This window comes from Haliotis rufescens, unplaced genomic scaffold (assembly GCF_023055435.1).
Source record: "Haliotis rufescens isolate VD_foot unplaced genomic scaffold, xgHalRufe1.0.p SCAF_10, whole genome shotgun sequence".
NCBI lineage: Eukaryota > Metazoa > Mollusca > Gastropoda > Lepetellida > Haliotidae > Haliotis > Haliotis rufescens.
Window position 1 is genome coordinate 40,564,662 of NW_025963780.1, and position 129,577 is coordinate 40,694,238.

Genomic DNA, 129,577 nt, shown 5'->3' on the forward strand with positions numbered 1-129,577 from the left:
GTCCTTTGCCTATACGATCCGGGAAGCCCTGGGTGTGGTTGGGGCTATAGGGGCGTGGAACTACCCCTTCCAGATGGCGGCCTGGAAGTCCTCACCTGCATTAGCATGCGGCAACACCATCGTTTTCAAGCCCTCACCCCTCACTCCGCAAACAGCCGTCATGTTAGGAGAGATATATGCAGAAGCTGGTCTGCCGGACGGATGTTACAATGTTATTCAGGTGAGACATAGGGGCACCTCGTGGAGGTTACAATGGTTTTCAGGTGAGACATAGGGGCACCTGATGGATGTTACAATGTTATTCAGGTGAGACATAGGGCCACCTGGTGAATGTTACAATGTTATTCAGGTGAGACATTGGGGCACCTGATGGATGTTACAATGTTATTCAGGTGAGACATAGGGGCACCTGATGGATGTTACGATGTTATTCAGGTGAGACATAGGGGCACCTGGTGGATGTTACAGTGTTATTCAGGTGAGACATAGGGGCACCTGGCAGATGTTACGATGTTATTCAGGTGAGACATAGGGGCACCTGGTGGATGTTACAATGTTATTCAGGTGAGACATAGGGGCACCTGATGGATGTTACAATGTTATTCAGGTGAGACATAGGGGCACCTGATGGATGTTACAATGTTATTCAGGTGAGACATAGGGGCACCTGGCAGATGTTACGATGTTATTCAGGTGAGACATAGGGGCACCTGGCGGATGCTACAATGTTATTCAGGTGAGACATAGGGGCACCTGCTGGATGTTACAATGTTATTCAGGTGAGACATAGGGGCACCTGGTGAATGTTACAATGTTATTCAGGTGAGACATAGGGGCACCTGCTGGATGTTACAATGTTATTCAGGTGAGACATAGGGGCACCTGGTGAATGTTACAATGTTATTCAGGTGAGACATAGGGGCACCTGCTGGATGTTACAATGTTATTCAGGTGAGACATAGGGGCACCTGATGGAGGTTACAATGTTATTCAGGTGAGACATAGGGGCACCTGCTGGATGTTACAATGTTATTCAGGTGAGACATAGGGGCACCTGGCGGATGCTACAATGTTATTCAGGTGAGACATAGGGGCACCTGCTGGATGTTACAATGTTATTCAGGTGAGACATAGGGGCACCTGGTGAATGTTACAATGTTATTCAGGTGAGACATAGGGGCACCTGCTGGATGTTACAATGTTATTCAGGTGAGACATAGGGGCACCTGGTGAATGTTACAATGTTATTCAGGTGAGACATAGGGGCACCTGCTGGATGTTACAATGTTATTCAGGTGAGACATAGGGGCACCTGATGGAGGTTACAATGTTATTCAGGTGAGACATAGGGGCACCTGCTGGATGTTACAATGTTATTCAGGTGAGACATAGGGGCACCTGCTGGATGTTACAATGTTATTCAGGTGAGACATAGGGGCACCTGCTGGATGTTACAATGTTATTCAGGTGAGACATAGGGGCACCTGATGGATGTTACAATGTTATTCAGGTGAGACATAGGGGCACCTGCTGGAGGTTACAATGTTATTCAGGTGAGACATAGGGACAACTGGTGAATGTTACAATGTTATTCAGGTGAGACATAGGGGCACCTGCTGGAGGTTACAATGTTATTCAGGTGAGACATAGGGACACCTGGTGAATGTTACAATGTTATTCAGATGAGACATAGGGACACCTGGTGAATGTTACAATGTTATTCAGGTGAGACATAGGGGCACCTGATGGAGGTTACAATGTTATTCAGGTGAGACATAGGGGCACCTGATGGATGTTACAATGTTATTCAGGTGAGACATAGGGGCACCTCGTGGAGGTTACAATGTTATTCAGGTGTGACATAGGGGCACCTGATGGATGTTACAATGTTATTCAGGTGAGACATAGGGGCACCTGGTGAATGTGACAATGTTATTCAGGTGAGACATAGGGGCACCTGATGGATGTTACAATGTTATTCAGGTGAAACATAGGGGCACCTGATGGATGTTACAATGTTATTCAGGTGAGACATAGGGGCACCTGGCAGATGTTACAATGTTATTCAGGTGAGACATAGGGGCACCTGCTGGAGGTTACAGTGTTATTCAGGTGAGACATAGGCATGATAGGGGCACCTGATGGATGTTACAGTGTTATTCAGGTGAGACATAGGGGCACCTGATGGAGGTTACAATGTTATTCAGGTGAGACATAGGGGCACCTGGTGGATGTTACAATGTTATTCAGGTGAGACATAGGGGCACCTGATGGAGGTTACAATGTTAATCAGGTGTGACATAGGGGCACCTGGTGAATGTTACAATGTTATTCAGGTGAGACACAGGGGCACCTGATGGATGTTACAATGTTATTCAGGTGAGACATAGGGGCACCTGATGGAGGTTACAGTGTTATTCAGGTGAGACATAGGGGCACCTGATGGAGGTTACAATGTTATTCAGGTGAGACATAGGGGCACCTGATGGAGGTTACAATGTTATTCAGGTGAGACATAGGGGCACCTGCTGGATGTTACATTATTCAGGTGAGACATAGGGGCACCTGGTGGATGGTACATTATTCTGGTGAGATATAGGGGCACATGGGGGATGTTATGTTATTCAGGTGAGGCACAGGGGCATATGGGGGATGTTACATTATTCAGGTGAGACATAGGGACACCTGGTGGATGGTACGTTATTCAGATGAGACATAGCCGCACATGGGGGATGTTATGTTATTCAGGTGAGACATAGGGGCACATGGCGGTTGTTACGTTATTCAGATTAGCTGTAGGACCACCTGCTGGATGCTAGGGGCAGATTTTGATTTAACTTACTATCTCTGATGCAGCAATCCTTCAGTGCCTCATCACCCTAGTTATGCTTCGTGGTTGCAGGGCGAGGGGGAGACGGGGCAGTTGTTGTCTCGACACCCTGGAGTGGCTAAGATGTCCTTTACAGGGAGCGTCCCCACGGGGGCCCGCATTATGGAAGCATGTGCCCAGGTCAGTATCCATGGTAACCAAGTGAATCCCTGATAGGGGGGCGGTGGTCAGCCTCACTGACTTTGTTTATGCATGTCATCGTATCCCAATCACTGGTTTGTTTGGCCAGATTGCATTATTTACAGACCGCTGTCATATAGTTGAAATGTTGCTGAGTACGGCATTAAACAACAAACAAACAATAAAATAACAGGGTGTTACCTTGACTTACAAAAGTAGGAGTCTAGAGGACCCCAAATAATGATTTTAAGGTTCCTTGCAGGCTATATGAGGGTTCTGTAAAGTAATAAAATTGTGTAGTGTACTGTACATTCAGATAATTACTTAAGAGCCTAGAATGAATTAAGGATCATATGGACAGATTCTTTTCTTTTTCTGCTTCCATTCTCTACATTTTGCATCGCGTAAACCCGATGACATTTGACATTTATTAGCCATAAGTATTATTCACATTCACATACACAGAAAATAGAAGTTTGTGCATGATTATTTGTTTTAAAATATTTGTTCGTTGAGAGTAGCAAGAAACCAGATTCCTTTGTTGCAATGATAATGAATGTTTTGCCAGGACATCAAGCATGTCACTCTGGAGCTGGGAGGCAAGTCACCACTCATCATATTCTCTGATGCGGACATGGACAACGCTGTGAAAGGGGCAATGTTAGCCAACTTCAGCAACCAAGGACAGGTACAGTGATGCCGGAGTTGGTCGTTATTTACAGCTTTTGGTACAAACAGGCCAGCAGACCAGAATGTAGTGATTCCTTCATTATCATCTCACTTCCTGCCTCACATACTTTATTGGGGGCGGTCGGGTAGCCTAGTGGTTAAAGCGTTCGCTCGTCACGTCGAATACCTGGGTTTGATTCCCGACATGGGTACAATGTGTGAAGCCCATTTCTGGTGTCCTCCGCCGTGATATTGCTGGAATATTGCTAAAAGCGGCGTAAATCTATAATCACTCACTCACTCACATACTTTATTGTCCCCAAAGGTACCTACAGATGTACTACAGATGTACTACAGATGTACTACACACTGCAGTTGTTGCCCTCTTTCTTTACTTGATGAAATACACCATATGCCTGGTCCTATCAAACACTAGATCTCAAAGTTTGATTTTTTTCCTAAGGAGCTATTGGCTTCTAACAATTGTTTTCAGGAAGCCCATGTGAAATTCAAGAAGCCAGGAGAAAAATTAAGGAGCCAAACTTCAAGACCATAGTCAGTAATGCATAATCTGCCTAACTGCAGCAATACCGATTCCTGCCTTTGGTGTTACAAGCTTTTGTTTTTAATTACGTTGTTGTTAATACTTGACAAGGTTATCAATTAATGTTTACCCCATAATTCACTCATTGATTTTTAGATTTTTTACAATGAAATTTTAGTTCATTCCATCAGTATTTATTAATGTGTTGTATTTCTGTCTCTAATATTATGCAGTTAGGGATATCAGGTTGCCAGCGTTTTTCCAAGAAGCCAAGTGGTGACCTCTTTAATAATATCACCAAGTGGAAATTTCAATCGTCAAGGCAACCAAATTAGTTGCAACTTGGGTTTCACACATTGTACCAGTGCAACGAATCGAACCCAACTTTTTGGCGCGACGAGCAAATGCTTGAACCACAAGGCTACCCCACCATTCCCACAATGTAAGGCTAAGGCTAAGGCTAAATAATGACATTCTCTTTCCAGGGAGACCTGTGAAGATTCCGGGGTAGAATAGGTCCTCAGTAACCCATGCTTGGCGTAAATGGTGACTATGCTTGTCGTAAGTGGGATTGGGTTTAGGGGGTCAGGCTCGCTGACTTGGTTGATGCATGTCATCGTATCCCATTTGCGTGGATCAATCAAGATGTTGGTCATGAGCATGATATCAGTCATGGGATTGTCTGGTTCAGACTCAATTATGTACATAGTGCAGCGTTCAACAAACAAATCTAACCCTGAATCCCATGGGAGTCTGTCTCTGTGTGTTAGGCAGTCTTACTATCACACACTGAGGCTTTGGCTTCTATCACCCAGGTGTGCTCGAACGGAACACGAGTGTTTGTCCAGAAGGATGTTGTGAAAGAGTTCCTGAAGAAGCTCGTAGAGCGCACGCAAAAGATGAAGATTGGGGATCCGAATGTTGAAGACACGACTGTCGGGGCTACAATCAGCAGCAGCCAGGCAGACAAGGTGCTAGCATATGTTCAAGGGGCTAAGAAAGAGGTAACTTTTTGTTGTGCTATTTCTTGGAAATATGTTCTACCTAAAATCTGGAGAGAAAAAAATTATATTACCTTTTCTTCAAATTTGAGGCTTGATGCCTGTAAATTTCATTAGAAACTGTGAGGTTTCAGAGCTGAAACATATGCAGTTGTCACATCAGAACCTCTATATTAATATTTTCTTTTGTGGTCATCAACAAAATCACGGTCCAATATAGATTTGATACTGCTTGCAAACCAACCAGATGGCAGGATTCTAAAAGGTCTTGGTAGAAATTACCACTTCTCACAATACCCCAAGATGGGGCATGTGCATTATGCTTTGGTACACGCGTAGTCCTGACTTTCAGCTATTGGAGCCACAGGGTAGAAAGTGTGAACATGTAATAATATAAAAGTGACCATCAAATTTCAAATGCTGAAAAAGTCTGAAAGATCGTCTTCAATGTGAATGTTGAGAGTTTGCCTGTTTGTGTGTTCAGGGTGCTACTGTGGTGTATGGTGGGGAGAGGGTGTCTCAAGCTGACCCCCGCCTCGCACACGGGCATTATCTCTCTCCCTGCATACTGGCGGACTGCCACGACCACATGACCGTTGTACGAGAGGAAGTCTTTGGTAGTGTCATGTCGGTGTTGACCTTTGACACAGAAGAGGAAGTGCTGAGGCGTGCCAATGAGACAGAGTTTGGCCTTGCCGGAGGCGTCTTTACCAGGTGAGGAGAGATCAGTTTCGCGATGTCTTTTTTCTAGGTGTCCTGCTGTCCTAAAGCCTCACACACTCACTCCATGATGTGACATAGAAATAATGATATGACAGGAATCTGCTTCCTATCATTATTTAGAGAGTATTGAAATTCCACTTAACTCTTGGGATGATCGGGGCGGTCGGGTAGCCTCGTGGTTAAAGCGTTCGCTCGTCACGCCAAAGACCCGGGTTCGATTCCCGACATGGGTACAATGTGTGAAGCCCATTTCTGGTGTCCCCCGCCGTGATATTGCGGCGTAAAACGTCACTCACTCACTCACTCTTGGGATGATCACTTTCAGAGATCTGAGCCGGGCACACCGTGTCGCAGCGGGGATGGAGGCGGGGTCACTCTATGTCAACAACTACAACATCTACCCTGTCGGGGTTCCCTTCGGGGGCTACAAGAAATCAGGAATCGGACGTGAAAATGGCAGGGACACCCTGGACTACTACAGTCAGATCAAGTCGGTGTATGTGGAGATGAATGATGTGGATTGTCCATACTGAGTATGTGGCTGGTTGGTCTTGAGGTCTAGCTGGTTGGTCTTGAGGTCAAGCGGGTTGGTCTTGAGGTCTAGCTAGTTGGTCTTGAGGTCTAGCTGGTTGGTCTTGAGGTATAGCTGGTTGATCTTGAGGTATAGCTGGTTGGTCTTGAGGTATAGCTGGTTGATCTTGAGGTATAGCTGGTTGGTCTTGAGGTCTAGCCGGTTGGTCTTGAGGTCTACTTGGTTGTCTTGAGGTCGAGCCGGTTGGTCTTGAGGTCTACTTGGTTGTCTTGAGGTCAAGCTGGTTGGTCTTGAGGTCTAGCTGGTTGGTCTTGAGGTCTAGCCGGTTGGTCTTGAGGTCTACTTGGTTGTCTTGAGGTCGAGCGGGTAGGTCTTGAAGTATGGCCAGTTGGTCTTGAGGTCTAGCTGATTGGTCTTGAGGTATAGCTGGTTGGTCTTGAGGTATAGCTGGTTGGTCTTGAGGTATAGCGGGTTGGTCTTGAGGTCTAGCTGGTTGGTCTTGAGATCTAGCCTGTTGGTCTTGAGGTCTAGCCTGTTGGTCTTGAGGTCTAGCCTGTTGGTCTTGAGTCCTTGTGCCTTTCCTTATGGATTTGTATTATCAGTTTTACAGGATCTGGATTATTAAATCTTAAGTGTTTTATATCACATGAGATTCACCTTGGTAGGATTGCAAATTCTTTTTTTATCCAAGAGACATCTTCAATAAATGCCAATATGGTATAAGCACTAATTCTGCATACATTGTTTTCTACAGTTTTCTGATCTCATCACATAATATATCTATGAAGGACTTTGTGTTCCCATTAGTGTGGAGCATCGTACATAAAGGTTGCGAATGGATGCAAATAATATGCACTGCAAAAAACGTCTTATGCAGATATTTTGTAATTCTGATGCATGTAGTGGTTATATCATATGATACGTATGACAGGTGGTGACATTCTTATGACACCAATGGCAGGTTACTGTGATCTACTTTTAGTGACAAGAATGTGCCATTTGTTTTGGTTACTTTGAATTCCACACAGTTGTTTCATTGAATTCCACAAAGGGACATCATATTTGATTATATTCTAGATAGCCCTTCCGAATGATCTTGAAACGCTGGTCAGTGATTCAAAGGTCAAATTTACTCTCAAGGTCATATACAGTAAACTGCGGTTATAACGAACTGAAAGGGACAACTTATTTTAGTTTGTTATAACCATAGTTCATTATTAGCATAGTGATATAGACAGGATATATATACAGCAAATACCCAGGACCAAAAAACAATAGGTTATAATTGTCAGTTCACTATAAGCGTGTTCGTTATAAACGTAGTTTACTGTATTAAAACATGTACTGGTATTATGTGTGTGATAACTCAAGAGGTGTTCACCTTAATAGGATGAACTTTGGTACATATCATCCTAAGGATGGCGCATTGAATTGGTATCTTTGTGTGACCTTCGTGGAGGGTCAAGGTGGCTGGAAGGATCATCAGGAAGTTCTGCTTCTTTGTGAACTGAACCAACCCTAAGTGTTTGTACGACATGTAAGAGCAAATTGAAATTGAGAGTCAAGGTAATTGAATCAAAAGTGCACAGGTCTTATAAAATTGTCTTATAAAATTGTCTTGCATTAGACATGACACTAAATGATGTCCTAGTGCCGGAAGTGGATAGGATTTTTTTTATTAATGTTGTTACAGGCATAGGACTTTGTATTGCAGTTGTTTTGCATCTGTAATAGGGTTTTACTACCCGGGTACCCCAACCGCCATTGCCCGACCATACCAGGGTACCCCATCCAGTATTGCTCGACCCTACCTGGGTACCCGACCCGCTATTGCTCGACCCTACCCGGGTACCCCACCCACTATTGCTCGACCCTACCCGGGTACCCAACCCGCTATTGCTTGACCCTACCCTGGTACCCCACCCGCTTTTGCTCGACCCTACCCGGTACCCCACCTGCTTTTACTCGACCCTACCCGGGTACCCACTGTAAGTCTCAAGAGTACATAATGTCTGCTTGGGAATTGATTTTGCAAAAAGTATTCAGACACACGTAATAACCGATCTGGTCATGCATCCACTGAAGTTGACTGAAGCTTCATCTTTATTCAAACATATAAAAGTCAGAAGGTATGTGTGCATAGTCAGTTAGAGTCACATTAGTGACTTGTAGTGTAACTATGGAGTTATAGTGAATTTTTGTCATTAAATACTATAACACGGGACTAACAACGGGTCCGGGCAGTCCTGTGGGTACCTGGGTCCTACTTCGTACCAAGTACTACCCACCCGATCTGAGTACCTGAATTACCTGTCCCAGCCCTAGTTCGTAATCATGTTTTCCCAAACAGAAAGTGATGTTTAGGCTAAAAAAAATTAAAGGAATTGGTTCTCAGTCAATGGTTTTCGAAAATATAGTGGCGGTGTTTTGTTATTTTTTGGGGGGGTATGTTCAAACTGGTATGTAACCAAATAAACAGTTGTGTACAATCAACCAGGGAAAGGGCCTCCCTGCATAAATGTATTCCTTGATGAATAAAATACTGAAATACTGTATTTGACTACCATTGGAATATTTAAGGATTTTTAAAAAAAAAATTCAAATGGAAGTAAAAATGAAATGTGTGGCAAACTTCATGATGATGCGGGCAGTGCCTGAGAACCAAGACTATTATTTTTTTAGGCCTTACACATGTTATTAAGGTAGCTAGAGGCACAGCTTCAAGGCAGTCAGGAGAAGGTGGGGATGTGGCTGCTTCTATTCTGTTATGTTGTGCCAACAGCTTTCCAGTTGTTTATGAATTATTATTCAATTAAATAGAACCCCTCGAATATGAGGTATCATGGTTGAGAACATGTGTTATTTGTGTGCTGGCAAATGTATGTATGGTGAGTTGGATATGTTTAGAGACTGAAGAATATGTATGAATGACAATATATTCAGACATTGTTGGAGATGCACTGGATGAGGATTACCATGATTTACATTTTATACCAATTATTTTTTTTTTTTATGTTCAGTTTTTGATTAGTTTAGTTCTGTCACAATTACACGGACATTATTAACTTGTACACAGAACATTGGGAGTTCAGATTCCAGAAAGGGTAAAGGGGACAGTTGGTAAAGATTGGCACCCTCTTTTTTGAGGGTTTGCCAAATTATCATTTGTTCATACTTCAGAGGACCAGTGTCTCCTCATGTGAGAGACAGTATTTTCACACACACACCTTGGTTAAGAGGGATGGGATAATTTAAATAATTTGTAGAGGGAATTCTCAAAATGTTTCAAGGGTTGCATGCAGCCGGCTGCTCTACACCTGCAGCTAAGAAGTGCATACCGTTTTATCATGCCGAAAATGTTGAGCACATACTTTATATATCTTTATGAATGAATGTACATCTCTACACTGTAATAAAGTTGTTTTCAACATTACTTTTAGTGATCAAATTATCTATATTTTACATTACATCAGATGAGGAGAAATTGGTTTAATGTCTCGTTCAAGATGATTGCATATATATACGACTTTCGTGTGTGTGTGTCTGTTTCTGTGTGTCTGTGTGCTTGTACTAGTCCTGACCTGGGCCGGTCTTCTAGTGCTAGCTCACTAAGATACCATGCCACAGGTTCAAATGGATACCCCACTCAGACTCAGTATACAGACTCCAGGCCGACCCGTCCTTGTTTTAGCTGAGCTCCAGTCAGGGTAGCAAGGTCTCTTAACATCTTTTCGTATGATGCGGTCAAGGATCGAACCCCCATCTCCGGGCAGATGCTCTTTCCACTAGACACCGGCAGCGGTCACATTACATCAGCAATATTTTAGCATCATTTATACTTTGACAACTGAGGAAAACCAAGATAGGGTGCACATTAAGTACCGTATTCGACGTAATAAGCGCCCCGCTCTAATAAGCGCCCACGGCGATATTTACTAATATACTGGCTAGTGAACAATATCAGTTAGCACCCCTTCCGATTGATCAATGTACACAACACTTATTTATTCGCGTATAATACGTACTCGTGTGTTATATGCATCCTTAATTATGGGCAATTAAAATCTGGAAAAATGTACCTCTCGTATATGAACATTTCAGGCACGAAATTTATCTTTCAACTCTGTTTTTTTTCCACCAAAATAATATTCTAATAAGAGCCCCCTATTTCTAATTTTGAGAGCACCCTGGGCGCTTATTACGTCGAATACGGTATATTAATACACTGTATACTACACAGGTTTGATAATGATGTTCATCTTCCATGATCAACCTGAACATACTTACAGACCGCCTCCATGGTCTAATGGTAGAGCGTCCGCCCGGAGAGTGGAAGGTCCGGGTTCGATCCCCAGCCGCGTCATACCAAAAGACGTTAAAAGATTGTACTTGTTGTTACCCTATCTGGCGCTCGGCATTAAGGGGCTAAAACAAGGACTGGTCGGCTCGGAGTCAGAACACAGGGTCTGAGTGGGGTATTCATGTTAAACCGCGGCATGGTATCTCAGTGAGCTAGCACTATAAATCGGCATCAGTCCGGACTAGTACAAGCAGCCACACAAACACAAACACCTACATGCACGTCGCAATATAAGTGCAATAATCTTGGACGCGACGTTAAACCCAGTTTCACCTCACCTCACCTAACATACTTACAGGATACTAAACGAGCTTCCCATTTTATTTCAAGTTTATATCCTGAGTGGAATATTATACTTGTCCCAAGCTTTAGTAAGTGAGGGTAGAGAAAGAATATTCACAATTTGAACTGACAACATATCCCGGTGATCTCTAGTACTGTGGCACTGTGTTTACTGTCACATATATTATACATCACATATTTACGAACGCAAAAAAACCCAATGAATAGGTGTTTGTTGGTAACACACAACCCTCTCACAAGCTATGGTCCTGGTAACCAATGTAGCTTTCAAACAGTGCCTTCACTGTACCTCTCTATGCTGATGAGTCCCTGTAGTCTTGTTTAATGATGATTTCCACAATATTCCAGCAATATAACAGCTTTGGTTGGTTGGTTTGTTGTTTTACGCCGCGCTCAGCAATATTCCAGCTATATGACGGCGGTCTGTAAATAATCGAGTCTGGACCAGACAATCCAGTGATTAATATCATGAGCATCGATCCACGCAATTGGGATCGATGACATGTATCAACCAAGTCAGCCAGCCTGACCACCCGATCCCGTTAGTTGCCTTTTACGACAAGCATAGTCACCTTTTACGGCAAGCATGGGTTGCTGAAGACCTATTCTACCCCAGAATCTTCATGGGTCTAATATAACATCAGGTGAAGGAACACCAGAAACAGGCTTCAAACCCATGTCTCCAGCAGGGAGACCCAACCGTTGTTGGGGGACACCAGGAATGGGCTTCACACATTGTACCCATGTAGGGAACGAAACCCAGGCCTTTGGCGGGATGAGTGAACACTTTAACTACCGGTTGAACCACTGATAAAAACTTTACGTTCATGTCAATCCCTGTATCACTCTATAGGCTTCAGAACATACAACACACAGCTGCAAGTATTGCAATGAGAACCTCAAAATAGACACCCATAACTCCTGCTATGATGTCCCTGCATTAGTTGCCTCTCAAAGCTAAAACCGATTTTATACTATTGACATCAACCTACACATGCTTCAGGGAATCAGCCCCACTGATGAACTTTTAGCCTAAACATAAACCATCTCAATAGCTCTGTTCTGAAAGAGAATTTCCAGAAACCTGCTTGAAGACTTTTGATCATGGATCTTTCAAATACTGTGTTACAACACCTTGGAACAATCTACCAACAGAACCATCACTCCCAAGGCACATCTGAAAACCTACCTTTTCAAGCAGCACTATTCAGTCTAACACCCCTCACTCCCAGCCCCGACTTGGCCCTTGCTGTAGCTTTAGCTGCTACAAGGTGTGTAGCACCATGAGCATTAACTACGTGAACTGGATCTGCCACATTATTAATGGACATATTATTATATTAGTAATATAAATATTTTGACGGTCTGGTCCACACGCTATTATTTACAGATGCTGTAATATAGTTTGTTTAATACCACACTCAGCAATATTCAAACTGATGAAACTAGAAACCCAAAAACAACAATACAACACCATGATTTATAATGTTTAAGTATTTATTAATGATTTCAATGGCACATGTGGCTGTTAAAATCCAGTCCAGAGTTGATGAGCTATAATGTATACATTGTACAATATGACGGATCATTTTGACCCACATAGATTATTTCATATTGTCATAACAATTATTTCTGACAATGCAGTGTATGCAGTCATGCAATGACTGATCCTGAAAATCCTTTCATAACAGAAAACCTTACAATCCTGCAGTATGTATTGTAAAAATGACAGATCCAGTTATGTCTCTGATATACTGATGGAAACAGAAAAGGGAACAGGAAGTCACGTGTCCTGTGTTTTGTGCTTCCTGTCGTCAAAATAGTGATTGGGTAGGGTTTTACGTTACTTCAAGCAAAATCGTGTGGAAATCAAAACCGTGTCTTCAGCATGAAGCAACCACCTTAACCTCAAGGCTACCCCACCACCCTTTATGGAAATAAGTCACTGTGACAACTGCCAACTTTCCTATTAAATTACAATTGATTTGTCGGGACACCAAAGCACTGCAATTATGCAAGACTACAGCACTTCTAATGACACTATCGGAGTGTCTCATTTGAACACATGCAACACGTGTAAAGTCAGTATCTGACTGTGGTTTATGCCACATTTAGCAGTATTCCAGCATTCCAGCAATGACACAGCAGGGAACACCAGAAATGGGTTTCACACATTGTACCAGTGTAACGAATCGAACCCAACTCTTTGGCGTGACGAGCAAATGCTTGAACCACAAGGCTACCCCACCATTCCCACAATGTAAGGCTAAGGCTAAATAATGACATTCTCTTTCCAGGGAGACCCGTGAAGATTCCGGGGTAAAAAGGTCTTCAGCAACCCATGCTTGCCGTAAAAGGTGACTATGCTGGTCGTAAAAGGCGACTTACGGGATCGGGTGGTCAGGCTCGCTGACTTGGTTGATGCATGTCATCGATTCCAATTGCGTGGATCGATGCTCATGATATCAATCACTGGATTGTCTGGTCCAGACTCGATTATTTACAGACCGCCATCATATAGCTGGAATATAGCAGAGTGCGGCGTTAAACAACAAACCAACCAAACCAATCTTTCCAGGGATCTAGGACAATTTAGTCCTGGTGATATTTTTCGGAAGGTTGGCATACGATTCGCATGAATTAAGGAAGAAATATTTTTCGTGTCTTGGCTGCAAATTCGTAACAAATATGAAAATTCAGGACAGTTGGCAGCTATAACAAGTGACTTGAAATTTTTAAAAACATGTGCATCCCTGGCTATTCTTCTTATTTTCCATCTGTATAGCATGACATGCGATGTCCGTGCATGGTACAATATTTCCCTCCATCGTACACCAGTATTTGAAGCAAAGATGTCAGGTAATGTACAGTAATGTTTCTGCAAATAATTTCTGTTCTTTTTCCTATTGTCTGGATTGTCAATGAAAAAGAGCAAGTCACCAAACAAAGATGGAAAGAATTCTGTTTCTATAAGCATTGTAACACGCAATGTCACACAATACATCTTCCTAAAAATGTGAAGAATTTCATGCTGGAATCTGGTTGTAGAAATATCTTAAAAGAATGTATGTAGTTTTGAAGCCACAGTAAGATGGGATTTCACAATCTCACTGATATTATAGAGGCCACTGCTCCAAAGTATATCTGCTCACAAGTCTCTGTACAGCCTAGCATAAAACAGCATTCATAAAGTTCATCAATTCAAATAACAATCACATGAATCTAATTGAATAAAATAACCAAAGCACGTATAATTACAGTCAATTTACATGTGTAAAAAGAATCAAAGATTTCAACTCAAACTTGACTTTTCCACACATAACAGAACCCTGGCAACAACAACCACAGACTACAAAGTAACAATGTGAATCACTAGCCGTGTCTAGTCACAGGGAAAATGTGCCAGCCCTACAATCAAAAATATTTTTCCTGTTAACCTGGAAACAGTTTCTTACAAAATCACTTCAAAGTGAGCCCCAAAAGGCTCCTCAAACTCCAAATTTATGTAACATCACCCCTAGGCTTGCAGAGTTATGCTTTCTAAAATCAACACAACCCTTGTCTGTGCCAAAAAGGTTTGAGTCATCTGTCCCGAACAAGGCTCCAAGCATCATTTTCAGTAGAGTTTACAGTTATCATATGGACTATTATTAGCTGAGCTTACTAGACCAAACACAGGGATTTACCTGGTCCTACTCAGAGAATTCAGCACCAGGTCTGTGACAAATGATAGTAAAAATTCCCAATTTGAATTGAAAATTTCCCAGTTTCTCTGAATTTACCGTGGGAAAAAAACATAAAACTAATCAAGTTTAGATGAACATCATGATTTTGTTCCAATTTTATTTGCCAAGGGCACTAACTTTGAAGTTCTAGATAAATCCCTGAAACAGAAGTTTCCTGGACTCTGACTTCGGACAAGTGGCTAAAGTTGCAAACTCAGCACTGATAATGTGGCAGAAGGTCTGAACATTTTCCCTGGTAACAAGCACTCTGAGTGTGGTCAGCTAGAAAACAACAAAATGGGGGAAAAACAGTGACAAAGGTCTTGACCAATAAGATATATAAAAAATCCACATAAAACTTTGCATCCTCTGACAACACAACAACATGAGTCCTTCTAGCTGCTCTTTTACAGTCTCAACGGCTACCTACTACAGCCTAGTGTCACAGGAAGCAAAGGCAAAGTCAAGCAAGCATCAGCTATCCAAATATCTTTACAATCAGCACAGGGAGGAGGGGATTAGACAAATCGCGGCAGTCAGGACGTCCTGGGACGTTCACGTGCATCATATACCCAGGGCCCTTTCCACAAAGTGATCTTAGCGCTATGATCCTCTTAAGTCAATGTCAAAGTATGAGGGTTACCATCGTCTTAGTGCTACAATCGCTTTGTGGAACAGCGCCCTGGACCTTTGAACTGATGCAATTTGAAGATCAGTAATTTGTAGCTTGAAATTAATTGATTAATGTGCCAACGATTAAAAAATTCTCATATTTTGGTAGAATAAAATAATGTCTGATCCCTTCCTCCTTCGATAAATACAAACACTCAGCAGTTGAACAGCAACTGAAGCAAGACTCGGTCTCATTCTGTGAGTTCTAAAGCTCACCCGACTCAGCGGCAATAGACATTAAGGATAACCCTATACAGATCTCAGTGTTCCGTTGAATCAGATTCTTGGGGTCCACAGACTGATTACTTTGCTTCGGCTAAGGGCCTTTAAGACCCAGGACCCCTGTTAATGTCTATCACTTCTTAGTCTCGTTTCAGACAAATTGCGATGGAGGCCTAATTAACTTGCCCCTTCCTTTAGGATGCATCAAGGGTTTCAGGTATGTGGAATATCTATCTTAATGACATACTAAGAACGTCTTTACTTGATTAATTTCATCTTCACATGACCCCTTTCCAAGTAACAAGCATCATGTTATGTGTGAAAAAATTCAACAACCTTCACCCGTTGAAGTCTGAATTTTGAGATCACTAACTCACTAGCATTGTGATAAAGCTGCAGATTGATGTCCTTAAACCGAGTCTATCAATCAGATGGTTGAAGCAATGCTTGCAAAATCTATGGTTTCAAAAAAGGGAATTTCCTGGACAGAACATGTGGCTTGGAATTAACGAAAAGGTCATTTCTTTCAAGAGCCATCCTAAAACCTTGCCAGTGAACCCCCCGGATGCCAGCCCCCACCACTCACTCGGTGGCTGAATACAACTCAGTATTCATCACACAGATAAACTGGACAAGTTTGGATTTCTTTGAATGGTCTGTGAGAAATGTTCAGATCACTTCCCAACGGAAGCACTATTTACGATTGGATCCAGGGTATTTATATTTTTATGATATGATTTCAATTCATATCAGGTAAAGTAAAAATACACTGAACGACAACGGAAGCAGCCTATGTATATTCTAAACCAGGGAAAAGAAACCTTACTTTTCACTAGGGCACAAAAGACCACAATTGCTGCACAGCATGCTCTTTCAAAGCACTTAAAAATTTTGTCACAAAAAACCTTGGCATCCAGGGTGTTCCCAAGCTGCTTCACTATCCCCTGCTTAAAGCATGTACCCCAAGAATTGGATCACTGAGAAGGCAAAATTCAAGCTAGTGTTTCCAACCTTTAAGACAGAAATGAAATATTATCTTCATGAATATTAGAGACAATTGTCAGATATGGAAGACTTAGTCATCAACTCAGTTCAAAATATTTCTTTTAATATTTGATCACAAAAAGGTTACAAAACTAGCATCCCTACTTGCAACTACATCAAGGCATTACTTCCTGTAGATGTGCTTCGCGAAATGTTCATCATTTAGCCTACTATATATATAATAACAGTCTCAAAAAGAAATACTCTTGTTTTGGCAGTGCTTAAGTATCATACAGTAGAGTCGGACTTGCCCTTTGCAAACCTGCCCCTCACACAAGCAAAGAGGAGCCATCAGTGAGAATATAGACCGACAAAACATGTGTCCGGACAAAGTCCGTAAATACAACTGATAAGGAAATAATATTGTCCACCCTAAATGTACACCAATGTTAAAGGCACATTGTCATTTCATTGATGGACTTCTACTTAAGAAAATTTCCATATATTAATAGGCGAGGCTTGTTTGCAATCGGTTTACAGATTCTGTTGGAAAATGTCGACAATAATAAATCTTGTAAATAATAACTTGTGTCTTGCCCACACAAAACAGTGTGCACGTGGTAGCTTAAACTGTTAAGCTAACAAGAAAAGCCTAACCAACAATGCACACATGGCCACATATTCACGTTACTATATAAAGAAGAAAAATAACAGTAATTTCAAACATCTTAGTTTATTTTTTTCCATCTGAAAAGCAAACATTTCCACCCAGAAATCTGAAAACCCAAAAAAGTCTAATTGGTTCTCTTAAAAACTTTATATTTCTTTCATTCGGTCGACTGTTTCCCTTTAATAACCTCCTTAGACTAGGAAGTTGCAGAAGTGACAGGTAACGTGAAACAATGTGCCTTTAAACACTGCTTACCGTGACATGCAGACCCAAGACACGGAATAAATAGTTAGAAGCAGACCACCACTTCATCTCCATAGTTCAAAGTAGGACACTGAGCAAAGAGATGTCGGCAACTTCGGTCACGTATGTACGGCCTAAGTTTTAATCATTTGATTTCCAACATGTTTGGCCCAAAATGCAATTTAGGTGGCCAAATTTTACTTCTAAAATGTCAATTTCTAAATAAACCTACAGTTGAATGAAAATCATACAAGTATTTACTTTAGGACTTTGAGTTTGTCAGCAGTTTGATGTTGTATTCACCCCGAACTATTTGAAAAATCAACTAGTTTGTCAAATCATGGTTTTGTTTATTGATTCCAAATTAGTAAATAAATGGAAATGGTAAACCAACTAATAAAAGATAAGGCCTGACTTGTAAACCAGACAAATGTTTCTATACATTGTTGCAATACTAGGTGTGTGTGCATGTGTCTCCGTGTGTGTCTGCATGCATGTGTCTCCGTGTGTGTCTGCATGCATGTGTCTCCGTGTGTGTCTGCATGCATGTGTCTCAGTGTGTGTGGCTGCATGCATGTCTCCGTGTGTGTCTGCATGCATGTCTCTGTGTGTGTCTGCATGAATGTCTCCGTGTGTGTCTGCATGCATGTGTCTCCGTGTGTGTCTGCATGCATGTGTCTCCGTGTGAGTGTCTGCATGCATGTGTCTCCGTGTGTGTGTCTGCATGCTGGTGTCTTGTGTGTGTGTCTGCATGCATGTGACAGAAAATCAGCACCAATACTATGAAAACCAACATGTGCCCTATATCACTTTTTGTGAGGACACAAGTGACCGTTGAGACTAGGATATATTTGTCTATATACGTGTCTATCACATGGCAAGTAAATACAACACTTACCTTCAAGGAAATGCATTACGTGTTACAATGATTTTAACCCAGTTGCAGAGATCTACATATGTACATGTTTACATATCCAGAGAAAAACAAGAATATATTGAACTGAAACAATGATCCATGAGAGGTGACGTGTAGTATTGAGCACTATCTTCGCCTGAGCTATAAAAAGTCTATCATGCATCAGGAATAAACTGGTTTTGAGATGGTCCCCAAGTAATGCGTTTGACGCAGTGTTTTCATTTGCGAAATTAAAACTTTCGGCAATGATCACATGTAATTCAATGCAACAAATCTATTAGCCTTTCAGGCCAATCTTGTCAATGACCTATTAAAATTGAAATAATTTCGTTTTTACATGCAACAAGAACAAACACAAGCTGTGTCGAAATTCATGTTGGGAATTAATTGGGATTTCTTACCTAGCACTGATAAATGTTAGTTTGTGCCAAAGGTTCAGTCATTGCTTGTAAGAGACTACAAATATTACGTCTTTTCCAAAAACAAAAAGTATGTTTCTATCATTAGTCTTCATCACAAATTCCACAAATCAAACTGTCTGGTTTTTCATGATGATGATAATGCGTTCTTGCATAATGATGTATTGATCTATTGAATAGCGTAACAGTAACAATGGGAGGTGTAACCCTTTTCGCCACAATCTATGATGGGACCTACTATCAGTCACAGCACTGAGTGTAACCAATCAATCAATATTAACCCTTTATCATCACAAATGGAAATAATCTAGACATTTACCCTATTCGACGTAAGAAGTGCCCAGGTGGCTCTCAAAATAGGGGGCTCTTATTAGAATATTATTTTGGTTGAAAGACAAATTTCGTGGTTTATGCCGACAGCCTGAAATGTTTATATACGACAGATATATTTTTCCAGAATGTAATTGCCCATAATTAAGGGTGCATGTAACACATGAGTGCGTTAAACTCGTATACGCGAAAAAATAAGTCTTGTGTTCATTGATTAATCGGAAGGGGTGCTAATTGGGATTTTCACTAGCCAATACATTAACAAATATCGCCGTGGGCGCTTATTAGAGCAGGGGGCTTATTAAGTCAAATACGGTAAACAAAGAAGTTCATCAGCAAATGATTCTTTGAATTTCTGTGTATGTTTTAACCATGCTGTTCTCTCCATAATCACTTACCTATGACATTTAATTAAAACACCAAATGCCAATTCATTTACTTCATAAGTTTTTCAGAACCACATAATACACTACAAAACTATGTGTGTTTGTGAAGGGATAAATGCATGTCTTGTGTGTATAACATGTGATTGATTTCTTGCGTATATATACCAACCTAGCCCTTGCATCACAGTGACATGATTGATGGAAATAGACGACAGATACATTACATTGCACATTACAAAATCGTATTCCATGATTGATGACTATGGAGGTGAAATGGTCGAGCGGTTACCATGGAAACTACGACAGCAAGTTTTTAAAGCCAGCGACACGCACACTACATCAACAGTCCTGGATTATGAAACGTCTACTTTTTCTATCGGTGAAATGTCGTGAATACATACAAATGTACAATAAATCGGTAAATCTAGACGTCTATGTACATATTTATAAAATACATTGTATACAGAGTGGGGAATACGAGAGGTTTGGGTGGCGACTTGCTTCGTAAAATACACAAATAAAAGCTATAAAAAATAAAACATAAATAGCTACACATAGGAAAAAAAAGCAAGTTTATGAACTTGTTGCTTGTGTTTATCACATTGTGGAGACCATGACGCTAGAAGGCAGAATCAGAGAAACTTCTTTTTTATAGATTAACAAAACAGGTGAATCCTGATGACAAAATAATATAAAGAAAGAACAGAAACTGGATTTGTCATTATTCTAAATTTTTTGTAGAAATTAAATGCGACACCATACAACAATGGGTAAACTGTCAGGAACAGCCTTGTATCCTATAAATTCAATCACTAACAATCCATTATTCATTTCAATGTTTTCATTTCTTTTCAACAAAAATACATCGCATTATGTTATTATTAATATAAGTACCTAATAAATAATATCTTTTTTCAATTCTGCCATTAATATTGAGTCAGCATAATTCCATCCAGTCTTAAAGCTCTTTCTAGTATTTTCCTGATTCTCACCTTCTTGACAAATATGCATGGATTTTCAAGCACTAGAGAACATATCGACTGTTGAGTATATATGGTGAACACAGCAGCACTCATGTCTCACATACCATATGCTCCTACACTTATACAAGACCAAAATTGATGAGTATCCATGGTAGGGGCTATGTTAAGTTGTCCATCAGCCCTCAATATGGACACGAATTGGTTGAAATTGTCCTACACCACTCAACACTTGCTAAGGACCCCACACCTTTGATGAAAGATGACTGGTGGCCCTTAAGATGTTGAGTAGCATATATCCATTGTCGGGCAATACAATAAACTCCCATTGTTTGATATGGATACTGATGAATATGAAAAATATTTATCCATGGTTATAGCTACATTCATGTGACTTCCAGCCCTAATCATGGATATTTACCAACATGCAGCCTTCTGATCTTCTGTGTAGTCAAGATACTGTTCCATTATATAAGCATATAGGAACTAAACTATTACCATTTATATCTAACGATGGCAATACAATGATCATGCATAATAAACACATAAATGAATCGGAAAAAAAAACTTGACACGGAAAATTGCACTTTGTGGCATAGAGACATGCCCGCTGGGTAGTATGTAAATGAGGTCACATGATGGGGACACCACAAGGCAACCAATCGACAGAGGTGAGGCTTTCGTAAAGTGCAGAGTCGTAACATTGCTTCAAAATTCAAAAGTAATTCAAAAGTAATTCAAAAGTGAATCACAAATGTAATTGGGAATGATCTAGGAATATCTGCTGGTGTTTGGAGGTGAACTGACAATCAGGACCCCGTTTCACACAGCGATCAAAGCACTACAACTGTTTGAAGTTTGTGAAGAGTTACAATAGTGGCAGTGTTACAATTGCTTTGTGAAACTGGGCCAAGGGCGTCATTCCACTCAACGATCATAGCCTTCCGGCTGTTATAAGTCCATGTTAATGAATGGGAGTTAGATTGTCGTAGCGCTACATCTGTTATAAGTCCATGTTAATGAATGGGAGTTAGATTGTCGTAGCGCTACGTCCTTTGTAAGTCCATGTTAATGAATGGGAGTTAGATTGTCGTAGCGCCGGATTGCTTTATGGAACATGGTCCTCCACCATACGCTGTGAGACATGGGGCTTATGAGTTGACATCCAGACACAACACGGCCCACTACGTTGCTGCAAATGTGTGCGGAAATGTCATGTGAATTGGTATGAAGGTTGGATCATTCGGCTTATGTTGGAATCAAACCAGGACTACACCATGGCAACGTGACACACTACCTGATATTTATCCATATTTTGAGCAATCCAATAACTACATGCATCACTTCTGGATATTACCTGTTCGAAGATATTTGCCATCCTGAATATCTTATTCAGAAGCATCAACAATATTTTGATTGTCACTTTCAATTATTCTTGTTCAACACTAATTCAGACTATACAGCGATGCGTACAGATAGGAGACATTAACTCACGCCTCTGTCAATTGAGCCCAATACACAAGAAGAACCACTTCAATTTCTCAGTAATACACACATTTGGTTGGAAGACAGTTTAAGCAAATGAAGATGAATATCACATGAAGGACATGGCAAACTGTTACATTCAAAAACAAGTCAGGACCAAACATCAACTACCTTCAACGAAGAATCCCAAAACTGTGCAGGAGGGTTAGAAGTGATAAACAGGTGATAGGAGATTAGATCGAAATTGCAGATGGCCTGTAGACTTGGTATGGAATCTTGTTATTTTCTGTGTACTTTTCGCCACTGTTCAGTATTCAGACAGCATAGACCATGACCATCTGGGATGGAAATTAACAAAGAACACCTACTAGCCCGAATAGCGACCTATGTAGCAATATCTTCCAAAATGTTTGAAATTCTACTAGTCCTTAGCCCAGCTTCAACAAAAGCCTAGCGGGCTAGTGATAATTTCCTCCCTGACCATTGGTGTAACAGTTTCATGTTGAACAACAACGAATACACATTTTGTAGCACAGGACTAAAGGCAGACTGGATATATATCCGCCACTGGCTCATCTAGAGCGATCCTGAATATCAAGTGATTTCTCCATCTCTTTAATCTCTCTCCATCCGCCAGTGTTTTATGTAACAGGGAAACTAGCAATAGCATTATGCAGTCAATGGCTTCAGTTACTTACACACATAACAACAAACATGAGCAAGCCGCCGCCTGCTCGCAACATCTCCGTTAGAAAGACTGCATGGATTATCTCCCCTTGACACATCCTCTGCATCCAATCCTCTTCTGTACCACCAACCATGGGAACACAAAACCCTTGTCTTGTGTCTTCCCGTGATCCACAGAGCAGGTCAGTCTACTTTCTCCGTGGTCTGTCGATCTCTACCAGCATCTACACTCACTCTGGAGATCACACACACACACTGTAAATTCTGCAGCCTAGAACCTCCATGATCTCTTAAAAGTACCTGGCTATCCTGGAAGTGTTCCATACACATTATGGGAAGATAACCCAAGCCGACAATTCATTTAATGTCCAACTCGGATAAAAGACATATTGAACTGTTTAAAATCTCTGATCTCCCTCTGGTCACCTGATGTTTTCAACACGAGATGGTGATTTCCGACAAGGGGGACAACCCTGGTGTGACAACTATCTCATAGTCATAAAAGTTTAAAATATCTCGCTCCTTCCTGTAGGGACCTGCATGATATTCTCCACGCGCCTTCTCTGACTTCGTCTCACGGCATCAGCTCTTCGATAGGGCTCGTTTTTCAAATCTGGAAAATGATCAAAAATTTGTAAATACTTTCTCAAAGGCTACTTGCATAGAGGTTTGTAAATAGCCCTTATCAACATAGCTGGAATATATGCCATGCTTTTATGAAACCTCAAGTGAATAGTGTCAGGTGATCCAGAAGGATCTTTGTTCCTCAGAAGCAGTTACTGAACTTAGGTATAACCTAGCATACAATTGTTATAAGGAATACGGTGAAGATAGTAATCTACAAGGAATGTGAACACAGGATGCTCCTCCTACCCAGCAGGATGTCCTCCAGGGCCCCGTGGTACACCTCGTCCTTGTTCAGGAGCTTCTTCTCCCGAATGTTCCTGTTCCTGCTCTTCAGTTCGGACACCATCTCAGCCTGCAAACCAGAAACAGCTATTATTACTGCTCAAACTTGGGGAACAATCTTTTGCAGTAAGTAATTACTTGGGGAACACTCCCTTACAGTGACTGATACTTTGGGAACAATCTTTTACAGTGACTGATACTTGGGGAACGCGCACTTACAGTGGATGGATACTTGGGGAACACTCTTACAGTGACTGATACTTGGGGAACACTCTCTTACAGTGGGTGGATACTTGGGAACACTCTCTTACAGTGGGTGGATACTTGGGAACACTCTCTTACAGTGGGGGGATACTTGGGGAACACTCTTACAGTGACTGATACTTGGGAACACTCTCTTACAGTGACTGATACTTGGGGAACACTCTTACAGTGACTGATACTTGGGGAACACTTATTACAGTGACTGATACTTGGGGAACACGCTCTTACAGTGGGGGGATACTTGGGGAACACTCTTACAGTGACTGATACTTGGGGAACACTCTCTTACAGTGGGTGGATACTTGGGAACACTCTCTTACAGTGGGTGGATACTTGGGGAACACTCTTACAGTGACTGATACTTGGGGAACACTCTCTTACAGTGGGTGGATACTTGGGAACACTCTCTTACAGTGGGTGGATACTTGGGAACACTCTCTTACAGTGGGGGGATACTTGGGGATCACTCTTACAGTGACTGATACTTGGGGAACACTCTCTTACAGTGACTGATACTTGGGGAACACTCTTACAGTGACTGATACTTGGGGAACACGCTCATACAGTGGGGGGATACTTGGGGAACACTCTTACAGTGACTGATACTTGGGGAACGCTCTCTTACAGTGGGGGGATACTTGGGGAACACTCTTACAGTGACTGATACTTGGGGAACGCTCTCTTACAGTGGGTGGATACTTGGGGAACACTCTTACAGTGACTGATACTTGGGGAACACTCTCTTACAGTGGGTGGATACTTGGGGAACACTCTTACAGTGACTGATACTTGGGGAACGCTCTTACAGTGGGGGGATACTTGAGGAACACTCTTACAGTGACTGATACTTGGGGAACACTCTCTTACAGTGGGGGGATACTTGAGGAACGCTCTTACAGTGACTGATACTTGGGGAACGCTCTTACAGTGGGGGGATACTTGAAGAACACTCTTACAGTGACTGATACTTGGGGAACACTCTCTTACAGTGGGGGGATACTTGGGGAACACTCTTACAGTGACTGATACTTGGGAACGCTCTCTTACAGTGGGTGGATACTTGGGGAACACGCTTACAGTGACTGATACTTGGGGAACGCTCTCTTACAGTGGGGGGATACTTGGGGAACACTCTTACAGTGACTGATACTTGGGAACACTCTCTTACAGTGGGTGGATACTTGGGGAACACTCTTACAGTGACTGATACTTGGGGAACACTCTCTTACCGTGGGGGGATACTTGGGGAACACTCTTACAGTGACTGATACTTGGGGAACGCTCTCTTACAGTGGGGGGATACTTGGGGAACACTCTTACAGTGACTGATACTTGGGGAACACTCTTACAGTGACTGATACTTGGGGAACGCTCTCTTACAGTGGGGGGATACTTGGGGAACACTCTCTTACAGTGGGGGGATACTTGGGGAACACTCTTACAGTGACTGATACTTGGGGAACACTCTTACAGTGACTGATACTTGGGGAACGCTCTCTTACAGTGGGGGGATACTTGGGGAACACTCTTACAGTGACTGATACTTGGGAACACTCTCTTACAGTGGGGGGATACTTAGGGAACACTCTTACAGTGACTGATACTTGGAGAACACTCTCTTACAGTGGGGGGATACTTGGGGAACACTCTTACAGTGACTGATACTTGGGGAACGCATCTTACAGTGGGGGGATACTTGGGGAACACTCTTACAGTGACTGATACTTGGGAACACTCTCTTACAGTGGGTGGATACTTGGGGAACACTCTTACAGTGACTGATACTTGGGGAACGCTCTTACAGTGGGTGGATACTTGGGGAACACTCTTACAGTGACTGATACTTGGGGAACACTCTCTTACAGTGGGGGGATACTTGGGGAACACTCTTACAGTGACTGATACTTGGGGAACACTCTCTTACAGTGGGGGGATACTTGGGGAACACTCTTACAGTGACTGATACTTGGGGAACACTCTCTTACAGTGGGGGGATACTTGGGGAACACTCTTACAGTGACTGATACTTGGGGAATGCTCTCTTACAGTGGGGGATACTTGGGGAACACTCTTACAGTGACTGATACTTGGGAACACTCTCTTACAGTGGGGGGATACTTGGGGAACACTCTTACAGTGACTGATACTTGGGGAACGCTCTTACAGTGGGGGGATACTTGGGGAACACTCTCTTACAGTGGGGGGATACTTGGGGAACACTCTTACAGTGACTGATACTTGGGAACACTCTTACAGTGACTGATACTTGGGGAACGCTCTTACAGTGGGGGGATACTTGGGAACACTCTCTTACAGTGGGTGGATACTTGGGGAACACTCTTACAGTGACTGATACTTGGGAACACTCTCTTACAGTGACTGATACTTGGGGAACACTCTTACAGTGACTGATACTTGGGGAACGCTCTCTTACAGTGGGGGGATACTTGGGGAACACTCTTACAGTGACTGATACTTGGGAACACTCTCTTACAGTGGGTGGATACTTGGGGAACACTCTTACAGTGACTGATACTTGGGGAACGCTCTTACAGTGGGGGGATACTTGGGGAACACTCTCTTACAGTGGGGGGATACTTGGGGAACACTCTCTTACAGTGGGGGGATACTTGGGGAACGCTCTTACAGTGGGGGGATACTTGGGGAACACTCTCTTACAGTGGGGGGATACTTGGGGAACACTCTCTTACAGTGGGGGGATACTTGGGAACACTCTTACAGTGGGTGAATACTTGGGGAACACTCTTAGACAGGGTGAATACTTGGGGAACACTCTTACCGTGGGTGGATACTTGGGGAACACTCTTACCGTGGGTGGATACTTGGGCAACGCTCTTACAGTGGGTGAATACTTGGGGAACACTCTTACAGTGACTGATACTTTGGGAACACTCTTACAGTAGGTGAATACTTGGGGAACACTCTTACAGTGGGTGAATACTTGGGGAACACTCTTACAATGGGTGAATACTTGGGGAACACTCTTACAGTGGGTGAATACTTGGGGAACACTCTTACCGTGGTTGGATACTTGGGCAACGCTCTTACAGTGGGTGGATACTTGGGGAACACTCTTACCATGGGTGGATACTTGGGGAACGCTCTTACAGTGGGTGAATACTTGGGGAACGCTCTTTCAGTGGGCAGATACTTGGGAATCGCTTTCTTACAGTGGGTGTGTGAATATTGATGATGTATCCATGTGTTCAATGTTATTGGTTTAATATAACAGTCTGTCAATTATGAAGCCTGGACCACACAAACCAGTGGTTGATTGTATGAGCATCTATCAATGAGTCCACAATGATCAACTATGTTTTACACTGACAAACAAAAGGTCACAATTTCAATACAATATATAAGGCATTCTTAAAGTTGTGCAGTAAATCTGTAAGGTGCTTGTACAGGGATGCAAGCTATCATCAACTGTGGCTCCAGGTAGAATCTCGCTCCTTCAAAAAGTTCAAATATAATAGGCCACATTGCATCAATTTCTTTTAGGGAAGAAATCCAACATAATCAGTGTTCAATGTTTCTGCTGTGAAAAGTGACCCTTCTTTCAAAAGCAATCAGTTACACAAAATCAGTCTGATTTCACCATGCATTGATACAACAGAGAGTCGACAGCAGTCCAAGTGCTTCAACAAATCCATTAAAGCCAGCTCCAGCCTTTCAATCATCACTGATTACAACACATCTGCATGTTCCCATGCTCCGTGCGTGGCAGCCATGTCAAATATGCATCCTACTGTGCAACCTCAGCACAGTCCACAAGAGAAGCAGCCTTAGGGTCAAGGAAGAGAATTTATATCCAGTTTAACCCTTTCTTAAATCCATACCCTCCATTTTTATCTTTAAAAGTTTCAAGTGTTCCTACACATTACAAAGTGAGTTGGGGAGTTGGCAGCAGCTCTGAACAGTGTTTCAGTCACATCGTTGCATGGTTTCTTAACACAGGAGGAAGAGACGCAGGTAACCAACATTCTTTCTTGAAACCTCAAGACACAGGTACAGTGCTTACAAACCAAGGATCATAATCAGGGCAAATCATAAATTCAAACCCATAATCAGCGGATCCTACCATAACTAAGGGACATAATTCGGTACAGAAAATAGCATCACCTAAGACGACAGGGTCGCCAGTGATCCCCGCATACTACTCAGTGTTACACCTAAATATTATATTTAGCTTTCACAATAGTAATCTAATCTGATTAAGTGTCTTACAATTTAAAAATAGTACAAGTGTGCTACAACTCTCTGCCCATCTACTATGGCCCCTGCACGTCCAGCAACCAGCTCCCACTATCTCGTATCCATGCATTCAACACAGCAGCCAGTCCTCGTGACAGAAGCATGGCTACATACCTGACCTCCTGATGCTCTTAACAACGTTTCATGACCAGCTGTGAAGCAATATCCAGACATTCAACATACTACCTGTGTAACAACTGTCTACATGCATCACGTCCATCAACACAGCGTGAAACCAATGAACAGTATTAAGTTCACGAGGAAGGGTCTGGTGCTGACAAACCTAGAAACTTAATCGGGTGAACCGGGAATTGATCCCATAATCATAGGGTCACACCACAGCACAACAAATTGCGACGACTTGGACACCTGTGCCCAAATGATGGTTAGCCTTTCTGTTTTTCAGCTTAAAAAAATAACAAACAAATCTTCTTTGAAATTAAATTACATGCAATAGATTGCTTCACGCCTAGTGGAGTGAGTGAGTTTGGTTTCGCGGTGCTTTTAACTGTATTCAAGTTATATCACAGCATTCTTTGTTTGTTTGTTGTTTAACGCCGCACTCAGCAATATTCCAGATATAATATCACAGCATTCACCAGATATAATAGCATTCACCCGTTGAAAACCATTATACTGGAAATTGGTAATTTCATGCATGGATATATGATCAGTTGTCGCGCAAATACTCAACCAACAAGCTTCTAAAACTAACACTCATTATACACCACTAGACACACATCTCGCTTGTGTTGACGCAATCCCTGCAGGGTGGGGCTACGTACCTGGGTGGCCTTCTTGTCCTTCTTCTTGTTGGCCATGGGGGTGTTGGGTTCCATCATACTCGCACACTCCAGCTTCTTCCTCCGCTCATTGTCCAAAATACTTTGCTGTGAAGATATAGAAGAAGGAGTGAGTGAGTTGGGTTTAATACTGTCGGGAACAGTTTTCCTGTTCTATCACGGCGTGTCAACCTGATGTGGGAGGACAGCCAAGAGTGGTGTAGGTCTCTGATGCTGACCACTTTGGTGAAACCCACAAGCATGGGTATGATGCTGACAAACTTAGAAACATCATAGTTTTCGATTACTTCTAAATATCACAAGAACTAGGTATTGTCAATTTCTTCTTATATCAGGTATGTTTTCAAAATGATATGGATAGTGTAATATTGGATATGTGTAATTTCACTACAAGAACAACATAAAATTGATCACTTAATTCATAGTAACACTTTTCACAGGAGAATTGGCAGACACATAACACTGAACTCACCTTGAAAGCGTTAACAAATCTGACAAATTGAGCAAAGAAGGTTGATGGGGCAGCAGTCCTTGGACTCTCACCGAAATACTCCACTACACGTTTGTAGGCATCCTGAAACAAGACAAATGATGATGATGATGATGATGATGATGATGATGATGATGATGATAGGCCATTTATATTGCGCATATTTCCACACCACACAGGGGCATGTTCAAAGCACTATTATTACCCTGGTCAATGGATGTTTGTTTCAATATAGTTTGTTGATTATTCATTGCTTATTGACTGTTTTCACAAGTTAGTTCTGGGAATACAAACTCGGGTTAGCCTTTGCACTTCTGTTTGGAAATCACCTCGTACCCAGCTTACTTGATGGGTTTACTGTAGGACTGGGACGAGTCCAAATTTACTACCCGGGTACCCAACCCCCTATTACCCGACCCTACCCGGGTACCCGCAATAGGTCTCAAGAGATATGTACAAAATGTCCGATTGGGAATAGTTTGACCACAGCCCTGGCAAAATGTATTTAGATACACGTTTTAAAAGATCTGGTCATGCATACACTGACGTTGACTGAAGTTTTACCTTTATTCAAACATATAAGTCAGGTGGAATGCGTCAGAAAGAAACGGGAACATTAGTGACTTGTAGTGTAACCATGGACTTCTAGATAATTCTTGTCTTTAAACAATATATCGCACGACTAATCACGGGTCCGGGTAGTCCTGTGGGTACCCGGGTCCCACTCAGAACCCACCCAACCTGAGTACCCGAGTTACCCGTCCCAGCCCTAGTTTATTGCACCGATAGCACCAGCCATTATATATGGTTACTTTTGACTTTGTGTACCATCACACCAATACCACAAGGAGACTTTACCTTTGAGTGCATTTAACCACCATGGACACTCTGACAAACTCACCTGTGCAGTTTTAACATCAGCCAACAATTTCTTAAAGCGATCTTCTGAGTTGGAGAGGAAATCTTTGAGTATTGTTGGCGAGTCTTTTTCCTTTCTTAATGTAGCTTCACGCTTTGTCAGATCAAAACCCTTTTCTAGTTCATGAATATCTGTGGTGATGTTCTCCATCGAAACTGAAAAATAAACAGGAACATAAAGTGGGTGTGTTGAGACCAACTTCTACAGGATAAGTCTCCATAGGAGTGTCAGGCCACCACACAAATGTTGACTGGCGGCTGGTATTTGTGTCATGCATGTTTCAATATTATGTATATCCTCTTTCCCATGAATGTGAATGCATTACAAATATTTGTTAAATGAAAAACATATATTTCTAACAACATACAATTACACTTGTTTTCTGAAACTCTGCAGACTTTTCAACTACAGGTGTGAGAATTTCAACATATTCAGTGCTTCAAACCCCCAACCTGTCTCTCCCACCAAGGATATGCTCTCCTTTGACAAACCCCCAACCTGTCTCTCCCTAATGGATATGCTCTCCTTTGACAAACCCCCAACCTGTCTCTCCCTAATGGATATGCTCTCCTTTGACAAACCCCCAACCTGTCTCTCCCACCAAGGATATGCTCTGCTTAGACAAACCCCCAACCTGTCTCTCCCACCAAAGATATGGCCTGCTCAGACAAACCCCCAACCTGTCTCTCCCACCAAGGATATGCTCTGCTTAGACAAACCCCCAACCTGTCTCTCCCACCAAGGATATGCTTTTCTCAGACAAACCCCTCAAGCTGTCTCTCCCACCAAGGATATGCTCTGCTTAGACAAACCTCCAACCTGTCTCTCCCACCAAGGATATGCTCTGCTTAGACAAACCCCCAACCTGTCTCTCCCACCAAGGATATGCTCTGCTTAGAAAAAACCCCAACCTGTCTCTCCCACCAAGGATATGTTCTGCTTAGACAAACCCCCAACCTGTTTCTCCCACCAAGGATATGCTCTCCTTTGACAAACCCCCAACCTGTCTCTCCCACCAAGGATATGCTCTGCTTAGACAAACCCCCAACCTGTCTCTCCCACCAAGGATATGCTCTCCTTTGACAAACCCCCAACCTGTCTCTCCCACCAAGGATATGCTCTGCTTAGACAAACCCCCAACCTGTCTCTCCCACCAAGGATATGCTCTGCTTTCACAAACCCCCAACCTGTCTATCCCACCAAGGATATGCTCTGCTTTGACAAATCCCCAACCTGTTTCTCCCACCAAGGATATGCTCTGCTTTGACAAACCCCCAACCTGTCTCTCCCACCAAGGATATGCTCTGCTTAGACTAACCCCCAACCTGTCTCTCCCACCAAGGATATGCTCTGCTTAGACAAACCCCCAACCTGTCTCTCCGACCAAGGATATGCTCTGCTTTGACAAACCCCCAACCTGTCTCTCCCACCAAGGATATGCTCTGCTTAGACAAACCCCCAACCTTATTCTCCCACCAAGGATATGCTTTTCTCAGACAAACCCCTCAAGCTGTCTCTCCCACCAAGGATATGCTTTTCTCAGACAAACCCCCAACCTTATTCTCCCACCAAGGATATGCTTTTCTCAGACAAACCCCTCAAGCTGTCTCTCCCACCAAGGATATGCTCTGCTTAGACAAACCCCCAACCTGTCTCTCCCACCAAGGATATGCTCTGCTTAGACAAACCCCCAACCTGTCTCTCCCACCAAGGATATGCTCTGCTTAGACAAACCCCCAACCTGTCTCTCCCACCAAGGATATGCTCTGCTTAGACAAACCCCCAACCTGTCTCTCCCACCAAGGATATGCTCTGCTTAGACAAACCCCCAACCTTATTCTCCCACCAAGGATATGCTTTTCTCAGACAAACCCCTCAAGCTGTCTCTCCCACCAAGGATATGCTTTTCTCAGACAAACCCCCAACCTTATTCTCCCACCAAGGATATGCTTTTCTCAGACAAACCCCTCAAGCTGTCTCTCCCACCAAGGATATGCTCTGCTTAGACAAACCCCCAACCTGTCTCTCCCACCAAGGATATGCTCTGCTTAGACAAACCCCCAACCTGTCTCTCCCACCAAGGATATGCTCTGCTTAGACAAACCCCCAACCTGTCTCTCCCTAAAGGATATGCTCTGCTTAGACAAACCCCCAACCTGTTTCTCCCACCAAGGATATGCTTTTCTCAGACAAACCCCTCAATCTGTCTCTCCCACAAAGGATATGCTCTCCTTTGAAAAACCCCTCAACCTGTCTCTCCCACCAAAGATATGGCCTGCTCAGACAAACCCTCAACTTGTCTCTACCTACATTGATATGCTTTACCTGGATTACATGTCAGTCTCACCATGGTACTTGCTGCCAACTACAGGTCAATCTTACCTACGGCTGCCTTGTCTATGAACCTTAGCTCGGTGTCAAAGTTCATGAGATCCGGGAACTTCTCCTGTATTGTCATCACAAGGAAGTGCATGAGAGTCACCTTCTTGTCCCCGGACTTGGTGTCCACCAGCTGCCAACACAAACACAGCAATAGCAGAACGGAGCGTTACACAGACCTAACACTGGATCTAAGAATTTCTGGTCAGAGAAGAATATATTCTCTCATATTTCATGAATATTCTCTCCAATGTAAAAGATTGCAAAAACAAAAACTCACCATATCCAGACTCTGCAACTTGAAACCATAGGCTGCTCCACGTTTCGAACTGTTCATGTAGTTACCAAAAGCAAGGATCACCTGAATAATAATAATAATAATAATAATAATAAAAATAATAGGCCATTTATATTGCGCATATTTCCACACCACACAGGAGCATGTTGAAAGCGCTATTACTACCCCGGTCAATGGATCAGTTTGCACTTAACAATCATTCTCTGCTCCCTTGGGAGTATACAACCCATGCTGCCTGTCAGGCACTTGAAATAGTGTTAGACACCACATTGCCATCTCATCCTTCTGGGTACCCATTCACTGCTGGGTGAACAGAGGCAATTTTCGTACAAAGTCACTTGCCCAAGGAGATACCACGAGTCTCATGTGCTTCAGTGTGAGACAAGACCAAAGCCCTGGAAACTCTCAGGAGCCAAACTGCCCAACTGCTGTCACCAATCTACCGGGCCTGACCACCCGATATATTAAGTCCCTTCTTACAACCAAGTCACCGAGCCTGACCACCCGATCCATTAAGTGGCCTCTTACAACCAAGTCACCGAGCCTGACCACCCGATCCATTAAGTCGCCTCTTACAACCAAGTCACCAAGCCTGACCACCCGATCCATTAAGTGGCCTCTTACAACCAAGTCACCAAGCCTGACCAACCGATCCATTAAGTGGCCTCTTACAACCAAGTCACCGGGCCTGACCACCCGATCTATTAAGTCCCTTCTTACAACCAAGTCACCGAGCCTGACCACCCGATCCATTAAGTGGCCTCTTACAACCAAGTCACCGAGCCTGACCACCCGATCCATTAAGTCGCCTCTTACAACCAAGTCACCAAGCCTGACCACCCGATCCATTAAGTGGCCTCTTACAACCAAGTCACCAAGCCTGACCAACCGATCCATTAAGTGGCCTCTTACAACCAAGTCACCGGGCCTGACCACCCGATCCATTAAGTGGCCTCTTACAACCAAGTCACCGAGCCTGACCACCCGATCCATTAAGTGGCCTCTTACAACCAAGTCACCGGGCCTGACCACCCGATCCATTAAGTGGCCTCTTACAACCAAGTCACCGAGCCTGACCACCCGATCCATTAAGTCGCCTCTTACAACCAAGTCACCAAGCCTGACCACCCGATCCATTAAGTGGCCTCTTACAACCAAGTCACCAAGCCTGACCAACCGATCCATTAAGTGGCCTCTTACAACCAAGTCACCGGGCCTGACCACCCGATCCATTAAGTCGCCTCTTACAACCAAGTCACCGAGCCTGACCACCCGATCCATTAAGTGGCCTCTTACAACCAAGTCACCGAGCCTGACCACCCGATCCATTAAGTGGCCTCTTACAACCAAGTCACCGGGCCTGACCACCCGATCCATTAAGTCGCCTCTTACAACCAAGTCACCAAGCCTGACCACCCGATCCATTAAGTCGCCTCTTACAACCAAGTCACCAAGCTTGACCACCCGATCTATTAAGTCCCTTCTTACAACCAAGTCACCAGGCCTGACCACCCGATCTATTAAGTCCCTTCTTCCGACCAGCAAAGGTTGCTGGGAGCATTTCTAACCCGGCATCCCCACAGGGATTGAGTCTTAGAACAAACATGAGGTGATGAGAACTTCCTCTGCGCATTGTGTGTGTGTGAGAGCATCATCGAATCTACTGCCAGTGTACCCCATGGCAGTGACTCCCATTGTCAGCATCATTCTACACAACCCAAGCAAATCTTACCTCCATCAGTTTCCGCACTTTCTGTGAACTTCTTACAGACATAGAGGCAGCGATGATAGCATTAACTTGCTGGAAACACAGGGTAATAACATGATACACATTATATACAACTCCTACTTTGCTTATTTACTTACAATAGAGATTCTCACACCTCTTTAAACTAAAATTATCTTCCTTAACTTTTTGCACTTTAATTTTGGCTGAGTTGGTTGATCCGTACAAAAGAGAGTTTTACAAGAACACGAGGCAGGAATATGCACATAATTCCAGGAAATACTCACCGGCTGGAGATGATGCAAGTTATCGTAGAAGTTTCCGATAAAACTCATGATTGTCAGTCGATGAACAAGACGTTCTACCTTGCACAACTGAAAAGAAGGATATTCTTTATCAAGCAATATGACACTTAAGTTCTGTTTGTTGTTTACATACACAACATAGCTAACATAGACAACACACAAGACACAAAATAACAATGTCCCAGCTTTATAATGGCAGTCTGCAAATAATCAATTCTGGACCAGACAATCCAGTGATAAACATCATGATTGATCTATGCAAGTGGGATACGGTGGCACCAATGAAGTCAGCGAGCCTGTCCACCCGATCCCATTACTCGTCCCTTACAACAAGCAGGGCTGCTGAAGACCAATTCTAACCTGGATCGTCACGGGTGACACTAATGAAAAGTGAATCCCAATTGTTAGCAAATCATCAACATCACCAGATATCAATATTAATTAAACAATTTTCCATTAGTAAATACATCACAATGATACCAAGGCAGCGGTAGAAACTAACAGTTTTAGTCCACTAGTCCTCATAATGATAACATATGGCAAAACCCTTAAAAAAGGCAAACTTCTACTAGTCCTTATGATACCTTAACTATTGGCCAGTTTGGCAGGGTTGGTTGGTTTGTTGTTGAACGCCGCACTCAGCAATATTCCAGCTTTATGACGGCGGTCTGTAAATAATTGAGTCTGGACCAGACAATCCAGTGATTAATATCATGAGCATCGATCCACGCAATTGGGATCAATGACATGCATCAACCAAGTCAGCGAGTCTGACCACCCGATCCCGTTAGTCGCCTTTTACAACAAGCACAGTCAAGTTTGGCAAGGACTACAGGAATAGTGCCAGTTTCTAACACTGCAAGGTGTTACTTTCTTGCTATGTTAAGAAATAACCATGGTAGATGCAGACAATGCAACCATGCTGCTGCTGATGCTAATCCATCTTGGTTCTGTGTCAGTAAGAAGATCCCCGGCTGAACACATCTAACTGCGATGATTAAGGATATAAGGGATGTGTTCCATTTCACAGCTGTCCGTTTCCAAAGTTCAATTAACAAACCAGATTGCAAGTTTCATGATGAAGTAATGAGACCATCATTAACTAAATTAAATCTCACTTCAGCCCACCTTCTTGGTGTGCTGGTGTAGGACTAACCTGCATCATGAATTTATCCTCGTCAGTGAGGTTGTCGACTGGCTTCTTCTCGCGCTCGTACATCTTGTATGACTTGGCCTGGAATTGAATTTTGCTCATAAATACATCAGTGTTAGAAATGAAAGTCAAGGGGTCCTCGTCAAACCTACTGTTAAAAGACTTAACTTAGTGGGTCCCAAGATTCAATCAAATTCAACAGGAGCAAACATCAGGAACCCCAACACTTGATTTGAACATTGCATCAGCACTAGAATCAGCCACAACATCATCCAGCATTTGAAATTCATGCTTGCCTGCTAGCCCAAGACTACTATATTGTGCTCGGGACAATCCAATGATGGTAGTCATCATTGACTGGTAACACTAAGCACTTTTACTTTTCACCAGTTCTCATTACTTTCATTTTGATACAAATTATTCTGGCTGGATTAGCTACAAACTCTGTATGACTTGTTTCAAATTTCATGTCACTGGGTCATATTTTTCCATGTTCAAATATTTTTACATGTAAATGCTCTTTTTCATATGTGCTTGGATGGCTAAGGCCCTCGGTCAAATATGTAACAATGTTGTTATTTTGATACATGCTACTAATCATTGTATATCTTTAAATATTCGCAAGTGATGGCCAAAAATCAGTTGCTGTTTCCAACAATACTTATGCATCAATAGACAGAAGACCACTTGTTGACCAGCCACTTACTTCCTGTTCGTTGGGGAGGATGGTAAGAAGGATGTCCACCATATCCAAGGACAGTCTCTTCAAGTCCAGGCTGAAATGTAACACACACACATAAAGGCAACAACACATACTCTGGCAGGTATCTTGTATCTCCCCGCGTACACGACACCCTATTACCCGACCCTACGCGGGTACCTACTGTAGGTCTCAAGAGCTAGGTACAAAATTTAGTATTTAGATCCGTATACGATGATCTGATCATGCATACACTGAGGTTGACTGAAGCTTTATCTTCATTCAAGGCGCCGCGATTTGCTGTGCAGAGTTACGTCCCTTGGGCACGCCAGAAACCTATGATTGTGGGTTTGAATCCCGGTTCGCCCCGGTTATGTTTCTAGGTTTGTCAGCACCATACCCATGCTCGTGGGTTTCACCGAAGTTGTAAAGGTCTAAGATCTGCATCACTTCGAGCTTTCCTCCCACATCAAGCTGACACGCCGCGATATAACTGGTATACTGTTAAAAGCGGCGTTAAACCCAACTCACTCACTCACTCTTCATTCAAACATATGGGAGGTAGAAGGAAAGCGGATATGAGTGACTTGGAGTGTAACCATGGAATTATAGTGATGTTTGTCATCCAGCAATTTATCATGTGATATAGTCCTGTGGGTACCCCTGGGTCCTACTTAGTACCCAATGACCCAAGGACCCGAGTAACCTATCCCAGGCCTAGTGTCTTCGACTTCTACTTTCACATCACAGCATCAGCAGCGGTAGAAACTAACAGTTTCAGTCCACTAGTCCTTATAATGATAGCATATAGCAAGACCTTTAAAATGTCAAAATTCTACTAGTCCTTAGGATACCTTTACTATTGGGCAGTTTGGCAAGGACTATAGGACTAGTGCCAATTTCTAACCCTAATCAGGAGTGAATGGAAAGACATGTAACTTTTATAACTTTGTAACTTTTTGTAACTTTGTTGTTTGAAACAGAGTGGAGAAACCTTGATACAACCATGTCTCATCTGTTCACAATCTAGCCAGTGGATCTAGAGAGTGAGTTGGTTTAACGTCGCTTTGAACACGACTACAGTTACGTCACAGCTTGTCAGGTGGTGGTGGGAGTTATGTCCACAGTGATGAACGGCTTACACTTTTACCCTGGCATGCAGTGTTAGAAAATAGGCATAAAGTTAAGGTTCCTCGACTCAGATGTATAAGATTAAAATTTAGAGTGTTACCAGATTCAAATACCATAGGAGAAAACACCATGGACTCCACGGGTAGAACGCACTGGCAAAATCCAACTAGTATACAGCTCATTTGAGACAAGTAGTTTATGTAATATGGCTAGATTTTGTGAGAAATCAACTAGTCTCCTGATTTCATGTATATATGATAAAATGAATGGACTATTGGACCCCTCTTAATTTCTCACTGGGTATGGCGCTGAAGAACCAGGAGTCAATCATAGGATTCCAGCAAGCCTGAGGGATGCAACTCCGCAGTGGCCTGCAGCACATCAGACAACTGGACATTTCCCCCCTGGAATCTACTTCACAGGACATAGCTACACAATACTCACGACATGATGGCCTTGACTATTTCTTCATTTGTCATATCCATCTTCCTTCTTGTGATTGCTGGAAACAAAATTTCACATCAAGAACTCTTTATAGGATTGGTTCATTGTTTAGCGATGCACTCAGCTTTCTTCCAGCTATGATGTCATCCTGTAAATAATAGAATCTGGACCAGACAATCCACTGATTGATACCGTCAGCCTCGATCGGGATACAAGTCATTGAGCCCGATCCATTTGGTAGCCTCTAACGACCAGCATAGGTTGCCAGAGACCTAGGCTAACCTGAAATCCCCACAGGGGGTCTTTCTAGAACGTTTGCTGATTTACTGGAGACTGTGTAGATCTGTTAACTTTCTTGTGAACCTCAGGAAGTGGTCGGTCTACTAGATCAGTGACAGGTGGGACAACGAGTGCCATAGTGACTGTCAGGACAGATCCTTCAATGCAGTGACTGAAGGTTGTTAATGCAGCAGTAAGCAACATTCTAGCAGTACCGTGTAGATAATCAATTGAGCAGGTAAACCAGTGGTTGACAGCATGAACAACTACAATGGCATCAGGGTAAGATAACACAATCAACCAGGTTTGTATAACACCTCAGTAAGCAATATTCCAGCTACATCAAGTAGGTTAGTAGATAATTGAGGATGGACCAAATTACAATTAGTATTTTGTTATGATCTTCTGGTTGGAACACCAAAGCCCGACAAATGTTTTCAGTTAGTTTCCTTTCGGACTACAGCAACTTCTGATAATACAAGTAGAGTGTACTGATTTGACAGATGCAACACTATAAATAGACTTCTTAGAAGTCGATAAACAAGATACGCTTGTGTTTGCAGAAGACGATGCTAAGGCTACATAATGACCCTCTCTTTACCGGTGTCTATGAAAATTTCGTCCTTGTGATTTTTCAGATTGGCGTATTATTTGCAATTATTATTTAAGGAATAAATCATATCTGAGTTGCAAATTCGAATCGAGAGGACAATTGGGCGTTGTGTTCAGGTTTATCTACTGACCAACATTCCTGAGTCTGTTTGCCTCCATCAAGGAAATACTTTCTGGTTTCTTGTTCTTCCTCAACAACTTCGGCGTGCCTGTCGATGATTGACGCATTGGCCCAGCTGGACCCAGACGAAATGTTTCCTCAAAGTCCTCGAAGTCTATTACCTGCAGTGGGAACAAGTGAACAAAGGTAAGTTTCTTGTCACTTCTGCTTCATATGCTAAGTCATGACTTGTTTAGTTCCCTAGGGATTTAACTAGGATTCCAAACTTACACCTTTCCCAAATTCAGAGGTATTTTAACATTAAATATAAACATTGCATAAATATTTGAAAGAACTACATAAGCATCCTGTTGACAAGAACCATATAGATACAACATAGGCTGGTGCTTCCATTGTTATCAATGTGAAAATGTCTTCGAGTTATCTCCCTTTTGCTCATGTCACACTACAGTGAGTGAGTGAGTGAGTGAGTGAGGTTTTACGCCGCTTTTAGCAATATTCCAGCAATATCAGGGCGGGGGACACCAGAAATGGGCCTTACACATTGTACCCATGTTCAGGAATCGAACCCGGGTCTTTGGCGTGACGAGCGAACGCTTTAACCACTAGGCTACCCGACCGGCCCTTGTCACACCACAATGTTGGTAGCAACGGATAGATCAATATTGCATGAAAATCGTTCTCGTCACGAAGTGTGACAATGACCTACCGCGTATAGCTTCTCATCATCCAGATCGGAGAAAATGGTCCCCTTGACCTGCTGTGGTTTGAGTGGAGTCCAGTTGAGTATTGGCAACCTGTACTTGGTCTGTATCTTCCTCTTGATGGTCATGGCAGACATGTTGGGGATGGCCGCCCCCGGGGGTGGTGGCGGGGGAGGAGGACCAGTGCCTGGGGGCGGAGGAGGTGGGGGAGGGGGTGGAGGTGGAGGAGGAGGTGCAGGAGCACTGACTGGGGCAATTGGAGGAGGGGGAGGGGGCAGTCCGTTGGGCATGGCTGGCTCTGCTGAAAACAAATATCCCTATGTACTACATGTATAACATTATCTGGAACCAGGGTGTTAAAACATTGGTGTGAAATGCATGTGCGTTTTAATATTCACGTTTCCACGCCTACACAAAAATTAATCTAACACGCTTCATACATGACCTAGTGAAGATGAACTTGAACTCGGTCAGCTCATTGATTGAGTGAGCTGCCATATATTAATAACAACACACATCAACACTGCCACAACATCAACATAGTCTATACGGAATAATTCTGGGACTAACTTCCAACTTGGTTCTTGAGGACCTCCAACTCCTGCAGCTTGGCGTCCAGCATCGACTGCCGTTTCCGTGACTCTTCATCCTTCTCGTTCACCGTCTTCCGTAACGTGTTCATTTCGCTCTCCTTTTCACGCAAATCCTCCTGGTAAACAAACAGCCAGTATGAGTCAACAGATTCTCCCTCTCATACAACTTGTTTCACCTTAACTACTACTGAAAACCTACTGGTTATATCATAACTTAATCTCTCCTAATCGAAAGTGAAGTAATTTACCTTTACCAAACACAACTGCACAGAAGGGGAGGTGAAATGGGGTTTATTGTCACGTCCACGATCATTGCACTTAGCGACGTGTATGCACGTTGTGAGGCTGTTTGTACAAGTTCGGATCAATGATGGTTTTAAAGTGCTAGCCCACTGAGATACCATGCAGCAGTTAAACATGAATACTAACACTCTGACAGAGTATACTGACTCCGAGTCAACCAGTCCTTGTTTTAGTCCTATAATGCCGAGCACCAGAGGGGTAACAACAAGTACCGTCTTTTTAACATCTTTTGGTATGACATGGCCGTGGCTGAAGACCCCTGACCTTTCGCCCTCCAGGCAGACGTTCTACCATTAGACCACGGAGGCGGTCCAATTGCACAGAAAGCTGGTGAGTACCAGGTCTTAACCAGACAACCAATGTAAGAATAGAGTCCCATTTTACAAAGACCATCTTAGCGAATGGCTATACTGTCCCCATTGTACAATGCAATATTAGTACCATAGATATCAGGGCCACACTGTGAGTGATCTTAGTGAGTAAGGGGTTCAGGGGATCTCACTCCCCAAAGTGATCTTAGTCATAGCTATCAGGGCCCCAGGTGGGAGGGTGAATGTTGTTTTCGTATTCACCTTTGTATGATCAACTCACCTTGATTTCTTCTAATTCTGTTGTTGCTTCAGATAACTGTTTCTCTAACTCCACTGCAAAATACAGATAAAAATATTTCAATTTGAGCGAATACTGCAAAATAACTCAATCATAAAAAAACTGACTATTCCAGATTCAACTTAGATTTTGTCACATACATTAATCGCTTCCAAAAAGGCCAAGATACTACATCAGGGAACCTTGACAAATTGTATTTGCAAAGATGAGATTTTCTCACAATGTGCATGACTGTAGTCAACCACTGACAAGGGATTCATAACAGAGAATCACTTAAGATACAAATAGAGCATAGATCGATCATCGCCTGTATATGTACTGACTGAGTTGTACAACTACAAGTGTGGGTGACTCACCTGTTTTCACCATAGCTTCCTCTTCCACCTCCTGTAGCCTCTCATTTACCTAGAAAATACACAAATACTGTAATTTGTAAACCATGTACACAAGGAGAGATAAACAGTTCATACTTGTGCCCAGTGAGTATCAGTATTAAGTCCAATCCAACACTATTGGACACCTACGCTTTAGGATTGACAATCACGACTCCAGGGGTTTGTTGTCTGTTGCACACCAACATGAAACATTTCTCCTCAGATGAAGACTTGCTATAGCGACTTTTACAAAAATAGCAATGTCAAAAAGAACATTTTCATCACAGTTGAAGATTTTTTTACCTGAGACAGATCGTCTTCCAGCTCAGCAACTTTCTCCAAAGCTTCCGTCTTTGTCTCTGAATCTTCCAGCAGTTGGGCCACATCGATCATATTGTCTAGGTACGCATGTACCTGAACAGCTAGTCGATCACTCTCTGTGTTCCGAAGTTTCTACAACAATAAAGAAGGTGACGGTAATGTTGACGATGATCAACTACCGCAGATATTCACGACAACGTTCCGCAACACATATAGAATTGAGATGATACACAGTGTGATATGTATCCCGATAGTGAGGTCCTAATACAGAAAGGATCACGCAGGGAGTGCCATTGAGACTTTCATTTGCATATATAGCCCCCATGCTGCAAACAGCTAAAACAAATTGTGTTACTGACAAAATACTGTGGCAATGCAGTGATGCAATTAAATCTACTGGGCACAGTCAAAATATATTTATAATATACTAGGTTGGTTGGTTGGTTTGTTGTTTAACGCCGCACTCAGCAATATTCCAGCTATATGACGGCGGTCTGTAAATAATCGAGTCTGGACCAGACAATCCAGTGATTGATATCATGAGCATCGATCCACGCAATTGGGATCGATGACATGCATCAACCAAGTCAGCGAGCCTGACCACCCGATCCCGTTAGTCGCCTTTTATGACAAGCATAGTCGCCTTTAACGGCAAGCATGGGTTGCTGAAGACCTATTCTACCCCGGATCTTCATGGGTCTTCTTACATACTAGGACGACATTTTAAACAATAATGTTTCTCTGGCTTATTTTTCTCAAAAGTGAGGGAGGTATGCCTTTTTTTTAAAAAGTAACTGTGAAAAAATGTGATGAGGGAGGAACATTTTTTTTTTTTTCTCCTCTGAGAATAACCTTTCTTCCCTCTGGACAGATGCTGTATCCACTGGACCACGGAGGCGGTCTTATGCTGCACCGAGTACAGAACTAAAATACTCCTCACCTCCAGATAGTCATCCAGTCCTATTTCTGTGAACTCATGTTGTAAATGCACTCTGAAGTTCATGTTTTCCACCGAGTGGACCACAATGTTGATGAACTGCATACACGCAACCTGCAAACACAGCCTTCTATGAAACATGCCGAGACCACATGGACAACCAACAAACATGGATACACACTAATTTTGAAGATCATTTGGCAATTTATGTTTGTTTGTCGTTTAATGCCGCACTTAGCAATATTCCAGCTATATGACAGCTGTCTGAAAATAATCAGGTTTGGACCAGACAATCCAGTGACTGACATTATGAGCATCAATCTATGCAATTGGGACACGATGACATGCATCATCCAAGTCAGTAAACCTGACAACCCGAAAGCTGCCTCTTACGACAAGCAAGTTTTGGTGAAGACCAATTCTAACCTAGATCCTCACGGAGCAACCAGCATCTGTAACGCTTGAGGGATTAAATACTGATTACTCATTTTGTCGTCATTTAAATGTCTTATATTCTATAAATGTTTGTCGCAATATTGTGAACTACTACAACTTGACGTACGCACCATGAAGTCTATATGAAATTCTTCATAATTTTTAAAGTAATCCATCAATGTCTCAAACCGGTGTCCTTCATCACAGACCTGGAAACACAAACACACATTAGCATAAACATGCTTCATCAAAATAACGTAACTTCTCATTCATGTAACAAATGCTATAAAGTTCAAAGACCCCTGACACTCACACAGTCAAGACATCAAACTGTGCATTGTGTTTCCATACAGTTTTATAAATTATTGGGTCCTGGGGTCCTTGAGGTTTGTGCCAATACTATTTGAATCTAAGGACCCCTTGAATATCTACCTTTCAACATTAGAGCTATGACAAGGATGACTTGTCTTTCATGTTTTAGATAGACAGACAGAGCTGAACGCACTCCAAATAATAGCATTATTTTGCATTAAGCTTTTATTTTTATCTGTTTCCTGCCTGAGAGTTCAATTCTATAAACTTTGTGTAGATGTGAGGTGAGGTGAAATGTAGCTTAATGTCTCATTCAAGATTATTGCACTTTTATAGTGACATGCATGCAGAAGTGTTTGGTTGTTTGTACTAGTCCGGACTAATGCCGATTTTATAGTGCTAGCCCACTGAGATACCATGCCACAGTATACTGACTCCGAGCCGACCAGTCCTTGTTTCAACCCCTTAACTGCCAAGTGCCAGCCAGGGTAACAACAAGTACCATTTTTTAACGTCTTTTGGTATGCGTATGTGTATAATCATGTCAGGAACATCTCATAATGGCACAAGACACTAATTGCAACATCTAATGAAGTGAACAAAGGAACACAGTTCCTTTTTCAAGAAACATTTTGCACTCACCTCTTTAAAATTATCAAATGCAGAGAGAATGATCTCATGCCCCCCACTGACTAGGCAGACAGCAGCTAACAGCTCGAGCACCAGAGCCTTTGTCCTGCAACAGTCACACAACATCAGTCCTGTCCGTGAGCCCTCCAACCAGGGGTCCGGAAAATTTAAAATCCCAATCAGACATTTGCATTTAGGCCACGCCCCCTGCAAATAGCTTATTTTTGTAGGACTTTTCACACACATTACAAGTTGTTACGTACAGTGTTCCCTCGTTATTGCGCGCTTCGGTAATAACGCACGGCAAAGCATAGCTCCCAAAATTGGAGGCTCCAACCATCAACAAAACATACCTACACCTGTACAAGGAGTGACGTCGGTTTAAAACCACTTTGAACTGTATCAGTTAAATCACAGTGTGTCAGCTTAATGTCAGGGGAAGGCCTGAAGTGACGCAGGTCTCTGCCTTTACCACTCTGGTGAAACCCACGAGCACGGGTATGGTGAACAAAAATAATCAGGGCAAATCGGGATTCGAAACCACAGCCATAGATTTCTGCACTGAGAATTGTGGCATCTTAGACTGGGACACCTGTACCCCCAAGTGTACAAGGAAGAAAACTATCATTTCATTGTTTTTACTGTGCACAAAATCAATATTGTAAAAAAAGAATTAATCACAGTTCGCCTGAATGATGTATGGTTTAGATAATAAAACAAAACATCTCTATCACGCAAACTCCTCAAAATCGTTAACCCTTCCTTGACAAGCAAGACAAATGATTATTAATTGATTATTAATTTGTTGTGACAAAACCTGCAGATAGTTAATACAAAGTCAATACAGTCAAAATAACTGGCAATGTTTGACAAAATTTGTAATACATTCCTATTAATCATATCGGCAGAATTTGGTAAAATCAACTGCAATGATTCAGAGAAAACTGTAATGGTGGCCATCTCTACCAGCCTGCTTACAATTCTCCATGACAAAATTTTGCTAAATGTTTCATGTGTTCTTGCAATCACAACATTAAGACTACTGTATTTGACGCAATAAGTGCCCAGGGCGCTCTCAAAATTAGAAATAGAGGCTCTTTTTAGAATGAATTTTGGTGATAAAAAACAGAGTTGAAAGATCGTAAATTTCGTGGTTTATGCTGACAGCCTGAAATGATACAAAAGAAAAATCTGTGTGTATCATACACGACAGATATATTTTCGAGAATTTAATTGCCCATAATCAAGGGTGGATATAACACACGAATAAATCTTGTGTACATTGATCAATTGGAAGGGTTGCTAATTGGGATTGTTCACTAGCCAATATATTAGCAAATATCGCCCTGGGCGCTTATTACATCGAATACGGTATTAGAACACTGCTTGTACATTTGCATTAAAATACATCCATTCACTAAGATGAATCTGATCACCAGGCAGACCATCGCTGATGAACAAGAACAAGCTATGATGATGCTCCTGACAGGCAGAGTAAGGTCAACTGTGTCAGTGCTGGACAGTAGGGAGCTAGCACTATTGGGTACCTACCTGAGGCTCCGGTGGTTAAGACTGAGCGCTATACAGTTGATGGCGTGCTTGTGAGCTATCACCAGGTTGAAACCATACTGAAACACAGGGCAGGGCACTGTAGAAAATCATTTAGACAAATATTTATTCAATTTCAAACTCATTCTGCTTCAATTATGTCAGTGTGTTTCTATTTCACAGTAGATAGTCTTGGCCCTGTTTTAATTCTCTCTGATTCTCTACCCCGACTTACAATAGGTCCCCAGAACCTATGATCATTTTAAGAGGGGGACAAAATTGAGCTGACAGGCTTGCTGGTGTGATTCCATGTCATTGTACTCTGATGGACTAAGGCATCAGTGAATGTAAATAATTAAGTTAGGACCAGATAAACCAGTGGCTGATATTATGAGCAACATTCCACGTCATCGAGTACCTTGTCAAGCAATCTGTTGGGTAGCCCATATACTGTGACAAACCAAATCCCAATCAAGTGGCCCTGAGATCAAGCATAGTGTATTGTGACCCCTTGAACTTAGTGATCTTAGCACTAAGATTATAATTGCCTCCAATCTTTATTACTGACTTAAGACAGTAAATCTTAAGTCTACTAGCCCAACTTGTTCACAGCCTCATGTACCATAGCTACTATCAGCTAAGCTTCCTAAAACCAAATGAAACTTTACAAGATTCGTTTTCAGATGAGTGGTTCAAGTCACAAATTGTAGTTGTGGACCATGACTGCAAATTAGGCCCTCAATTGCAAAACTTGGAAATGTTACAATAACGTTATCTTTCTGTCATCACAGGTGTGCTTCCTACCTGGTGGTTCATGATTGCCCTCAAGCACATTATGCAGACATGCACATCGTCCCTCGCCTCCCCCATGTTAAGTTTACTCGAGTATTTTATAGACCGCGGTGAGCCCAGTGTGTTGGAGCGCCGCAACCTCCGGCCAGGACTCCGACTCAACCCCGACTCCAGGCTGGACGTCTTCTCCTTGTTCAACAACTGTTCTCGTCTGGAACAAACACAACATGAGAGGAGTGTGTATGGGGGGATGAGGTGAACTGGGGTTTAATGTCACGACCATGATTATTGCATTTAAATATTGGTATGCATGCTCGCGAGTAGCCCCTTGTACTAGTCTGGACCTTTGCTGGTCTTATAGTGCTAATCCACTGAGATACCATGCCACAGTTTAACATGGATAACCCACTAAGACACAGCATACTGACTCCGAGATGATCAGTCCTTGTTTTATCCCCTTAATGCCAAGCACCAGGTAGGGTAACAAGTACCATCTGTTAATGACTCCAACAGGGGATTGGATCTAACCACTGACCTTTTGGTCTCTGGGCAGAAAGTGAGTATGTTTTGTTTGTTTGTTGTTGTTTAAACCCGCACTTAGCAATATTCCAGGTATATGACGGCGGTCTGTAAATAATCAAGTCTGGACCAGACAATCCAGTGATTGACATCATGAACATCAATCCAAGCAATTAGGATACAACAAGTATTTGTCACAGAGTGACGAAATATCCCCCGCCTGTACACCATAGTACCAAATATGAAGACAATCCAGCGATTAGTTCTTGAGATATTGTGGCAACACCGTTTTCCAACTCCAAAAACAGATTTGCCTGCTGTGACCTTGAAAATGGGGTCAAGGTCACCAAATCTGACAGGTGTATGCGGTGTCTGTATATACACTATAGTTCCAAATATGAAGACAATCCAGCGATTAGTTCTTGAGATATCGCGGCAACACCGTTTTCTAACTCCAAAAGCAGATTTGCCCGCTGTGACCTTGACAATGGGGTCAAGGTCACCAAAACCGACTGGTGTCTGCGGTGTCTGTATATACACCATAGTTCCAAATATGAAGACAATCCAGTGTTTAGTTCTTGAGATATCGCGGCAACACCATTTTCCAACTCCAAAAGCAGATTTGCCTGCTGTGACCTTTAAAATGGGATCAAGGTCACCAAAACCGACTGGTGTCTGCGGAGTCTGTATATACACCATAGTTCCAAATATGAAGACAATCCAGTGTTTAGTTCTTGAGATATCGCGGCAACACCGTTTTCCAACTCTAAAAGCAGATTTGTCTGCTGTGACCTTGAAAATGGGATCAAGGTCACCAAAACCGACTGGTGTCTGCGGAGTCTGTATATACACCATAGTTCCAAATATGAAGACAATCCAGTGTTTAGTTCTTGAGATATCGCGGCAACAAACAGGTGGGACGTACGGACGTACGTACGGACGGTCGTGAATACTATATCCCCCGCTTCGCGCTTTCGCGCGGCGGGGGATAACAACATGCATCAACCAAGTCAGCGAGCCTGACCACCCGATCCAGTTAGTCGCCTCTTACGACAAGCATGGTCGCCTTTTACAGCAAGTATGGGTTGCTGAAGATCTATTCTACCCCGGATCTTCACAGGTTGAGTATGTAGGGGTTCTAACCACATGATGCTGTCAGAGTATGTTGATGTATCTGACAGCATCATGGGGTTAGAATCTTTAACACTGCCTCCTGACATATTGTGGGTGTAAGGCCCTATCTGACTCTGTCCAGCATTTACAGGTGAGGTGAAATTGGGTTTAACGTCGCGTCCAAGATTATTGCACTTATATAGCGACGTGCATGTACGTGTGTGTGTTTGTGTGGCTGCTTGTACTAGTCCGGACTGATGCCGATTTATAGTGCTAGCCCACTGAGATACCATGCCGCAGTTTAACATGAATATCCCACTCAGACACAGTATACTGACTCCGAGCCGACCAGTCCTTGTTTTAGCCCCTTAATGCCGAGCGCCAGACAGGGTAACAACAAGTGCCATCTTTTAACGTCTTTTGGTATGACGCGGCCGGGCCAGCATTAACAGGGTTTATGCCTACCCAGTGAAGACATGGCACCAACAGATGCTGTACCCACTTCCTGACAATTTGAATTAGAAGAAAGATGTCTGCATTAATGCCAACACAGGAGCAGCACCATTCCCACCTTTTCCTGAATACCCTAAACCTATCTCACCAGAATCAGGTATCCAAAAATTTGTTAAACAAATTTCCCAAGGCTATAATGGAGAAATGCATGACATGATATCCCTAAACTGTCCAAGCACTGCATTTTTCATTGGTCTGACATCTATGACAGATGGTGCATCCACCTTGACAACTTGAGTGAATGACACCTGTGACAGAAAATTTAAACACCTCATGACAACTTGAGAGAATGACACCTGTGACAGATAATTTAAACACCTCATGACAACTTGAGAGAATGACACCTGTGACTTATAATTTACTCATCTCATGACAACTTGAGAGAATGACACCTGCGACTTATAATTTACTCATCTCATGACAACTTGAGTTAATGACACCTGTGACAGAAAATTTAAACACCTCATGACAACTTGATAGAATGACACCTGTGACAGATAATTTAAACACCTCATGACAACTTGAGAGAATGACACCTGTGACTTATAATTTACTCATCTCATGACAACTTGAGTGAATGACACCTGTGACAGAAAATTTAAACACCTCATGACAACTTGAGAGAATGACACCTGTGACTTATAATTTACTCATCTCATGACAACTTGAGAGAATGACACCTGCGACTTATAATTTACTCATCTCATGACAACTTGAGTGAATGACACCTGTGACAGAAAATTTAAACACCTCATGACAACTTGAGAGAATGACACCTGTGACAGATAATTTAAACACCTCATGACAACTTGAGAGAATGACACCTGTGACAGATAATTTAAACACCTCATGACAACTTGAGAGTATGACACCTGTGACTTATAATTTACTCATCTCATGACAACTTGAGAGAATGACACCTGCGACTTATAATTTACCCACCTCATGACAACTTGAGTGAATGACACCTGTGACAGATAATTTACCCATCGCATGACAACATGAGAGAATGACACCTATGATGGATAATTTACTCACCTCATGACAACTGAGAAAATGACACCCATGACGAATAATTTAACCACCTCATGACAACTTGAGAGAATGACACCTGTGACAGATAATTTACCCACCTCATGACAACTTGAGAGAATGACACCTGTGATGAATAATTTACCCACCTCATGACAACTTGAGTGAATGACAGGTAGTCCACCAGGACATCCAATCCCTGGTTTTCTTCACTGAGGAACTCACGCACCCATCTGGAGACAAATCAAATAATTTGTAATTGTAAACATTATGCATGTATCATGTACATATCTGTAAGCTGAAAGTATCAGTTGTGAACATCAATGATAAAGACCTTGATTCAATGTCAACTGATCAATGAAGTGTCTCTTTTAGTACAAAACATTCATTGTGAAACACAAAACGAATTATCATTCTCTGAGATGAAGTGATAAATATATTGAGTGAGCTTAAGGCTTCTTTAGTTTGTTTGGTGTTTAACGCTGCCATATTCCAACTATATGACGAGATGCGTAAATAATCGTGTCTGGACCACACAATCCAGTGGCTGATATTGTGAGCATTGATCCATGCAATTGGGATACGATGACATGCATCAACCAAGTCAGAGAGCCTGACCACCCGATTCTGTTAGTCGCCCCTTATGACAAGCAAAGTCGTGTTTTACGTCAATCATGGGTTGCTGAAGACCTATTCTAATGATGGAGGAAAGGGCAAAGTGACGCAGGCAGTGAATGTTTATCACGATGTGCATAGGTGCTTGGTGCTGACAGGCCCAGGTTCATGACTCAGCCATATCGAGTGAATCCTGGCACGGCAAAGGGACACAACTCAACACAGCAAACTGAATCACCCTTTACTACCCCTTCCTCCAATAATGATACGAGGATGGTGAAGCGAGTATCATGTGCAGCCTCATGTTACCATAGTTACATTCAAACAGTACTCACTCTATGTGGTTGGTACGGAGTGAGATCTCAAGGTCACGTAATACTTGAGTGGAGGTTGAATCACCCAGGATTTTTCGCTTCTGAAACAAATGAGAACTTACAGACAACACCGACACAACGTGAAAGTCTAATAGACTGAATCATTCAGCAGGTGGCTGCCTTTTCCCTGGGCACATTGTTTGGTAAGTATGCATTTTACCAGATCCCTGCTGCCATTTTGGTGAGAGATGGGCACAAGCTCCGCCCTAGCGACAGTTTCTAAAGCGACAGTTTCTAAATCATAAATGTCTCAGCTGCCATTTGTAGCCGATTCACTTCCCAAAACAAGGTTGTTTTGGGGTGGGGATTCCCAACATAACGGATAATTAGAAATTATTTTTTTAACAAATGTCATTTTTAGTTACCAGTGTTATAATGAAAAATTTATTTGTTGAATTTAGTCCCAATGGATAATTACACATCAAAATGCAAGTTGAATCGTTTCTATCCGCTTACTTTCAGCTTTTCACTTGTCGCATGCTGCTATATTAGCAGCACAAACAACCATGACAGATAGGTATCCAGTAAAATGCATGTGTACCCATTCCTTGATGAATCAAAATAGGCCTTAAATTACTGGGTGATAAATATTACAGGATTTGATGAAATGGCTGGTGTTCACTTAGAGGTCTCATCAATTTATTTTGTATATACATCCATCTATTTCTGTTGGCGTATGTACTTATAACAAACAGCAGAATGTAGTTTCATTACGAAGACATATTGTCCGATATGTCCACACATGTACAACAAACAGGATATTTGATATCATGTCTACATTTCCATTTCTTATATCCCTAGAGTTGTAATTCTATATCATGGCCTAAATCTGATCAACATGGGCCTTTATGTAATACTTACCAGCCCTGAACTAGCACTCAAATATTGATCACACTGGGCATTGGTATCACAAACTATCTACAAAGCCGTCATTCAAGGGAGGCAACCATGCAAGACTTAACGTTCATCCTTAGTGTTTTGAGGGTTTTTTTAACTTGGAATCTTGCCAAAACATATTTTAAAATTCTGTAATGACAATTTATAAGTTTATAAGCGTATTACACAATCAAAGATTTTCAGCACTCATCCTCAAATGAAAATACTATTTTCAAAATTATTTATTATCAAATTCTGGACATCAATACAGCATGGTAATGATTTTTTACTCAAACATTCCACAAAATGCTTGGCATTATTTTGATGTCTTGAAATGTAATCACTGGGATTAGTCTGATATTTCCTTGAAAATATAGTTGATTAGTTAATACTTGTTTAATTATCACAAACTATTACACACATGCAACTGTGACAATCACACAGATGAAGCAGCTACGTCCTAGTTAACTGTTATCAATGACGAGGTCTACGCCAGATCAAGACAATCTGCTCATCTATACATGCTCTTCCTAAAAGCCAAATATAACATGGGCACCTTGGTATACAAATTATATCAAGCTGTAATAATAATAATAATAATTGCTTACAAACCAGGTTTTCATTTATATCATTGGGAAAAGATGTTCAAGACACCTAAAACCAATTTTCATATTTTTGAAACAATATTCTTTTTAGATTTATGAATGGCTCTCTTAAAAACTGACATTGGTGTGTTTGAAAAACAAGGCAGCTTTCAGCATTCCACGTGTAATGTTAAGTACAACACATCTGACACAAATTTATGAGAACTAGCAGATCTACTGACAACAACAATGTCACAACACTCTCTGGGATTTGATGATAAGGTGTTGAAGATTTTACAAGTGCTTCCAAAAGAGCAGATTTTACACTTAGGTCTGTGATTGTGTGAGTGTTGTTCGGAGAGATGGATTGTGTGAGTGTTGTTCGGAGAGATGGATTGTGTGAGTGTTGTTCGGAGAGATGGATTGTGTGAGTGTTGTTCGGAGAGATGGATTGTGTGAGTGTTGTTCGGAGAGATGGATTGTGTAAGTGTTGTTCCGAGAGATGCCTGCTGTTTTGTTGTTGGGAGCTAAACACTGCTCTCAGTAATAGTCCATGCATCAACCAAGTCAGCATGCCTGACCATCTAATCTTGTTAGTCATCTCTTACGACAAGCATGGGTTGCTGAAGACCAATTCTACCCCGGGTAAGACAGGATGTATCAAGATGTGTGTGTCAATGTTGTTCAGAGTGAGTGAGTATGGTTTTACGCTGCTTTTAGCAATAGTCCAGCATTATCACAGCGGGGGACACCAGAAATGGGCTTCACACATTGTGCCCATGTCGGGAATCAAACACGGGTCTTCGGCGTGACGAACTAACGCTTTTACCACTAGGCTACCCAACCGCCCCCAATGTTGTTCAGAGAAATGTAGGCTGTAACAAGACAGGATAGCCGTGTGACAATGTGGGACGCAACAGAGTACCTTTGTCTGATCACTTGTCTTAACGACACACAAGAACAATGATGTACTTGTTTCAATCTGACCATCAACTATCACTACATGAAATTACCACAGTAAATAGACCTCATACATCCCTTTGTGAACCAACAACAGAAACTAGTCAACAGCCTGTTTAACCTGAAGTGCCAAATTAACGCTTATCAGGAAATATCAAACAGTGAATTGTAAGGCACAGCCACAAGTCACATCCTGACAAATGCCTGTCTCCCCGCCCACAACGGAGTACTTTGAAAGGCCTTATTACCATAACGGACAATCCTCACATCGTGGCAATCAATATTCAGCCAACAAGCCCAAACAGAAACATCACACCAATACCCAAGGAATACAAGTTCCTCCATTTATTCATAATTGCAGTTCATTGATTGTAACGAGCTGATTACTAGGGCTCTGTCACCATACTTGATTTCATGTTTGTCGCCCATCAATTAGGTCATACTGGACTGCATGGTTTGTGTTTAAAACTGACTTTCCTCAGCATGATCTGAGTTACATTTCGGCATACAAAAAATACACAAACATCAAGGTACTGCTACACAAAGAAAGAGGGTAGTTCCCAATAATATTTATTATGTAACTATACTTGCTAAATTATCTCTGTGGTCAGGATCCTCTCCCTTTTATTTAAACATACAATTTGTATAATTCAAATTCCACCTGCAACCATCCCTCACCTCCATCATAACAACCCCCGGAAACCCCCTCAACTTACAAACAGCCCCTCCACCCCTCACCTCCCTAACAACCCCATCACAGCCCTCATAACACTCCATCCCTCACAGCACCCCCTCTCTTCACCATCCGCGTAACAACCCATCACACCTTCCTGATAACACCCCATCAACTAAACTCACTGCACAAAACCCCCACTTAAACCTCACCTCCCTATTTCATCCACATCTTGCTGATAACACTGCCACATCTTGCTGAAAACACTGCCACATCTTGCTGATAACACTGCCACACCTCACCTCCCTAATAAAACTACCTTACCTCAACTTGCTGATAACACACACACCCCACCCCACCCCCCTCCTGTATTACTCTCCACCCTCACCTCACTAAAGCTCAAGTATACTACAACCAGTTCCCGAAACAACCCAATTCCCCTCCCATTTTTATCCCCTAAAACTATCTGAAGACAAAAGTTTACCCTTATTCAACCAAAACCCCCTCCCATCCTTCCCTCCCTCAACCCCCTCCCTTCCCCCAAATCTCCCCTCCCTCAACATCCCATCACAGCAATCACTGCCATCTCTGACAGACAGACGTACTCTATCCCCTTCAGACCAGATCAAATACTGCCCAACTCTCAATCCTACAATTCTATCCACCAGCATGAACACAAGTCTCCAGGCCAATTCTTTCTGTAGATCATCTGTTTGCAGAAGAAACATTTCACATCCCATTGGGTGGGGAGTTTTCTCTATAAAACGAAGGCAGATAACATTCAAGCAGGAGAAAACCAATCTTTGTTCCAGATGTGCCTCAGTCAGCAGCCTGTCTGTACAGGACTGTGAAGAGCTTCATGGGTTTGCCTGATGGATTCTCCTGGCCAGGAGACCAGGAGAACAAAACTGAATGAAAGAGTGAATGAGCATGAAAATGACTGTGATTGAGAGCTAGGCCAAAATTGAGGCAAGTCTGCTAGTCCGAGACAAATAAAATTCATGAAGGTCTAGTGACATTTCCTTGTTGATGAGCGAGTGAGTGAGTGAGTTTGGTTTTACGCCGCTTTTAGCAATATTCCAGCAATATCACGGCGGGGGACACCAGAAATGGGCTTCACACATTGAACCCATGTCGGGAATCGAACCCGGGTCTTTAGCGTGACGAACGCTTTAACCACTAGGCTACCCGACCGCCCCCCTTGTTGATGACCACTTTCACCAATAGTTATATGACAACTCTGTAGATGATCATTTTTGTGGACAAGTGAGAATGAAAATTAATTTCTAACCCTGGAGGGAGAGAATAAATCAGAATGAAAGAGTGATGATGAAAGGGGCAGTCGGAATGAGGAAAGAGAGAACTAAACAGAATGAAGAGTGGAGGAGTATGGAAGTGATGGGGAATGAGAGTCAATGGTTGGGTCTGTTTGTTGTTTGACGCCGCTAAAGAGAATGAAAGAAAAGATGAGTATGGATGAGAAAATGACAGGGTGAAAATTTTGTTTGTCCTTGTTCCAGTGGCAGTCAGCAATGTTCCAACAACAGGGTGGCAGCCTGTAAATATTTCAACAAGACAAATCCGTGACCGATATAAAAGGCAACAATTCACGGGTTGTTTGGTTGGTTTGTTGTTTAACGCCGCACTCAGTAATATTCCAGCTATATGACGGCGGTCTGTAAATAATCAAGTCTGGCCCAGACAATCCAGTGATTGATATCATGAGCATCGATCCACGCAATTGGGATTGATGACATGCATCAACCAAGTCAGCGAGCCTGACCACCCGATCCCGTTAGTCACCTTTTACGACAAGCATAGACATCTTTTACGGCAAGCATGGGTTGCTGATGACCTATTCGCAACAATTTACGATGTTAGGGCACAATGACGCAACAATTCACGATGTTAGGGCACAATGACCCATCACCAACTAAGTCACCGAGCCTGACTACCTGATCCTGCCACAGGAATTACACACAACAGCAGCAAAGCTCAGGACCAGGAACCCCCGTAATTATGAAAACTCGCTGAGGATGAAAATACACATTTCTAATCCACACAAAGCTGTCATATTCGATAAACTGTACAATATATCTGGTTCCAGCAACCCTAGCTGTAGTTACAGTCTGCCGAATGCTCAATATTGATTCCCGCTGCTTGTGCACTAACAACATGGAAATTTCAATGAATACTCGATTTTTTTTCACTCTAGGAACCTAAGATCTTCTGAGATAGGTCTGTTCCTCTTCCTCTTGCACAACAGGATAAGCTGCACCAATTATTACTGTGATAGGCGCAAGCCAATGTCAGTACAAAGAAGTTGCTCAAACTGTGACAAAACATTTCCCTTGAGAAGGATGTACCACACTTGAAATTATGCATTTCCACTACAACTTAGAATCAAAATATTCATAGATTCATCAACAGAGGAGTATCATTGAAGCTCTGTGGAGTACATTTTGTCAAGTTCTTAACAACCTGACTCAATTTCTCTCCATCACCTTGGTCACTGCCAGTACAGCAAGACAATAGCATGACAATATCACATATTGTCACTGTAGGCTGTAGTAGTAGTAGTAGTAGTAGTAATAGTAAGATTATGAAAGGCCCCAAATCAATTGGTCATGGAAGCATGTGCAAGAGAGAAGAGTAATGTCCCCTTAAATATCCTTTTCAACTGTCTGTACAGTTATGTCCCTTTAATGAGATTTCATAACAATTACAGAGTTATGGCCCTTTTGTAAGATGAAGATTGTGTGGGAGACGCTGAATCTCGCATTTCAAAATATATGGCTGTTTGTCGCTTTATCATTATTCAAGCAATAGCACCAATAAATGGCTTCACATATTGTTCCGAACCTAAGTAGAATCAAACCCTAGTCTTTGTTGCGGCAAGCAAACACCATAACCACAAGGCTACCAGGTGAAATGTATGATGTGTGAATGAAGATGTTATGATGAAGAATTAATAGGACATGTACAGATATCATCAATCTGTTGTAAGGATTTTGAAAAATATGTTTCATGCAAACACACACAGAGACAGACATGGACTGTTTGAAATCCTTTAGCATAAACCACCAGAGCAGTCAATGTTGCATAAATTCTGGCATCTGAAGACTCCTGGAAGGTGAGAACTCGTTCTGGAAGACGATGGATTCTAAACAGTGATCATGCAGACAACAACCAAGCCTTGGGACACCAACACAACACACAAGATGACACAACACAAAAAAACATCAAGATGACACAACGCGTAAAGACATCGAATGACACAACATGTAATGATATCAAGATGGCATAACACACAATGATCCCTATCAAGATGACACGCGATGTAATGATATCAAGATGGCATAACACACAATGATCACTATCAAGATGATACGCCATGTAATGATATCAAGATGGCATTACACACAATGATCACTATCAAGATGATACGCCATGTAATGATATCAAGATGGCATAACACACAATGATCCCTATCAAGATGACACGCGATGTAATGATATCAAGATGGCATAACACACAATGATCACTATCAAGATGATACGCCATGTAATGATATCAAGATGGCATTACACACAATGATCACTATCAAGATGACACGCCATGTAATGATATCAAGATGGCATAACACACAATGATCACTATCAAGATGACATGCCATGTAATGATATCAGGATGGCATAACACACAATAATCACTATCAAGATGACACGCCATGTAATGATACCAGGATGGCATAACACACAATGATCACTATCAAGATGATACGCCATGTAATGATATCAGGATCGCATAACACACAATAATCACTATCAAGATGACACGCCATGTAATGATATCAGGATGGCATAACACACAATAATCACTATCAAGATGACACGCCATGTAATGATATCAGGATGGCATAACACACAATGATCACTATCAAGATGATACGCCATGTAATGATATCAGGATGGCATAACACACAATGATCACTATCAAGATGACACGCCATGTAATAATATCAAGATGGCATAACACACAATAATCACTATCAAGATGACATGCCATGTAATGATACCAGGATGGCATAACACACAATGATCACTATCAAGATGATACGCCATGTAATGATATCAGGATGGCATAACACACAATAATCACTATCAAGATGACACGCCATGTAATGATATCAGGATGGCATAACACACAATAATCACTATCAAGATGACACACCATGTAATGATATCAGGATGGCATAACACACAATGATCACTATCAAGATCATACGCCATGTAATGATATCAGGATGGCATAACACACAATAATCACTATCAAGATGACACGACATGTAATGATATCAAGATGGCATAACACACAATGATCACTATCAAGATGACACGCCATGTAATGATATCAAGATAGCATTACACACAATGATCACTATCAAGATGACACGACATGTAAGGAGTCTGAGAGACTGAGTTGGGTTTAACGCTGCTTTGAACAGCTTTTCAGTTACCGTATTCGACGTAATAAGCGTCCCGCTCTAATAAGCGCCCACGGCAACATTTGCTATTATATTGGCTAGTGAACAATCCCAATTAGCACCCCTTCCGATTGATCAATGTTCACAAGATTTATTTATCCGCGTACAATACGCACTCGTGTGTCATATGCACCCTTAATTATGGGCAATTAAATTCTAGAAAAATATTTCTGTTATACATAAACATTTCAGGCTGTCAGCATAAACCACGAAATTTATCTTTCAACTCTGTTTTTTTCACCAAAATAATATTCTAATAAGAGCCCCCTATTTCTAATTTTGAGAGCGCCCTGGGCGCTTATTACGTCGAATACGGCATCATGGCATGTCAGTTTGATGTGGGAGGAAGCCAGAAGTGATGCAGGTCACCGCTTTGGCAAATCCCACGAGCCAGTGGTATGGTGCTGAGAAACCTAACATAATCTGTGATTCCAATCGGGGATCGTTAAATTCTGGCATGACTAAGGGGTGCAACTCTGCACAGCGAACTGCAAGGCCTTAGGCAACTATTTCATGATGCTAAGATTACACATGTGATGATACTAAGAAAATGGTAAAAGTGCTAAATATTGACAACATGGAGAGATATGTGCAAGATCCTGTGTACTCACTAGATACGGAGGAACAGGAATCTACATGGGCGGCAAATGAATAGAAATAAAAGCATTAAAAGGAGATGAGATATATGATGAACATGTGTTCTTAACAGTACGACAGAGGAACATTTCGTAGTACATCTTTTACATTTTAAAACTGACTTGTTGTTTAACTCTGCAGTCAGCAATATTCCAGCTACTTCAGCATTAGAATTTGGCACTGGTCCTATAGTCCTTGCCAAGCTGCATAAGGACTGGTAGAAATTAGCTTTTTTTAAGGGGTTTGCAACCTATTATCATTATAAGGACAAGTGGGCAAAAACTGTTAGTTTCTATCCCTGTACTTGATGGCAGCTTGTAAATAATCAAGTCTGGACCAGACAAGCCAGTGATTGATATTGTGAGCAACAGTAAACGTGGTATGATGACATGCAGTCAACCCAGGTTGCCAAGGGCCTATTGTAACCCAGAATCCCCATAGAGCTTAAAATCTGAACAAATGACATAACACATAATTCATGATAAGAATGCAATGCTTTGTGATGAAATAATTATTCATCCTGAATAAGGAAAATCAGGTAAGAATGCTACAACTACATTACATGAAACTTTGGGAATTTGGAGCAAGTTCTATGGAAGCAATATTCTACATCATAAAGTGTTAAAATGGGAGTCTGAGAAAGCATCACACTTCAATGAAATCAACCATTTCAGAAATCAACCTTCAAGGAAGCGTGAGCAGAAAGATGTGGGGTTGCACAAGGTTTTAATTTAGGAATGATAAGGTACTAAGTGTTATGGACTAGAAAGCAGCAGAGTTATCTCCCCTACATGAATGCGCTTGTAACATTTACTGTTGAACCAAGGGGACATTGGCCAAGCAGGGACGTACATCTGACATCTGGGCCCTATAGTGATGAGGATTGCTTGAAAGGGGGTTTCTGCAGCTACTGAGATATACTAGTCCTGCACCATGACTGTGGAATTTATATTTTTTAGGCATTGTTTTTTACTAAAAGCTTAACCAAGTCTAGGTTGCTTGATTCCACAAACAGAAGAAGGGGAGAGGTTCTTTCCTAGAAATTTTTAAAAATTATTTTAAAGACATGTTTTCATTGACTTAGTGTTAGTGTAGACATATACATGAGGACTATGTTACAGTCAGCCATGTTTAAGCCATGTGACCCAGTACTGGACAATCTGGTCATGAAAACACATACACACACAATAATGAGTGAGTGAGTGAGTTTACCCCAAACAATAATTTGTTAAATTACTGGTGGCAACGAAAACTCATTTTCTTATATCATAACAATAGCATTTTTAAACCGGGAGAATTATCAATTTTGAAAATTGAAGTATATCCGTTTAATTTTTCAAATGCATGTGTGTGTGTTTGTTGTTCAATGCTGCACTCAGCAATATTCCAGCTATATGATGACGGTCTGTAAATAATTGAGGCTGGATCAGGCAAACCTGTGGTTAATATTGTGAACAATGATCCATGCAGTCTAGGTACCATGATACAATGAACCATGTCACCAAGCCTGACCACCCGATCCCTAGGTCGCCTATTACTCCCAGCACAGGTTGTTGGGGAGCAATTCAAACCAGGCACCCCCATGAGGACAAAAAAAACCGAAATCAACTCAAACATATGTCACACATGTAGACGGTAGTGAGGAGGTGAATGAAAATCATTCTACCTCAGCACTGTTTCAGCTATATGTGTCAAGACCATGTCATAAGTTGTCAAATACACAATATCCACTTGACACTATTGTCACAGGACACAGCAGACCTCTACAGCATATTGATTGCCATTGACATCTGACAGGAGTTGTCAACAGCTGTAACTATGATGTCACTCCCTTACAGAGGACTGTCACTTCACTTGCATGGCCAATAACCATGATAACAACAGGCCTAATTCATCAAATACATACATACATATCCTGTTATAGACATCCTTTACCCTTGATTGAGTGAGTGAGTATGGTTTTACGCCGCTTTTAGCAATATTCCAGCAATATCACGGCGGGGGACACCAGAAATGGGCTTCACACATTGTACCAATATCAGGAATCGAACCCGGGTCTTCAGCGTGACGAGCGAACGCTTTAACCACTAGGCTACCCGACCGCCCCTTGATTAAGAGCTTCCTTTGAAACTGAAATAGCTTATGTCTACTAAAGGCCGAATGTGAAGTAGTTCTGCCATCTTGACTTGGGAGAAACATGATAAAAATTCTTAAGGTTAAGTATTATATATCCATTAAATATATTGATCTCTTACTCAAGAGAGAGTGAATCAGTCGGCGGATGTTTATGGGTATTCTAGGTTTCATGAAATTGGGAAGTATTTGCATAAATATCTGTGGTATTAGGGTTATGTATTAAATAGGTATGTCATTACCCAAGGCGAATAATACTTCGATTAGAAACGTTCCCAGGTGTTTGTTTTTTATAACTTGTTGGGGAAATAAGGAAATGTCATGCATCAGATTGAAATGTTAATATTAGTACAAAATATCCTCATCAAGAATCTCCCAGAAATGAATCAATCCAATTTAATAAAATAATTACGAAAATGTATGTGAAAGTTAAAAAAACTTAATTTGACCCTAAACAGTTAAACAACCCCATTGTTCTCAGTTCATAACTCTACCTTAATATCAGCACTATAATAAAAAATTAACAGTATGACACACTGAAATGTCACATCAGTCATCAATCTTTTACAGGAAATAGTTCAGTTTACACCCTGCGACCCCCTTTTTTCACAACCACAATACATGACTTTAAAAGGGTATATAAAATGACACAATATACAGAGTAACAATCCCAAAAGCTGACACAATGCTGCTGGGTAAATGTTCTGAAATTGTTGGCAATTCCACACAGGGGGACAATGGCCACTTATGGGAGTGTTGTAATGTAAAACTAGGTGTGTTACTAAATGACAATGACAAAAACTATCTCCCTGTCACACACCATGTTGCACCCTGTATAGCATGTGCCCGACAGCTGGGAAGCAGATACATAAATTAAGTCTCTAAAGTAGGGAAAACTTGCTGTCTAGCGATCTTAAAATCATATATTTAGATTTAGTGGTGTTTTTTTGAGAGGTGAATGTTTAACAGGTCTCCTACTTTTATAATTATGAACTGGTACAATTTACAACATTAGAAGACAGAAGTGAGTAGGCAGACAAAATAAACTTAGGAAGAATTTACCTCATTACAAATACAAAGACATCTATTCTTAACAAAGATGTTTAATCATGATAATGTTCGACACCTGAGTCAATATCTTTATAAAACTGTTGCTATTGTAGAACCTTCTTTACTGTTTTTTATCCAAGTTCATAAGATCCATTGAACAGATAGTATATATGTCTCAAATACATTAACTATGTATTATATCAACATGCATATATATATCTGACAAACATATGTTACAACATGAGGAACTTTGAAAAACATTTGTCACAATATAGCCAATATATAGAGTAGAATAACTGATAAACATTCAAGTAACCATGGGAACTAATATCAGATATATTTATCTTACTAACTTCTTAAAAAAAAACGTTTTACAGAAAACAAAATATTTTGTAGATGAGGTCATTAAGATGTTCTTTTCTCCTCCTGTTTGGCTCAACACAATAAGCATGTAAATTTCCTATTTCAACAAAATACCATCAACATTATTCACAGGCCCCATCAAAGAAGCTGTGACATTATTACAATGTGGATAGGAGAACCATTGAACAAAATGATAGCAGAAAATAACTAAGATTACAAGAGCTGAGAAAAATATTTCAATATATGAAAAGACGGAAATCAATTCTGGCAATCTATCACACAGCCGCCAGGATTGCCATGTTTCAGTGGCCTCAGAAATAAACCATTCATCTCTGGTAGACACAGAGGAGAGAAACGTATTAAATGATTACACCAACATTGTGAGAATGACAACATGGAGTGCTAACTCCCAGAATGCATCAGTGCAGAGGTCACATGACCAAGATCACAACACGGCAGTAAGGCCGATATGGACTCTCCAGGCTAGAACAAAGAAGATCACTACACAAAAATAAGCAACCAAAAATTCAAGCTTTTCTCAGGCTGAGGAAACAAATGGAACACATCGGAGGGTATATTTGCTTATAGCTGTCTCACTGTCTGAGGGTGTGAGTGTCATGCTTGCATGCCTGGGGAGGGGATGGCAGCTCACGGAGGAGGAGGAGGGGCATGTTCTACTCTTGGGGAGGGGGGGCACCGCTTGAGTAGCTCACGGAGGAGGGGTATGGGCTATTCTTGGGGAGGGGAGTAGGGCTTTGGGTGTCAAGATCAAGAATGCCTTTTCCTTATCCTGAAGGAGTAACTATCTTACAGAAGCCAAGTGACTTGTTCTCCTGGCATGTCTTGGGAGTTGCACCACTCACACTGATACCGGATTACAAGTTTCTCTTTATCTTAAACTGTGGATAATTTGAATTCAAAACTTAAAAACGACTAATTCCAAATGGATGCAGAAGACACCATTCAGTACCTAAAACCTTTTAATCTACTGGCCCGAACTGGTATCTTGTCATTATTTTAAGATATTAGGATATGAAGTAGTTATTAACTGACTTATAATTAGACTCAGGCTAAGTAACTAAAGTTGAAGACTGACTGACACACTGATACTAAAAACGCTGGAGTCCATGACTTTACAAGTTTTAAAAGTTACTTACTCATAAAAAGTTTAAAGACACATGATTGAAGAACATTATCTTCAAGCCATCTTGTTTAATGAGTACAATGTTTTTTCAATGTTATTTCTAATCTGAATTGCAAGTCTTAATAAACGACAGATCATCTCTGCTGATCTGGCTTTGATCCATAGTGTATGTAAACTGCATGGCGTGTACCTATTGCTTCTACTGGGATGTGAAGGAGTCATCTGCACGGATGGAGAACAGACCTGTGCACTGACTTGACAATCAACTGTCTGAATCTGCAACGTAACAGCTGCCTGGCTGGAGACAGATCATCCTTTGTTTCACAGGCTCTCCTAATCAGTGTTATTAATCACTGCAAATGCAATCAATGTCTGTTTGCCTGGTTACCAAAGAGTTCTTTGTGGAACAGATTTTATTAAAAAAGTTGACAATCATTCTGTTAACTTGAATTATGAAAGCAGCATTAACTGAAAAGAACACTGTAGATGTTTTTCAGTTAATGTCTTACATTACGTTCCCTGTAATAATTTCTATCAAACCTGTGGGGTGTATGGTAATAAAAAAAGAAAAGACATATATATTCTGAAGAGATTTGCAACTCTTTATATGACTGAGCCATAAAATAAAAGGTATGTTACAATGTTTCAGAACATTTTTCTTAATATTGATAGAGCTATTTAGCCAGTAGACCGAAGACCAGGTCTAGTAATTTACAGTAAGGTCCAAAGGTATCTGTTTTGAAAATCTATTTATTCAGCAATTAGTGTTTTGGAATCAGTAGTGGTGAAAAGTTGCCTTGCATGTATTTGTTACTGCTGTGAGTCTTGACATCCATGGCAGTCCAAAAAGTCACTGTAACTACTACACAGTGCTCAGCATTAGAAATTGGCAATGGTCCTATAGTCCTTGCCAAACTGACCAATGGTAAAGGTATTATAAGGACTTGAGGAAATTTGCCCTTTTTAAGGGTTTTGCTATACGTTATCATTATAAGGACTAGTGGACGAAAACTGTTAGTTTCTAACCCTGGTGCTCGATATTTAAGATTGGTACTGGCAGTATCAGAATGAGTGAGCATTCTGCCTGTTTCACAAAGTGATCGTAGTGCTAAGACGACCGTAACTCTATAGACTTACGACAGTTTTAGTGTAACAACATTACTCCACATGGGATCAGGGAGCCGGGAGCCAGGGCTGGACAGAGCCTGGGGAGGGTGTCGGGGACAGGACGATGAGGGTGTGTGGGGGTTGGGAGGGGGAAAGTCTCACGGACAAGACCATGAGGGTATACCAATCCGTGAGCCACCATTCTTCCCTACACTGAAAGCCTTAAATATACTGATGATCCGGATTGTGATGTAACAACTTATCACGTACACTTTCTGTACACTGAGGGAACGTTACCATGGTGTGGAGAGCGATACACATTCGCTGCTGAAAAGGACAAGGGACAAACAAATTTAGTCATGTAGTAGCGCAAAGGTCATGTGTACACGCAAGTCGTGGAAAAAACTGGGCGTGGTCAAGTTTGGTTACAGCAGTGCAGTAACTTTTACAACATCGCTAGCAGTAACACGATACCATTATACTTCTCAATGCAGTGCTGTAACCTGGCATCACGTGACATGTTGGCTAGCTATCTCTAAACTCACATGCAATCATGTGTACTTTATGAAACTTCTGTAACATGGGCAAAAATATTTTATAATGTCTCAATATTCAACATATGAATTTATAGAACAGAGTCATGCATTGACCAATTTGATTTGGATTCTGAGACAAACGTACCAGGGAGGTTAGTCAACCATGGTAGATATTAACATTAAGTATTTCTTCACAAGATTTCTGTACACAGATTATAAACTCTTTCATTCAACTATGGCTATCATAACAGGTGCCCCACTGGGGGTGAGAGTCCAACTGATGCATGTATGGTACGACCATGAAATAAACCTGGTATTACCAGTACATCTGTACCATGTCAGAATGAGCCAATACCTGTCATTGAGGCTGACAATAAGAGGATTAAGCTGCAAAGGAATTTTGCTGGCTAAACAGCCACAGCTTAAGCACACTGGCCAGCAATTCAAAAGCATACGGTACAGTGAAGACCCTGAAACAATTTCAGCCTGAAGTTGCATCTGATTTATCATTTTACCTTAGATGCTAACTTTGTCCTAAAAACCATCGTATTATAAATATAACATTAACAGAAAACATTATGAACAAATGCCAATAAATGTTAAAAAAAACTCCTTTTAATCATATTCCTTCTCTAAAACCAGCATTGTGAAAATCAACTTTTATTAAAAAAATAAAAAAATGTTTGAATCAGGCACCTATTGGAAACATTATAAAAATTTGTATTAAAAAAATAATCCTGTACTTCATGTTCAGAATAATTGGACAAAATTTTCTGGACTAAGAACCCAAATTTAAAATCGTCCAATTAATATAATAGTCAGAATGACAAGAGGAAGTAAGACAGCTGCAGATGGCCGAGAGCAACATTTGAAATTAATTACATCCTAAATGACAAAATATGTCTCAGAAAAAACGTGTGTGGCATTATTAATTGCATGAATGGAAGTGTGCCTTACGACTGGGAGACTATATGCTAAGGACTTTACGTACAATAGGCTAAAACAAATACTGACAAGTTGAGACACTGACATTAGCTGCTGCTGATGCTGCTGCTACATCCAGATGTAAAAATACAAGTAAGCATGAAGGTGAAGGGCACTTACTCTGGAGCTGCGTGTGGCTCTTGGATCAAGGTACGTCCGCAGCTTGTCCAGGTAGACATGTGGCGGGTCCTTAGCGTGAACTCTCTCCTGAAACCACAATTTCAAATTGTTAACACAAACAAGTTGAGTTGAATTCATTAAATGACAAACCAACTACTTATTATTATCTGTTCGTTTCCCTGAATTCGCTGAAGGGATACGACGTAATTTCTTTTCTGCGGAAGACAAACACGTTTTTATTGCAAATGAAGGGATTGTGTGTGCGCTGGTGACGTGCTTCATTCCGATTCACTTAATAGACGGTATATATAAATTAACATTGATTTTAAAGGCTTATACAGGGGGTTCGTCCTATACGTGGGGTCGCATTATAGACGGCGATGTACGGTAATGATGGACAACTTATTCACATGTTATTCATTCCATAAGCATGATAACTTACAGAGGCAGATTCATCATTTTGATAAATGAGTGGGTGGGTGCACATTGATACCCATGAATTGACTTGGCCGACGGCGCAGTTGACATGTAAGGTGTCAGAAACAAATATGGGCGTGTGTGCACCCCAAGCATCACACCTTTGAATCGGCCAGTGAGTTGCAAGGTGTACGAATGACAGTGAAGGAAAAGTTCATAATTTGCACAGCTGTCATAAACCTGAAGTCACCTTCTGATGTGAGACTATTGTCAGTCATGGATTCAGAACATAATCTGCTGCAAGTCATGGAATAACATGGATCATAATATATTCGGCTGTAAGTTAGATGCAGCAATTAGCATCAGTTCAAATGCTACAGTACAGGTATCCTGAGGGCTAGTGGAACATAGTAACTATCTTATATATCATCAATAAATTACTCTCCTTCCAATAGTTCTAGATCCTGGGATTGAAGTATTCTGCATGGCATTTCAACATTGATTCCGAGCTCATTCAAAATCGGCTACAGAGGACTTACAAAAGGAAAAGTTCTTGAACTGTTGAGGTCATATTTTGGAAATACCAGAAATTATTACTTGGAATATGTTGTTTTTTTGTTCTTATAAATTGATCAATAACTAAAATGTTTGGTGCAATCGTATCTGAATGATTTCATAAAAATACTAATTGTTTTCAACACTGATGATATATGGAGGAGTACTCCCATTGTCAAGAGAAACCTGCTTTATGTTAGAAATTGACTAAGCATTAGTCAAGTCCGTTTTAGTATATCAGGGGTAAACCTGCTAATATTTTTGCTCCTTATTTGTCAATTTATTTCCAGATATATTGATCATTATTTTTGGTGTCTAATCTGGATAAGACATTCCTCCTCAGTAAGGCTTTGTCCTGTTAAAAATCGAGGAGCAAGAGCCTCTGTCCTTACTCGACTTTCTTCCCTTGGGTTTTACAATCCCAAGGAGTACCTCGGCATGATGTTTTATCCAACACATATAGACATAGATCATATCTTAACCTTGTTAACAGATTAGATTTTCCTGGCCTTGTGTATTATCTGAGTCAGAATCATCTGACAAAAGGATCTACCTAAAAAGAAATATTTTTTTTAAAATTCTGCATTTGTGGGTCTTATGTTCCATTTAACAATTCATTCTCATAATTCTAGTTTTACACTAGACTAACATCTAGTCTCTGAAAAGAACAAATCTTACAGAAAAAAAAAACAGTTGTGGAACATGTTAAATTATCTTAATAAAAATATTACAAAAAGGAGCCCAGAAACCCTTCATTTTCAGATACTGCAGTAATCTAGACTTGCCAAACATTATAGACTTGCATGGGCTGTATTGGATATATTTGTATTCCGGGTCTGTATAACAGACTAGTTCTATACACTGATGCTTTGTTATACTGATGCGACCCGTGAAGATCTGGGGTAGAATAGGTCTTCAGCAACCCATGCTTGCTGCAAAAGGCAACTATGCTTTTCGTAAGAGCCGACTAACAGGATCAGGTGGTCAGGCTCGCTGACTTGGTTGATGCATGTCATCGTATCCCAATTGCGTGGATCGATGCTCATGATGTCAATCAGTGGATTGTCAGGTCCAGACTCGATTATTTACAGACCGCCGTCATATAGCTGGAATTTTGCTGAGTGCGGCGTTAAACAACAAGTAATACAATTTATACTGATGCTCACACAAAGCATATCACTGACAATATTCCATGGATGCGAGGAAACCAGCTGATGAAAGCAGCATATTTAATCCAAGCCGCCCAGAGCATCTTGTATCAGTCTGTATGTAAACACTGGAAGGTGAGCCAGCCTACACTCAGCCCTCTCCCCTGAGGCCAGGGCTTCTCCCAGCCTTATGCTGGACAGGCTATATATACACGCAGATGTGTCTGCCTCAAGAACAACATTAACATCATCACTTCCTGAACAGCTGCCCCACACAGCAGAGATGCTGGGGAACTGATGGGGTAAGGGGGAACTGCTGGGGTAAGGAAGACCTGCTGTGGGTTAAGGGTATATTGCTCGGGTGAGAAGTCAAGTGCTGTGGGTGAGTTCTGCTGGAGTGAGGGGTGAGCAGATGGGGGTGGGGGTGAACTGCTGGGGTGAAGGGTGAACTGCCGGAAGTGAGTACAACTGAGGTACTTTATGACTCATGTTTCAGCATTTTGATGTCACTGATCTCTTTACTATTAAACTATACAGTAAACTATCTTCCAAGACCATCACTCCATTGATAATCATTGAATATATTAAACATTATCTGCAGTTCTGACAAAAACAACAGTGCCTTCTCAATGATCAATGCAATTTCTGGAGCCACCCTCATTAACCCTTTATTTTCTCCTGTGCTGGAGTGAGGTCGTACACTGGCAGACAAACAGGTAAGAGTGGTAGCAAACCACAACGACAAACTGAGTTCGGTTCCCAACTCAACACCATCTAAGAAATCCTTTACTTTGTCCATCCTGTGTGAGACGATACTGACAAGCAGCAAAATCAGTTTGATGTAACATCTCTCCATATATAACACAAAAGTTACAATTGTTGGAAACTGGGAGAGGGAACCAGGGACTTTAAATCTAAAATCTTAACTTAAATCATCCCTTGATTTTCATTCTTCATTTCAACCGCTGACGTTAAATACAATATTTGACATTACTACACTACTTCACTTCTAAGCTCAAACCATATTGTTGCAGACCACCACCCCCTGGACCTCCAACAACATTCCACAAGCAGTTCATAGCATTCTACCAATTTCCTACATCAAATTGTCCACATATCCTTGTTCCTCTGACACTCTTCATTTAACCCTCCCCACCCCATCATCTTGTACAATATCTATTTGTCCACCATCTTCCATTAAACATAATTCCTCTTATCCTTAATATAATATTTTCACATCATACAACACAGGTGATCATGAACAACCTACCAATGTCCAGAAGCTTGATCATAATTTTTCCAGAGAGTTTGAAAGCTGAAAGGGTTAACCAACACATGTGACTTGTTAGCGGACAGCCTGCCTCCTCTAAGATACTTTTAATAGTCAGAAAATTACAGCGTAATACATGTGTATCATGTTAGAGAGCAGCACAAGGTTTGGTTGTCTGTCAAACAAACAGAGAGTATACAGAGGCCCCGAGGAAGCACCTGTTCCAGCTGGGATATGTACATGATTCAGATATTGACGCATGTCAATCATTGGCGCAAAGAGTTCCAGCAGAGTTATAATGATATCTCCAGACAAGCATGGAAAATACAGGTTTCTGAGCCATGGGGATTGGCTCCATCTAACTACTGAACTGATGAGGGAAAGAAACATATTTACCACAGTCAGACCAATAACAACACCAGGCTAACATATGCAGAAAAAATTATTCTTGTAATCAAAGACACACAGACACACAGGCACATGAACACACACACACTCAACAAACCCTAGGCTAACACATACTCCAAGAAAGCTTTTATTACACAATAAATGTCTCTGTTTAACAAATAAATCAAATAGCTAGCTAGATTTGTCTATTTTTACCATCACAGCTAGGTTTGATTAGATAAAATGCAGTCCTGATGCAAGATTCCAATGACCCATACTTTTCAAAGTAAGTTATAAAAAGAAATTTAGGAGTGTTTGACGGCACAAAAATAGTTTATTTTTGTCTAGAGACTATTTTTGAGGCAACTACCTGAGCATGAAAAGGTCAATTGATCTAGAGTATTCAAATAAATCAGTCGGCCCAGTCGTCTAATGCGTTGGCACGCCAGAAACCTATGATTGTGGGTTTGAATCACGGTTCGCCCCAATTATGTTTCTAGGTTTGTCAGCACCATACCCGTGCTCGTGGGTTTCACCGAAGTGGTAAACATCTGAGACCTGCATCACTTTGTGCTTTCCTCCTACATTAAGCTGACACGCCGTTATTTAACTGGAATACTGTTAAAAGCGGTGTTAAACCCAACTCACTCACTCACTGAAAGGAAATCCTCAAAAGTAGAGGAAAATCTTTGTCAGATTGGACATGCAAGTTCTTATCCTCACATGTTCTATTGTTTGTTTGTTGCTTTATGCCACACTCTAGCAATAAGATGTTGGCATGTCAATAATAGATAAGTCTGAACCACACAAACCAGTGACTGATATAATTAACAACGTTCCACGCCATCAACTCGATGACACACAATCAAGTCACCAAGCCTAACAACACAATCCATTCAGTCACGTCTAATGACAAGCATAAGTTCTTGACGGTCAATTCCATCCCCGAATCCCCACATGACCAACACAAATTCCTCCAAAATGAAGAGAATTTTCCCATTCTCTAAACAGGATCCGCTCACTTTGAACAAGCCCTTTCGGCATCCCCAAGTCTGAAAACATCATCACTTTTCAAGCTCAAGCAGATTAATCTTAATTTTTAACATTGTGAAAAAAAGAATTAGAGGTCCTTTCATATGCTCCCCATTGAGCTGAGAAATACATTCAGGAGCACACTTAAAAAGGCCTTAAGTTTGGTGGCTCATGTTTTTTTGTTAAATGTGTACCATGAGAGCACACTGATCCATTGACCTGGGCAATAACGATATAGCACTATGAGTATACCAGGAGGCATGGAATTTGTCCAATTTGGCGCTACAGAAATGTACCTTTATTATTATATAAAGCTATTGAAATCCGAAACTGTTCCTACACATTGAATACGGAGTGGGGCAACGACGACAGACAGGGTGACAGCAGCTATTCTTCCTCCAATGAGGAAATACCCCCAGTGTATTCATGTGGAAGTTCCACCTATGTGTGTGTACAAATACCTTCTCCAACCTGACCCATACAATCCTGCCATCTACCACCTAAGGGGCCAACTCAAAAGTTTGATGTTGGATAATAAATTTATTCCTTGAGTTTTAAGACATGTCACCAACCACCCATAACGTTAAGTTGGATTCCTGGCCACTAAGGCCTCGTTGTGTCACACATTCTTGTGTTTTGTCCTGCTTTTTTGCTGCGTTGAAAATATCCTTTGTAAGATTTATAGATCAAATCTGCCATTCCTTATTACTCACTGCACTGAAAGGACTTACCGCTAGTGCCAACGACGACAAAACCCTACCTCATGGAAAGACCGGATGAACTTAATGACAACCAACAGGATATGAATCAAAAGAGGATTGATGAAATAGGATCACAGTTTTTGCTTAGTAGATTTACTTCATAAAACATCGAGATAATGAGAAATCAGGTAAGTTGATATTGTCGGATGGAAACCCACCGCTCTCACCCCTCAAACTTAAGGAAACCATTGTATCATCGTATGTCATCATATCCCAACTGTGTAGTTCTATGTTCTTTGTGTTATCAATGGATTGTCTGATCTAGGCTTGAAAAGCTACAGTGAGTGAGTGAGTGAGTGAGTGAGTGAGTGAGTGAGTGAGTGAGTGAGTGAGTGAGTGAGTGAGTGAGTGAGTGAGTGAGTGAGTGAGTGAGTGAGTGAGTGAGTGAGTTGGGTTTTACGCTGCCAGTTACATCCCAGCGTGTCAGCATGGGAGGAAAGCCTGAAATAATGCAGGTCTCCAACGTTTACCACTTTGGTGAAACCTACGAGCATGGGTATGGTGCAGACAAACCTAAAAACATGTTTGCACCAGCACCTTAGACAACTGGTCCCTGCATGCCCCCCCTATTATCTACAGACCGCTGTTAAATCGATGGAATATTACTGGATGGCCATTAGCAACAAACAAACAAACTTAAGGAATTAAGATTTTTAATCCAACATAGAACCTTTGAACTGGTCCCTAACCAGCCTGTTACTATCGCCTCATTGATCTCCAAGTTGATATGCCAACACCCTTCATACACAATACATACGTACACACATATCTCTGATCTACCATTACATGCCCCTGTGAGCATAAAAACATTTAATAGCCAGTAGTTTGCTGTGATGGACTACAAAGACGAGGCAATGTTCCTGTATTGTGTCTACAGCTTTGCCTACAATGCATCAGGTAAACAGCCTGAATGGCTTCGTTTGTTGTACGCCAAGTCAAGTGTATATACAAAGAATAACTCTTCTGTACACCATGAATACTGTGGTCCATACTGTGGTTCATACTGTGGTGCATACTGTGGTGCATACTGTGGTCCATACTGTGGTGCATACAGTGGTCCATACTGTGGTCCATACTGTTGTGTATACTGTGGTGCATACTGTGGTCCATACTGTGGTGCATACTGTGGTCCATACTGTGGTGCATACAGTGGTCCATACTGTGGTCCATACTGTTGTGTATACTGTGGTGCATACTGTGGTCCATACTGTGGTGCATACTGTGGTCCATACTGTTGTGTATACTGTGGTCCATACTGTGGTGCATACTGTGGTCCATACTGTGGTGCATAATGTGCTGCATACTGTGCTGCAACCTGTGGTCCATACTGTGCTGCAACCTGTGGTCCATACTGTGGTGCATATTGTGCTGCATACTGTGCTGCAACCTGTGGTCCATACTGTGGTGCATACTGTGCTGCAACCTGTGATCCATACTGTGGGGCATACTGTGGTGCAACCTGTGGTCCAAACTGTGGTGCATACCTTTGGTGAATACTGTGGCGCATACTGTGGTCCATACTGTGGTGAATACTGTGGGGCATACTGTGGTGCAACCTGTGGTCCAAACTGTGGTGCATACTGTGGTGAATACTGTGGCGCATACTGTGGTCCATACAGTGGTCCATACTGTGGTGAATACTGTGGTGAATACTGTGGTGCATACTGTGGTGCATACTGTGGCGCATACTGTGGTCCATACAGTGGTCCAAACTGTGGTCCATACTGCAGTTCATACTGTGGTCCATACTGTGGTGCATACTGTGGTGCATACTGCAGTTCATATAGTGGTCCATACTGTGTTGCATACTGCAGTTCAAATAGTGGTCCATACTGTGGTGATACTGTGGCGCATACTATGGGGCACAATGTGTGACAAGCTGCTATATATCTCTTGAAGCTTATACAATTTTGTCTCGACAAACACAATATTCAGGGTTTCAGATCGGTTCACTTTTGAGACACTGACTTACTGTCATACAAAATGTCCTAAAGATACAGTGATAGAAATGAACTGTTAAGTCCACTTAAGTCCTTATAATGACAACATATAGCAAAACCCTTACTAATGGCAAATATCTACTAGTCTTTATCATACCTAACTATTAGGCAGTTTTGCAAGGACTATAGGACTTGTGCCGATCTCTAACACTGAGATATTTTACAATTTTATACAGGTATAGAAGAATGTCCTATCAAAATTTGCAAAAATCATGAATGATAACATTTGTCTCTAGCAAATCACTCTTTATTACACAATTTCCTACATGTTCTAAACAAAATAAACACATAAAAACTTTTTCTCCTTAAGGATTCATTTTATCATGTTTATCATTTGGTTGGTTGGTTTGTTGTTTAATGCTGCACTCAGCAATATTCCTGCTATATGACGGCGGTCTGTAAATAATCAAGTCTGGACCAGACAAACCAGTGATTGATATCATGAGCATCAATCCACACAATTGGGATCGATGACGTGCATCAACCAAATCAGGGAGTCTGACCACCCAATCCCGTTAGTCGCCTTTTACGACAAGCATAGTCGCTTTTTACGGCAAGCATAGGTTGCTGAAGACCTATTCTACCCCGGATCTTCACGGGTCTCATGTTTATCAAAGTTGAAAGTATGAACCCTACAGCTATCTATGTCCATTATTCATACATGCAACTTTCATGTTTATCAAAGTTGCATGTATGAATAATGGACATAGATAGCTGTAGAGTGTGTTATTGATGAAAATCAAATCAAACTTTTACCAAGTGATCATAAAAAGGAAACACAATGTCTGAGTTATTGGCAAGACTTCAGGGAGGTGGAAGACGGTTATTTAAATGTGAAGAAAAAATATCCCCAATAAAAGATGAAAGCCAAGATTACACAAAGAATAATTCTCTTTGTCAATTGATAAAAATTTCTTGCAAGAAGAGCAAATCAGGCATGTGGATCACTTCATCTTAAACACTGTAATATTGTATCGCCAAAGATCTTTAGTACAAGGTGCTTTCGAGTGGCGGACTCCTTCAATTTGGACCGTGGCAAAGCAATTGCCAAGTAGTTTGGCTTTTCAGGGATTTATCTAGACCTGCTAAGCAAATGTCAGTAAATATTCCTAAATTGGAATCACAAATTTTCCAATTCCTGTTATATAGACATAACTAATGTCATGGCTCTGTGGAGGTGTCTTCCATTTCACTGACCAATCTGAACAAGATTACAATTTTTTTCCCAAAATTGCCTGCCAAGGGTATTTAGTTTGGAATCCGGGATAAATCCCTGCTTCCATACCTAAACTAAGCCAAGAAACCAGAATAAACCCCCAACATGCTCAATGCTGAACAGATTCAGTCAATGATAAATCATCTGAGAATGTCACAACAATATAACTGGTTGAGTGTAAAGTCCTTATCTCATACACTTCACTTACTCATGGAAATGGCGATGTATAGTGACAACACCCTTTTTGTACAGATCCCAAGACTACGGACACCTCTACCTTCTGTTGGGAACTTGTATACATGGGCACATTATTCCACAGGGTACTATGATTTGTTATTCTGTAAATTTGTTAATCCTGATGATTACCTGGGAACGGTACTGTCTGGGTTAATACGGTTCACTCACTGACTGTACCACATCACAAGCACCCAAGGAGCCCCCAAGGAGCCCCCAGGGAGCCCCCAAGGAGCCCCCAGGGAGCCAGGAACTGATAACATGTAGTAGTGATGTTGTGTATATCAACTTTCTACACCACCACCCACATGTTGGTATGAAGTGATATACCATACCTAGTTACAAGTCACAAACAGGCCTCTATGTAGCAGAGGAACTCCCAACAACATCAAGTAACCTTACATTAAGCAGGATGTCGCGTTTTACGTTGCGTCCAAGATTATTTCACTTATATAGCGACATGCATGCACATGTGTGTGTGTGGCTGCTTGTACTAGTCCGGACAAATGCCAATTTCATAGTGCAAGCCCACTGAGATAGTATGCAACAGTTTAACATGAATACCCCACATGATACTGACTCTGAGCCAACCAGACCTTGCACCAGGCAGGCTAACAACAATTACTATCTTTTAACCTTAATTGATATGACGTGGCCGGGAATCAAACCTATGACCTTCCGCTCATCGGGCAGACGCTCCATCCACTAGACCACTGAGGCATTCCATCTCACAGTAGCTATATTACGATATCCTGCATGTGAGCACTATATTTGTAAGTTCATATGAAAACGATAACATGTATGCACACTATATCCCTGTGTTCCTGACAAAAAAAGAAAGAAAAATAAAGAAAAATAATGATTGATTGAGTACGGCTTTACGCCGCTTTTAGCTATATTCCAGCAATATCACGGCGGGGGACACCAGAAATGAGCTTCACACATTGTACCAATGTCGGGAATCAAACCCTGGTCTTCGTCGTGACGAGGACGAGTGAACACTTTAACCACTGGACTACCAGACTCCCACCCACCCCCCCACCACCCCAAAAAAACAAAAAAAACAACATGAAATAAATCTCATTCTCCATGCCGAGAATGGGACTTCAACACCATGGACCACCTTACATTATGCTTGATATCATCTCACAGAAGCTATACTACAATATCCTGTCATCAGTTGTCAGGAATTATCATTGTAGATTAAATGCCATCGTTTCCCCATGTTGATACAGTGCTATCTTCATTGAGAGGCCTGGCCAAGGATTTGTACCATCATGAATGTCATGAGTTATCTAACTAGACTGCATCCAGTCTTGACAACGGGGCTGGATAGTCAGACTGGGTGATGTGGTGATGCATATCATCGTATCCCAATTGCGTTGGTCGATGTTCATGATGTCAATCACTGGACTGTCAGGTCCAGCAATATCACGGCAGGGGACACCAGAAATGGGCTTCACACATTGTACCCATGTCGGGAATCGAACCCGGGTCTTCGGCGTGACGAGCGAACGCTTTAGCCACTAGGCTACCCGACCGCCCCCCATATATCTGGAATATTGCTGAGTAAGCATGACACAACAATACAAAATGACTTGTCATTTCCCTTCAGTGCAGGTGTTTTCATTTTTGGGTATCTATCATCTCTCATCATAGGGACAAGCAACCAATGGCCAGTGAATTTAAATGTGTGAAACTTCCTTAAATATCACCAGAAACAACATTAGATTTAAAAACTTACATGACTTTGTCACATGGTTGTCCATTGTGTTAAAGAACTATTCTAGACGTGGAAAATGAGATATATAATTTGATTTTTGCCCCCTATTTCTTTTTCTTTCTCTTCAGGTACAGAAGTATATGGTTAACATACATGTCATCATTTTCACATGAACTCACAAATATCGTGCCCACATACAATTAATTACATTTTACATGTTTACAATCATCATTATATATGTTCACAGGTATCTTGTACCTTGTAGTGATGATAAATTGAAACTTATATTGGTTTCCGTATAATCTCAAATAGGAATGTGATATTACACAAAAATGGTACCCTTTATTCGTAAAGCCGGTGGCAGATGGACATGATGGACCAGAAGTTGAAGAATTTTGTTATATTTATTTCCGCAAGGATGTTCATGTCATGAAAGTTCCATCCTTGGCCACTTTGTAGTTATGGATAGTGAGATTACAGCTATGTCTTTCTGCATGACTGTTCATGTTAAATCTTCTGTCAGTTTGTAGTGATGGATAGTGAGATTATAGTGATTATTTCTACCAAGTTGTCCATGTTAATCCAAAATGATGAGCTGATGTGATGAACATTCACTCAATCCATCACCACCAAAAACCCAACTCACAAAAAGTACCAAAGGAGACTGAATCTAGTCCTTTCCACTTCACCGTGGACCAATTAAAAGGAGGTTTTAACATTTGGGTGAGAAATTCTCCATCTAGTTATACCCTGTTGGAGGTGATGGGGCGGCATGCCACCTGTCGGGCCTGACTGATTGACTTGATAAGGTAATTCTCCATCTCCTCGTCACTGTGCTCTGACCCTGATAAGTCACACAACCACTGGGTAACTAACTGCTAGACCAACACTTAGTCTCTGAGAATATACTATTTACATAGAAATGACTAACTCTTAAATTGAAAAGATGAAAAAGTGAGATGGGAGATGCAGAGCCTTTGGAATTGTAGACTTGCTTTATGTAATAGCATTACAGGAAGTGGTGGGTAAATAATATAGTTCACGGACAGTGAGACTGTGGGTTCAGTTGGAAGGAGAACAGCTCGGTAAAGTTGGACATTCCAGGTGGTACAGAGGATGGCGTATAACAGTGCTCTGGAGATGACTGAACTTACATTACAATGGCTCGGTGGCTTACATTGCAGTAGTCCACAGTAATGCCAGTTGAATAGTGTCAGACCACTGAATTACCATGACACACTCAAACATGGATATCCCTCTCAGACACATTAAGCTGCCTCAGAGCCGGACATTCCAGCCAAATCCTAAACAACCAATCTGACTCTTGTTTCAGTGGTTCAATCCATGACATAGTTATCTCTCCAGAACTGCAATAGCCAATGAATACATCAAAGGAGCTGCATGTATATAAATAGATCACATACAGATAACAACTTCTGGCATCTTGAGTATCTTCGTGAAGTTTTCATGGTTCTGTCCCACGCTTTCATTACTAAATAGTTCTAAACATGCTAAATAACGCCTCACTTTTTTAGACAATTTTCATTTTGAAACAGTCTCATTTTAATTCCTTTATTACAAATGCAGCGTTAGAAATTGGCACTAGTCCTATAGTCCTTGCCAAACTGCCCAAAAGGTATCCTTAGGACAAGCAGAAATTTGCCCTTTTTAAGGGTTTTGCTATATGTCATCATTATAAGGACTAGTGGGCCAAAAATGTTAGTTTCTACCGCTGAAATGTTTGTTTATCTATCGTTTAAAAACCGACAATTATTACAGATATATGATGGCTGCCTGTAAATTGATCCTACTCCATACAAACCAGTGATTGACATACCGAGCAGCGACCAGTCGCTGTATGATTGCAAGCACTCAACCAAGTTTCCCCACACAATCCATATAGTTGTCTTTCAAGACAAGCATTGTTTGCTGGGCACCTGTTCTACCCCGGAATCCCCGCTGAGGACTACAAATGTAGGGGCAACAAGTTACATGTTTGGATCTCTCCTGTTTAGACAATCTTAATTTTGTAAACGAAACAAATAACTATTGAAACTTCCGACTATGGATCAAAGTGTAATTAGAAATGTCTGTTTTTCAAATTTGTTCATTAATTATCATAATTAATTACAGTATCTTACCGACAGAGAAATCTGACTTGACCAAATGCAAATTCATCTTCTATAACTCAAATTTGCAAGGGAGACTGAGAGAAGTCTACCTTGGATTGATCTGCTGATTACCAATCATAATTATAACTTTACCAGATGCCACATGCTCTTGTGAGGGAACAGTTTCAATCTTCAATACAACACTTAAGTGTAAGTTAAGACCATACAGCTCCCTTGAGCATAACCTTCCACAGGAGACCAGTGTCAGTCTAGACACCACATGGTGTCACCATAAAGCACAAGATACGATCAAGCAGCACACGCGGGGATTGGATTGTCATATCAGCCACTATAATAGGATTAGGATGGCCTCTTTATATTGCTCTGCCAATAATGCTAGTGTATGAATAGAGGGTTTACATATCTTGATTGAATACCGGCTTTTGTAAACTGCGTCTTAGCCGTTTACTGTGTGCTGAGGATGAGAGGGACAATACTTAGTGTCTCTCTCTCTCATCGTTGATGGTAGGAGGTAGATTCTTGCCTTGTGTCACATCGTAAAGGCCGGTATTAAAACCAGTGTTCAGATTAAGGGGGTTCCTGGGGTCCTTCAGGTCTTTGGTATTTCATTCAAGGGAACCCTCAATCTTTACCTTTCAACATTAGGGTTTTGACAAGAACCCTTAAGTTTCATGCTTAATTTCGAACAGTTTTTGTAGGACATAAAATTAGATTTGAAAATTGACAATCAACATCATCAAGGGTCCCCTAATTTTTCAACTTCCAGCATTAGGGTCATGATAAGGACCCCTTGATTTTTATGCTTAATTTCGAACACTGAAAACCATTATCATCCCCTTCGAACTCCAGCCACCAGATGTTATCTACAATGCTTCAATGTTGAAGCATGCGATGAGGCTAATGACATATTGGCTCACAGTCCCGGAATCATATTATTTCTTCCCAGAACTTACTGTAAAGCTATAGCCCTAAATAAAGCAAGTCTAAATTTTCCACAGGATCACGGTCTGTGATCATCCACAAGAAAACTGAACCTCCCATCTCACTGGGACTCCTTTTCAAATGCTTGTAATTTTCAGGAAATCTATAACAGACCATTTCTTAACCGATAAACAGAACACTCCTTGCTACAGGATTAATGAGATCAAAGGTGAATGTAACCAATTTAAAAAATTCACCTAGTTTTAAACCCACTTCAAGCAGGTTTCAAAATTTATTTATGTCCAGGGCCCACTTGCACAAAGCGATCTTAGCGCTAAGATGATCGTAACTCCATGCTTTAACATAGGCTTACAATAGTCGTAGCGCTAAGATCGCTTTGTGCAAGTGGGCCAAGGGCTCCGTTCCACAAAACAATCTTAGCACCAAGGAGCTCTTATTTCCCATGCTTTAAAATAGGCTTACAATCGTTGTAGCGCTAAAATCGCTTTGTGGACCAGGTCCATGGAGTGCTTGATAATTGCTGCTACAGTATCAGAATCGCGGGACCCCTAAATCCATAACTTGTAACAAACTGATTCTGTCAAAGACTCAAGGACTTTCAGGCCTAATTTTGGACACTCCCATGTCTACATGTTCTTCAGGAATTTATTATTTCCATATTTGACCTAACCTCTGCTGGAATGACTGCTGCAGAGTCGGTGGACTGACTCCACACACAGACAGAGTGGAATATGATAGTCTTCTGTTGGAGTGCAGGTCAGTCTGACAGTAGCGCTAGGCTGACACTGCCGCCAGCACATACAACTGTTTTATTCATTCATTGCCTGGTACTGAGTGAAGTAGCAGCACTTGGTATTCACCTCTTCCTGTTTGGACATATCCTTCCCTAGTCATCCATCCTGTACTCATGGTACTTGCCATGCTTACTCATTACATTTCCTTTACATGTGCAAAGTGTTGGTGACTTTACCATATTTACAAGACATTTGCGTCTTTATTTTGTGAGAAATTCCTTTACTCATTGCCACACTTTCACACATATCATATCATGCATATTCAAGGCCTATCATCTTACCATTTTTTGTTTGTTTGTTTGTTTGTTTGTTGTTTAAAGCCAAATTCAGCAAATTCTAACTATATGACAGCAGACTGTACATAATCGAATCTGGACCAGATTGTTTTTTCTTTGTTGTTTAACGCTGCACTCAGAAATATTCCAGCTATATAACTAATCAAGTGTGGGCCAGACAAAACAATGATTCATATTATGACCAACAGCCCTCCTCCTTGGGGCCCATTTTTTTGTTTTTTTTTGTTTAATCCCGCACTCAACAATATTCCAGCTATAAATTCCAGCTGTAAATAATCGAGTCTCGACCAGACAATCCAGTGTTTGACATCATGAGCATTAGGGCTGCAACGAATAACCTATGAGGCGAATACGATTCGTATCACCAATATAGGGTTATGAATACAAATATTAATTCACGAATACAATAATAAGTCAGCAGTTGATGTATTATTTGTTATATTCAGTGAAATATTAACAACATAAATTATTTGACATGGTTTGTTAATTATCTATATTATACATTTATATACTGCACTTGTCAAGGTACTTATGTCTTAGTATCTGCTCAAATGCTACAATGACCAGACCAAATTCCTGTCAAATTAAATATTATAAGAGTGTTGTCTTTAAAGAAATCTATGCATATCATATGTTCTTATGGACCTTTTAGGTACAGGGTATGTAAATGCACATGATTGCATATTCATAAATATTCGATTCTAGTGGCAACGAATAACGAATTCAATTCATAAATGGATACGGTTCGATTCACCGAATACGCGAGCGAATCGTAATGGCCCTAATGAGCATCGATCCACGCAATTGAGATACGATGACACCCATCAACAAAGTCAGCAAGCCTGACCACCCGATCCCGTTAGTCGCCTCATACGACAAGCATAGTCGCCTTTTAAGGCAAGAATGGGTTGCTGAAGACCTATTCTTCTGCCCCAGATCTTCACGGGTCGAGTCTGGACCAGACAATCCAGTGATTGATATTGTGAACAACAATCCATGCTGTAGGGGAATAATGACATGCAATGACCCAGTTATAACAAGGCTTAGGTTATTCCGGGTTAGAATAGGTCCAAACCAACCTATGGTGGTCTCCCTGAGGTGATTCCGGGTTAGAATAGGTCCCCATCAACCTATGGTGGTCTCCCTGAGGTGATTCCGGGTTAGAATAGGTCCCCATCAACCTATGGTGGCCTCGCCGTGGGGATTCCTGGGGTAGAATAACTCCCCACCAACCAATGCTGGTCGCAAGATGCAACTTAATGAATTGGGTGGTCAGGCTCAGTCACTTGATTGATTACATGTTTGGCAGGGATCATTGCTCACATTATCGATCACTGTGTTGCCTGGTCCAGAATTGATTATTCACAGGCCTCCGTCATATAGCTGGAATATTGCTGTGGCGTTTAACAACAACAAACTCCCATCAGTGACAAACGTCCCCATCATATGATGTAATATGACACACAGGGACACAGGGTTCACACGGGAATACCCAAGTCCTACACTTCATCAGCGGTCTCTCTTCAATACAGCCCCAGCTGACAGCCAGGACTGAAGCAGGTCGAGTCAGGAAGTGCCTCCACCTCACCAACACATGAAAGGCCAGTCCCTGGATTCATCCAATGTGTTTTGCTTTCTGCTTCTCCAACCAGCTGCCGTACCCAACTCCTGCTTCTCATTACAGGACAAGTTTATTACTGTTCAGGTGTGGCAGTGCCCTCAGGAAGCTTACAGACCTATGTTCTCATTCACTTAGGGGGCTTTCTATTTATCAGAACCTGAATCGAAAACCTGGATTAGACATTTTTAGTCCACTACTCCTTATAATGATGGCAATGTTTTGCAGTTTGGCAAGGACTGTATGACAAGTGTCAATTTTTAACAACCTGATTATATTAGTCACACAGATTATATTAGGTCGCGACCTAAATGTTTTCATCACATCTGATGTTCACTGAGTGAGTGAGTGAGTGAGTGAGTGAGTGAGTGAGTGAGTGAGTGAGTGAGTGAGTTAACACCAAGGAAAGCCTGATATGCTGCTGACTGAGAGGGTGAGCAAGTGAGTGAGTTGGTGGTTGGGTGAGTGAGTGAGCATGTGAGGGAATGAGTGAGTCAATAGGTGGGTGAGTGTGTGAGGGAAGGAGAGAGAATGCACATCACAAGATGCACCAAGAATGGGATTAACACATTGTCCTCATGTGGGGAATCAAAACATGGACTTCGCCATGATGAAGTTATCGATTTAACCAGACTACCCAAATAACCTTCCAATTGAAATGAATAAATTTGGGTGGGGTTCCCAGGAAATTTTGGACAAAACTTTACTTTCCATTTCCTGGTGTTATCGGAGTCACTATTTCAGAAATAGCTACAAACTGACATTCAATGTGAGGACGAGGAAGCTGCTATGTGAACATTTATGGAGACAGTTTCTACACAAATAAAACCTACACAAAGAGCCAACAACACAGTTTAGTCACACAAGGAAACTGAACTGTGTCAACATATATATCAACTTAACCATTCAACATACCCACTTCTTCGGGAGTTTACACTTCATGGATATTAGTTTTTATTTTATTTGGTTTAAATTCCTAAACTGAAAGTTAATGGGGGGAAAATGTAAATAAATATTATAATTTAAAAAAAATAATTTTTTAGCACTGCCCACCAAAAACGTTTTGTAATAGAATAAAAAAGTATATTTTTAGAATCTTTCAATACTGAGACGGCTTTGCCATCAAATTACACAGAAGGATTCGCTTCTGCAATATGTTATGTGACAATGCAGTGTTGATAGTAGCAAGGGTACTCCTGCAACATCTAAGATTCTTGTCATAACACATTTTTTTATTTTTCTCCCTACCAAATTGAATTTTGGGGGTGAACCAACTAAAAAAAGGCCTCACTGAGTGAATAACTTTCAGCAACATTCCCGCAAAACCCAGACCTTCAGTGTGACATACACACGCCTTAACCACAAGGCCTCCAACTTTCCGTAACAAACACATCCTCTCTGCCACATCCACAATTATCTATATTTCAACACACGAGTGCCAGTGGGTATTGTACCAATCATAAATGGATCGGACATTCCCCTGTATTGGCAATATCACAGGGTCTGCCATACACGATACAATCTCCAGTACATCCCAATATGTCCACCAAACACAGCACTTCTGTGAAGCAAGATGTTTAATATGTGAGATATGTGTAAACAGGGGTAGATTGACAACAAATTTGTATGTAGCCTGCAGGCACTGCTCCTTATAAAAGATACCTGCCCCTTCTCCAAACTACCTGGCCTACAGCTATATGGTGGACGCCACTAAGTGGTTGAACCTGACGTCGAGTACCAACCTAACGGGGCTCTGAAAATTATAAAAAACTTCTCACCCCTAAAACACTTTTTCCTGTACACTGAGACTAAATCTTGGCTTCAATTTGCCTCATTTCATGGCGTTTAATGAGCAAAAAAAAGGTAAATGTACACAACATTACAAAATGGCTGCCAGTTGTCATTCTACCGAGATGATCGACATACATGTATCTCTTTCTTTGAGTTAACCATTCACACAACCTTTTCTCATCAAAATTACATGATTCACCTGTAGTGTCCAAATAGAAAAAATAAACTTATATGAAGAATGGGAGAAAATCTGACTAGCCAGACTGGCCATCTACGTTCTACAAGCTCATTGTAATTGTAACTGGCCATGGGCCAACAGGCCAGCAGTTAAATCTACCCCTGGTGTAAACATGTTTCATGGAAATAACCACAGACCTTGTGCTGTATATAAATCCATCATCACCTGCAAAGGTCAGTGCCTTATCTAACAAGTTGACCATATTATTATCATATCAACAAATGCCTTGATACTCTTCATCACGTAATGAGGAACTCGTCCCTGAGGATAATGGGCTTAATAGGATGTTTCAGCAGTTCATCTTGTCACGATCCTAATTTGACCACATATGCAATGCAGGAAGTTTATTCAGAAAAATAGAGGATTCCTGGCGGGATTGGGGCATAATTTGATTGTTTGTTTGTTGTTTAGCACTGCACTAAGCAGGAGTCCATCTATATGACAGAGGGCAGGAAAGAATTGAGTCTGGACCAGACAATCCAGTGATCGATATTGTGAGCAATGATCCATGCTGTTTGGGTACAATGACACTCAACAGTCACTGAGCCTGACCACTTGATCCATTTGGTTTCCTTTTACAACCAGCTTATGTTGTGGGGCACCAATTCAACGAAGTATATAGCACAAAAATCTGGGCCCATGAAGTAAGTTCAAAGGGAGACCAGGAATGAGTGACAATGTCACAGAGTGCTAGGGAACTTGTCTAAGCTTGGTCCCCAATGCATACTTTATGTTCCAGCCACAACAGCATCAACACACTGTTCTTTGTTGACCAAAGGTCAAATCTGTTTTCCTCATCTACAATGGGACATATCACAACAGTAAATCCATGTCAAGCCCTAAAAAACACATAATGTGACCTTCCTTCCTGTTTTCTAAGTTTCACTCTCTGGTCCTATTCTCCCAATCCATGCTTCTCAACAAAACTAGAAAGCTTCATCAAGTTGTTTACAATGCATGTACAAGACTTACAAAATTGAGAGAGCCCCAAACATTTTGCTCTCCTCCTTAATGGTTCATGGACAAAGCACCAAAACCTGGTCAGACAACACCCTAATGAACACAACAGAACCTGGTCAGACAACACCCTAATGAACACAACAGAACCTGGCCAGACAACACCCTAATGAACACAACAGAACCTGGCCAGACAACACCCTAATGAACACAACAGAACCTGGTCAGACAACACCCTAATGAACACAACAGAACCTGGTCAGACAATACCCTTGGAATCCTCATCATCATTGTCGTCGTCGTCATCATCATCAAGATAACTAGCAATAACATCTTCATCTGAATCAACATTACAAACACAAACATATTCAACTGAACTTCAATAGCATCAAACATGCCTACAGATAAACCTTTCCTTGAATAATCATCACCATTACCATCCAAATAATTAGATTTTTATTATACATATTCATATAATGATATTAAAGAGCCTACAGAAACCAGCATTTGAATAACCATCTGCATGATAATCATCACTAACCTCTCCATCTGAATCTAAATAATGTTGCAGAAAGGCTAAATTAACAAATGTCCAACAAAAACAATTCCTGATACTGGTGTTTAAATTAAAATTCCACCCAAAGTCATTTCAAACCATAAAACCTGTAAACTTCAAGGCAATACCAGGAAAGTGAAGTCATGTGTAGGACGAAGATTAAATCCATGGACAATTGACTATTCCAATGACTTTAGTCGTCATCAGCATGCAAATTGGAAATGATTGATCTGCATTGTGTCATCTGCTTCAATCAACACATCAGGCAGAGCCTGGGGTCATAAAGGATGCTCTGCTGCCATTGTGGGGCCATGCATGGCTGGCTGCTCATCCCCCTGTCTAGACAAGCACAGTGAGGCCGGAGACATGCACCGGAACATTGTCTACTTTACATCCAGTGTTGGTCATATAACACATTATGATGCATAGCACCAGTAGGGCAAGATGCTATTTTCTTGCAAACTGATTAAGGACAGTTGATGGTGAGGGAGAATTTTGTTGGAAATCTAAAGATTTTTTCATGTGATGACAACAAAATTATGGGAATTATTCAAAATTACATCTGAGTCTGTAAGTGAGGCAAGTGTATGACATAAGATTGGTTTAATAAACAAACTGACATAAAATATGATTTTTTAAAATAAATATAATGTTTAGTTGAATTTTGTTAATATTTCTTTTCAACCACATGCATCAGATTGTGATCAAACATTTTGTAATCCAACTGACAAAAAAAAAGATTCAAGGGTACTTTATGTGAGAATTCCTTAAATGAAATCTGACTTTCAACTCTTAATTTCAAGTCAAGGCATCAGATTGTCAGTGTGCTTGGGTCATGGAACATGGAAAACTTCCACTTCATTTTGGAGCAGAGGGTCTACTGGTGTAATATATATCTGACTCCAGCTTATCGATTACATGACACAGATAATGCATTCTCTCTCAACATCTGTACTGTACTGTTTCATAGGCATTACTTTGAAGTTGACGGATGACAAAGTAGACACAATTTATAGATAACAACTTCTTTAATACTGTAAAGGCGACTTTTCGGTATAGATCCTTATACAGACACAGGTGAAATACTTAGCATATTAGCAGCTGTTCATTGTTTGTGAAGAGGACCATAGCAGCATGAAATCAGCAGGGTATGAACTCGGTGTCACAAATATGATGTTCATTGTGTCATAATTGTAAGGGTGTATGGACATAAGCCCTAATGGACAAAAAGCCCTAATGGACAGAGGACCTCTGGGACCTAACCCCCAACCCCCAAGGACAAAAGCCCTATAAGCTTCATTAGTAAAGAAACAGAAGATATAAGTCACACTCAGTGTTGTTCTGAGAATAACTCTGCGTCCTAAGGCCTTCGTACAGCTGCACTCCCATTTGATGTAAGTCTTTCCGGTAGCAAATAAACCATTTAGATGTTTTATTAATTAATACTCTGAAGCTTCCCTCATCAATGGTTGATTTTACATGTCGTTTAAACCCCTGGGCGTTTTAACAACATTTATTTAATGTTGTTAGTAGGACATTTACTTATATAAATGGCAAAATAATAGCTGATAGCTCAGGTAGGGTTTTTTACCCATCTGTCAAATAAGGGCTTCTGCCCTAAGGGGACTTTGTCCCAGGGGGTTTGTCCACGGAGATGATGTCCATGAGGGCTCTTGTCCTACACTGATTTTAAGTGACATCAATAGAGTAACAGAGCTGATTTCACCATTTACAAACAGGACACCAACATATTTCTACATTCTCTCAGAAAAAGACTTTGAGTAATATAAAGAGTAGCTAAATCGCATCTTGGAATCAGTGTCGGAAATAACTGCCTGCCCACCTGCCCGTGACTGGTAACTTTTCTGTCGGGCTGCAAGAAAATGTCCTCCACCTGCCCCACTATCTGGCAGATAATTTTACGACTACTTACGTATTCAGTTTTATCATGATTTCTTGTAGATTCTCAAGTAATTGTTTGCACTATTTCAACTAAATCAGTAAGTTTTTTGCAATTTTTCAATAATAATAATGTCTGAATGCGGGCAGGTAACTTTGAAGATGGCAAGGCAACACTTATGGGTCACCTGCCTGACTGTCTTGTTAGGTTTTAAAATTATTTCGAAGACCGCTAGGAATTACAGATAATCTGTCCCCCGCGATTCCTGCCAAGGCTCGGAACTTCCAAAATTAATTCACTGTGGCACTGATGGAGATGCCACATGAATACCCAGTGGGATATTGTTTTGACATCAGAGGCAATTCCAGGACATACGCAACATCCCCTGCTGTCAGGGTACGATGACACACCATCAACCCAGTCACTGAGCCTGACCATACCATCCAATGCAGTCATCTCTTACAATAAGAAATAGTGGTGTGGACCTATTCTTACCCGGGGCCACACGGTCAGAGAACAAAGAGGTTAACACTTCTGTTTCAGCCAGTGCCAAAGCCAAACATTATAGTCTATAGAAATAATGATAGTCATCAGTAAAATTAAAGTGATCGGGACTAAATCATCACATCATAAGGTCACATGAATTGGGAATTGTTGTTACTGACATTTGCCGCAGATTGAAGACTGAATGTCAGCCTCTGAATGAGACCAGATAATTCACTGGAAGGAAAAGACAGATCAAAAGATATTTTCCTGAAGACAAGCCACAGACTAGTGACTAAAGTTACAGACTGCCATCCAAGGACAGTTAAAAATATTCATCAGTCCCTCCTTACAAACACAACATGTCCAAAGGTCAATGACATGAACCACGTGAACAACACCGGAGACAAACATCTACATCACACACGTCACAAACGGATGGAGGTATTCCATTTCCCAGTGTAACCTGTGGAGGGCTGATGCTTGAGGACAGGACTATCAACTAAAGTACACTATCCACTACACACATAACTCCCCTTACTGACAGACATGAAACAAGACAAGACACCAATTAGCATAATGCCTCAAGGCAATAGCTTGCAATTAGGGCTATCTTTAGGCTTCTACCATGTCTACCTCTACGACAGGACAGATTAACATTTTTTGTTTTGTTTGTTAATATTCGATAAAATATTCCAGCTGTATGACGGTAGTTTGTCAATAACTGAGTCTTGACAAGACAAGCCAGTGTTTGACATCATGAGCATCGATCTACACAAATGAGATATGAAAATATATATCATTATCAAATAAGTCAGGAACCTGATCTTTGTAGTTCCCTCTGATGGGTCTTCACGGGTATCAGATTAACAATTATCTGGATTACGAAGTATTGTTAAGTATCACGTTCAGCATATTCCCAGACAGTCAGGGGTTAATATTATGAGCAATGTCACGCATCATAAGGAAAAGATCACATGCAATCAACCAATCAATGAGGCTGGCCACATACACAGCCTTACCAGCCATCCTCCTTCAGTTATAGATCTGCACAGGTGCCCCATAGACATCGAGCCAACCCCCTGTAACAGGTCAGACTGTGTGGTCAAGCCCTCTGTATCGGGTCAGACTGTGTGGTCAAGCCCTCTGTATCAGGTCAGACTGTGTGGTCAAGCCCTCTGTATCAGGTCAGACTGTGTGGTCAAGCCCTCTGTATCAGGTCAGACTGTGTGGTCAAGTCCTGTAAGGCTGTATGTCAGGTCAGCTTGTGTGGTCAAGCCCTCTGTATCCAGTCAAACTGTGTGGTCAAGCCCTCTGTATCAGGTCAGTCTGTGTGGTCAAGCCCTCTGTATCCGGTCAGACTGTACGGTCAAGCCCTCTGTATCAGGTCAGACTGTGTGGTCAAGCCCTCTGTGTCAGGTCAGACTGTGTGGTCAAGCCCTCTGTATCAGGTGAGCCTGTGTGTTCAAGCCCTCTGTATCAGGTGAGCCTGTGTGTTCAAGCCCTCTGTATCAGGTCAGACTGTGTGGTCAAGCCCTGCATGTCAGGTCAGTCTGTGTGGTCAAGCCCTGCTTGTCAGGTCAGTCTGTGTTGTGAAGCCCTCTGTATCTGGTCAGCCTGTGTGGTCAAGCCCTCTGTATCCGGTCAGACTGTATGGTCAAGCCCTCTGTATGAGGTCAGACTGTGTGGTCAAGCCCCCTGTATGAGGTCAGACTGTGTGGTCAAGCCCTCTGTATCAGGTCAGACTGTGTGGTCAAGCCACCCTCTTTCAATACCTAGACATAGCCTCATGGCAAGACAAACACACATGCAGCCAACCCTTTGTATCAGGTCAGCCTTTGTGGTCAAGCCACCCTCTTTCAATACCTAGACATAGCCTCATGGCAAGACAAACACACATGCAGCCAACCCTTTGTATCAGGTCAGCCTGTGTGGTCAAGCCCTCTGTATCAGGTCAGATTGTGTGGTCAAGTGATTCTCATTCAATACGGACACACAGCCTCACAGCGAGACCCACACACATGGAGCTTGAGACCCACACACAAGGAGCTAACCCTCCGTATCAGTACAGCCCCTGTGGTCAAGCCGCCATAGTGCACTGCACAATCTTCACTGTGTTGGGTCAAACCCACTCCCAGATTCATCAAGGTCAAGACAGTTATTTTGGAAGCACTCTCAGTGAAACCATAGCAGGTAAACCATCCAGCTCGGAGACCTCCATCACCATGCTTACTGCTCCTTCAAATCAATACATTTTTTGGCACCAGAACACTGCTGCAACTTGTGCAGTGCAATTTGTCTGCAAGAGCAACTCCTTCCACAGCATCGAGCCTTATTGTCAGCATAAACACGACATGTTTAATAGGAGAGGTACAAACCGGTTGGCTCTCCAGCCTTCAGAAGCAGTTGTGACTGCCTGATTAGATTTAGCTTCAATCAAACCCATCAGTTTGCTGCTAGTTCTCCACAAGCAATTTCCCACCAAAGCAGCCATATTAGACTTGCACAAGTCTCAATAATTTTTAGTTTAAATCATGATTTCTAGACTTTGAAAATAATAAAAACCAGCTGTCCCTGCAGGAGATTTGAGCACTGTCCACATATCTAGACTTGCCTATTGGGAGGATAGAATTACTACACATCCATGGGCTTATCTTTCAGCACAGCCATGGAGCAAGGCTACAGCCATGTGATCAACATTCTCTTAAACATTCAAGAACTGAAAATCAATAAAATTACATTTTGAGAGTATTGAAAAACTCTATTCTTTTCTTAACATGAATAAAGGTCACGTCATAACATAAGAATCAATAGAGGATTATTAAAATCCTGAAAAGCAAGAATATAGGGACAATATTTTTCCAACAAAGTCAATGGACAAGGAACAGATTAACCGCTGGACTGGTTGTTCCTGCTGAAACCATGCAATGATTATGAAAAATGTGCCACATACCTGATCGCAAATTAAATCCCATTTCTTCTCATCATCGTAGTTTTTAAGTACTTTAGCTTTGTCAGGAGGTAAGTCCATGGAATTCTGAAAAATTAAGTCATTTCATCAGAACATCTCAAATAATAGCAATCATTGTATACTGAAAACAAACATTTGCAAAAGCAGGATTCACATTTTGTACACAAAGCTGCATCTAGTGATGTCATGGTATCTCAAAATATTGATATAATATATTTGAATAACAAAATAAAATTTATATAAATTTCTGTTGCAGAATCATATAAATTACTTAAGATTACCAATTACGATTGTTAAGATGCTCATTGACACAGGCAGACAAAATTCAATCTTAAACATCTAATTGATCAGTCTAGATCGTATTTAGCATTAAATTTATTTATTGCAGATCTATAGGCATTTTTACTTATACACATACAGAGTAATAAATTTGATTATTGATTGATATACCGACATATGATGATGCTTTTAAGACGGTATACGCAGGCATCTATCTGGGATTCCAAACTAAGTGCCCTGCAGGCATTGTGACATTGTTCAAAATTAGATTTTTTTATTGTTATATTTTCTTTAATTCCAAAGAATTGGGAAATGATTCATTCAAATCGGGTATTCGACTGTCATTTGCTGCAGACTTGGGGCTGAATATCTCTACTAAAGTTTCAAATCAATGTGACACCTTGTCATGCGAGTTGTATCCATATAAATCAAACCTAGTCTTTAAGATTTAATAACTATTGCTAGTCTATTCCACCAATCCTCTGGGTGTACAATGGTATAGAAAGGTTGTTGGAAGTTGTTAGGGGGTTAATGGAGGTCAGCCTTCTCTGGTAACCTGTTAATTAACTGATTTTACCAGTCATTCCAACCCTACTACATCAGCAATAACATCTTTCACACAGTAAAAAGATCCTCCACACTCAGTAAAACAATCTAAAACACTTGACAGAAAGTGTGACTGTTGCTGGCAGCTAGTAACCGCAGTACTACACACCATGTAGGTCTCAGGTTACCAATAGTCATTAACACCAGTGGTCCGTGAAAGTAGGGATTACAGCAACAAGCCTATTTCCCAACTTGTGGAGGTTTATGTACTGAGCTAGTAGGTACAGCAGACCCTTGGAAATCTGTGGTTAGGGAGTGATCAACGATAGTGCTCTGTGGGTAGGGCATGAGTACAGTAGCCTCAGTGCTCTGTGGGTGGGGTGTCGGTACAACAGCCCCAGTGCTCTGTGGGTGGGGCATGAGTACAGTAGCCTCAGTGCTCTGTGGGTGGGGTGTCGGTACAACAGCCCCAGTGCTCTGTGGGTGAGGTGTCGGTACAACAGCCCCAGTGCTCTGTGGGTGGGGCATGAGTACAGTAGCCTCAGTTCTCTGTGGGTGGGGTGTCGGTACAACAGCCCCAGTGCTCTGTGGGTGGGGTGTCGGTACAACAGCCCTAGTGCTCTGTGGGTGGGGTGTCGGTACAACAGCCCCAGTGCTCTGTGGGTGGGGTGTTGGTACAACAGTCCTAGTGCTCTGTGGGTGGGGTGTTGGTACAACAGTCCTAGTGCTCTCTGGGTGGGGAGTTGGTACAACAGCCCTAGTGCTGTGTGGGTGGGGAGTTGGTACAACAGTCCTAGTGCTCTCTGGGTGGGGAGTTGGTACAACAGCCCCAGTGCTCTGTGGGTTGGGTGTTGGTACAACAGTCCTAGTGCTCTCTTGGTGGGGAGTTGGTACAACAGCCCTAGTGCTCTGTGGGTGGGGAGTTGGTACAACAGTCCTAGTGCTCTGTGGGTGGGGAGTAGGTACAACAGTCCTAGTGCTCTGTGGGTGGGGAGTTGGTAGGCCATCACTGATGTTATCCCTGGCCACTTAGCCTGCTGCAGCCATAGTAGATAGTATTACATACTAGGGCTGAGTGGAACTAATTGATTGGCTGACCTGTCCAGTAGATCAAGTGCATGTATCTCACCATGGGTGGTCAGTGGTCACAATACCAGTATCGATTTACTAACGCAACAGTATCACAATATAATGATTAATTTCAAAATGGCTAACTCTGAATGGGGATAGAAAAAATTCTATCTGGACCCGCAATTAATGAACTTTATGCAAAATATGACTTGGCAAATTTGATTTGTTTGTTTGCTTGTTGTTTAACGCCGCACTCAGCAATATCCCAGCTATATGACGTGGTCTGAAAAATAATCGAGTCTGGACCAGACAATCCAGTGATTGACATCATGAGCATCGATCCACACAATTGGGAACGATGACCTATATCAACCAAGTCAATGAGCCCCCGCCTTGATATTGCTGGAATATTGCTAAAAGCGGCATAAAACCATACTCATTCACTCACTCTACTCCTGTCCAATGGACTCACTCTGAACCTCCCTGCAGCAACATGTGGTAAGTACATTGGATAGGCTGCTGATCTGTTGGGACATTATATCTAATATCACCCAATAGGAAGCGGCATAGAAACACAAAAAACTCCAACATGAATGTCCAATAAACTGAAAAGAAGCCCAAATGAGGTGCCTGAACCTGTTGAAAATCTAGACTTGCATTATGTAGAGCTATAGCATTACAGTAAGGGCTGGACGGAAGGGGAATTAGTATGGTAAGGGACTGTGAGACATGCTGTATATAGAAATGGTGCAATCAGCAGTAACATGATTCTGGTGCCTTAGGACAAAAAATAACAAGTACCTTTCTAGCAACCAACGATGACAGATCTAAATTGGTAGGTAGGGTCCTTTGTTATTTTTTAAGACGGAAAACATTTTACAGATACTGACGGCCAAATCCTTCAGCGTCACTCAGTTTGCTCAGGTTAGGCCAGTTATAAAGCTAGTCCTGTTCATCATTACTTTGTTCAACATTGACTTGGTAGGTATGTGTAGTTTATTGCTTCAGTAGGTTACGAATCTTACAAGTAAGTTTCTTATGAATCCACTGACCTCTATGGTCATGCTCCCTTGCCATTCAACCAGCATAATGGGATTCAAATTTGAGTTGAAAAAATATTTGTTGACAGGCAGTCATGAGAAACAAGATTTATATTTTACTGATAACCATGACAACAAGCCTTATGGGACAGTTCACAGATTAGTGTGTTCGCTGAATAATCATGTTATAAAGCATGTATACTGCAGAGCTGTGACCAAAATTAAGACTAAAAGTCAAGAGGTCCTTCTAATTACCGTACAAATGTTAAACTTCAAGATCGAGGAGGTTCCTAGGACCCCTTCACCATCAGCAAATGACACATCGTTTACTGGTGATGGAAGAGTGTACAGTGAACTGATGGTCAGACTTGGTGACTTGCTTGATTATTGGGTGCGTGAGGTCAGTCACTGGACAGTCTGGTCCAGACAAGATTACTTACAGACTGTCACATAGCCTGAATGTTGTTGAGTGCAGCATTAGACAAACACACAAACAGAAACTTGAGCCCAAAACGTTATGACGACACGGTTGACATATTTTTGATTATCACTGAGCATGCTGAGCATTGAGTTAGTCAAAATGAAAACATAAATAAACACAATATTTTTTTACTTCATTTGGCATGAAGTTGTTACTGTTGGCATTTTTACTGTATAATGATGAGGAACTTGCTTTCAAGTAGGCTTGTTTGGGTTGCTTTATTGGGGTACAAGGAAAGTGTTCCACATATCGCTAAGGTTCATCGGTGTAGTACTGGCTCAGTAAGGCAGATTAAGTCATGAAAGCTCCGATTTGCTATACATGTTGTAATCTGACACTATTTTCTGTGGCCGCAACCTTTCACAAAACGAGGTGTGACTGAGTTTATTAAGCTTCAGTGGGTGTGTACAGGTTCAAGTTCCACAACAATTTCAAAGGGATTACACCAGTTCCAACTACACAGGGATAGGCGCGGGCACTAGTTCGAGACTAGTGAATATCTTGAGAGACTAATCGCGACTTAGTTGGGTTTGACACTACTTTGAACAGTATTCCAGGCATATCACAGTGTGTCAGCTAAATGTTGGAGGAAAGCCAAAAGTGATGCAGGTCTCAGACGTTTACCACTTTGGTGAAACCTACAAGCATGGGTATAGTATGAGACAATCGTGCAAACATATTTGGGGAGACAAGGAATTCGAACCACGATCATAGGTTTCTGGTGTGTCCAAGGGGCGCAACTCTGCACAGAAAACTGTGGCGCCTTGGAGGACTGAACAAGCTGTGATCACATATAAGATATTTTTCAAAACAATGCCAAATATTTCTTAAACATGAGAGAGATTACCTCAGGCGACAGTGAAATATTTTTCCTGAACTAGAGACATATTTGCTTAAATACTAATATCTTTTGCTTGCTGAATATGTTATATTGATACAACTGAGACACCAGGGATTTACTACCTGGGTAATTTATTCTGTGGTCCGGCAGACTCAAAGCCTTTAAGAGTAAAAAATGGGGCTCCCAAGCTACAAAATGGGGATGATTATTGACTAAAAGAAATACCTGCTGTGGGATTTGTCGTGTAAATACAGCAAATCCAAATAATCATCTTCTGTATCTTAAGAGCTGTTGGGGAATCCAAGCACCATCAACCTGCTTCACCATCAACACGATCAAGACAAAGTAACTAACACCAACTGTCAGACCAACGAATCAGTGGTCAGCTGTAACCACAAAGATGTTTCCCTCACAGGTACAACCATGATCTGTTTACTCGGGCAGTTTAATGCTTAGATGTATTTTTCTAATCCCCAGTAATTATACTGTTTATTCAGAGCCATCTACATACAATACCAAGTTAGTGTTGAGTGACTTAAATACACATGGACTTACGTATATCACTGTTTATCATTGAATATCATCATGTACCTCACTGTCATTACTGTCAAAACATATTTGAAGTATGATTTGATTGCATCATATGAATCACATCAGTGATAGTATTAATTATTACTCATCAAATTCAAAAGTAAACAAAACCATTTGTAAATGGGTCACAATTGGTCCCAAATTTGTCATATGTTTGTAATAAAAGACGACTAATGGGATTGGGTGGTCAGACTCGCTGACTTGGTTGATGCATGTCATTGCTCCCAATTGTGTGGATCGATGCGCATGACATTATAAGGACTAGTGAACTAAATATGTTAGTTTCTATCCCTGCATGCCTCTGTAAATAGTTGGAATATGGAGCGCGGCATTAAACAAAGTAAAGCAATTTTCACCTTGGCAATAGATGTGATTGGACATGTTGGACAACTGGGAATTTGTCTGAAATTGACCAAAAGGTAGAAACTGATAGTTTATTAAGGAAACAATATAACTGATTGGTCAATATTGTTTTGTAAGTCTGTTAACATGGTCTTCGGCCCTCCTGATCAACCTTCGATTATTTAGATTAACTGAAGCACTACTAATGTCTGTATCCTGGGTTACTTAACGCTTCATCATCTTTTGGTTATACTCTCGGGAATTGTGCAAACAGTGATGCAGGTCCTAGATCATGCAGGGTTAGAAATTAACTCACTCGCTTACCCCGGGCTTGTAAAAAGTTGTGTGTGTTTGTGCAAATTTCCTCATTGCATTTACATTTCAAGGGCATTTTATCTTTACCTTGGCTAGTAGGGCTTTTGAGTTCTAACCCTGTAGTTGTTTACCACTTGTTTAATCCACATGAGTATGGTGCTGACAAACCAAGAAACATAATTAGAGAGTAGGATTCAAACCCACGATCATAGGATTCTTGTGTATCTAAGGGACACAACTCTGTCCAGGACATTACAGTACCTTAGTCAACTGGGCCACCCACACTTTACTCAAATATGAAAACTGAAAAGTACATCGCCTGTACCAGAACAGAAAATAACATCTACTTTAGATAAGGACCCAAGTTGTTATACCAGCTGGGACACTGGCAGATTGATGCCTATCGGCTCCTGAGACAACAAATATGAGCCAGGTAAGAATCAGTGGTTTCAGCTTCTCTAAGCAAGTTTGTTCTACAGTGATAAACTCACAGCTGTCTGGTGATATGGCGGACGCCTCCTTGTGACAGGGTTTGCCCGAGACAACACATCAACAATCAACATCAGGGCTGCTGCATCCACAACAACAATGACCATGCTTCATAAAGCTGTTGTTCTGTCATGGTGTCAGGGAGTGAGCAGGGTGAGGCACATTGTGCCCCTTTGGGGAATAGAATCAGTGTCTTCAGTGTGAAGAATCAACTCTTTAACTACTTCCATGCTACCACTGCCACAATAGCAGGTATACAAGCTTGAATCCCATGAAGATTTCTGGTTAGAATTGGTCTTTAACAACTCATGCTGGTCAACTTGGTGACTTGGTCAACTGTCATTGTTTCCAAATTGCTTAGATCAATGCTCATGATGTCAATCACTGGAGTGTCTGTTCAACTTCCAGACTTAATTATTTACAGACAACTTTCATATATGAATTATTGCTGATTGCAGCGCTGAACAACAAACAGGATGGATTAGTCATATTCAATCTAAAAAACACCTGATCTGTTACTTCTAGGATCGCAGAGAGGAGGTAACATATGTAGTCTTAGTGAACTTATGCTGCAAAATCTAAATGAAGGATCCCTGGATTTTAAGACAATCAGGTATCTTTTTACCATTTTTACAAAAAATGATTTGGTCTCATTTCGCCAACACCTTGCTTCTCAAGAAAACCCAGAGAACAAAAATATCCATGGGATGGTACACCTTTTGGGGTGTACATGCCATAGTGCTCAGAACTGATGTCGTATAACATGGCCACAGCAGATCCACCTTAGTCATTTTCCATTTGGAACTGCCTGTATATTTTGGTTTTCAGATACCGAAATCAAAATGGGAATTTAGCAGGTCTGAACTCTGATGGCTGATTAGAAATGTTCATGATAAATCAGAGATTGTCAGAGACGCAAGTATTAGGTTTATTAATAAATAGTAAGCTGATATTCACAAAGTGAAGCTGTCAACAGTCACTGAAATCCGCCTTCTGTCAAAAACTGGTTCAAACTTAAGCGAATTAAATGCTGACAGACAAATTTAAATAGCTGTCAGAGCTCCAGATAAGCTTTTGGTGTTGTGGGTATTTTACCCATGCATTTTAAAATCATTGGGTATCTGTAATTGTATCTGGGTATTCAAATTTCTGTTACCCACTAGTTTTTACACAGGTGGGTATTAAAGTGAAATATTTAAAAACACTATTCATCTAGTCCCTGCAAACTGGTGTCGTGTGGGTTCGAGAGCTTTATAGGACTCAAAAATACCACGATACTTCCATAAGAAAGTGCGATAGCAAATGATCATGATGTAACTGTCATCTTGGAGTTTGGCAAGGTTGACGGAAAGCCTGTTTATAATTTCAAAATAAGTTACTGATTTGCTAATCGAATATGCAGGGTTACTTCACAATATTTTGATGATATGCACAAGTTTTCTTTTTGTAGCGTTTCTGTATTGTTCGTTTGCGTATTTGATACGCTTGGATTTTATTTTACTGCGTATTTCTGCATTTCTGATGCGTATTTTACGCAGATACGCAGTTTATCTGGGGCTCTGAGCTGTTTTAATATACCAAACTGAAATGACATGACCAACATAATTTGCCAGCGTCAAGGAATTTTCCAGTCCCTTTGAGTCTTTAATGTCAGGCAGATACAGAATCCAACTAACACCACTGCTATTCAGTAGGTAATGACCCTTTGCTTCTGTTTGTCCAAGTGAACATGCTACCCCCATGTTAACCAGACTCACATGGTTGTTCAAAGTGCCATCTAATCTATGTATTGTGGCCCCTGTTGGAACTATCTTCAGATGAAGTTGCTATGTACACCTGTACATAAACAGCCTGTCAAAACATACAGTCAATGCATTAGGTGGTACTACTGCTTTCTTATGGACAAATGAGTGGGCTTTAACATCACTGAACAGGGTTTCAGATGGCTGTCGGTCACCGGTCATAGACCGATAAAATATCAGATGGTTTGCTTAAGTTGCCGGACTTCTGACCGATAGAAATGCTAAGCAAGGTGTCAAATGTTTCATAATTTCATGATTAAAAAGTTAATAGTAAGGATTATTCCTACTTACAGTATGGGGGGGAAGAAGAAGAAATGAGGTTTAAGGCAATATTGCTCCCAGACCCAGCGGGTAGCCAGGTACACAGAAATATTTCGAAATATTACTGAATCTGCCAATTTTGTTCAATTGACTTAATTGACTTATTACATTTCTCGGGTCCATGTCATTGACCTACATATAGCCTTTTGTGTCAAAATCACTGCATAATGAAATAGTCCATGAAATAGTTTGTTGTTTAACGCCGCACTCAGCTATAGCCCAGCTACATAAGCAGCGACCTGTAAATAATGGAGTCTGGGCCAGACAATCCAGTGATTGATATTGTGGGCAATGATTCACTCTGGGGTATGACAAGCCATCGCCCAAGTCACCAAGTCTGAACACCTGATATATTTTGTTGTCCCTTATACATGTTATAACCAGGGAGACCAACCTTAAACAGGAATTTCCAGGGGGTACGATTTTATTTGTCTTTGACTACTTAGAAAGGGACAATAAACCGATGTCAGGGGTTTAATCTAGATCTGCTCATAGGCCAATATTTGGCCGCAAGTCTGCAGAAATAAAAGTAAAAATTCCCAAATTTGAATTGCAAATTTCCCAACTCATGTAATAACTAATGCAACGGCTTTATAGAGATTGAATTTCACTGACCAATTTATGAAAAGAAATTGTTTCACAAATTGCCAGCCAAAGGCTCTTACTCTTAGTTTGGAATTCTAGATAAATCCCTGCATTATAACACATTATATTATGGCCTCATTAGAAATTGTTTTTGTCCCTGTTTCAGCAACTGAGACCTGACTGTGATTTGACTACTGGTAGCCTAAACGTGAGGTTGACACTGTTCCATGTCAACACATACTGATGTTTATATGGAGACACTGATCCCAATTTGTGACACCTAGTTAACCCAGACTCTCTGCCCTCATCACAGTCACTGTAACTCCTGGCAACTCTAGGTCAGACTCCATCAAATTTAGGGGCCAACAATATAGAATACAGGGATTATTGTGAAAAACAAAATAATTTTTTCTTTCAGTGTGTCACAGTCTTTGAGAGATACAATTACTTTCCTCGATGACTGATTCATTCATTCTCCACAGACGACAGACTGGCACAAGGTACATTACTGACAAACCAAGGCACACAATTACAGTGTACCATGAATTCAAACCCACAATCTGTCTGTGCCAAAAACATTTGAGTCTACTGACCTGAACTTGGCAAAAGCATAATTGTCTACAGATTTTAATGTTAATATTATACTATTACAAGCTGAGTGAACTAGACCAAACAGAATGTTACTAGGCTCAGGCGTTGGACTGTTTGCTAAAGTGGCCGACTGTGACCATTCAGCAAAGGAATGCAACTCTTTATAATGGTATGTCATACCCGAGACAAGAAATTTTCATGTCATGTATTACCAGCTTACAGTGTACAGTGATTTGCTTGAGGTAAATGGCACAGATTTAATCAATTACTGATCATATAGATAGAACACTCTTGATCATAATTAACAAATTGGAGAGAAGTACATTTTAGATAACAACCAATCTATCCTAGAACTTTAACATGATTTGTTTTAACTATACTGACTGTCTTTCTATAGCTGCATGGTATAGACCCAAGAAATGATACGAAACCTAGGATATCCAGTCATGTTAGTAATGAGTAAGATCACATTTATCATGTACATATTGACTGCTACATGGTCTAATCGCAAGAGCGTTCACCAATAAGGGGATAAAACAAGGACTTGAAGTCAATATGCTGTGTCTGAGTGGGTTACTAATGTTAAACTGTGGCATGGTATCTCAGTGGGCTAGCACTATAAAACTGGCATAAGTCCAGGCTAGTACAAGCAGCCACACATATGTATATACTTTGCTATTGGTGAAATAATCTTGAACCCTATTTCACCTCGCCACATGTACACTTCTTATTTATCACAATACAGGATGATATTATTAAACTTATTTATCATTTTCAACTATTTACTTAAATTTATGTTCAACTTTTCATCCTTTAGATCTTATTAAAATTATAAATATCTAAACGAAAACACATGTGTGTGTGTGTGTCACAAATGATGTTTAGGCTCACAAACGTGCACATAAAAGTAAGAAAAAAGAACACTGGTTTCTTTTATAAGAAACACAGTCATAATATTCCTGCAGCTTTGCTTTAGATCTTTAAATCCAATCTGGCCCTGACAACAGCATGAACAGACATTTGTTGAAAGGGTCACTATGTCCAATGTCTGTTTGATGTGGACAAGTGACAAGATAAGTGATGAAGGATATTACAAATAGCTGTGTTGCCAAGATGTTGCAATGTCAATTTCATTCCAATATAAGTGTTTAGCCCTTAACCATGTTAACTGTAAATCTAGGTGTGTAATAAATTGTCCCAAGAATGAAATCTGCAAAAATGGTAATACATTAACATCACTTTCTGCAAGGACTTGGCACTCCAGTCAAATGTAAATACAGTCAGGGAAGCTGACTTCTCAACTAAATTGGCAATTTTCACTCACAAGGTCCAAAAATAGAAGTCAGCCAGCTAAAACATTTCCTGTTTGGAGTTTCACATTCACAGGTCATTAAACTGAGAGCCCATTTTCAACACATGTCTAAAACGTCCATTTCCAAACTTCAAGTGATTCAGAAATGCTTGCACACACAATATGCACAAAGGAACCTTATTCAATAAAGCTTTGCATGAGATAATAATCATAATTGGTTACAGACTATAGCGTCTATATGAATGGCCAAGAGTAAGGTGTCTAGTTTCTCCATGCCCCCCATCTGTCGCTAGTGCATCCAACACAACCTCAAGAAGCACTTAGCCAATCACCTTGAATTCAACATTCTGATTAAGCAGGCATCCTTCATGTTCTTCTGAATTTATAACACATGGCTCATTATTGGTGACAGTAGACATGGCAGAGGCATGAGATGGGGAACCGTCAGTTGTAAACAAAAGGATCAATCCACACATGCATAAAAACAAGCAATGAAGGAATGTCAGGTGGATTCTCACTAAAGGGGGTTGGGCCCCCATCAACTCATTGTACTTCCCAAACGAATTCCTTACGTTTGCCATCCAGCCTATCTAATTTTACCCCATAAAAACATCTTAATAAGGTGTTTGAGTACATTATCATGATCTGTCTTATGAAATATGCAGCAGCAGTAGCAGATGGGAGTGTTTTGCTTTCAACAGCACGAAACACTGCCGGGCTTGGCATCTCCCCTGACCCAAATATGAGGTCACCTCGTTGAGATCAAAGCCACAACGATCATCTGGAGATTGTGGCGCAAACAAAGACAAGGAGAATTTGGCAGTTGCGATGTTTAACTTACCAAAACCTTTGTAAACCGTCTTTCTAACTCGTGAGCGTCCGGCATGGGGAGACGTATCGGCATGGACGTCTTTCGCTGTTCCAACCCTCGATGGTCGTGGCTGTTGGATGAAGAATTCCCCATCTTGTGCATGGGGATTTGTGTTTCTGGCGATACCTCGATGTCCCTAGGAGGTAGATGAATAAATCCACATGATTATTATCCTGGTAGAAAGTAAATCCAATGGTCTCTCGACATTTTTCACGCTAATATTTTGACTATGTCTCAGGGCGGAAGAGGAGAAAGGATTCGTGAGTCATCGTAACATCTCGCGAGATTTTGTTCGCAATAACACAAGGGAAGTAACTCCTGTGGTGTTTCATACCTTTGCCTAAATCTCCAAACAAAATACAGATATATCTAGGATCTTTTTATATCACAACAATAATTTGAAAAAAAGCTGAACAAATAAGTTCATATTTTAATAAAACTACTCGCTTCGGTTTTATCCCCTAGCTAATTCTGTCAATTTTCAAGGTTATTCAAGTGTGACAAATGTGAAAAGTACCGGACATGTTTGGCATTCCGTGTAATCACTGGTTATTTACGCCAACATTCTTCAGGATATCGTTTCCTTGATTTCCCGAATGACACATTTCATACGCAGTTATAGAGCGACATCTTGTGAGAATATGTCCCACTGACACATTGATCATTATGATATATAATTTGAACCAAGGCTAAAAAAGGAGTTAACATCCCCCCTTGGGTACAACATAGAAGGGGGGAGGGGGTGGGGGTATTTTAAAGGTGTATCAAATATAACTTGCATCTTTGTAACAACAACATAAAGGACTGGTCATTTATTGGGGGAGGGGGGCATTTATAAAAAACAAATAGCCTAGTTTGTTGTTGGTTTTGTTTTGTTTGTTGTTGATGTTTTGATGGGGTTGTTTTTTGTTGGTTTGTTGGGGTTTTGTTTTTAGTTTTGTTTTGTTTTGTTGCTTTTTTTTTGGGGGGGGGGAGGCATGGCACATCTATTTCAACATTATTTAGGAACTAGTCATTTATTATAGGGAGTTATACTGGGTCATGACAAAATTATACATAAATTAATGTGCCAAATATGACACAGTCAAAAATTACACAGAACAAATTACAAACATTATATTTCATGCTCATGTTCCACAATTCCTATATTTGTGTTTATTTTCAAATAACACCACAAATATAAAACACATAAAAGCATAATGATGTCCATCATCTGAAGCATTCAGATCAAGTTATTCGTAAATACATATATGGTGACAACCGAGTCTATAATATATTTCATGTTTTTCTGTAAAATTATGAATTGTTGACAGCTGGCAACCATTTGATTTTATTTACATACAACTGTATAGTCTATAGTCAGTCATTCAGACCCTGAAACATATTTATCCACTACAACCCTTGCAAGTCTATATTAGTTGTCAAGTCTAGATAGCTGCACTGAAAATGAAGAGTTTCTTGGCTCCTTTACATTATGTAGATATTTTAAGCTGAGTCAACAACTGTTTTTCCTGCAAAAAAAATTCACACAGAAAATTGATGTTCGTCTAATTTTGCTGAAAATCTGAAAACAAACACTACAATGAAATAACTCATCTGAGTTATAAAGTAAACAGCCCTTAATTATTGGATTATGGACATTAAAGAATCAAATAATTATTCTAACCTTATCATTCAATTCAATATATATATATTGTGTTAAAAAAACATTAACAGCTTCAAACTATGTGTTTGATCAGATACATGCATCCACGGTTTAGCTTCCTATTTGATTCCAACCCAATTCAGTTCAACGCCCGTATATTGACCTAGGCAACAAAAAAGCCTCTAAGAGGTCAACTGGGAACCTAGCACATGCGCTTGTATAACAGGTAACAAATTTGCGTGGCATTTGACTTTAGGCGGCGTCGTCTATACGAGTCAAATTCCTATGTTCAACTATATGTCTGTCCCACTCCGCTTTTCCTCGACAATACAGCCGCGACTCTATCATAGTGTAGACAGGGTGTGTACTGAATAGTGAACATAGGATCTTGTGTGAAATGTAAAGTGTATATTTGTAAACATCTGATCTTGGCTATATTTGCGACGCGCCATTCAACAGTACATGCGATATAAGCAGTGACTGCACACCTACTTGGTGTGTTTGCTCAAACTGTATACATAGCATATATCATGATAGCATTGTATATTCAGAATATATTACTGACATGAACATGACACATGCTGTACACATGACCTACATATTAATTTTGTAAAAGTGTTCATTTTGATTATAATCGATCAAAAGTTTAAAAGTTGATACACTCATATCGTCGAAGAGTTGAGCATTATTTCAAAATATTTTTGTAAAGTAGCCACCATTGCCTTTACAGATAATTTACTTAATGGTGGCTAAGTAAACAAAGGAGGAGTAAGATAGACGAGACTGACGCGACTCTTTTACTGAAAACCCGGGGCTACCCCGTATATATCTATCATATTAGACACAACTATTGAGGCATTCCATCACAAGCATCTCTGGAAGGGTAACATGACACGCTAAGAATATTCCTAGGTTGATTTACAGTTTGGGAAATATATCGCTTCCTGCTCTGATATATGGCGAACATGTACCCGAACATGCCGAAGCCGGATAGAGGAAGTACTCAACATACACTCGCCCTGTCTACATAGTATGTATACTGATATATAAGAAGCAAAATACCTACATATCGAACTGCATATCCGACCGCCCCGTCACGTTGTAGTCCCTGTACATGTTGCCGAATTCATCACTGTCGGATACAATGTGTGAGAAACTCCGACCTTTCCTCTGTGTTTGAGTAGGCCGGCCTATTTTGCATTTGGAGGCCTATTTGTGTTGTGAAGTTTTTAAAATGGGAACATAGCTGGCCGAAAACCTCCTAAATACTTTCCTTTCCCCTCGGCGTTGCCCTGCGCCCACCGTCATGTATCGGCGTGAAAGAGGGCTTTATGTGTCGCCGGCAGCACACAAGCAGGGAACTTGTGAGTGCGCGTGGGGAGAGCCTCGCGAAACCCGACCCCTCGCGCATGTAGTATCTACGCCTCACTCATTTGTATGGAATCAACAGAATCTCATCTCGCGGACAAATCAACCGTCAGCGCTGTTAAAGGAGTATGACCTACATTTGACATATATAAGTGTGGTGTTTGGGGCTTTTGTAATAATATATATGTGGGTTAGGATACGTAATAAAATGACCTTTTATTTCGGCCGTTTTGAGTTTGATTTTCATCACCCATTTGCATTATGGCCGTTTTAACTTGATTCCGATGTAATGAGCGAGTACGGTTTAACACTACTACTACTACTGCTGCTGCTGCTGCTGCTGCTGCTTCTACTGCTACTTTTACTACTACTACTGCTGCTACCGCTACTGCTGATACTACTTCTACTGCTACTACTACCGTTTCTACTACTGCTGCTGCTACTACTACTGTTACGACGATTACCACTATTGCTGCTACTACTACTACTACCGTTACTATGTGTAGACCGATGCTATTGCCATATGAGTGTGAACTGCTACACCATAAAATATTATTTCTACTCCTAATTTACGAGTATACAGTTACTGATCGTTACAACACTCTACATCTACATCTACAACTACAACTACAACAACTGGTGTTACTGTGCATGCTTGTTGTTAAACGCCGTATGATGTTTGACAGAAATAACATAATCTAGCTTGGTCCGTATCATTAACACATCCGTCGTAAGCACCGGAGTTGTCGACACGATCACTGAGGAGCAGTAGTGGTTGCAGTAGTAGCAGTGGTAGTGAGTGAGTGAGTGAGTTGGGTTGACACCGCCTTCAGAAATATTCCAGCTTTATCATGGCGTGGACATACTACTACTACTACTACTACTAGTAGTAGTAGTAGTAGTAGTAGTAGTAGTAGTAGTAGTAGCAGCAGTAGCAGTAGTAGAAGTAGTAGTGTTTGTTTTTGTTGTTGTTGTTGTTGTTGTTTAACGCCGCACTCATCAATATACCAGCTATATGACTGTGGTCTGTAAATAATCGAGTCTGGACCAGACAATCCAGTGATTGACATCATAAGCATCGATCTATACGCAATTGGGATACGATGACATGCATCAACCAAGTTAACGAGCCTGACCAGTGTTATAGCGAAGATAGAATGACGTACTACATCACTGAAGTTTTGTCGTTGTCCACAATGGTGTCTCGGGTATATAAAACAACAACGTCAACAACAACATTGTGTATTGAGGTATACCATGCAAACAAATGAACCGCTGATATCTACATTGTGTGTTCAAAGCATCACAACCCAGAACGATGATATCTTCAGAGACTATGACGCTGGTGGTGTTCTTACATACTTTGTCGTCATTGTCATTGTCGTTACATGTATGAACTGAGTGAATGTCGTTTTACGCTACAATCAGCAATATTACAGCTATATCACAGGCGTGTAAATAATGAAGTCTGGACCTGACATGCTTATGGTTGAAATGTGCGTCACCCACGTCGCCGAGGTGCGCTGACACTCCGTCAATCACGTCACCGAGCTGGACCACCTGATCCATTTAGACGGTCTTACGACAAGCAGGGATGTGCCAGGGACCTGGTCTAACCCTCACCCCGCAATGACATCACTGGAGGCAAAGACAATGGCGAATCCCAGTAGAATCGTTCAAGCAGCCAGTGTTAACTTAGGAATCTCAGAATTCACAATTAATAATACTGAACTAGTGTGACAGGAGCCAGTGAACGTGTCCATCGGATGGACGCGCCCTTCTTACCAGCTAGAGTTCCGGAGACGTGCGGTGTATAACAATCTTGTTTCCATATGTTCCTCATGTACACACGGTACTGGCCACACCCACACAGCAACGGCACTGTCTACGTTAACCCCCCCCCCCCCCCCCCCCCCCCTCCCCAGCAACGGCACTGTCTTGGTTACCCCCCACCCCCACCCCCAACACAGCAACGGCACTGTCTACGTTACCCCCCTCCCCTACCCCCTACACAGCAACGGCACTGTCTACGTTACCCCCCTCCCCACCCCCTACACAGCAACGGCACTGTCTACGTTACTCCAAACCCCTACCCCCCACCCCACCCCTATCCCCCCACCCCAGCAACGGCACTGTCTACGTTACTCTACCACACACACTCAACTGAATGGCGTTATAACACACCGACATATAATATAACAGAACTACTACTACTACCACCACTACCACTACCACTACCACTACCACTGCCACTGCCACTACCACTACCACTACTGCTACTGCTACTGCTACTATACGACTACTACTACTACTACTACTACTACTACTACTACTACTACCAAAAATACTACAACTACCACTACTGCTACTACAACCGCTACTGCTACCACTTTGGGTTGCTGAAGACTTTTTCTAACCCGGATCCTCAATGATATGAATGCAATGGAAAATGAAAGATGAGACTAAAAACCTCCTAACCTAATAATTTGTTTCTGTTGTCAATGCGTCAACAAATGGACTGTCTCATTTATTTGAGATGTTGGTCAGCTGTAGGCAGAATGAGTGCAGGCAGAATGAATGCCACTGCAAGCAGAATGAGTGCCACTGTAGGCAGAATGAGTGCCACTGTAGGCAGAATGAGGGCAGGCAGAATGAGTGCCACTGCAAGCAGAATGAGTGCCACTGTAGGCAAAATGAGTGCCACTGTAGGCAGAATGAGTGCAGGCAGAATGAGTGCCACTGTAGGCAGAATGAGTGCCACTGTAGGCAGAATGAGTGCCACTGTAAGCAGAATAAGTGCCACTGTAAGCAGAATGAGTGCCACTATAAGCAGAATGAGTGCCACTGTAGGCAGAATGAGTGCAGGCAGAATGAGTGCCACTGTAGGCAGAATGAATGCCACTGTAGGCAGAATGAGTGCCACTGTAGGCAGAATGAGTGTCACTGTAGGCAGAATGAGTGCCACTGTAAGCAGAATGAGTGCCACGGTAAGCAGAATGAATGCCACTGTAAGCAGAATGAGTGCAGGCAGAATGAGTGCCACTGTAGGCAGAATGAGTGCCACTGTAAGCAGAATGAGTGTCACTGTAGGCAGAATGAGTGCCATTGTAAGCAGAATGAATGCCACTGTAAGCAGAATGAGTGCCACTGTAAGCAGAATGAGTGTCACTGTAAGCAGAATGAGTGCCACGGTAAGCAGAATGAGTGCCGCTGTAAGCAGAATGAGTGTCACTGTAAGCAGAATGAGTGCCACTGTAAGCAGAATGAATGCCACTGCAAGCAGAATGAGTGCCACTGTAAGCAGAATGAGTGCCACGGTAAGCAGAATGAGTGCCACGGTAAGCAGAATGAGTGCCGCTGTAAGCAGAATGAATGCCACTGTAAGCAGAATGATTGCCGCTGTAAGCAGAATGAGTGCCACTGTAAGCAGAATGAGTGCCACTGTAAGCAGAATGAGTGCCACTGTAGGCAGAATGAGTGCCACTGTAGGCAGAATGAATGCCACTGTAAGCAGAATGAGTGCCAGTGTAGGCAGAATGAGAAGTCACTGTAAGCAGAATGAGAAGTCACTGATTCTCAATATGGGCACAAAACTATCACTACAAGTACTACTGCAACTCAGTGTCAGCAACTCCGATATGCTCAAGCCACCCCCCCCCACCCCCCACCCCACCCCCCCCACCCCCTCTCTCTCTCTCTCCCTCTCTCTCTCTCTCTCTCTCTCTCTCTCTCTCTCTCTCTATATATATATATATATATATATATATAACCTGCATGACTCACACGCACCTCAAGTGGTCCCATTGAAATCGCAAGTCAACAAAGTCTTAACAGTCATGGTTGATCGAGGCTGTGGCCTCCGATGCATAACAATCTAAAATGAAACGAGTCCGTCTTTAAGAAGGGACTCTCCTTCCTAAAACACAACATACAGAGATCACAGAATACCAGTGTCTTTTAGTATCCATCTTGTAAACACGAGTCGATAAACTCAGTGTGATTATCATTAACTCACCTTTTTCTGAAACCAATTGCCTCGGCCATGTCAGGTGTACGACGTCGACGGCAACAACACAACATCGCAAGTTATCCGCATTGAAATATCAAATTATAGGGTACTTGTAACAGTCTGTCTAGCAGTAAATCGCAAATGGCCACAAACTCGCCGGTTGCTTAGGTAGGGGTGGATCATACCAGAGTTCACAGGTAATGGCGTGGTGATATAGACATGTACGACCGTTGGCAACGAGCCAGTAACATTATATAACTGCTTATTTGCCAACTCGCCCGTTCGTCGTCTGCATGCCTGTTTACAACACAACAATAATCGTCTCGACACTAAAGGTGGGTCTGTAAAGGTTGGGTCAATATGCATAAGTCTTGTTGAGTGGCCGAGCGGGTTGTTATATAGCTGTGTGTCAACACTTTGGGGATCATAAAACATTATTCCTACCAATTAGCAGCTTTTGTGATGTGTGGGGATCACGGGGAAGAACTTGTGTTGTCGTTCACGCTTGGGTGATGGTGTCTGTCATAAACTGCACAGTGAGTGATGGGTGGGGGGAAATGGGTTTATGGTCGCGTTCAGGATTATTGTACAGTAAACTACGGTTATAACGAACACGCTTATAACGAACTGATGGATATAACGAACTTACTTTTTGGTCCCGACTATTTGCTGTAGTTATACTGTGTATATACTTATAACGAACTACGGTTATAACGAACTAAAATAAGTAGTCCCTTTAAGTTCGTTATAACCGTACTTTACTGTACTTATATAGTGACGTGCATGCACGTGTGCGTGCGTGTGTCTAGTCCGGGCTAACAGATACCCCACTCACACACAGTATACTGACCCCGAGCCGACCAGTCCTTGTTTTAGCCCCTTAAAAAGGTGAGGTGAGGTGAAATGGGGTTTAACGTCGCGTCCAAGATTATTGCGCTTAAATAGCGACGTGCATGTACGTGTGTGTGTTTGTGTGGCTGCTTGTACTTGTCCGGACTGATGCCGATTTTTAGTGCTAGCTCACTGAGATACCATGCCGCAGTTTAACACGAATATCCCACTCAGACGCAGTATACTGACTCCGAGCCGACCAGTCCTTGTTTTAGCCCCTTAATGCCGAGCGCCAGACAGGGTAACAACAAATACCATCTTTTAACGTCTTTTGGTATGATGCGGCCGGGGATTGAACCCTGGACCTTCCGCTCCCCGGGCGGACGCTCTACCACTAGACCACGGAGGCGGAGTAATGCCGAGAGCCAACCAAGGTAACAACAAGTACCATCGTTTGACGTCTTGCTGAATGACGCGGCTGGGGATCGAATCACAAAGCTTCCGCTCCTCGGACAGACGCACTATCCGCTAGACCACGGAATTGGAGCCTGGAGTTAAGCAGGTCTAAGACGTTTACCACTTTGGTGAAACCCATGAAAACAGTAATGGAGCCTAACAAACCTAGAAACATAAACAGCATGAACACCATTTAATCACCGATTAACTTTTGAAATGTCTCGAGTGAGAGAGCATCTTCCCTAGGCAAGGGAGTTAACTGACTATTAAAGTCCAGTTTCACAGACAGTTAACTCCCTTTGCTTCGGGAAGATGGTGAGAGAGTGAGTTATAGATTTTATGCCGTCGATATCACAGCGGGATTTCACACATTGTGCGCACGTGGGGATTCGAACCCTGATATCGGGTGTGACCCACCAACGACATAACCACAGGGTACCACCCCCTTCATCTTTAGTAAACATTCAAATACAATTTGGGCAAAATTCCACCATGTGTTACTTAACAAACTGTCAATGATAAACAAAACAGACGCCATATTTAAGGTCAAGGAATCCGGTAGATCCAGACTGTTTTAGTTTTCGCCATTTGACTTTTGACCACAGTACTGACTGAACTGTCTAGCTATCGAACATTTCACCTACAAGATCCGTCTATGCTAACTTTATTGCTCCAAATCCATCAATCCATCAATCAAACAGGTACTAGCATCTCAGCGTTATTATTGCATTTGATAACCCTTAACGGCCGTTAAACAAAGTATACACCCATGTTTGATTGTGGCTAATATGAAACAAACAAGAAATGGTCATTCGACGGGGATGTATTTGATACGAGTGCCATTGCTGTGTTTGGGACGTTAAGAATGCAGAGTTTCCGGCGAATGTTTTCAGCCTAGTTTTGATAACGTTTGTAAATCCTTTTGTCAAATCCAATTTACAAGCGTATTTTCTTTTCCTGGAAACATAATCTGACCCAGAAAAACTTCAGATATAAATTGCTCTCTTAACGGAAAAATGAGAATCAGATGAGAAAAAGAAATGTTCTCTAATTCTGGATATCAAAAGCTTTTCTGTCACTCTCTTTGGCTGAAGATCCGTGAAGATCCGGGGTAGAACAGGTCTTCAGCAACCTATGCTTGCCGTAAAAGGCGACTAACAGGATCGGGTGGTCAGGCTGGCTGACTTGGTTGATGCATGTCATCGATCCCAATTGCGTGGATCGATGTTCATGATGCCAATCACTGGATTGTCTGGTCCAGATTCTAAACTTATCAGATCGCCGTCATTCAGCAGGAATATTGCTGATTGCGGCGTTGACCAACAAACAAACAAACACACATTGGCTGAAAATATATTGAAAGAATATCGAAAAGAATATGTTCCTATCGTACTTTAGATATCATATCGTATCAGTCAACAACAAACTTATTTCTATGATACTAAAATTATTTCCTTGAACAAACTCGACGTCTATGTTGTGGTCGACCATAAATTCAGCATTCGTGTAACAGCAAGTCCGATTATGTCTATCGGATACAGGAAGATTCAGTCAAACTTTATAAATGTCGCGAAAGCCTAAAAAACTATGGCAACAAGTCTTCCCTCACACATTTGTGATTTACATTTGATGTTAACATACTATCTATTTGTCTGTGGACGTTTAGGAGATTTGTGTAGCTGTTATTTCTAATCCAGGAAAAAACAAATCGGCCTTTAAAAATAATGTTCACTGGACATGCTACAAGTACTGTAGAGTAACGCTTTGTCCCTGAAATTTATATATATTCTTTATGAAACAAACAAGTCCTTTTAAACTGAAAACGAGTCCCAGTGAGATGGGTGATTCCTAAACTTGTGGAAAATCTAGACTTGCTTCATTTAGGGATATAGCCTTACAGTAAGGGCAGGGTCGAAGGGAAAATACAATGGTTAAGGGACTGCGAGACAGACTACATATCCGGAAACGTATTGTGGATTTAAAAACAGTCAGTTATGAAAATAAGAAAAAGCATATTATCACTAACAAAACCGTCTAAAAAGGATGATGTTATCAAAAACGACAACCAGCATGAAGACGACACTCCTATTGAACTGGTTTGGTCTTGTCAGTGCCAGACAGACAAGCATGAAACGTGCACACGCACGCACGCACGAACGCACCACAGTATTTGCTTGCTGGTTACCTTGATATTTATCTAACGGTTAATACATTACACTGACTGTTGTCTAACGGTGCGTGTACATGGATCCCGTGTGTATCAATGCTATGCGATAATACGAAAAACGTGCATACACGTAAATTTACACGTGCATTATGTAAATGTACAGATATCTATATCTGCCATCATGCAAATTAACCAATAAGCACATACACATTTAGGTTTCTTTGAGAGGCATTTAGAAGTTGGAGTACTAAGTGAGGGTAAGATGTATGGGTGAACAACTTCTTTATTACAATTAGTTTCTAACACCGTTAACAAGCAAGTAATATATAGTATAGATGTAGTGTGACAAGCATTGATGCAGGTATGAGGCAGTTGATTAGATTGGGATGTAGTTACAGCAGAGTGGAGAAGTCTGTTACATCGCTTGCTTGATAACAGTGTTAGAGTGAGTGAGTGAGTTGGGTTTAACGCCGCTTTTAACAGTATTCCAGTTATAGCACGGCGTGTCAGCTTGATGTGGGAGGAAAGCCCGAAGTGATGCAGGTCTCAGACGTTTACCACTTCGATGAAACCCACGAGCACGGGTATGGTGCTGACAAACCTAGAAACATATCGGGGCGAACCGGGATTCGAACCCACAATCATAGGTTTCTGGCGTGCCCAAGGGACGCAACTCTGCACAGCGAATCGCGGCGCCTTAGACGACTGGGCCACCCGTGACCCCTAACAGTGTTAGAACCTACACTGAAACGTCGCTCCTAATTGTAATAAAGAAGTTGTTCATCCATATATCTTATCCTCTACTTAATACAAATAGACGCGAAAACCGTTTGTATGGCCTCGTGTGCATGCCTTGGCGAATACAGAAGTATGTGTACAATAAGCACATAAGTATGTTTGTTTGTTTGTTGTTTAACGCCGCACTCAACAATATTCCAGCTATATGTAGGCGGTCTGTAAATAATCGAGTCTGGACCAGACAATCCGGTGATTTATATCATAAGCATCGATTAACGCAATTGGTTTTGGTTTTGGTTTGTTGTTTAACGCCGCACTCAGCAATATTCCAGCTATATGTCGGCCGTCTGTAAATAATCGAGTCTGGACCAGACAATCCAGTGATTTATATCATGCGCATTGATCCGCGCAATTGGGATACGATGACATGCATCAACCAAGTCAGCGAGCCTGACCACCCGATCCCGTTAGTCGCCTTATACGACAAGCATAGTCACCTTTTACGGCAATCATGGGTTGCTGAAGACCTGTTCTAACCCTGGGATCTTCACGGGTCTAACGCAGTTGGGATACGATGACATGCATCAATCAAGTTAGCGAGCCTGACCACGCGATCCCGTTAGTCGCCTCTTACGACAAGCATAGTTGACTGTCACGGCAATTATGGGTTGCTGAAGACCTATTCTAACCCGGATCTACACGGGTCCGCAAGTATGCAATATGTCCATTTAAGCAGGACGTATATATACTATTATACACACAAGCCAACAGTTCGTTAAAATACCTGCAAGGAGGCACGACCCACGCAATACACTTCAAAATATCGTTAGATCTGCGACGGGATTTCCTCTTTAAGTGTCGGAGTGCGACTCTTATTAATCCGCCGATGTAGTACTGATATATTATCATATAACACAGTGCTGATGGGCCGATAACATGCAAATTTAATTTCGAAACCGGAAACTGTTCCTCTATCGGAAAGGGAACTTATAAGTAACATTACATCAGGCAATATTTCACTTTCGTTTCGTCATCCCGCGATACTGTGTTTGTCATCCGCTCAGTTTACTGCGACTTTGAGTTTCACATTTTCATGGAAACAGGAAGTGCCGCCATGTTTTTTACCCATTTACACACGATGTTTTATTTGTCAATAAAGATAACGTTTACAATTGGATTAAAAGAGAAAGGCATAATTGGTTGAACAACTGGTTTAATTGCACTGTACTCTAATTTACAGCAATGTAAGATGTGCGAGGAAAGGTACCAGATTTATACCCTGCAAAAAAAGAAACGCAAAAGTAGTAAAATCGTAAATATCTGACAGTGTTGCCGACATCCATACAAAATTAAATTAACTAATACCAAACATGAATTTTTAATTTCTGCAATGATTGGGACTGAATTATGTGGAAAGAATGAGGCACTGCAGAACTTTGGCGAAAAGATCGAAAAATCATGACATGCACGTGCAACATCACTTGCTGGGCTATATAAACGTTGGGTTTTCATTTGCATACCATCACAAACTTACAAGCAAGTGAACAGCGAAAACATGCCACGACTGAAGGAATCCCAACGCAAGAACGCTATCGGTTGACTGCAAACAGGAGAATCATCTTCAGCTTTAGCCATTTTTTTTCCACGTCGCCTGCATCAAGCACCATTACGCGCTAGACGACCAGTTCGGGATGTCATTTTGACGGACCTGCATCGTCGGCTGCGACGTCAATGGTGTCAAGGTCACAGAGTATCGCCACAACTGCGATGGAGACGATGTTGTGACGAGTCACGTTTGCCGTGCGGGTGGGAGGCGTTTTTTAGGTGTCGCGAAACCGCATATGTACAGGAAGTTGACAGATTTGGTGGTGGTAGTGTGATGATGTGGGCAGCCATCCCCGACACTGGTAGAACAGACTTAGTGCAAGTCCTTTGTAATTTAACGGCACAAAGTTACACGGATGAGATTCGGGCAGACGTCCTTCCAATTATCCAACAAGATGATCCAATAAGACAACGCCTGACCGAACACGGCAAGACTGACAACAGTCGTTTTCAGGAATCACAACATCCAGGTCCTGCCATGGCCCTCCAGGTTTCCAGATTTTAACCCAATCGAACATTTATGGGATGCACTGGATCAACGACTGCGAGCCCGTTAGCAACAAAAACAGAACCGCCGACAGTTGGCAGAAACAATGCAGGCAGAGTGCGTGAACATTCGTGACTATAAAACGGCAATCATAAGCCAATAATTTGTCATTCAATTGTCAACATTTTTCAAGTTCGAAAATGCCAAGACTGTTCGAAAATGCGCTGCCGATCGGTACATCGCCATGGGACGTATCCAAAGAGGGGAATCGCAATCTTCTGTTGCACGCCACTTCAACTTCCACCACAGCACCATTTGCCGCCTTTGTGACCGATACACGCAGTTCAAATCCACTGCAGACCGTCCGAGAACCGGCCGACCAAGAGTTACCACCCCTGCACAGGATCGCTAAATTCGACTGTTCTACCTACGGCATCGCAATGCCACAGCAACGGAGGCTGCAGGACGCATCCCTGGTTTGAGGAGGATATCGGACCAGACTGTCAGGAACCATCTTCGCGAGGCTGGAATCTGACCAAGAAGACTAGTTATCGTCCCTGTTTCGCAACAGAGCCATCGACAGTGACGCTTGCGTCGGTGCCATACCTTACAGCCTTGGAAGTTGAGAAACTGGAGACGAGTGTGGTTTAGCGATGAATCACGATTTCCTCTTCACCGGCGAGATGGAAGACAGCGTGTTTATCGTCGTCGAAATGAGCGTTTTGCCCCACATTGTGTACGTGAATTCGACAATTTCGGTGGCAGTAGTGTCATGGTGTGGGATGCCATATCCTACACCACGAGATCGGACTTGGTTGTGGTTCAGGGATATTTGACAGCAAATCGCTACACGAGTCAAATTCTTCAACCTCACCTTCTTCCAATCATTGACCGCCAGAGGGAGCTGTTTCAACAGGACAACGCTCCACCGCACACAGCTCGTGTCACGGTAGACTACCTTCATAATGCCAACATCAACGACTTGCCCTGGCCGTCGAGATCTCCAGATCTCAACCCAATCGAGCACCTCTGGGATGAACTCAATCGACGTTTACGTCAACGTCAGAACACGCCGCAGACACTCCCACAACGGACCAAAGCGTTACAGGCAGAATGGCGTAGAATTCCGCAGGACAGAATTCGTACACAGGACAGTTAGTGCCGAGCAGATGCAGAGCCGTGATTTCTGCCGAGGGCGGTCACACGAGTTCAGCGCAACCTTGTGGCCTTATGTGACATGACAATGAACAGTTTTCAATGCCTTTGTACACCGACAACATGTTATTATCGAGCTCCAAAATTTCATATATATTTGTATCTATGATATTGAATTAAATATATTAGGTCTTCATTAGGTACAATAAATTTACTAAAATTCTACCTGTGCGTTTCTTTTTTTGAAGGGTGTATTTATAAAGTGAGCCGGTCGGGATGGGAGTAAAGGTTCCAGATATCGGTACATTCGAGATAACGGGGTTCGAAACAACCAGATTCGACGGTTTATTGTATATGTAAAGTTGAAGGTAAAGGTGAACATGTGATAAGATATCTTTTTGCGAGTCTTCATACATTTAATATAAGCTCTGTGGAAAGTGAAAATAATAGCTTACTTGTCCGTTTCACAACAACAAGAATACTCCTCTTCGAAGATTTAAAGATCATTTATGTTTAAATACCATTCTTTTTATTATGTGTAACAGTAAAGTTGAAGCGCGGAGAGTGGGGGCATATGTATATGCTGAGGAAAGATTAGGTAGAAAAAACATTGGAAGTAATTGCTTCTTATTTCTTTGTGTCCTTATCGTATTTACATGCAAAATGTGGATGTTGGTATGTTTAATAATATGTAACCATTGTGTTATATATGTACCGGTACACGAAGAAGGTGGCAGTGTAAGGAGGTAAAGTCTCGGAGTAAGCGATCGAGTAAAAATAATAGTCTAAGATACTGAAAATCAGAGTCTAACAGAGGCGTAGGTGAGGCAGTTTACAAATTTTGGCAATTTTGGAGATATAATTTGAGAAACAATTTAGCGAGGACACCAGCGGGAGCAGTTTCCATATCTGTGCTTGTAGATCTCTGCGGCTTGGGGTCTATTCCCGCTGGTTTGGGTCGGGAATTGTCCGATATTGTTACCCTGATTCATTTTGCGCTGTGGGTACATCTGACTGCACTTCATGACTTCAGGCAGACTAAAAACAAACGTGACCTCACATAGATCTACAAGTTGACTCGTGTAGCTTCCCTTTGATGAAGGGGAATTAGCGGGCGGACCTTTAATTATTATCCCAAACTGGCTCCCATACGTCATATCGTTTCCGTGACGTCGCAACAATGAAAATGCACCACAATGCTTTGCAGACCAATGTGACATCATTGGGTATACCATGACGTCACAAGTAAATGACATCACTAAACACTCTGCCCCTGAAGCTGGGGTGTGTTGTCGCGACTGGACCAAGGCAGTCGGCCACGAACTCAAGTCCTGGGGCCTGTTACACAAAGCGATCTTAGTGTTATGATTGTCGTAAGCCTATGTTAAAGTATGGGAGCTACGATCATCTTAGCGCTAAGATCATTTTGTGGAACGGGGCCCTGGGACCGAGTTTCGGCAGGTTCGACCTCGACCGGGAAAACACATTTCACATTGATAACAGCGCGAAATTCAAAACAACATGTCGGAAGCAGTTGGTGTACGATATGTTTCAAGAATCACGCGGTCACTTGACAGCAACATTTCTGGTCATGACCGTTTATCCCACGAAAACTGACCCCAGTTTACATTATAGCTGTAGTTTTTACACACAAGACACTGGTCATCACTGTTTACAAACTGAAAGGATGAAACTATGTTTTTTTAATGATAACTAGAATATCACCGGAGTGTCTTTGGATAACAAAAATATGAATACTCGGCGAATTGTTTAAAAACTTTCCGGCAAGCCGAGAAATAACTAATTTATTGCCATTACGCAAAGATGGCGCTGATGCAACCACAGTCAGAGTACTATATCCGTGTGACAAGGAAACGCTTTATTTGATCAAATACTGAAGGAAAAACTAGAATATTATATGACTAAATACATCAATTATTAAAATGGTACTTACGAACTAAAGCAGATATAAAACTTAGTATCTCCTTGACCAGTTGCCATTGTTGGTTCTTCGTGTTTACATGCTCACTGACACAGTAAGTACCCTCAGCTGAAAGTCAGTCTGAGCTTAAGACTGAAAGAGTTGCCTCCCCTGTCCTATTTATCATGGTCGGAATTCAAACACGTGCTCATCGCTTTGAGGACACGGAAGTCCTACTTTTAAAGGAAGGTTGTGTTGTTTGTGACTTATATTGACAGAATACGTATCTGTTCACAGGGTACATGGGTCAGTTTTGTGTGTGTGTGTGTGTGCGTGTGTGTTCGTGTATGCCTGTGTTCGCGCGTGTGTGCGTGTTTGTGTGTGTGCGTGCTTGTGTGTGCGTGTATGCCTGTGTTCGCGCGCGTGTGTGTGTGTGTGTGTGTGTGCGTGCTTGTGTATGCGTGTGTGCCTGTGTGCGCGCGTGTGTGTGGTTATTATAAATATATCGGAGTTGCTGACACGATCACTGAGTAGCAGAAGCAGTTGTAGTGATAATTTTGTTTGTGTACTTGTTTGTTGTTTAACGCCACACTCAGCAACATTCCAGCTATATGACGGCGGTCTGTAAATAAATCGTGCCTGGACCAGGCAATCCAGTGATTGACGTCATGAACATCAAACTACACAAGTGAGGGGTAGTAGTGAGTGGGTGAGTGGTATTCATATCATTGTCCACCCGTGAAGATACGGGTTAGTATTAAGAACTAAGTATTAAGTATTAAGTGTGTGTGTGTGTGTGTGTGTGTGTGTGTGTGTGTGTGAGTGTCACAGCCTCGATCAACCATGACTGTTAAGACTTTGTTGACATGATGACTTGCGGTTTACAATGGGACCACTTCAGGTGCATGTGAGACACTGGTGTAACAGATAATATATATATTTAATTACAGAGAGAGAGAGAGAGAGAGAGAGAGAGAGAATTAACGTCATCCTAATCAGCATGACTGAGTTGCTTACACGGAGTAGCAGTAGTCGTAATTTTGTACTGATAGTTTTGTTTCTGTGTTTATTGTTTAACGCTACACTCAGTTATTATGACGGAGGTCTGTATGTAATCGAGTCTGGACCAGACAATCCAGTGATTGACATCATGAGCATCGATCCATGCAATTCGTATACGATGACATGCATCAACTAAGTCAGCGAGCCTGACCACACGGTTCCGTTAGTCGCCTCTTACGACAGGCAAAGGTTGCTGAAGATCTATTCTAACCCGGAACATCGCGGGACGTCAGCTGCGTATTCCTGTGCTTTATATGCAGAATGCAGACCGTTAGGATGACGCATTCCCTATAAACAGATACCTTCCTCCGCTCAATGGTGGCGCTCTTTTCAAGTCTAGTTTTACGCCGCTTTTAGCAATATCCCATCAAATTCATCGCGGGGGACACCAGAAATGAGCTTCACACATTGTACCCATATCGGGAATCGCACCCGGGTCTTCGGCGTGACGAGCGAACGCTTTAACCACTAGGCTACCCGACTGCGCTGTCTCAAACGGACTCTGATTAATCCGTATCTCTCTGTCTCTACCGAACCAAATTTACGGTCCCGTATTTACGCATTCATTTATCAACAAGTAAAATCTGCCTAATTCAGACTTCCTTCTCTCTGGATTCCGGACTGAAATTGTTGTAAAAAGATCTTGTGTATAATGGAAGTGGCGCTCTCTCAACCGGATTAAGTTTCAGTCGTCTCTACTTTAGTTATTAGTTCCTTGAAATGTAAAATACTGAAACTGAAACAGTATTGTGTAATTAGGGTAACCATTAATTGATGTATTGATATAACTTAAAATAAATAGACTTAACACTTTGACAAAGTAATGTTGGAGGGTCTTGAATCAAATGTCCTTGGACTCGAGCCTATCTACCCTTAATGAGGCAATTTAGAACAAAGTGGCGCACCTAGGGAATTTTGTATGGATACTAGATGGTTAATTAAACTATGAGCAAAATTTCTTTCTTATAAAAAATACTATGCACCAATTTATTTTTTATGGCAGACAATTTCTTTCTTTTTCCGCCTTCTACAGTATACATATTTGTTTGAAGAAGATCTTTTTTTTTCGATAAAGGTCTAAATTCCCTGCATCACACCACCCAGAAAGAGTGAGTGAGTATGGCTTTACGTCGCTTTTGGCAATATTCCAGCAATATCATGGCGGGGGACACCAGAAATGGGCTTTACACATTTTACCCGTGTCGGGAATCGAACCCGGGTCTTTGGCGTGACGAGCGAACGTTTTAACCACTAGGCTACCCGACCGCCCAGCCAGAAAGAAGCTTGACACATTGTACCCATGTGAGGAATCGAACCCGGGTCTTTGGTGAGACGAACGCCCAACCGCCCCACTAGTGAAACTCGCGAGCACAAGTGTGGTACTCATAAAAGTATGAATCATAATTAGGGCGGATCTGTAATCAAACCCTCAACCAGCGGATCCTTGCACAGCTAAGGGACTCAACTCCGTATACAGAGATGCATCTTTGCACTCTGGATAATCGAAGGCAGTTCGGGTTATGAAATGAACTTTCAGATGTATAAATTTCATCAAACCTGTTTAGGAGTTATAATATTAGCAGATGTATAGGAAACGTAAAAGTCAAAGACATGTTAACCACTAAGGCCATTTTACATAAATGCTTGTTTATGACAGTCAATAAAGCCGGCGTGCCATTCCTGTCACTCATTGACTCTGCACTTGTCAAACAAAACATCGGCGACAAACTGCACATTTACCAAATTTATTACATTTTTAACACAATTGGCTCGGTAACCTTTTTTTTCCATATGGCTGCCCCGTCAGTAAATGTTCACTCAAATATATCAACACGAGTCGATAAAGTTTATAACTCCGTATTCCTCATCCAAAAATCGATCATTCTTTCAACTTTTGTAAACCATAATGAGCAAAGTGAATGCGTTTATCCTACATCAAAATGTCACACGTTACACCCATCCAGCCCAGATCGAGCAATATGTATCATGTTGGAAGGGGCGTACACACGTGCATCTCGTGCTTCACGTGCACATGCCCGTTTGTTGCAAGTGCCGTCTGGACACTTCCTTTGCCTTGCAGCCATGCGTTGTTGGAACCCGGAGGCGAAAATCATGAAAGTAGTAAGTTGATAAAACTGTTGTTTGTTCTCTGGCCTTCTGCAAATGACGAGGAGTGATAAGGACTTTTTATGGACCCCTTACATGCATGCTTTGAGAAATGAGCAACACCGTAAAAAATCGTATTAAAACTGACAACACCCCGCCCCCCTCCCAATGTGTTGCAAAACGAACATATTTCTTTAACGTTTCCCTTTGCTTACAAGCAGCAGAATCTCTGCACTATTACGCAATAGACGTAAGTTAAGATCAACATCGCTTTTAGTTTCAAGGGCGGTCGTGTCACTGGATTATCTGGTCAAGAATCAATTGTTTACGGACTGCCGTTGTATGGCAGGAGTACTGCTGGGGGGTGTCAGTCTATGACACTTACAGTGTTCAAGTTATTGACGGCATTTTTTCAGCCATATAAAGGGGCGGTCGGGTAGCCTAGTGGTTAAAGCGTTCGCTCGTCACGCCGAAGACCCAGGTTCGATTCCCGACATGGGTACAATGTGTGAAGCCCATTTCTGGTGTCCCCCGCCGTGATATTGCTGGAATTTTGCTAAAAGCGGCGTAAAACCATACTCATTAATTCATTCATTCATCCATATAATGACACGAGTTGGAACAGACTGTTTATACGTGACCTCACCAGCCACTAACACAAGGTCGGTATAGAAAATGAAATTGATCCGGTGTAGCTGTGACCCATTTGGTTTGATTAAGTTCGATTGATTCAGTATATACTTGTATGTAATTGGATAGTTATTTAAACATGTGCGAGGTGGTGAGGTGGCCTAGTGGTTAAAGCGTTCTCTCGTCACACTGAAGGCCCGGTTCGATTCCCCACATGGGTACAATGTGTGAAGACCATTTCTAGTTGCCCCGCCGTGATATTGCTGGAATATTTCTAAAAGTGTAAAACCATATTCACTAATTAAACATGTTGGGTATACATTTGTCGGATGTACTGTAATCATGAAATTAATGCGACAAAATTGCGAGTTGCCGACCACTTGTTCGCCCTGATTGTTTCTTGGTTTGTTAGCACCATATCCATGGATTCATCAAAGTGATAAATGTTTAACACATGCATCACTTCTGACTATCCTCCCACGTTAAGCTGACACAACGTGTACAACTGGAATACTGTTCAAAGTGGCGTGGGGCGGTTGGGTAGCCTAGTGGTTGAGACCGCCTCTGTGGTCTAGTGGTGGAGCGTCCGCCCGGAGAGCGGAAGGTCCGGGGTTCGATCCCCGACCGCGTCATACCAAAATACGTTAAAAGAAGGCACTTGTTGTTACCCTGTCTGGCGCTCGGCATTAAGGGGCTAAAACAAGGACTGGTCGGTTCGGAGTCAGTAGACTGTGTCTGACAGGGGTATTCATGTTAAACTGTGGCATGGTATCTCTGTGAGCTAGCACTATAAATCGGCATTAGTCCGGACTAGTACAAGCAGCCACACAAACACACTCGCGTACATGCACGTCGCTATATAAGTGCAATAATCTTGGACGCGACGTTAAACCCTATTTCACCTCACCTCACCTAGCGGTTGAAGCGTTCGCTCGTCACGCCAAAGACCCGGGTTCGATTCCCAACATGGGTACAATTTGTGAATCCCATTTCTGGTATCCACTGCCGCGATATTGCTGGAATATTGCTAAAAGCGGCGTAAAACTCAACTCACTCACCTTTTACGTTTTCTTTTTCAGACGGAGTTGCACCTTTTATGGTACCTGTGCGCTGTAGCATCACTAACCTACGTCTACCTCATCACTGTCGGCAGCCTCGGCATGCTTGCCAAACAGTACGGTCTTCCTTTACCGCCAAAGGTCAAGGCCAGTGGAGCAAAACAGTTTCAGCCGAATGGTGCCTTGAAGCGACTCATCCAATACAACGCCGCATGGGACAGGGCCGACAGACCAGCATCTCAAATCCCCACGGCTTCCGGTAGGACCATAACCTCCCACAATTCCAGTAGGAATGTGAAAGATCAAGGTCGATCTGAGCAACGCGAGAAGTACCTCATATACCTCTGCCAGCGTGGGAAATACTGCGGAGGACTTACAGACAGGCTGATCGGTATCGTCACGGCTTACGTCGCTTCAGAGATAATGGGCAGGAGGTTTGGAATAAAGTTTGAGTCTCCCTGTTACCTTTCCACATTCCTTGAGCCAAACCTGATCGACTGGGAAATAAGCCCCATGGCACTGAGAAATAAAACCTCCAGGGAGAGAGGGCATTTGGGAAATGCTGGGTTTGGCACTAAAATAAACAAACACGCCAAAAAATTATCCAAGATAGATATTATATATTATAGGGGCAACGTGGATATATTGGAGTCTTTAATGAAACAAAAATTAATAGGATCTGTGCAGTGGGCCAGAAATAAACCTCTCGTCAACGTCTACCAAACAGCCATAACCCGACTGTTCAAACATTCAAAGCGTCTGAAAGAGCAGTATCAACTCTTTAAATCGAGCTTGAAACGTGCCCAAAGACAATTGATATGCGCGCACATGCGCATGGGAAAGAGCCAGACCTTAAAAAGCGATTCTAACTTAACACTCTCCTTGCGACCTCGCCCGGACTCTGTGATCCGATTTGTAAAAAATCGCTTAAATTCCAGAAAAGCAGATTTTTTTCTCGCAACCGATTCTGAGGAAATTCGCCAAAGGTTCAAGGAAGAATTCCCGAATAATTTCCGCGAAGTACAAGGGCCGATAACTCACATAGACCAAGGTAGAGGGCGCTACAACTGCGAGGCAATGGGCAAGGTGATACTGGATCAGTATATTCTGTCGACTTGTAAAACTCTCATCATGTCGAATAGCGGATTTAGTCGACTTGCAGCTATCATGCGAGGCACTGACCTTGACCTTTACCTGGCCTTGCACAACGGGAAGATCATTCCCCAAAAGAGGTCGAACCCTTCACTGTCATACCGCAGAGGTTAAGATGGCGTCTTCCCTGCGAAGCTTCTTGTTTCTATGCTGTTACTCTTGCTGTTGTTTCTATACTGTTACTCTTGCTGTTATGTTATGTTTTTTTATTATCGTTTACAATTAACTGTAAACGTTAATGTGTTCCTTGAAATTGTTGTCTTCAGAGCCTAATGAACCTGAGAATTCCTTTCTGAGCAAAACATGTATTCTACATCCGAATGAGTAATCTACCGTCAGTAGCAACACCTTCAAATAAAGTGTAAACGTCTCCGAGCTAATTTTTGTTTTTCGTCATTTTAATGAAAGCCCATCTCCCCGAGTCAAGAGAGTTTACTGACTTTAAAAGTCCAGTTTCCACCCTTGCCGAACTGAGCTGGAATCGTAGCGCCACCAGTGGTTATTACGAGTTATGTCCCTTCTAAGCCTCTCCTATGGACCAATCAGATTCCATCATTTGCATTTGTTTCAAACAAAATGACGGCGCCCAGTCAAGACGATCTGATCGATAATGAAGATCTATATTGTGATAAACCGGGTCTTACATTGCGAGGTGCATCAAATCACGCGAGCACCTTGATTAAAAACATGAAAGGGTGTGGAAAATATGTTGACAACGAGTTTGCGGTGCACATGCTTTGCAAATGCCCGACAGTTTACGAACCGGATTTCGATTTCGTTGCGCGATTTTGATCGACTCTGCATAGACTCGTTAGTCCAGCCAAAATGTAACTCCATAATACCAGCCAAGTTCGGCAAGGGTGGAAACTGGACTTTTATAGTCAGTTAACTCTCTTGCCTCCGGAAGATGATGAAAGCCAGAAGGCCACTCGAAAGTAATCTCATCTAGTGCAGGTAGGGGTAGCATAGTCGTCCTCTTGGCGTCCTCCAGCGTTGAAATTCGTTCATCAGTTGCAATCTCACAATCCCACATGCAATCTGACACACACCAGGACGTCCCTTGGGCACGCCAGAAACCTATGATTGTGGGTTCGAATCCCGGTTCGCCGCGATTATGTTTCTAGGTTTGTCAGCACCATACCCGTGCTCGTGGGTTTCACCGAAGTGGTAAACGTCTAAGATCTGCATCACCTAGGATGTGACTGGAATACTGACCAAAGCGGCGTCACATCCAACTGTTCCCTTCTCACATGGAAGCGGCAGGGGTGTAGCCAAATGTTTAAAGGGTTCGCTCGTCACGCCGAAGACCCTGGTTCGATTCTCCACATTGGTACAATGTGTCAAGCAGGACGTCACTTGGCCTTAGTGTGCGGTCTACGTTATATGGATTGCAGAATCATTTTAGGGATTTCCTTTTTTTTCACAAAGTGGGCACAAATTGCGGTTTTCTCACTGGATGTTATCGTAGTAGAGGACTGAATGTTGTCCCCTTATTCCTAAAGGCTTGTCTCGGTCACATTGTAATCAAAGAAGTTCAAGAACACCCGATTCTTTCATAATAGTAAAGTTAATCGGTCTTAACTTGTAATAATATGGCTGAATTATTCCGGATTTATACGATATGAAGCAAGCTTAATTCCCATACATCCAGGTCACGACCCGAGTTGTATATTCTTTCCTGATTTACAGAGAAAATTTAGATCTATTTCATGAGGAACGCAACTTAAGATTTGTATCCTACGTTTTACCACCAATCAACAAGAAGTTAGTTATCAACAAAATGACCCCATGTCCATGTACCTTACAGTGAGAGCAAAATGCATATGAGTATGCAACAGGCGCATCACTTCCTGACATGCATACTAAAGTACTCACGGAAATGAAAAAAACCCTGTTTTTTCGATCTCAGAGTTAAAATAAATGCAGTTAATATACAAAATATATAAATATTCAAACAACTCAATTAGTACTAATTAGGCATTGGCACAAATACAGCGTATCAAAGGTTTTTATGTCTTTTTTACACGTAAAAGTGTGTAAAAATATGAACAAAACAGACTATTGTGAAACTGAGCTTAACCACATAACCAGGTGTTAGTAGATCAAGGTGACACCTTGACGACATGTGAAAACAGGTGCTTGAAACCCACGTGCATGTGATTTGTCAGTGGTTAGTGATTTGTGAGTTGCATTGTGGGATAGTGATTCATCGTCAAAATATCAGAACGTAAAAGTAACATATTCCCTTCTCAAACCACAACTTACATGTCATTATTATTATGTACATAAATATAGCTGTTATTTTTGTTGTCGTTTTGATAACTTTTTTCCAGGATTTTTAGCCATTAACCTGTGCGCTGGCCTCAAATCTAGGTATAAGAAGATGTAACAATTTCCGGAGTAATTCGTATGCTCTGTTTGTTGCAATATCATAACGATAAAATGCAAAATAGATACAAATAAAAAAGCAACAATTCGTCTTAAATGGTATGAAAGTTTTTGTTTTTGTCCATTCCAACTCGTCACCAAATTGCAAACATTGTCATGATGTAGAAAAAATATTGTTAAACAAACTATCTTGTAATTGTTGGAGTTTCAATACCTGTTGCTACAAGGGGGTCTGCGCAATAAACATAACAGCTGAAGGGCATCGCGGAACAAAGGGGTAGTCTCAAAACTTCCATAATCCCTCTCTTTTATAATATAAAGCTTTAATTCCCGACTAAAAAATGTCAGTGTACCCCCTCCTACTTGCAAAAATCATGAACGTAAAATACCAAGGTTTTCAAATCACCATCTCTATCTCACCATCTATAAGCAGTCAGGCCTTGTTCACTTCTCTACGTATTCCCTGTTGTCCTTGGATTTGTCTTGAAAGACAAGGGCACAGTCTGGGAGAAAACCCTGACTTGAACAACCAGCAAGTGTTTCACGTTTTCCCATTATATACGTCTTTGGCTGGACTAACAAATCTATGGACCCGTGAAGATTCCGGGATAGAATAGGTCTTCAGCAACCCATACTTGTCGTAAAAGGTGACTATGCTTGTCGTAAAAGGCGACTAACGGATCGGGTGGTCAGGCTCGCTGACTTGGTTGACACATGTCATCTAGCTCAATTGCATTGACCGATGCTCATGATATCAATCACTGGATTGTCTGCTCCAGACTTGATTATTTACGGA

At 41.6% G+C, this 129,577-nt stretch overlaps 3 protein-coding genes across 13 annotated transcripts in view; 2 read left to right on the plus strand and 1 right to left on the minus strand.

Annotated features, from left to right (window-relative positions):
• LOC124146729 (4-trimethylaminobutyraldehyde dehydrogenase-like) overlaps positions 1-9,912 on the plus strand; it is a 14,971-nt gene extending 5,059 nt beyond the window's left edge. The window contains exons 5-11 of one of the 2 annotated variants that reach the window (XR_007219576.1): positions 1-220; positions 2,903-3,010; positions 3,579-3,698; positions 5,039-5,227; positions 5,709-5,938; positions 6,273-6,579; positions 6,775-9,912. The exon at positions 1-220 is cut by the window's left edge and continues 25 nt beyond it. Coding sequence is in view for 1 of the 2 variants with exons in the window: in XM_048390646.1 (XP_048246603.1) it covers positions 1-220; positions 2,903-3,010; positions 3,579-3,698; positions 5,039-5,227; positions 5,709-5,938; positions 6,273-6,480 (1,075 nt within the window). In the remaining variant the exon portion in view is untranslated. Of the gene's footprint in view, positions 221-2,902; positions 3,011-3,578; positions 3,699-5,038; positions 5,228-5,708; positions 5,939-6,272 lie in introns of both variants that reach the window. The other variant, XM_048390646.1, reaches the window with a different exon arrangement.
• Positions 9,913-19,475: 9,563 nt separating this feature from the next.
• On the minus strand, positions 19,476-120,525 carry LOC124146730 (formin-like protein). 10 transcript variants are annotated; one of them, XM_048390607.1, is made up of 31 exons: positions 120,419-120,525; positions 103,974-104,139; positions 92,509-92,592; positions 67,106-67,192; positions 65,736-65,792; positions 59,644-59,664; positions 51,355-51,434; positions 50,554-50,637; positions 47,240-47,438; positions 46,439-46,515; positions 44,900-44,993; positions 44,077-44,154; positions 43,514-43,624; positions 42,556-42,705; positions 42,235-42,283; positions 41,861-41,913; positions 40,944-41,082; positions 40,379-40,674; positions 39,680-39,830; positions 38,658-38,715; positions 37,089-37,158; positions 36,386-36,463; positions 35,212-35,298; positions 34,931-34,999; positions 33,181-33,261; positions 32,904-33,033; positions 30,504-30,676; positions 29,585-29,686; positions 29,095-29,199; positions 23,735-23,840; positions 19,476-23,474 (listed from the first exon to the last, which is right to left on the minus strand). In XM_048390607.1, exons 1-31 carry the CDS (start codon positions 120,463-120,465, stop codon positions 23,368-23,370), a joined length of 3,189 nt encoding a protein of 1,062 aa, XP_048246564.1. In that variant the 5' UTR covers positions 120,466-120,525; the 3' UTR covers positions 19,476-23,367. The 10 variants fall into 10 exon arrangements, with proteins under 10 accessions (XP_048246564.1, XP_048246583.1, XP_046373118.1 ...); XM_048390626.1 differs by lacking the exon at positions 120,419-120,525 and adding an exon at positions 116,002-116,110; XM_046517162.2 differs by lacking the exon at positions 120,419-120,525 and adding an exon at positions 111,032-111,282 and having other exon boundaries at positions 19,477-23,474.
• A 2,881-nt stretch (positions 120,526-123,406) lies between these two features.
• Positions 123,407-126,768, plus strand: LOC124146692. Its single transcript, XM_046517120.2, has 2 exons — positions 123,407-123,568; positions 125,263-126,768. The coding sequence occupies exons 1-2, from the start codon at positions 123,434-123,436 to the stop codon at positions 126,505-126,507; spliced, it is 1,380 nt and encodes a 459-aa protein (XP_046373076.2). The 5' UTR covers positions 123,407-123,433; the 3' UTR covers positions 126,508-126,768.
• The last annotated feature ends 2,809 nt before the right edge of the window (positions 126,769-129,577 follow it).

Excerpts from the sequence above, each read along its gene's own strand:
- LOC124146730 (XM_046517162.2), bottom strand. The coding sequence starts at position 111,096 with ATGTTGTGTTGTTGCCGTCGACGTCGTACACCTGACATGGCCGAGGCA. Across the intron at positions 38,716-39,679 it reads AAACAGACTCAGGAATGTTG|CAATCACAAGAAGGAAGATG; the intron begins GTCAGTAGATAA and ends TTTTGTTTCCAG. Across the intron at positions 23,841-29,094 it reads AGGACAAGAAGGCCACCCAG|GCTGAGATGGTGTCCGAACT; the intron begins GTACGTAGCCCC and ends TCTGGTTTGCAG.
- LOC124146692 (XM_046517120.2), top strand. The coding sequence starts at position 123,434 with ATGTTGGAAGGGGCGTACACACGTGCATCTCGTGCTTCACGTGCACAT. Across the intron at positions 123,569-125,262 it reads AGGCGAAAATCATGAAAGTA|ACGGAGTTGCACCTTTTATG; the intron begins GTAAGTTGATAA and ends TTTCTTTTTCAG.